Below are 124,774 nucleotides of genomic sequence, written 5' to 3' on the forward strand. Positions count from 1 at the left end.
AGGGGTTCCCCATAGTAAATTCTGTCCCCATGACATGACCCTAAGTGGAACTGTTTTTATGAGGATTAATCCAGAGATGCAGCACACCTGGCAGTGACTGAAGTTCTGGGGGACAGTTGATGGCTGGGAAACTGTCTCCCCACCCCAGGAGAATCTTCAGTCGGTCCACGATTGCATAGGTAGAGGAACAGAAGGGGTTCTCCATGCACTGCAGTTTTGGGGAGGACATAAAATAGTGAAAACCCTAATAATGGGATCTGGTTAGGCTTCTTTTTCTCCAAGTTATAGATAAAGCAAGTGGATGATTTTCGCTGGCCATGTTGAATCTTATTTTGAAGTCAAGGAAACAGGCTTGTACAAACAGGTATAAAACCAATTGGGCTAAGAAAGCTCTGAAGATTCTAGTTTGGGAAGGGATTTATTGCAAAGTGATCTTTTTAGTAAATGTTTAAAATATTTCATTGGAAATATGAAGTGGACAAAACTGCCAAGAAATTTTGAAGTATTGCTTGTGTGTTTCTTGGCCAGGTTGAATATGTGGGTCATCTGTGTGCACTGAGTCATATTATGTCAGTTCCTAGGTGGTGAGCTATGGTTGCCAAGTGTTTTGAAGTAAGATAGATCCAATAGATAAACAAAAATGTTCATTTCTCTTATTTGCTCATTTATTTCCCTTTGTAGAAAAGACATTCTGAAAAAAGTAAAATGAAGAGACATTAAAGTGACAGCATACAAAAAGTATGTAATTAAACTTCTGAACCTAAAATTTAGGGTTAAAAAAGGGAGTCAGTAACTTGATTTTAATGACACACATATGACACATTTAAAATGACATAACATCCCTTGCATAAAAATTTTTGTAAAATTCACAAAAATAAAATTATACTTTGTGACTTCCCTGGTGGTACAGTGCATAGGAATCAGCCTGCCAGTGCAGAAGATATGGCTTTGATCCCTGGTCCAGGATGATTCCACATTCCTTGGAGCAACTAAGCCCATACAACACAGCTGCTAAAGCCTAAGCACTCTAGAGCATGTTCTTCACAATAAGAGAAGCTACAGCAATGGAGAAAACCATGCACCACAACTGGAGAGTTGCCTCCACACTCTGCAACTAGAGAAACCCCACAGCCCACACAGAAAGAAAGACCTAGTGCAACAATGACAAAAAAACAAAGATCATACTTGGACATAGAAATATGCATAGTTATTTTACAGGCCAAATTTCTGTCACCATACTTCAGTGAAGTTAGAAATAGATGAAGAGTGACCAGATGTGTTTATGTATTTACTTTGGCCACAAAGCACAGCTTGTGGGATCTTAGTTCCCTGACTAGGGATTGAACCCCAGCCACAGCAGTGAAAGTGCCAAGTGCTAACCACTAGACTGCCAGAGAATTCCCCAGAATGTTTTTAAATACGTGGATGTTAAGGGATACTCTCCTAGAACCAAATTTTTAAAACATTTTTGTTTTATTGAGATATAATGGCCACAGTTTCCATCAACTCATATAGATACTAAAGTATATATATATATGTGTGGATTTTTTTCCTCTTGTGATGAAAACTGTTAGGATTTACTCTCAGCAACTTTCAAGTATACGATATAGCAGTGTTAGCTATCAGTTCAGTTCAGTCACTCAGTCATGACCGACTCTTTGTGACCCCATGAACCACAGCATGCCAGGCCTCCCTGTCCATCACCAACTCCCGAAGTTTACCCAAACTCATGTCCATTGAGTCAGTGATGCCATCCAGCCATCTTGTCCTCTGTCATCCCCTTCTCCTCCTGCCCCCAATCTCTCCCAGCATCAGAGTCTTTTCCAATGAATCAGCTCTTCACATCAGGTGGCCAAACTATTGGAGTTTCAGCTTCAACATGAGTCCTTTCAATGAACACCCAGGACTGATCTCCCTTAGGATGGACTGGTTGGATGTCCTGGCAGTCCAAGGGACTCTGAAGAGTCTTCTCCAACACCACAGTTCAAAAGCATTAATTCTTTGGCGCTCAGCTTTCTTTATAGTCCAACTCTCACATCCATACATGACCACTGGAAAAACCATAGCCTTGACTAGACGGACCTTTGTTGGCAAAGTGATGTCTCTGCTTTTTAATTTGCTGTCTAGGTTGGTCATAACTTTCCTTCCAAGGAGTAAGCGTCTTTTAATTTCATGGCTTCAGTCACCACCTGCAGCGATTTGGGAGCCCAAAAAAATAAAGTCAGCCACTGTTTCCACTGTTTCCCCATCTATTTGCCATGAAGTGATGGGACCAGATGCCATGATCTTAGTTTTCTGAATGATGAGCTTTAAGCTAGCTTTTTCACTCTCCTCTTTCACTTTCATCAAGAGGCTCTTTAGTTCTTCTTCACTTTCTGCCCTAAGGGTGGTGTCATCTGCATATCTGAGGTTATTGATATTTCTCCCGGCAGTCTTGATTCTAGCTTGTGCTTCATCCAGCCCAACGTTTCTCATGATGTACTCTGCATATAAGTTAAATAAGCAGGGTGACAATATACAGCCTTGATGTACTCCTTTTCCTATTTGGAACCAGTCTGTTGTTCCATGTCCAGTTCTCACTGTTGCTTCCTGACCTGCATACAGATGACCCAGGGCTTCGTATCCTTGCTTCCACTTCCGAGTCTGGGATCCCTGAGTAGTCTCTATTCCTTTTCTAGTGAAAAAGTCATCATGTAAAACAATGCTTCAGATGCTGGGCATTTAAAAAGGGGCACAAGGAATTACCTGGTGGTCCAATGGTTAGGACTCTGAGTTTCCCTTGCCAACGTCCTGGGTTCAGTCCCTGGTCAGGGAACTAAGAGCCCACAGGCTGCACACACACACACACACACACACACGTAATAAAAACCTGGGGCAGATTGTAAAAGCAGGTTAAATCAACAAGCTAACATTCAATAACATTGGTTGTTCTGAGTAGGTATTCAAAATCTTTTTAAAACTGCTTTTGTAAAACGACAAACTAGTTGGTGACATGGGCAGTTTTTACTGCTTAGGATAATTTAATCCAAATTTGGATTCATTTGGGGTCTAACTAAATCAATGACTTTTATTATGCTTTGCATTAAAAATAGTATTGTTTCATTTAAAAATACCACTTTTGGGGATTCCGTGACAGTCCAGTGGTTAGGACTCTAAGCTTCCATTGCAGGGGGCACAAGTTCGATCCCTGGGGAACTAAGATCCTGCATTTTCCATGCCCTGGGGTTCAACCAGAAAAAAAAAATCACTTTTGACATTTGCCAAGTGGATGTTTATGTTGTAACAATTGTCTGTGTTATGACAATTGGTATGATTTGTAACCCAGTGGGGATGGCTTTTCAGTAGAAATAGGATAAATAGGATTGCATCTTCTGTATTCTGTTGAAGTCGTGAGAATCTTCATGATCATCTCTCTTCTTTGGGAGCATTCCTGAAATGTAACTATTGGGTCAAGTTATTGAAACATAGCTATTCCTTTTAAATATTCCTCTTTCCTGCCCAGGCTCCACTAGTTTACCCTCCGACAGGGTTTATTTAGATCTGGACTGTTCATGCCTGTGGTTCATGCACCACAGATCCAGTCCCAGGTTGATAATTCTGAACAGAAGCTCTTGTTCTGTATTTGGTTTGTCCACATGTTTCTCTACCATTCCTCACTCTCTGAAAGGACTAGGACCACGCTACTGCTGACAAATACTTTGCAGAAGACTGGAACTATCTATAAGAGTAAGTTCTTGATTTTTCTGTAGCCTTGAAAAAACTTCATGAACATGCCATTAAATTAATTGATAATTTATCTTTAAGAAAGAATATGTAGCTGCAATCATAAGTGGAATGTGCTGAAATTTTAATAGTGGGGATTAGGTTATAAGAGACCCAAACTTATGGAAAAACCGAAGGAGATTTTTCTGATGAAATCTCAAAACTGTTTATCTTTAGTCTCTGGTATGACTATACATGGCTTCCCAGGTGGTGCTAGTAGTAAAGAATCTGCCTGCCAATGAAGGACACAAAAGAGACTCGGGTTCAGTCCCTGGATTGGGAAGATCTTCTGGAGAAGGGAATGGCACCCTACTCCAGTATCTTTGCCTGGGAAATCCCATGGACAGAGGTGCTGGGCGGGCTATAGTCTATGGGGTCACAGAGTCAGATGCAACTCAGCACCACACACAGCACATATGGCTAATTATACAGGGTTCCATCATTGATACTGGTATACTCTGTTTAGTATTTCTTTTTTTCTTAGTTTTATGTTTTACTTTTTAAAAAACTGTTAATTTTGCATTGTGGTATAGCTGAAAAAACAATGTGATAGTTTCAAGTAGACAGCAGAGACTCAGACAAATATATACAGTATCCTTTCTCCCCCAAGACTCCCTTTAGAGTTTGTATTTGTATTCCCTGCCCACCCCTTTAACAGTTTGTCTCCTAGATAATTAACCTACACTTTGCCCATCCCACTCACTCTCCCAAGTGATGAAATGGGCTATATTCATTTAACCATTTTTGTTTTCTTCCTAAGCTTTAGCAAAGAGCAAACAGCAGTACTCATGGAAGGTGAGTTATCAATATTCCCAATCACTTTTTTTTTTCTTATCTGCTCCTTTCAATGATAAACATGACCAAATATTCCTGGGACTGGGCTCCTTTATTAATGGTATCTTTGTGTATCCTTTCACAGCTGTGACCAGTTCACTAGAGGCAAGTAATGAAGACATCAGCCTCCAAGTGTCAGGTAGTGAGGGGCCCGAGCTGGAATTTTAGAGGCCTCTTTCATCGTGAGATAAAACCTGTATTTTCCAGATCATCATCCTAGTAAAGTCTCCTTTTCTGTATGGGCCTTCATATGAACCTATTTTTCATGTGTCATAAAATTAGATGATGACCAACACTTGCCTCCAGGGCAACTGGGACTGACTGATGCAATGCACCTTTTGTGAAGACTATTAGAAGTTGAGTTTGTGCCTTTTGTGGACTGAATATTTGTGTCCCTCCACCAAATTCATATGTTGACATCCTAACACCCAAAACCTTGACTTTAGGGTGTGAGGGGCTTTGGGAGGTGGTTAGGTCATGAGGGCACCTCACAAATGGGGTTAGTGCTCTTACTTTTTTAAGATTTTTAACAATTTAATTAATTAATTTTTGGCTGCACTGGGTCTTTGTTGCTGTGTGTGAGTTCCCTCTAGTTGTGAGTGAGGGCTACTCGTTTGCTGCAGAGCATGGACTCGAGCGCGCTCAAGTTAACTGGCTGTGGCACACAGACTCACTTGCCTCACAGCATATGGAATCTTCCTGAACCGGGGATTAAACCTGTGCTTATCCCCTGCATTGACAGATTCTTAACCACTGGACAATCATCGAAGTTCAGGATTAGTGCCCTTATAAAAGAGGTCAACGGAGACCGCTCTCAACTATTCTGTTTTGTGAGGACAAAACAAGGAGATAGGCATCTAACGAGCAGGAAGTAAGTCCTCAGACACTGAATCTGCTGGTACCTTGATCAATTCAGTTCTGTTCAGTTCAGTCACTCAGCCGTGTCTGACTGTGACCCCATGAATCGCAGCACGCCAGGCCTCCCTGTGCATCACCAACTCCCGGAGTTTACCCAAACTCATGTCCATCGAGTCGGTGATGCCATCCAGCCATCTCATCCTCTGTCATCTCCTTCTCCTCCTGCCCCCAATCCCTCCCAGTATCAGGGTCTTTTCCAATGAGTCAACTCTTCGCATGAGGTGGCCAAAGTATTGGAGTTTCAACTTCAACATCAGTCCTTCCAATGAACACCCAGGACTGATCTTTAGGATGGACTGGTTGGATCCCCTTGCAGTCCAAGGGACTCTCGAGTCTTCAACACCACAGTTCAAAAGCATCAATTCTTCGGCACTCAGCTTTCTTCACAGTCCAACTCTCACAACATGACGACTGGAAAAACCATAGCCTTGACTAGACGGACCTTTGTTGGCAATGTCTCTGCTTTTTAATATGCTGTCTAGGTTGGTTATAAGTTTCCTTCCAAGGAGTAAGCGTCTTTTAATTTCATGGCTGCAATCACCATCTGCACTTATTTTGGAGGCCAAAAAAAATAAAGTCAGCCACTGTTTTCACTGTTTCCCCATCTATTTGCCATGAAGTGATGGGACCAGATGCCATGATCTTTGTTTTCTGAATGATGAGCTTTAAGCCAACTTTTTCACTCTCCTTTTTCACTTTCATCAAGAGGCTTTTAGTTCCTCTTCACTTCCTGCCATACGGGTGGTGTCATCTGCATATCTGAGGTTATTGATATTTCTCACAGCAATCTTGATTACAGCTTGTGCTTCTTCCAGCCCAGCATTTCTCATGATGTACTCTGCATATAAGTTAAATAAGCAGGCTGACAATATACAGCCTTGACTTACTCCTTTTCCTATTTGGAACCAGTCTGTTGTTCCATGTCCAGTTCTAACTGTTGCTTCCTGACTTCCATATAGGTTTCTCAAGAGGCAGGTCAAGTGGTCTGGTATTCCCATCTCTGTCAGAATTTTCCACAGTTTATTGTGATCCACACAGTCAAAGGCTTTGGCATAGTCAATAAAGCAGAAATAGATGTTTCTCTGGAACTCTCTTGCTTTTTTGATGATCCAGCGAATGTTGACAATTTGATTTCTGGTTCTTCTGCCTTTTCTAAAACCAGCTTGAACATCTGGAAGTTCACGGTTCATATATTGCTGAAGCCTGGCTTGGAGAATTTTGAGCATTACTTTACTAGTGTGTGAGATGAGTGCAATTGTGTGGTAGTCTGAGCATTCTTTGGCATTGCCTTTCTTTGGAATAGGAATGAAAACTGACCTTTTCCAGTCCTGTGGCCACTGCTGAGTTTTCCCAATTTGCTGACATATTGAGTGCAGCACTTTCACAGCATCATCTTTCAGGATTTGAAATAGCTCAACTGGAATTCCATCACCTCCACTAGCTTTGTTCATAGTGATGCTTTCTAAGGCCCACTTGACTTCATAGTCCAGGATGTCTGGCTCTAGGTGAGTGATCACACCATCGTGATTATCTGGGTCATGAAGATCTTTTTTGTACAGTTCTTCTGTGTATTCTCACCACCTCTTCTTAATATCTTCTGCTTCTGTTAGGTCCATACCACTTCTTTCCTTTATCGAGCCCATCTTTGCATGAAATCTTCCCTTGATATCTCTAATTTTCTTGAAGAGATCTCTAGTCTTTCCTATTCTATTGTTTTCCTCTATTTCTTTGCATTGATTGCTGAGGAAGGCTTTGTTATCTCTCCTTGCTATTCTTTGGAACTCTGCATTCAAATGGGAATATCTTTCCTTTTCTCCTTTGCTTTTTGCTTCTCTTCTTTTCACAGCTATTTGTAAGATCTCCTCAGATAGCCATTTTGCTTTTTTGCATTTCTTTTCCATGGGGATGGTCTTGATCCCTGTCTCCTGTACAATGTCACGAATCTCCGTCTATAGTTCATCAGGCACTCTGTCTATCAGATCTAGTCCATTAAATCTATTTCTCACTCCACTGTATAATCATAAGGGACTTGATTTAGGTCATACCTGAATGGTCTAGTGGTTTTCCCTACTTTCTTCAATTTAGGTCTGAATTTGCCAATAAGGAGTTCATGATCTGAGCCACAGTCAGCTCCCAGTCTTGTTTTTGCTGACTGTATAGAGCTTCTCCATCTTTGGCTGCAAAGAATATAATCAATCTGATTTTGGTGTCGACCATCTGGTGATGTCCATGTGTAGAGTCTTCTCTTGTATTGTTTGAAGAGGGTGTTTGCTATGACCAGTGCGTTCTCTTAGCAAAACTCTATTAGCCTTTGTCCTGCTTCATTCTGTACTCCAAGGCCAAATTCACCTGTTACCCCAGGTATTTCCTGACTTCCTACTTTTGCATTCCAGTCCCCTATAATGAAAAGGACATCTTTTTGGAGTGTTAGTTCTGAAAGGTCTTGTAGGTCTTCATAGAACCATTCAACATCAGCTTCTTCAGTGTTACTGGTTGGGGCATAGGCTTGGATTACTGTGATATTGAATGGTTTGTCTTGGAAACGAACAGAGATCATTCTGTCATTTTTGAAATTGCATCCAAGTACTGCATTTTGGACTCTCTTGTTGACCATGATGGCTACTCCATTTCTTCTAAGGGAATCCTGCCCACAGTAGTAGATATAATGGTCATCTGAGTTAAATTTACCCATTCCAGTCTGTTTTAGTTTGCTGATTCCTAGAATGTCAACATTCACTCTTGCCATCTCCTGTTTGACCACTTCCAATTTGCCTTGATTCATGGATCTTACATTCCAGGTTCCTATGCAATATTGCTCTTTACAGCATCAGACCTTGCTTCTATCACCAGTCACATCCACAACTGGGTATTGTTTTAGCTTTGGCTCCATCCCTTCATTCTTTCTGGAGTTATTTCTCCACTGATCTCCAGTAGCATATTGGGCACCTCCAGACCTGGGAAGTTCCTCTTTCAGTATCCTATAATTTTGCCTTTCATACTGTTCATGGGGTTCTCAAGGCAAGAATCCTGAAGTGGTTTGCCATTCCCTTCTCCAGTGGACCACATTCTGTCAGACCTCTCCATCAGGACCCATCTGTCTTGGGTGGCCCCACAGGGCATGGCTTAGTTTCACTGAGTTAGACAAGGCTGTGGTCCTGTGATCAGATTGGCTGGTTTTCTGTGATTATGGTTTCGGTTTGTCTGCCCTCTGATGCCCTCTCGCAACACCTACCGTCTTACTTGGGTTTCTTCTTGGACGTGGGGTATCTCTTCACGGCTGCTCCAGCAAAGTGCAGCCGCTGCTCCTTACCTTGGACGAGGTCGCCCCTCCTGACCTTGAACGTGGAGTAGCTCCTCTCAGCCCTCCTGCACCCACGCAGCACTGCTCCTTGGACGTGGGGTGCCTTGATACAGCCAGTTTAAGGTGCTTTTGCTATAGCAGTCCTAACAGACTAAGAATGCTTTTCTTCGACTAACAGTTTCTCAATGCTCAAAGTGCTCCTTCTTGGCTGGTAGGAATCCCACCCAGGTTAGTGGTCTCTGTGGCATAGGTAACACCACCCAGATGTTTCTCACAGTGTTTTTTAATTTATTATCCATAAGATAGTACAAGCCCATTTCTATCTTTCTGTCTTAAGCTATTCATCAAGGAGCCCTAGTTTCACATTGCTACTGCATCACTGATGCAGGTAAAAACTGGGTAAAGCCTGAGATTTTATGCTTACAATTCTCATAAATCCCAATGTGAGGCTTATACTGCTGGCCTGGTGATCATGCTTGAGCGACCATTGGATGTGAGAAAGGAAAGAAGGTAAAATGAAAATTAGATTTAGAGATTGATTTAATAACAGATTCTTAAGAATCGGTTAGAATTGTAGTTATACAAATAGAAAAAATTGAGTGATAGGTATATATAAAATTTTATATGTAAATTACATATAGTATATATAAAATATGTATTTGTAAATCTTACACGTATAAACTATATTTTATAAATTACATATAAAATATTTATATGTATCTGTGTGCCCAGTTGCTTCAGTCATGTCCCAACTCTGCAGTCCCCTGGACTGTAGCCTACCATGCTCTTCTGTTCATGGAATTTTCCTAGCAAGAATCCTGGAATGGGTTGCCATGCCCTCCTCCAGGACATCTTCCTGACCTAGGGATCGAACCCAGGTCTCCTGCATTGCAGGCAGATTCTTTACCGTCTAAGCCACCAGGGAAGTCCCTTCTCTCTGTAATTTACACCAAAACATCAATAATGCCTTTGCATCCTGTGAAACATAGTGGATTTGTTTGAGAATATTGTCAGATTTTCTACAGTGTGAACATGTTAGTACTAAGTGGTAACTTTAAGAAAAGTCCTTGTTGTTTAGCCGCTAAGTCGTGTCTCACTCTTTGTGACCCCATGGACTGTAGCCCGCCAAGCTCCTCTGCCGTCTGCTATTTCCTTCTCCAGGGGATCTTCCCAACCCAGGGATCAAATCTGCCACTCCTGAGTTGACAGGTAGGTTCTTTACCACTGAACCAACCAGGGAAGCACAGTAGCCGTTCCCCAGGCTAGAGTCCCAGCGTGACAGTGAAGGGTTAGCCTGCCACGCAGAGGCCGTTCCCTAACGTTGATCTTTCCTGTGGACACAGCAGGTACTGTGGTAGGTGGTTATCATGCAGCCTCATTTCTCTTACTCAGTCCCTATCTTTTCATGCTGCCTTCATTCTTTCCAGAGAGTAGCATACCCAGAGGGAGCAAGCGGTCTCTGAGCTTCCTTCCCTCTGATAGAGACAGGCAGTGTAAGACAAGCAAGCCAGTGACAGACAGTCTGTTCCGGAAGGTTGACTCTATCCTCTAATGGATTTCTCACTTACCTCCAGTATTCTACAGATTCATGGCCATAAACAGGTTCGTGTTACCTGAAACTTAAAAGAGAAAAGATAAACCAATAAAGAGTATCAGACAGCAGGGACACGTTTTTCATGTCACATGGAATGCTGCAGTAAATACAACAGTCTGCTGGCCAGCCAGCAGTGACCTGGGTGAGGTTTTTGTCTCCAGACCTATCCATATTGCCTGATTCCTCCTGGATATGCTCACAGAACACATAGCCACAGATGGAGCCCTTCGGAGGTTCAGCTCACACGTACCCAGCCTCACAGTTAGCCTGGGAGGCAGTGTGATGAGAATGCCCACTAAGTGTGGGCTCTGAGACCAGGCTTGTGTGCCACAGTCCCAGCTGAACGCTTCCTCAGGCATGCTGGGGAAACTTAACTCGGCCACCTACCTTCTCTGTGCCTGGGTGTTCTCCTCTGTAAAATGAAGATCATGATAGTTCCTACCTCCATGTTCCTCTGAGGGTTAAAGAAGTTAGTGTGTGTACCTCTTTGGCACATGGAAGTGATGTAATGGCGTTCGACGTTGCTGTTGTTATCAACAACAGCATTATTAAAATAAAGAAGTAAATGTGTGTGTAAAATATTATTCAGAATTTCTTTTGGGGGACTTCCCTTGAGATCCAGTGATTAGGACTCTGCCGTTCCAACACAGGTGGCGCAGGTTTGATCCCTGGTCAGGGAGCTAGGATCCCACATGCAATATAGTGCAGCCAATGTGTGAGGGGAAAAAAAAAGCCCTACAGGTGTGCAGAGTGTGGGAAAGGCTTCAGTTATAGCTCAGGTCTGTGAAATCATCAGAGGGTGCATGTAAGCGAGAAGCCTTCCAAGTAGATGTGAGTCAAGGTCTCCAGTTAGAGCTTTGCCTTCATCTCAGAGCCAAAATAAGAGAAAAACATAGATGTGATGTGTATGGAGATCCTCAGAAAGGGCTTCTGTGATGGGATCTTATCTCACAGAGTTAATCTGCTCTCATAGAAAGGTTCTGTAAACTGAAGGAATATTTTGCCATTTTAAGTAAAATCTGCTTGGGCTTTTCATTGGCATTGTATGGAATTTATAGGTTAATCTAGAAAGAATCTGCATATTTGAAATGCTGATTTTTTTTCCATTTTGAAAATTCTATTTATCTCCACTTACTAAAGTATTTTAAATGATCTTTCAGTCATATTTTTTAGAGATTTTAAAAGATAGTTCTGAATATTCTTAAATATATGTCTAGAATTTTGTTTTACCTTTATCATGAATATATTTTTACCCATTTCATTTCATAGAGGGTTGGGTTATTTTTAACTTATAAGACAAATATTCATACACTTTTAAAATTCAGAAATAGTGTTTTTAACTTGCCAGCACAGAACAGCAGTGGTAAAACAGGTTCACCAAAGCCATGTCCATGGAGCTGTGGAAATATGCACTCTTATGCACTTATTGATGAGAATGAAAATAGGTAGCATTTTTTGAAAGAATTTGTCAGTGCCTCAAATTCAATTTGTGTAACCTTCAAAGTGGCAATAAGTGTGTAATAATTTATACTTGGGAGATAGTTACACATGTGGGAAAAGATGTATGCATATGGCCAAGCTCAGAATTTTTTTTTTAACCACAGGAAAACCCCACAAATGTTAATTCTCCAGTTGTAGTAAGTTAAGGCATATGTATATGAGGACAAACCACTAAAAACATTCAGGCACACCTGTAATGACATCTAAAGTTGCCTACAAACTATTTAAAGAACAGGAAAACTTGTAGAATGACAAGTATATTATGACCCCATTTTCTTAATATTGTGTGTGTGTGTGTGTGTTTATAAAGAGAAAGAAAAATATGTGTGAAAGGTCAGTATCATAAGTGCTTATTTCTAGCAGATGTAATACAGGGTCTGTAATACTTTCATGGACTTCTACAGGTTTATTAAAAAAAGTATACATAAATTTTATAACAACAGTAAAGCTATTGTTTAAAAAAAAATTAGTCTCCTGGAATAATCCCATGTAGTCAAGGATCCATGTTATAAACTCTATAATTTTTTTTCTTTTTCTACTGTTCACTTAGTACCTAGTACCAAATGTAAGGTATACAAGTGAACTGTGAAATTTGTGATTTAGATACTTTCAGAGGCTGCATCATTTTTGTCGGCTGGTAGAAGATGAGATGTCCTGGATCATTGGGAGGACCTGTTTAGTACTTCTGTCCTACATTTTGGCCCTCTGGGACCCGGGAGCCCATAAGCCTGGCTTCAACAGAGGACGGTGCACCATAACTCCAGTCTGATATCTCCACCTGGATGACTCAGGAGACCTGAGGCATGGGGTGGGCTGAGTCCCTTTCTGCTACCTGAGGCTGCAAGGAAAGGAATCTAAGTGACACACATATCTCAAAGATTTGCAGGTTTGATTCCAAACCACTGCTATAGGCAAATACTGCAGTAAAGCAGGTCACATGAATTTTTTTGGTTTCCCAGTGTACATACAACTTATGTCTGTTGTAGTCTATTAAGTATGCAATAGCATTATATCTAAAAAAATATACACACCTTAATTTAAAAATACTTTTTTTCCTGGGGAATTCCCTGGGGGTACAGTGGTTAGAATTGGGTGCTTTCACTGCTGTGGACCCAACCTCTGGTTGGGGAACTAAGATCCTGCAAGCCATGCAGCACAGCCAAAATAAGAAATAAAATACTCTTGTTAAAAAGTGCTAGCCATCATCTGAGTCTTCAGTGAGTTGTAATCTTTCTGCAACAGTTAACATCAGAAATCACTGATCACAATAAAAGGTTTTTAACAAAAGAAAAAAAATTTTAAAAGATCACTGATCATAGATCACCCTAACAAATACAGCAATAATGAAAAAGTTTGAAATACTGCAAGAATTGCCAAAGTGTGACACAGAGACACAAAGTGAGCAAATGCTGTTGAAAAAATGGTGTTGATACACTTGCTTGCCACAGGCTTGCCACAAACGTTCACTTTGTAAAAGCGCAGCATCTCTGGAGTTCAATAAAACAAGGTATGCTTGCCTGCATTTTAGAAGGTGATAAGTACCTGAAGGGAAAGGGAAAGTGGGGTGAGGCAGGTGATGAAGTGCCCAGGACTGTTGCACTTTTAAATAATAGACTACCTCGCTGAGAGTAATATTTGAGCAAAGAATAAAGAAGGTGAAGCAAACTGTGGCCACTGAGGTAAAGAACATACCAGCTGAGGAACAGTGATCAGGTTTGACAGATAACACAAAGCCCAATATGGTTGGATCAGAATGGGTAAGTGAGGAAGTAATGGAAGATGAGGTCAGAGAGGAGGGGCTAAAGAGGATAAATTAATTCAGAAATGGAGGATCTACCTATTTATCACAAATATTACTGAGGCATATTATAGAAACCATCCTTCTCTCCATCTGATAAAAAAAGACTTTTAGGCTCTGCCATAATTTAGGGTGACTCATCTCTCTGGTAGATTTTACTAGATTTTTTAAAAAGTCACAGTGAAACTGAAATGTCAAGACATCAAATGACAAGAGACAGGCCAAAGCATTTATTTCACCGTTCTCTTTGTGTGCCCCAAGTTTCGATGTTAACCTATCATTGGATGTTATCCTTTCAGCTCCTGCTAATCACCAACTGTCTAATCTAGAATTAGAGCTGACAGAGATGGTTCTCATCCATTTTCTGGGTGTTTTGTTTGTTTTTTACTCTTTATAGGTCAGAATTATAGGCTCTAATATAATCCTCATTTAATTTTAAGGCCCAATTCAATCCCAATTCAAATTTAAGGCATTGAAAAATGAAGATGTTTAATAGAAACCTTAAAATGAGAAAAAGCATTAAGTCCCTACAAGGGAAATTTCAAAAAGAATGTGAAAGTTTTCATAATTTGTTGAAATGTATCTCTTTAGAGAAAACCCCAAACTCCTACAATTCCCTGATAAAGGACACCACCTACTGACTAGTTCATATGTCTTTCTGCTTCTCCTAAGGGGAAAAGTACAGAGTATGTCAGATGCCCTGTGGAAGATTTCCCAGAGTCTCCTTAAATGGAAACAAACCCTGAAAAAAAAGAGAAGTAAATTTTAATTGAAAAGTTGTGTATTTATAGAAGTAAAGGATAGCCTCTTTCCCGGCTAGAACCATGGAGGGAGCAGAAGAGAAGAAAAAGAAGGTTCCTGCTGTGCCAAAAACCTTTAAGAAAAAGCGAAAGAATTTCGCAGAGCTTAAGATCAAGCGCCTGAGAAAGAAGTTTGCCCCAAAGATGCTTCCAAAGGCGAGGAGGAAGCTTATCTATGAAAAGGCTAAGCATTACCACAAGGAATACAGGCAGACGTACAGAAATTCGAATGGCTAGGATGGCACGAAAAGCCGGCAACTTATATGTATCCGCAGAACCAAAATTGGCATTTGTCATCAGGATCAGAGGTATCAACGGTGTGAGCCTGAAGGTTCGAAAGGCGCTACATTTCCTTTTCCTCTGGCAGATCTTTAATGGCACCTTTGTGAAGCTCAACAAGGCTTCAATTAACATGCTGAGAATTGTGGAGCCATACATTGCATGTTGGTACCCAAATCTGAAGTCCATAAATGAACTGATCTACAAGCTTGGTTATGGCAAAATCAACAAGAAGCGAATTGCCCTGACAGACAACGCTTTGATTGCTCGATCTCTTGGGAAATACGGAATCATCTGCATGGAGGATCTGATTCATGAGATCTATACCATTGGAAAACGTTTCAAAGAAGCAAACAACGTCCTGTGGCCCTTTAGACTGTCTTCTCCACGAGGTGGAATGAAGAAAAAGACCACCCATTTCGTAGAAGGTGGAGCTGCTGGCAACAGGGAAGACCAGATCAACAGGCTTATTAGAAGGATGAACTAAGGTATCTACCAGGATTATTTTTGTAATCTGGTCAGTTAATAAACAATTGAAACAAAAACAAAAAAAGTAAAGGATATGTCTACATATCCTTTAAAGTACCTTTAAAGATTTTCACTAAAATGTAACAAGTGTTCATTTTTAGGTGTTAAGACATTGACTCTTCACTCTTCTTTTTTATCTTGGGTAGAGAGAGATTTTCAAAAAATTATTAACATTTCGCTGTTATTTTATCACTACTGTGATTGTTGTTACTATTTAATAAGGATAGAGTCCAGGTGGTCCCTGCAGGACCGTGAACCAAGAGCGACCTGGCGCGGCCCCTAGTGTCACGCAGGGGCTTCTGGGGGTTGTAGTCCACAGGCTACCTCGCGCATGCGCCATGGTCCGGGACGGGTGCTGTAAGCAACATTGTGTGGGGCGCTGAGGTGAGTGTGGCTCGGACCGCGCCCCCTTCCGAGGTGTCACTGTGTATGGGGGATGGGGGTTGTGAAACTGTAACCCGACCTTGTGAACTGGAATGGGAGGCGTTGGAAGCGGGGACTAGTGACCGATAAAAGGACTTCCTTGGCGAGGTGGAGTGGTGAGGAGCTTCGGCCCGACCTCCCTGGAATGGGGTCGGGGGTGGGGAGCTTGGGCTGGTTTGCGAGGTGGTGCCTCTGCAGGTTTGTAGGATGTGCAACTCCGGGTCAGGGTTGGTGTCAGTCTTGGCACGTGCATCTCTGAACCCAGGCGGGGACAGGAGGCGTGGGCTCAGGTTTTGGAGATGCTGATTTGGGCCAAGCGCCCCTGATGGGAAGGGTTATTCCCTGGTAGCTGAGTCAGCAAAAAAAATGTGCCCGCAATGAGGGAGACCCGAGTTCGATTCCCGGGTCAGGAAGATCCTCTGGAGACGGGAATGGCAACCCACTCCAGTATTCTTGCCTGGAGAGGACAGAGGAGCCTGGCGGGCTGCAGCCCACGGGGTCGCAAAGAGTCGGACACGGACAGGGCTGAGCGACACACACCCCCACACACCTTCCCTCCCTGATGGGGAGAGGGATTGACCCAAGCAGTTGGGTCCGCTCCGATTGGAAGGACAGCTTGGTCTGTTCATTCCTCCTTTCGGCGGAGGGGCGATTCCGGCTCAGCACCGTGCATCCTTGGAAACTTAGTTTCTAAAGGCTTCTGCGTTTGGGGTGTGGCAGCTCGTCTCCAGCGGGGCATTCTTGACTTTAGGGCGAAAGTTCTGAGGGGGAGCAACTCAAACTGTACATCCCTTCTCTGTATGTTCGGTCCAGGAGTATGTCTCTGAATACAGTATGAAGACAGAGAGTGCTATCTTTGAGGATTATAAGAAAAATTGTTAATTGTTAAACTGCAGTCAACAAATTTGAACACTGACTCTTCATTTGATAAAATTAGAGAATTACTGAGGTGTAATATTAACATTTTAAAGATGATTTCGTACCTTTTAGCACTACTTACTGAAATATGTGTGGATAAAATAATATGTCAGGAAATTGCTTCAAAATAGTATGGGAATGTGTGGGGAATGGGTAGAGGTGTGGTTGAAACAAGAGTGACCACATGTTAATAATGGTTTAAGCCAAGTGGCTGGTACATGGGGGTTCACCGTGCTGTTCTGTCTGCCTCTGTATATGTTAGAAATTTCCATAATACAATATTTTGGAAACAATTTTCCACTTAACTAGCTAGGAAATGCCTGAAGCATAGGAAGGTTGGATTTTCCTCTTAGTTGCACATAGTCTGTGGGGCCAGACCTTGGAAATCCCCCCTCAGACTAGACCCCAATGCCCTGGGAGTCCCTGTGAGCTCCAAGGTGCAGAGTTTCAGATCTTTCAATAAAATTCTGTAGTTTTCTTCCTTTCTTAGTGAAGGTGATGCATTGGTCATTTATATCTTTTGTCCCTTGTAAATGGGACAATTTTTCATTTCTATCTCTGAATATTGAATATTTCTATCTCTGAATAGTGAATATTTCTATCTCTGAATAGTGAATATTGGTGTCTTTTTCAACATCTCAAACCTATTATTGCCAAAACTGAACTTCTGATCCTCCCTACAAAACCTGTCCCTCGTATGGACTTCCCCATCTCTGTCAAGGGACACTCTGTCTTTGCAGTAACTGAGGCTGAGGATTCTTCTCCTGTCTTCCTTTCTCTGCCCACATGCAAACCATCAACAGATCCTGTTGGCTGGATCATCGGTATAAATCTTAGTCCCTGCCATTTCTCACTACCTCCACCTCCACTTCCCTGATCCAAGGCAATGCCATCTCTGACCGGGATTTCCTGAAAACCACCTAACGAGTCTTCCTGCTCCCCTTCTAGCCATTGGTAGTCCATTCTTTGTATGTCTATTCTGTTTTTGTGGGGGTTTAAAGTTCATTTTTTTGGAGTATAGTTACTTTACAATGTTCTGTTAGCTTCTACTGTACAGCAAAATGAATCAGCTATGTACGTGTGTGTGTGTGTGTGTGTGTGTGTGTGTGTGTGACTCAGTTGTGTCTGGCTCTTTGTGACTCTATGGACTGTAGCCCACCAGGCTCCTTTGTCCATGGAATTCTCCAGGCAAGAGTACTGGAGTGGGTAGCCATTTACTCCTCCAGGGGGTCTTCCCAACTGAGGGATCGAACCCAGGTCTCCTGCATAGACGGCAGATTCTTTACTGTCTGAGCCACCAGGGGAGCCCTGAATCAGCTGTACATATGTCCCCTCTTTTTTGGATTTCCTTCCCATTTAGGTCAACACAGCATTGAGTGGAGTTCCCTGTGCTATACAGTAGGTTCTCACTAGTTGTCCATTTCATACATAGCATCAATAGTATATAAATGTCAATCCCAACTGGCAGTCCATTCATCACACCAGCTAGCATGGTCCTGCTAATACCTAAGTTAAATCATGTCACTCCTCTCTGTTCAGAATCCTCCCATTACTTCTAACTAATGAGACTAGCAGCCCAAACCTTCAAGTGTTCTTACAGCATCTACCACTTGGCTCCCTTTACCTGCATTCCATTCCCTCTTGCTCATTCCCACATTCACTTCACTTGAACCATGTGCATGCTGCCACCTCAAGGACTTTGCACTTGCTATTTACTGTCTAGAATGCTCTGTACACATACTTGCATTGCCCACTCTCTTACTTCATTAAGTATCACCTCAGTGAGACATTTCCTGACCACCCTGTTTCAGTCCCAGTCCCCCTTCCCTGCTTTTTTAATCTTTTGCTCCATAGCATTGATCACTATGGTATCTTCAGGGTCCACATCACTGCCTGGCACCCAGTAGGCACTTAATAGATATGTGTTACATGAGGGAATGCAGCCCCTGTCTCTCTCTGAGCTTAGAGACAGAGGCAGAAGGCCACTAAGCCACTGCAGTATAATGCTGTCATAGAAGTGGTACCTGCCGTAGTCTGAATGTTTGTGTCCCCCTCAAATTCATTATGTTGAAAAACTAATGGCAGGATTTCCCTGGTGGTCCAGTAGCTAAGGCTCCAAGCTCCCAGTACAATTCCTGGGGCCCAGGTTCAATTCCTTGTCAGGGAACTAGATTTCCACATGCCACAACTATGCTGCAATCAAGATGGGAGACCCTGTGTGCCACAACTAAGGCCCAGCACAACCAAAAAAAAAAAAAAAATATTAAAAAAAATGTGGCAGTTTGACCCAAGAGCTTGAGGAAAGAGATAGGAGTTATACAGGTGTCTGGGATGGGATTGGTGGGCGGGAGGTTTGAGGAGGTAGGAATTTGGTTTGGTGAGAGTGAGACAAGAGGAAAAGACATCTTGGAAAAATAAAAAGAATGTGTGAGAAAACTGTCCAGCCCAGAAGGAACCAATATTTATTCACAACTTCTTAAACCCCCTGTCTCATGGATTCTCTCTTCTTTGCAGTTCTGGTTTCTCTGGCTCCTGCTCTCTCTAAGAGGAAGACAGTATGATCAAGCTCCAGGTAAGCTGAAGTTTTCTTTCTTTCTCTTAAATGCCATGTCCATTCTGAGGAGCTGGATATCTCTATTTTCCAAAAGGAAGTCAGCAATTTTTGAGAGACTTCTGTGTGGTAGGCACTTTACCTTATTTATAACAGCTGGGAGAGGTAGTGTTATTATTCCCTTTGGAGAAATTAAGAAACAGGCTCAGAAATGTCACGCTGTCTGGTTCAGGGCTGCTCCCAAGTTCAGTTTGCTTACCAGTGCCAGTCGATGAGCTGCTTGTCCCTGGGCCATGAGAGATAAGTACAGAAATCAAGAGTAAGGGACTTCCCTGGTGATCCAGTGATTAAGAATCCACCTTGCAATGCAGGGGACGTGGGTTCAATCCCTGGTCTGGGAACTAAGATCCCACATGCTGTGGCGCAACCAGCATGCTGAAAGGCAGCCAAATACATAAATATTAAAAAAAAAAAAAAGCAAGGGTTTGGAGAATTCTTTGGTGGGGTTAGAATTCCATGCTTTCAAACTTGTGGCCCCAGGTTCAATTCCTGGTCAGGGAACTAAGAGGATTTGGAGCAAAAAGGTAAAAACTTAATGACTGGTACAGCAGCTTCCAGTGTAGCTCTTCTTCCAGAAGTCATTGGTGCAGATGATGAACGTGGCATGTGCTTGATGTTTTAGGAAACCTTGACCTTCAAGGACGTGGCCATGGTCTTCTCCAAGGAAGAGCTGGCACTCTTGGACTCTGCCCAGATAAACCTGTACCATGACGTGATGCTGGAGAACTTCAGGACCCTGGTCTCCGTGGGTGAGGACAACAAGCCCCTGTAACTAAGCATCAAACCACTGGTCCCATTTTCTCAAGTGATCAGCTTCAAACTGGATAGAATATTCCTGTTGGAGCACAAAGGGAAACCTCCTAAGAGATACACATGCAGATGACAACCTGCAGTTAATGAGTTTTAGCAGATAACTGTGAGCAGGTGGTCCCTTGTGAGTTGTGGTTGGGTGAGGGAGCTCTCCCCCGCCCTGTGCCCCCTGCCTGTGGCATCTGATGCAGTTGGCAAGCTTACGCTGATCTCATCACACGTTTAGGCTCTCATTCCCTCATATTTTCCAGAACAAGACTGAGGAAGTTCACATTATCAAGGCCTTGGTCCCTTGGTTGTGTCTAGAATAAAACCAATGTGGCTTTTTTTCTTTTTTAAACCAATGTTTTGGACAGACTGGTATTAAAGGAACCAAGTTAGGATCTGGTTGGTAGTCAGTACACTATGAGTGTCCGTTTATTTGCTCTCTTGCTGATCAATATCTATCCTAGCTTCAATTTCTCAGAGCCCTGTATACAGCTATCTATGACCTCAGTTTAGTTTACGAGATAGTTGCTCTTATTGTCTCCCTTCTACCGAGCAAACAACTGAGGCACAGAGTGGACGAGTAACTTGCCCAGGATCACCCAGCTTGTCAGAGGAACTAGGATTTGAACCTCCCAGTCTGACCCTCAGCCCTGTGCTTGTAGTAACCAGGTGACATAAAGTACTGCTGTGTCCATAAATTGCAAACAGGGCTCCTTGGCCTAAATGTGCAGGACTGACCCCCTTGGTGAGTCCTGAAATCAAGTGACCATGTCATAGCTAGCAGTTTTTAAAAAGCAAAACAAATCCATGGACTAGAACACAAAAGGATTTATCAGAGTACATTGCACCTGGTGAGGTAAGTCTCAACTGATCACAGTATTTTAGTTTCTGGTCTGTGTCTCTGTGTAGGTACTGGGTCACAGTGTAAATGCTTTTCTTGCTATGGGTACAGTCCAAACAGTTGGAAAACTACTGCTTTAAGCCTGTTCCTGTTTCCTCTGACACCACTTTATGAACCAAAGTCACTCAATAAAATGAATCAGAAAATTACCTTGAACTAGAAGCAATGTCCAGGTGAGATTTGTGACATTTTGTGAAGCCTGTTTTTGGGTGCCAAGGTGTTGTGACCATCAACCCTCTATTTCTTATGAACCTTTCATACAGTCTTGCTTCCCTGGGTGCCAGGCTGTGAACAGTTCCACACTGCCCATTCTCCTAGCCATGGCTGTTAGAGATTCTGCAATAACCTCAAAGGGGAGAAGTTGGGAATTGGACTACAGGGTCTTGATGGATTTTGTCTCTTCACAAAGCCAGAGAACCTCGGGAAAATAAAAAGCATGTCTTATATTTCACAATATTATCCCCATTTCAATCCCCACTGCAGCTGTAGGCCAGCTGTGTACAGTTGTGCAGATTGTACACAAATATACATGATAGTTCTATCACATTTAATAGTTGATGTAAAGGAAAGGACTGGTTAGGAGAGAGGACTTGTTGCTTGTTTCTCCAACCTTCTGCGGGATCCTGGAAGGTCTCTGTGGTCCTTTATATCTCTCACCATGTCCAGAACTCCATTATTATATACACTACATGAATCATATGGGAACCTTCCCCTTATGTTTGGGGTTTTTGTTTTGTTTTTTACATATTTTTGTTCTTCTAACTTCATTTCATGTAATAAATAAAGAGTCATATGGTGTAGTAGCTATGATGATTCTTTCTAATGTATAGTCACCCCTTCAGTCAGAAACAGCAATAACCAAGAAAATGTTGAAAATGAATTTACAATGAACAACAAATTTTAAGTATATAAAGGGTGCATTCCATTTCAGTGTGGTTCAATATGTACAGCATCTCCCTTGAAAGCCTCACAGATGTACCTAATTCTTACAGAAGTACCCACACAGAGATTTATTAAGTTTTAAAGTTGTCTCACAGGGAATATGTGCTTAAAAACTATAAAAGCTTGTGTATTTTGGAAGCAAAGTTATTCTAGATAAATTTATTTTTAAATATTGCTGTAAAAAACTACAGGCTTTAGAGGTCATGGATATCAAATCCTTTACTTAAAAACAAATTAGCAAAATGACTAAAGTCTTTTTATGGATGACTCTAATAGCAGAGAGGTGAATTTCTTCCTTTATAAATTGTTTCCAGTATTTCTTTTGATGCATCTGCAGTCAGTGGTTTTTGATTGGCAGCTCACAGATTAGAATGACTAGGTTTCTAATTGTTTCATATACAACTAGGATCCAGTGGCAACTTCTCATCCCACCCAGCTTCATATCCTCAGAGCCTTTGGATAGATGATTTACTTGTTTGCTTAGCCAAATTCTCTTTCTTCTCATAGAAGACAGGATTAAAAACCCTAACCTTATGAACCTTTGGGGAAAAGGCTTGAGTTACCTCTCACCAGAAGTGCTCTACTTTTGACAGATTTGGAACCAAAGGATCAGTGAATTGATCGTGAGTCATGATTATGTTATTATGAATCTGCAAGGAGATTGTCCCCAGTATTTAGGAGACATTTCCCTCTGTGAAGAGTGGACAGGAGTGTTCTAAGATTTCTGAAAATAAAAACCATGTAATAAATGCCATTTATTTAGAAAATCAAGACATTACAGCTTGGAAAAGCCTAACACAGGTCCTTACCCGAGAATCTTGGAAGAAAGGCAACCTAATGACTGAGCCCCATAATCCTCAGAGAAAGCAGATAGAAGAGAAACTGGATGGATGTGCTTGGTGTGATGACAGCTCCCTTCAGACCTTGAGTGATTATGATGATTCCCAAGAATGTAAAGGAGAGGAACTTTGTAGATACACCAACTGTGGGAAACATTTGGTTATAAAGTCAACAGTCAAACACAGTCACATGGTCCATGCAGTGTGGCATGCTTTCAGATGTAATAACTTTGGAATGGGCTTCACAGATGATGCTCGTGTTCATCACAGTGCTCACATGGGAGGAAAATCTTATAAACACCATCTGTATGGAAGGGACTTTAGCCAGAGCTCAGAGCGTACTGTTCACGATAAAACCCATTCAGGGGAGAAAACTTGTGAAGGTCAAGAGTGGGCTCAGGGCTGCAGACAACTCAGACCTTCCTAGGAATCCCAATGGCCCTCCAGGAGACAAGCCCTATAAATGCATGGAATGTGGCAAGGGCTTCAGTTGCAATTCCTCTCTTCACAACCATCGCCAAGTTCACACGGGGGAGATGCCCTACACCTGTGATGTGTGTGGGAAGGGGTTCAGATTCGGGTCACTCCTGTGTATCTGTCAGAGGGTCCACAGTGGGAAAAGGCCGTATAAGTGCACCGAGTGTGGGAAGGACTTTGATCAGAGCTCCAACCTTCTTGTCCATCAGAAGGTCCACACAGGGGAGAAACCCTACAAATGCAGCGAGTGTGGAAAATGCTTCGGTTCCAGCTCAGATCTCCAAGTTCACCAGAAGCTGCACATGGGGGAGAAGCCTTATAGGTGTGATGAGTGTGGGAAGAGGTTCAGCCAAAGCACATACCTGCACATTCAATAGAGGGTCCACATTGGGGAGAAACCCTACAAGTGTGATGTGTGCAGGAAGGCTTTCACCTACAGCTCAGTTCTGCATACTCATCAGAGAGTTCACACAGGAGAAAAGCCTTACACGTGCCAAGTGTGTAGCAAGGACATCAGTTACAGCTCCTATGTTCACTTGTATCAGAGAGATCACACCGAAGAGAAGCCATATCAATGCGACAAGTGTTGGAAGGGCTTCAGTTGGAACTCAGATCTTCACGTTCATCTCTGAGTCCACACAGGAGAGAGGCCCTATTAGTGTAAGAAGTGTGGGGAGGGCATCAGTTGTAATTCATATCTTCTTGCCCATTAGAGAGTTCATAGGGATGAGATGGACTATGCATGTCATGAGCACGACAAGGCTCAGGAAATATATAGCTTGGACTTTCCTACTCAGCTAAGACTGCGCAAGAGGACAGAAACATTATAAATGTAGCTGGTCTGGGTTCAGTGAGGAAAACAGAAGCCACTCTAGGTGTTCCAGATGATAGACACTTATTCAGCTATTGGGAGGGTTGGAGGAGCAAAGGACAGGAACACTGCCACCCATGATGTCAGCATGCAGCACTAAAGCACATGTTTCTTAAGGACATTCCAGGAAACTACTGTGGCTGTCAACACCTTCCTTGAAATGCCTATCAGCTGTCATAGGCCAAGAAAGTGATTCTTGACAAATGGGCTGTTTGTGGCAATGACAGTAGTTAGAGGTCAAATTTCCATTAATGGGTGTGCCCAGGAAGGAAATTCTAACTGGGATGGGGCCAGCAAGAACTTCAGTCCAGCCAAAACCTGTAGGTGTTTTTGCTTTTGTTTTTGTTTGTTTTTAGAATCTCCTCTAGAAATGTATTCTCTGCTAAGAACATTCAAAACAGTGCTCAGAAATGAAAGCTGTGTTATTAGTATGGTAAGAATTAGGCCATACTCAGGTGTTCAAATCCATTAGATTCTTCATACAGTCAAGAGTCTCTATGGAAGTGATATTCTAAGGGTGTGGCAGAGACACTGATATGTATTCATATTCCTACTGGTTCTATTTTCTGGCACACGGTAAGGACTCCATTTCCCAGCAGGCCTTGCAGTTAAGGATGGGTCCATGTGATTGCATTTTAACCAGTGGAGTGTGAGCAGAAGTGATTTAGGCTACTTCTTGGACTGGCCTTTGCAAAAGCATCTTGTGATGTCCTCTAGGCTTTTCCTTACTTGTGCTGATCTTGTAGGCTGTTTCTTCCAAACTGGAATAATGGGAAAACTGGGTATCTGTGTTGGAATTTTTTTTTAATGAGAAATAAACATTTATTGTCTTACACTGCTGAGATTTTTAAGGCAATGCCAAAGAATGCTCAAACTATCACACAATTGCACTCATCTCACTCCAGCAAAGTAATGCTCAAAATTCTCCAAGCCAGGCTTCCAACAGTGCATGAACTGTGAACTTTCAGATGTTCAAGCTGGATTTAGAATAGGCAGAGGAAATTGCCAACATCTGTTGGATCATCGGAAAAGCAAGAGAGTTGCAGATAAATATCTAGTGCTTTATTGACTATGCCAAAGCCTTTGACTGTGTGGATCACAACAAACTGGGGAAAATTCTTAAAGAGATAGGGATACCAGACCACCTGACCTGCCTCCTGAGATATATGTATTCAGGTCAGGAAGCAACAGTTAGAACTGGACATGGAACAACAGACTGGTTCCAAATTGGTAAAGGAGTACGTCAAGGCTGTATATTGTCACCCTGCTTATTTAACTTATATGCAGAGTACATCATGAGAAATGCTGGGCTGGATGAAGCACAAGTTGGAATCAAATTGCCAGGAGAAATATCAATAACCTCAGATATGCAGATGACACCACCCATATGGCAGAACGTGAAGAGGAACTAAAGAGCCTCTTGATGAAAGTGAAAGAGGAGAGTGAAAAAGTTGGCTTAGAGCTCAACATTCAGAAAACAAAAATCATGGCATCTGGTCCCATCACTTCATGGCAAATAGATGGGGAAGCAATGGAAACAGTGAACAACTTTATTTTGGGGGGCTCCAAAATCACTGCAGATGGTGACTGCAGCTATGAAATTAAATGACGCTTACTCCTTGGAAGAAAAGTTATGACCAACCTAGACAGCATATTAAAAAGCAGAGACATTACTTTGCTAGTCAAAGCTATGGTTTTTTCCAGTAGTAATGTATGGAAGTGAGTTAGACTATAAAGAAAGCTGAGTGCCGAAGAATTGATGCTTTTGAACTATGGTGTTGGAGAAGACTCTTGAGAGTCTTGGACTGCAAGGAGGTCCAACCAGTCCATCCTAAAGGAGATAAGTCCTGGGTGTTCATTGGAAGGACTGATGTTGAAGCTGAAATTCCAATACTTTGGCCACCTGATGCAAAGAATTGACTCACTGGAAAAGACCCCGATGCTGGGAAAGATTGAAGGCGGGAGGAGAAGGGGTCGACAGAGGATGAGATGGTTGGCATCACCGACTCAATGGACATGAGTTTGAGTAAACTCTGGGAGTTGGTGATGGACAGGGAGGCCTGGTGTGCTGCAGTCCATGGGGTTACAAAGAGTCCCACGCAACTGAGCAACTAAACTGAACTGACAGATTTTGGCAGTTTATTTGTTACAACATTTCTTAGGGTGTCCTGACTAGTACAGAGATATTTAATAGCAACAAACTTCACAGTCACTAGCATCCACACAAGAAAGCAACTATAGAATTCAGAGTTTAAAACTTTTGAATCTTTGCACCAATTTGTGGCAGTGCAGACATTTAAATGGTCTAGGTAGTAATTCTTCAGTGAGAATCGCCATTCATCATAGAAGTGTTCCAAGTGATGTACATGTGGTAAAACGTTGACCACAAGTGCAGTCTATACCATAAGAAATCCCATGCAGTAGAGAAACTTGATAATGTGTAGCAAAAAAGTTAGTCAGCTTGCACCTTAAATACAATTTTTTTAAAATTAAGTAAAACTAACATTTACAGAAGTGAGTAATAACTTACAGAGGGCCAAGCCAAAGTGTCCATTGTTAGAAGCAGACACCACTCTTTCTCAGCATCTTGTTTAATAATGGGTTTTTAGAAGGTGCTCATTTTGTCAAGTTCCTACCAAAACTGTGATTCAGTTTGGGATTATAGCTGGATTTTGGAGGAGGACATACCTTTACAGTATCTTTATCTTCAATAATGATGTATTTTTGTATCTGTTTGTTTATTTTGATCATATTTTATCTCTAGTTTTCTTTCCTTTTTAAAATAATATTTATTTGTCTGCATCAGGTCTTAGTTGTGGCCCAGGGGATCTTATTCCCTGACCAGGGATTGAAACCCCTGCAACTGCAAAGTGAATTCTTAACCTCTGGACCACCAGGGAAGTCCTTTTAGTTTTTTTTTTACGTTACATTTTCATACCAGTTATTGTTTGTATATGAAACAGCCATTCAAATGCAAATAAAACCATCCCTGAAGTATTACTTTCTTACCAATTCAGGTGGGCAATAATGAAATATTAGCTAAACTCAGTGTCAGTAAGGGAATAGAAAGAAGTTAGCATCCTTATCATATATTAGTGAAAAAAAAAAAAACAGGTGTAACACTTCTGAAGAGGATTTTACATATATGTATCAAAGTGTATAAGGAGCATTATCTTTCAACCACTAATGCAACTGCTCAGAATTTAAGACATGATTGCACGGGTTGGAAAAGATGGTTTTCTAAGAATATTTGCAATAATAAAAACTGCAGACAACCTAAAGTTTCATGAATAAGAGATTGAGCAAATTATGTCATCCTCATATAATAGAATAATGTGTGGGTGTGTCTGACTCTTTGCAACCCCATGGACTATAGCCCACCTGGCTCCTTTGTCCATGGAATCTTCCAGGCAAGAATACTGGAGTGGGTTGCCATTCCTTTCTCTGAGGAGATGTTCCTGACCCAGGGATTGACCCTGCATCTCTTGAGTCTCCTGCACTGGTAGGTGCATTCTTTACCACTGTACCACCTGGGAAGCCCACAGAAAGGAATAATATCAACCATTAAAATGATTTAGACCTATAAGTTTTCACATATTGTTTGGGGAAAACATCAACTTATAAAAGATTAAGTATGATCTATAATAGACAAGAGTAGGATGCAGAGCAGCACTGGGACCAATTCTCCACCATTGCTCTACATTTCACTTTTCAGTGTTGCTGCAAGGTTTGTTTGGGGGATTTAACACAAGTGGGGATACGTCTAACATAGGAAATGTTTTCTCCAAGTTATTTTCCTCATCTGAAAAATCTTTGCTTTTATATTATCCTGTTTAATATATGTGAAACTTCAAAGCTGAGATTACCAAATATTCTCTTTCCTTTCACAAAGATAGAATCTGTAATATAGAGGACCATGAGATGTGATTTGTGGTAATGGTTTCCTTGTTTTAAGGTAGGTGTTTTTAACATATTTGCTATTATTTCTTTTGGTTTTTCTCTTCAGAAACTTGCCCAGGCTTTGCATTGGCTTTGTTTGAACAGATTATGTTTCATGTTCAAATATTTCCATTCCCTTCTATGACATGTTTTTGCCAAAAGGAAAAAAAAAACACCTGTATCTAAGATAGTCTTTAAATAAAAATTCTACTTATAGGACATTTAGAAATTTTGAGGAGAAAGTACAAGAAGCCAATAGACAAATCCAGAATTCAGACACATAATTTGACATCTTTGTTTCTCCAACAGTTCAAGGACATTAGAGATGGTGGTGGCTGTAAATAGTGTAGGATATAGTTTTAGAATAAATGAGCCTCAGGTGAGATAGCAATCAAATACAATGAATTCATCTATTTGGATACTTGCTGGAGTAAACCAGCTGTAAAATATTATTATTTTTAAGCAATATGACATTTGAAAGGAAATGATAGTGTTAAAGACTGCTTTAAAATTCTTTATGAGTGTGCTCAGTCATGTCTGACTCTTCATAAACCCATGGACTGTAGCCCGCCAGGCTCCTCTGTCCATGGGATTTCCCAGGCAAGAATACTGGAATGGGTTGCCATTTCCTGCTCCAGGGGATCTTCCTGACCCTGGGCTCGAACCGCATATCTTGTGTTTCCTGCATTGGCAGGCAGATTCTTTACCACTGCACCACCTGGGAAGTCCTTAAAATTCTTTAGTAACAAAATTTTAAAGAGATACATGAAGCCAGTGTGGCATAACGTTGATAAGTGTTGAATTTAACCTATATGTATTTAGTACTTCATGTTACTATTCTCAATACTTATGTACTATTTTTAGAAGTTTCATTTTTTAAATTATTTCCTGCCCAGAGGAAAGTGCTAAGTACATACTTCCTGTAGTTTCATTTGTAGGTATATGGACTCCATCTCCCACATCAACTTACCTATCCCCCAGCCCTAAATAATAATGACCTCACATTGTCTAAAAAGGCTGGTAGAAAAGAAATATTCATAGCAAATATATGGTATCAAAAAGAACAATAGAGGAGTAGTCAAAGGAAAGCTTGAGTTTGAACTTAAAAAATTCCAAGGAAAGAGACTTTTCCCCTATTACAGTATTTTCTCCAGTTCTTTGCCCATGCAGCTCTTCTCATTTGTCAGAAACAAGGAGGCAGTTTGTTTCATGGCCTGTGCTTGGAATTCCTTGTGCTTGGCACCTTGGAGTAAATAGTATATGCTGGACAGTAAAGTCAGAAGTAGATGAATACAGGCATATATAGAGACAATGGAGTCAAACCAAGTCGGAGATTCTATGTTCCTTAAGGTCGACGTCCAGTGCAGCACAGAGCAAGCCTTCTTGTCATAGGCATAGCTTTCCTGCTAACGTGTTCATTTTCTTTACATGTGAGAAGCTTCTCTTCCCCCCCCCCCCCAAATATCTATATTTCCTTTAAATCCACACGTTCTAGTTTTTTATTGAAAAAAAAAAAATTACAAAAAAGAAAAAGGCCAAATGCTAACCGTGCTTAAACGACTCAGACTGAGTTTAACCCAAAGAAATAGTGGAGGGAAGGCGGAATCACTACCACGCAGAGGATTCTGGGAGGTGTAGTCGGAAGCAGTTCCACCCCAGACAGGCAGGGCTGTGGTCCCATACCTCCCATACCCCTTTGGGGTTTCTGGGAACTATAGTTCAGAAGTTTCGTGCAATCAACAACATTTCCTATTCAGGAGTGCGGGGTGTTGCCCTCTCGGAGAGTCTCCGGAACCTGCGAAGTGACTCGGAAGAACTTCCGTTTCACGGGAGGTTGCGGCCATCACTGCCTTTATGCAGTGGTGACTTGAATCCCAGTAACAGCTCCGCGCTTGCTCAGTCTAGGCAAGGGGCCGACAGTGGTCCCGGAAGAGAAGCGATGGTCGGTGGGTGACAAGGGTTAGAAGCATTTGCGTTTCCTTCTCGGCAGAAAATCCTAGCCTTTGCAGAGCAGTTGGTTGGGAGCGGGCTGGTATAACACATGGCTTTTTTGATGGGTGGGCTTCCCAGGGGAACCCGCCTGCAGTGCAGGAGACCCAGGAGAGACACGGGTTGGATCCCTGGGTAGGGAAGATCCCCTGGAGGAGGGCATGGCAACCCACTCCAGTATTCTTGCCTGGAAAATTCCATGGACTGAGGAGCCCGGCAGGCTACAGTTCATGCGGTTGCACAGAGTCGGACATCATTGAAGCGACTGAGCACGCACTATCCTTGTGACCACTAGCCAAATTTTGGACTTCCCTGTAGCTCAAAGGTAAAGAATCTGCCTGCAATGCAGGAGACCATGGTTCCATCCCCTCCAGAAAAGAATGGCAATCCACTGCAGTATTCTTGCCTAGAGAATCTTGCCATGGACAGAGAAGCCTAGTGGGCTACAGTTCGTGGGGTCGCAAAGAGTCAGACACTACTGAGTGATTAAAACTTTCATTTCATTTCACTTCACTCCTGGGTTCTGTATTCCCCGAGCCTCTCCTTGATTCGCAATTAGCACGGCCACTTCCTAGTGTTATAACTTTGGGCAAGTTAATCTCTGAATCAGTCGCTGGGGTATAATTATATAGTACTTACTCAGTGGGATTGTGGAAGTTAAATGAAGTTAATTTTAAAACATGTGGAATAGTAATTGCGCACAGAAAAAGCTGCTCATTATGGATGCACAAAGCTCCAGCCAACAATAATCAATTATGTATGAAACAATTTTAATTTCCCAATGTTAAGGCAGCATACATAAAAGACAGTCAACTGTGCTTAAAATATTGACCTGTTTGACATATATTAACCTATTTGACATATACTGGCATATGTGCTAGAAAATGGATTAAAATCCTTAACATGAATCTTAAGATAATAAAACCCCAATAGGAATATGGATATGACTACAAAGGATATGAATAGGCAAGTTTTTAAAAGAAGCAATTGCTATAGCAAGTAAATACATGAAAAATTAGATTGATTATTCAATAAGTGAACATGTTTAATCAAGTTGCTTGACTGTGCTCTGGAATCATATGAAGTGTAGTCCAGGCTCTAAGGGTAGTAGCTGACCTTCTGTCCTAGGAAGGCAATGACATGGGGGTTCTGGGATGTGTAGTCCAACAACTTTGTGTAGGTGGCCAACTGCCTCTGTAGAGGGGCATGGTGTGACCATTATCTCCTGGGGAATTCTGGGAGCATAATCAAGAATTGTGGGTACACAGAGAATTCAACCTAGTGCTCTGTGATGACCTAAAAGAGGTGGGATTCGTTTTCTGTAAAATAAGGGGCATGCCATTACCTACCTAGTAAAATTGTTTGGAGAGTTAAATGAGATAGTCACAAATAAAAGGTTGAAAGGTTTCTTTAGTTAATGTATTTCCTGAGGAATGTTCAGTTTAGTTCAGTCACTCAGTCATGTCCAACTCTTGGTGAACCCATGAACTGCAGCACTCCAGGCTCCCCTGTCCATCACCAACTTCTGGAGCTTGCTCAAACATGACCATAGAGTCAGTGATGCCATCCAATCATCTCATCCTCTGTCATCCCTTTCTCCTCCTTCCTTCAGTCTTTCCCAGAATCAGGGTCTTTCTCAATGAGTCAGATCTTCGTGTCAGGTGGCCAAAGTATTGAAACTTCAGCATCAGTCCTTCCAATGAATATTCAGGACTGATTTCCTTTAGGATGGACTGGTTGGATCTCCTTGCAGTCCAAGGGACTCTCCAACACCACAGTTCAAAAGCATCAGTTCTTCGGTGCTCAGCTTTCTTTATGGTACAACTCTCACATCCATACATGACTATTAGAAAAACCATAGCTTTGACTAGACAGACCTTTATCAGCAAAGTAATGTCTCTGCTTTTTAATATGCTGTTGAGGTTAATCATAGCTTTTCTTCCAAGGAACAAGCATCTTTTAATATTATTGTTGCAGTCACCATCTGCTGTGATTTTGGCACACAAGAAAACAGTCTCTCACTGTTTCCATTGTTTCCCCATCTATTTGCCATGAAGTGTTGAGACTGGATGCCATGATCTTAGTTTTTTGAATGTTGAGTTTTAAGCCAGCTTTTTCACTCTCTTTCACTTTCATCAAGAGGCTCTTAGTTCCTCTTTGCTTTCTGCCATAAGGGTGGTGTCATCTGCATATCTGAGGTCATTGACACTTCTCCAGGCGATCTTGCTTCCAGATGTTCAGTTACCTGAAAACTTGTATGAGTCCAGGAAGAGATCAGATTTCCACCTGCAGTACTACTAGCCCTCTGATCCCTGCAGGAATCTGGGCTATTCCTTGATTCCTTCTGGATTCATTTTCTGTCTCAGAAGTGGAGTTGGTATGTGTCTCCAGGATAGTGTGTGTGTACAAGGGATATAGAGTTCTAATTTCTTCCTGCTTCCTTTCCTTTCTTAGCCCTAACTTGAAGAGGGCTATAGGAAGGAGAATTGAATGATTCCAGGTCCTAGCAGCAGAACCTCAGCCTGAATAGGATTTAGCATCCTTCTTTTTGCCATATCATCTCTCTTCTCAGTGGAGAAGTTTCTTTTAATAATTATTACACATTCTGCTACATGTTTAAATATTTGTTGAATAGAATAGGAGTGGGTAGGAGGAATACTTGAGCATAAATAATACTGATAATAGCCATTTTAAGGGCTTGATACAAATCACATTTAATCTCACAAAAGCCCAGGGAGGTGGGTTATCTGCCCATTTAAAAAGGATATTGAAACTCAGCATAATTTTCCTAGCTGAGATCATCCAACTACTAAGAACCCGAGTTGGGAATTGAACCAAGCTATTTGCAGTCCCCAACCTCATTTTAATTTGTTTGTTGTCTAGTCTGGAAGGAATAGTTTGTAAAAGACCAAGAAAGCTATGTAAATGATTGTGTTTTCAGTAAGCTTTCTCAGGCATCTTAAGCTTTTTATTGTATTTTATTTCAAGTAATAGTAAGTTGATCCTTTACTGAAATAATGGTTGAATAACTGAATAATGAAACGCTGTAGATAGTTAAGAGAGTATATAAAGCATAAAGAAAATACTGAATTCTTAATAATCCCAGAGACAATTACGCTCTGAAAAGGCGATGTTAATGCATTGTCTGCTGGAAAAAATACAGAATTGCGCAGTAGAGCGCTCTCGGTTTGGAAACGTTTCGGCTCCAGGGAGGCGGGGTTACGAAATTCGTTCCGAGCGGGGATGCTGTGAAAATACAATCCACAGGCTCAGTATAGCAACCAGCCCTTTCGAAGGCTAGGACGTGCCTGGAAATTCTGGTTAGTGTAGTACGGGAATACCGTCGTTTAACTTCCGCTCCAGGCGGTGGTTGTGTCCGTGCTCCTGTCGGGAATTCTGGGAAGCGTAGTCCCGGAGGTCTCTGTAGGCAGAGTCACTTCCGTCTCAGGTACGCGAGGCCGCGGCCTTCGTTCCCCTCGGAAAGGTGAGCCCTCCGTTTGCCGGTCCCCTCTCTCCGCGTCCACAGTGACCTTTCTTCGCTTTGTTGTGGGCCAGCAGCGACCTGGCCCTCGGCCTGCTGGAAGGAACCGCCTGCGGCGCCCCGGGGATGGTGCTCCCTTTGAATAAGCCTCCTGGAGCGCGGGGGACTGCATCCCCCCGTTTAGGGGCCCCGGCCAGGGCCCTGTGTCGCTGGGTTTGGTTTGTCTCCTGGGTTCTGTACTTTCCCAACCCATTTCCTGAGCACCAGCCCGTGATGACGCTTCCTAACGGTATATTCCACGAGAATCTCAACGTCCCTGCCTGTTTCCTCTTCTTTAAAGTTGGCATTAGTGTCTACGTGTGCTCAGTCGTGTCCAACTCTTGGCGACCCTATGAACTACAGCCCGGCAGCCTCCCCTGTCCATGGAGTTCTCCAGGTGAGAATGCTGGAGTGGGTTGCCGTGCCGTCCTCCAGGGGATCTTCCCGACCCTGGGATCTAACCCGCGTCTCTTGCGTCTCCTGCCTTGGCAGGCGGATTCTTTACCACTGAGCCATATGGGAAGCCGCAGTGTCAATCTGATAGGGGTAGTTTGAGAGTTAAATGAGAATGCATAGGAAAAGACTTAGAACAGAGGCTACCCTGTGGTTAAAAATCACAGAGTATTTTTACTTGTTACTAGTATTTTTTTAATTTTCCGAGAAGTGCTTGATTCCCTAAAGGCTTCTGTGAGCCCGGGTTGGGGTCAGAGCTCTTGCTGTAGTGTTCCTGGCCCTTCTCAGATCCCTGAAGGAGTCAGGGCTGTACCCGGATTCCTAATGATTTTTAAATTTAAGTTTAAATTTTTGGAGAGGGTCACTTCTGACCATAGTCTGGGATGCGCACTGAGATTTATACGGGAATGTTGATAGAGTTCTGATTTCTCTCAGCTTCCTTTCTGCTTCACGCCTCGACTTCTTGAAAAAGGCTGCAGTGAGAAGGGAATGACCGTTTGGCCGCAGACATCAGAGCCTCACCTGAGTGGGACTTAGCGTCCTTCTTCCTCTTATGTCATCTCTTCACAAGGGATAAGACATTCATGTCACTCAGGGACAGATTCTTCTGCTACAAAGATGCCCTGATATTTGTTAAATAAATACTAAAAAGGGATGGGGGAGTGCTTGGGAATAGTTAATAATTACAGCCTGTACTTGCATGCTCAGTCATGTCTGACGGTTTGCGACCCCAAAGCCTGTAGCCCGCCAGTCTGCTCTGTCCATGGGATTTTTCAGGCAAGAATATTGGAGTGGGTTGCCATTTCCTCCTCCAGGGGATCTTCCCCACCCAAGGATAGCAACCCTGTCTCTTGTGTCTTCTGCATTGGTGGGGGGATTCTTTACCACTGAGCCACCTGGGAAGCTAATAATGACAGTATTTAAACATTATTCTCAGAACTTTATATGAATGAATGTACTTAATCCTTACAAGAGGGGATATTGTTATTCTTATGTTAAAGATGAGGAAACAGACACAGAGAGTATTAAGTACTTTAGTTAATTTGGCTGCGCCAGGTCTTAGTTGTGGCATGTGGGATCTAGGTCCCTGATCAGGGATTGAATCCTTGCCCCTGTGTTGGAAGCATGGAGTCTTAGCCCCGGACTACCAGGAAGTCCTGAGCATGAGCTGTTTATTCTAGACCACACAGGAAGAGGCTTAGTTGGGATTAGAATTTAGGTAGTTTCAAGACCCTGATGCTGGGAAAGATTGAGGGCTGGAGGAGAAGGGGGCAACAGAGCATGAGATGGTTGGATGGCATCATCGACTCAACGGACTTGAGTTTGAGCAAATCCCAGGAGATAATGAAGGACAGGGAAGTCTGGCATGCTGCAGCCCATGGGGTCACAAAGAGTCGGACATGACTGAGCAACTGAACAGCAGCAAGTTTCAGTATGCTGCTCTGGTTCTTAATATCTTTAGTGTCACACTGAGAAGGCATGTTTGGATTTTTGTAGGGGGCCATGAAAGTTTTGAGTTTTTCATGATACTTTTCCAGTCATCTGCAGTTTGTTTGTGTTTTATTTGAAATAATATTATAGCTCATATTTTTATTATAAAATAATGCTTGCATATTATAGAGAATTAAGGAAATACATGAAGTATAAGGATGTAGTACAGGATATAGAGATAACAATAGTAATATTTTAATATTTTCCTGTTCTGTAGATTTATTTTTTGGATTTTTACTTAAGTTTTACAAAATAGGTATGACAGATTTTATTTCCCTGTTAAATTTTTACAGTGGAAATTTACAAGCAGAGCATAATGTAATAAGAATAAAATAATGAACCCCTAGAGAACCATCACTCATATTCAACTCTTGTTATCATTTGTCAGTCTTGTATCAACACATTCTCCCTCCCAATTTTTTTTGTTGTTGTTATTCAGTATTTTAAAGCAAGTCTCCAACACTGAGTCAGTACAATAGTGATCGATTTATGATTATAACTGCCAAAAATTGATTATGACACATTGTTTATATGCAAGACTAAGAAAGGGAGATGTTAGCAGCTACTTTAAGGTTTTTATTTTTGCAGCTTGGAAAATGACATTCTTCTGAGAAAGCAAGGGGACATAAGAGCATTGCACTTTGGAGAGTGATGGTGATGACATTTGTTTTCTGCTGTACAGTTTGACTTACCTATGTCTTAGGGCTCTTTGTTTCTTCTTTTTTTTTAATATTTATTTATTTGGCTGCATTGGGTCTTAGTTGCGGCACTCAGGATCTTCATTGCAGCACACAGGATCTTTTGTTGTGGGGCTGGGGTTCTCTCTAGCTGTGGCACATGGGCCACAGAATGGACAGGCTCAGTAGTTGCCCCGTGTGGGACCTTAGTCCTCCCCCAGAGATCAAACCTGGGTCCCATGCATTGGAAACTCGGAGTCTTAACCATTGGACCACTCTTTGTACACTGAAAATTCTTCTTTTCCTGGGACCATGTGATATTTTTCTCTGTGTATCCAGCACACGGGACAAGATTGGCAAAGATTTGGAGTTAGAGTAGCCATTCAACAGACTGTCAGCACCAAGGATTTACAGTGCAAAATTCCTGAAATTGGAATTAGGTGACGAAACAGAAAAGAAATAATCCATGGGGATACTCCTTAATTACCTTTAATATTGGCATGTTAGAGTCCACCATTTATTTCAGATTATTGAAATGTTTCTGAACAATTCTTTTCATGATATAAAACAAGCAAAATGATGATAGCAAACATTTATAGATTGTGTTTTACGACTAGGTAGCGTTTCCAGTGACTTACAGATATTACCTTATGTCTCTACAGTTACCCTCATTTTACAGATGAGAGGCAGGTTTTTAAAAACAGTCATCATACAATTGACTATTTTTCCCTTTCAGGGGTACAATTCTGTTAATTTTGCCACAGGTATAGATTTGTATAATCACCCCCATCATCAACTACAGAACAGCGCCATCACCCCCCCAACAAAAAAAAATCTATTTTTCCTTTATAATCACCCCTCGCTGTGTCTATAAGCACTGTAAACCACTATAACCCTGTAGTTTCATCTTTTTGAGAATGCCACTTAAATGAACTTGTACCATGTGTAACCCTTCAAGGTTGGTATCTTTCACTCAGATAATGCCTTTTTTTTTAATGGAAAATTTTATTTGTGCCAGATTGAGGGTTATAATCCGGGAACAGCATCTCAGAGAGTTCTGAGAACCATTCCCAGCATAATGCCTTTTACATTCATCCAAGTTGTTGTGTGTATCAGTACTTTGTTTTTGTTGCTGGTTAATATTACATTTATGGTTATACTAGTTTATTCACCTGTTGAAGAAAATTTGGAATGTTTTTGTGCTGTGCTTAGTCGATCAGTCGTGTCCAACTCTTTGTGACCCTGTCGACTGTAGCCTGCCAGGCCTCTCTGTCCATGGGGATTCTCCAGGCAAGAATACTGCAGTGGGTTGCCATCCCCTTCTCCAGGGAATCTTCCCAACCCAGGGATCAAACCCAGGTCTGCCGCATTGCAGGCAGATTCTTTACCATCTGAGCCACCATGGAAGCCCAAGAATACTGGTCTGGGTAGCCTGTCCCTTCTCCAGGGGAACTTCTGACCCAGGAATCAAACCGAGGTCTCCTGCATTGTAAGTGGATTTTTTACCAGCTGAGCTACCTAGCTTTTGGCAGTTACGAATAAGCTGTTATAAACACTTGTGTACAAGGTTTCGTTTTGTTTTGTTTGCTTATTTCTCTAGAATTTATAACCAGGAATGGGATTGGTGGGTCATATAGAAAATGTATGTGTGACTTTGTAAGAAGCAGCCAAACTGTTCTCAGGATATCTGCTGTTTTGCGTTCCCATTAATGATGTACGGCAGTTCCAGGTTCTTCACATCCTTGTCGGCATTCTCTGTTGGTTTTTAAAAAACCTTTATTATGATAGACCTGTGTTGTTATTTTATTGTGACTAATTTACATTTCCCTAATGCCTAATAATGTAGAGCAGATACATCTTTTCTTCAACTTATTTATCTTCTTCACTTTATATGTTTTGCTAAGTTTTAAACTGAGTAACTGAGTTGTATTTTCCTTACTATTGATGTTTGAGAGTTATTCATGTATTCTAAATATAAGTTCTTTGTCAGATGTCATTTGCAAATAGTTTTTCTCAGACTGGCTTGTCTTTTCATCCTCTGAACAGCGTATTTTACAGAGCAAAATTTTAATTTTGATGAAGTCTGATTTAGCAGTGTTTTATGAGTTGTGCTTTTCAAATCTAAGAACTCTGCCTACTCGAAGTCAGGAAGAGTTTCTCTTACGTTTTCTTCTAGAAGTCATGATATCTACTCTTTCGTTCCTAATATTGGTAACCTTTTTTTAATCTCTGTTTTATTCTTTGCCATTCTTGCTAGAGTTTTTGTTATAGTAAGAGAAAAAAAATGAATATTTTTGGTTTCATTGACTTGGCTATTACACATCTGTTTTCAGTTTCATTGATTTCTGCATTTACCTTTATTTTTTCCTTTTGTTTGCTTGACTTGGGTTTATTTTGCTTCTCTTCTCTAGTATCTTAAGTGTAACCTACAAGTTTTCTTTTAAGAAGTTGAGCACATCCCAAACAGGATAAACTCAAAACTAAAGACAAAGAAAACTACAAAGCATTACCCAGAGAAAAATAATGCATTATGTTTATGTTCTAGTTGTCATATAAAAAACTCTTACAGACAAATCAGAACAAACTTTTTGGCCAACCCAATATATACTTTGAAAACCCTGTCAGTGTTATAATTTTTGCTTCCAATGTCAAAATATATTTTAAAGGACTCAAGAGATAAGTCATCTATCTTGTTTTCCCAGATATTTGCTATTCCGTGACTCCTTCCTGATGATACAATTTTTTTTCCCTTGTTGCCTTTGAAAGTTTTCCTTTACGAATCCTTTTAAGGCAAGTCGGCTCCCTATGAATTGAGTTACCTGAGAACATTTTCACGAAACTTCATCCCTAAATATTTTTCTAAACTGTTGTCTTTAGTATACAACTCTGCTTTGACAATTCTTTTCTTTCCCTCCTTTAAAAGTATTGTGCTATTTCCTTCTGGCCTCGTGACTTCTAATGAAAAATCTGGACCCGTTTGAATCACTGTACCCCTGTAGGCAATGCATTGTTTTTCTCTGGGGTCTTTGGTTGGAAAAGTGCTTGCTGAACAGCTTCATTCAATTTTTAACATTTATTGTTTAACCTACATACAGTAGAATTACTTTTAGTGTAAATCCTGTGAGTTTTGGCCATCACATCACACTAAAAGATTGTGCAGGGATGAAGATATTCCTTGTTTTAACCTTCGACAGCAGTGGAAATTGATAAAGTCACTTGGCACTACTTGTGACTCAAAGTTAGTTGTCACTGAAGTGAGTTTACTTTCATACACATTTCATATTGCAGTCAGTTTTGCTGGGATGCTGAAGCCACCAGCTTTTTAGGAATATTCAAAAGGTGATGTACACCTACTGATAATTACTATATAAAATAAATATACTTAGAAACAAACGGGCTAATGTGTGGCTTTTGTATATTTCATGGTGACGATGAGGATGACACTAATAATAGCTAATCTTTATTGGGTGCTTATTATGAACTTCACTGGATTTCTAACGCTATGATGCATTAACTCATGTATTCTTCATGATAAACCTATTTTTATTTCCATTTAAAAAATATATTTTGGGCCACGTTGTGCTGCCCGTGGCATCTTAGTTCCTCAGCAAGGGATTGAACCAGCACCCTGGACAGTGAAAGCAGGGATTCCTAACCACTGGACTGCTACAGAATCCTTCCTGTTTTTATTTACATTTTACAGATGAAGAAACAGAGGCATTGAGGGGTTAATTAACTTGCAAAACTTTACTTTGCTACATACATGCTCAGTCCTGTTTGACTCTTTGCAACCCTTATGAACTGTAGCCCACCAGGCTCCTCTGTCTACGGGATTCTCCAGGCAAGAATACCGGAGTGGGTTGCCATGCCCTCCTCCGGGGGATTTTCCCAACCCAGGGACTGACACCCCTCCCACCCTGCCTCATCACCTACTTGGACAAAGCACTGCTTTTATTAGACTGGCAAACTGGGTTTTAGGAATTAATAAGACTGCAGTCAGTTACTTGTTAAAAGGTATCCTGGAGCAGCTGAGTGTTAAAAGCTAAGAGAATTAGGACTTCCCTGGCAGTCCAGTGTTACGTCTTCCCCTTCAAATGCAGGGAGTGCAGGTTCAATCCCTGGTGGAGGAACTGAGATCCCACATGCCTCCTAGGCCAAGAAAACACAAAATGGAAGCAGTATTGTAACAAATTCAATAAAGACTTAAAAAAATAAAAACCCCAAGAGGGTGGAGGATGCAGGTGGGCAAACTACTGCCCGTGGCTTATTTTTATAAAGTTCCTCTCCTTCTCCAGCTGAGAATGGTTTTTACATTTAAAGGTTGTAAAAGGAACAAAAGGAACCTTATTCCACGGAGACACTATGTGGCCACAAAGCCTGTGATTAGCCCCCTCCCCATTCTTTTGAGTTCTTTTTCTTCCACAGATGACTTGGAAGTTGCTTGGGAATAGTAAAGAAGATAGATAACAGTAAATGACGGTTGAGAATGGTAAATAACCTTGAGGAAGAGCCCAAGAAGTCAAACTCGTGGTTTCCAGATCCTCCCATGGGTCAAGCATGGAGCCAGTGCTTCACATAGATACAGTATCATCACCGGCTTCTATAATCTTTATCATATCCACGTGGGAAGAGGGGTGTACCACTGGAATCTCCTCCAGCTTCAGGAGGAACATGCACCAGCCATTAAACTTCTCAGAAGGGTGGTCTCAAAGTCTAAATGAACGTTATTGGGTTGGTGAAAAAGTTCTTTTGGGTTCTTCCCTAATATGGTACAGAAAACCCGAATGAACCTTTTGGCCACCTGCAGTAGTATCAGGGCAACAAATTATTAAATGAAAAGCCATAATCTCTGCTGCCCAGATTTCTTAAAACCCCCATTTGTAAGGACTGTTTTATATTGCAAAATAGTACCTGCTTCTCTGAAGCTACCAGATATTAATATAAAATGCTGGTATAGTTACTACAGTTTTTCACTACTCACCCATGTATCCTCACAGCAATCTTACGGTATTTGTACTTTTACAATCCTAGTGTTGCAGCTTGCAGAAGTAAGCCTAGAGAGGTTAATTAATTTAACCATGGTTAAAAAACCTATAGCAAATCTTTAACAGTGCCAATATAGAGCAATTCCCAGGTGGTGCAGAGGTAAAGAATCTGCCTGCTAATGCAGGAGATGCAAGAGATGTGGGTTTGATCCCTGGGTTGGGAAGATCCCCTGGAGAAGGAAATGGTAACTCACTCCAGTATTCTTGTCTGGAAAATTCCACGGACAGAGGAGCCTGGTGGGCTACAGTCCACTGGGTCACCAGGAGTCAGACATGACTTAGCACATACACAAGGAATATAGAGCAAATGTGCAGCAAATCTATAGCAATTAGAGGTTTTAAAAGCTAACTGTCCCCAGAGGTACTTTTAACAAGCACCGCTCCTCTCCCACTTCACTCTGTCTCCTTTTCCATGTTCCCCAGGTTCACAGTGCATTCTGGGGAGGCTCGAGCTGTGTGAGGGCTGCAGGGTGTGGTGGTGCAGGCTGCCCCTCACTTGTGGGCCTCCTGCTGGGTTAGCCTGGGTATGGTTACACCCCAGCCCACACCCTGCCTGTGAGGGTGTATGTGGCTGCATCTGCCCAGGAGAAGGGACACCTTTTTCGGATTTGCACAGAGATGCGTTTCCCCCCTCTCATGGCTTCCTTCTTGTTTTGTGTCTCTTCAGGTCTCTGCCTTTCCCCAGGAAAAGGACAAGAAGATGATGAAGTTCCAGGTGAGTTGGATTTTTTATTTCTGTCACTTAACAGGTAATTTCATTTCTCAGTGGATACCTTATTTTTCTCCCTTGCCAGAGTAAAGAGTGACAGCAGACATTTAATACCATTTGTGTGTCATGCTCTCTTGGTTCACTTTTTAAAAAATTTCCTTTCTCGGTTTTATATATTACCATTTTGTTTCACAACTAACAGTGTAAAAGAGAATAGAAATTTTTAAAATGGGAAGGCCCACATGTTATTACCCTGCCTACATCACTTGTTTTTTTATGTTTATTTTTCATGTGCATTCATAACTAGACTTGCAATAATAGATACAATTTTGAATTGTCTTTTTTTCACTTAAGATTATAGCACTCAATTTTTATCATCTAATATTATTTCAATGAAATATTATACACTCTCCTCCTTTTTAGAAAAGTATTCCTCATCCACAACCTTTAACATCTTGATGATTCTCACAGTTTTACACAACAGAATCATTTTCCCTATATTTAATCTTTAATAAATAAAAATAAATGTATATAAAATTCATTTATTAATTTTAAAATTTTAGACATACTGTAAGTCATACAGACACTGTACAGCAGAAACTATCACTTGTAAAGCAACTATACTCCAAAAAAAGGACACAGGCACTTTCCATCTGTAACTCTGTTCACTGCTCTGAGAGGGACTGAATCATCTTCACTGTCAACATGAAAATAAGAGGTTCATGTAAGTTCAGGTCCTCTTCAGGTTTCTACAGCAGGCACGTGTCTGGTCAATTCCAAAGTCTTTATGGACCAAGAGTATCAAGCATTCTGTTGGGGTGGAAAGAGACATAGAACAAAAACAAAAAAACAAACCAAACCAGAGTTCTCATTCAGAGACCAAGACTTGAAGTTGTGATGTTTGGTGCTCCAGCCAGAACAAATGCAGTGTTGAGCAGACCTTCATATAGAAATTCTAAATTTCCCTATAGCAAAAAAATTAGAAGACAAGATAGGAAGAAAAGTCTTTATATTGTATATGGAAGAAAAGGCCTTACTGTCCCCAGGTGAATGAATGTTATTACAAAACAAGAAACAGAAATGACCAGCAAACATATGAAAAGAGAGTAATCTTCATTACTTATCAATTTTGTGAAAGTTTTTTGAGATAACTAGTTTTGGCTTCCCAAATTGACTTCTGAGATTATCAAAGTTTTTTGGTTTTTGCTTTTAAGTATTCATGTCCATTGTTGGCCAAGGTATGGAGGCTTAGGAATTTATACTTTCTTGGAAGCAGAATAAACTAAGAAAAATCTTTTTGGAGGAAACACCTGCCATTATGGTCTCAAAACTTTAAAGTTTGTTATTCTTCAACATTACCTTTTCTAGTTTTTGTAATTTATCTTCAGGAGATAACCAGCAGAGTTCTAGGGACTAAGGTCTATATGGAAACAATCTTGCAACATTGTTAATAATATATACTCTAAAACTAAGTAAGCATGCATTATTTGTATCAGTTCACTATATTCTCAACCATCAGTTCCTTGAATTACTGTGTAGCCCTGAAGTGGAATGTCAGCAATAATAATGGTAATAGTAATCACAATAATAGTTAGCATTTATTAGATACTTGGGCTCCCCAGGTGGCTCTCGTGGTAAAGAACCCATCTGCCTGCCTGCTAATGTAGGAGATGTAGAGAGACACGGTTTTGATCCCTGGGTTGGGAAAATCTGGAGGTCATGGCAACCCACTCTAGTATTCTCGCCTGGAGAATTCCACAGACAGAAAAGCCTAGTGGGCTACAGTCCACTAGGCTAGTGGACTCTAGTGTCACAAAGAGTCAGACACAACTGAAGCGACTTAGCATGCACACACTGGGTACATACTATGTACCAGGCACTGTTCCTAAATGTTTTACCTATAGTCACTCATTTTATTATCACCAGTACCCTAAGGTACAGTTACCAGCCTGCAAATGAAGAGAGGATGAGGACTGGGTCCAGGGCCCCACAGAAGAGTGAGGCCCTAGAGCTGTGTCCATAAGTGCTGCACATCCGGATGGGGGCCCAGAGGAGGGGCTCCATACTTGAATAGGAAGGGTGACTCATGCCCTATAAGTCTGGCACATCAAATAAGCAGTATATGTGTATAAAAAGAGGGAAAACAGACTCCCTCGCACACTGTTGGAACTAAAGCTTTTCCAGCAGCCCACACAATGCAGCAGAGCTCCAGGGGCTTACCTACAGGGGTACTAACAAAAGGCAGCCGTTTCAAGTGCAAGGATTCCTTTTCCTGCAGCCTTTCTGGTGGATGGAATCAGCAGTGTGAAAGGCAAACAGAAGGCAGCTGCTGAAATGTGACTCGGTCCTTGGGAATCCGGAACCACCTCCCGTCCTTGACACTTTCTCAGGGCTGCCCCTCTTCCGTAAACATTGTGTGTGTGTGTTTGGTGTTATAGGAGCCAGTGTCCTTCAAGGACGTGGCCGTGGTCTTCACCGAGGAGGAGCTGGGGCTGCTGGACTCGGCTCAGAGGAAGCTGTACCAGGAAGTGATGCTGGAGAACTTCCGGAACCTGCTCTTAGTGGGTGAGCACAGCGCCTTGGGGACTCAGTATCAGCCTCCTGCGAGACCTTTGTGGGCAGTCATTTGAAGCTCTGGAACTCCTAAAATCGTCCTCTCAGCTTAGGTAGCTACAAGTCCTAGTATTCCCAGAGACAGAGACAGTGTGTTCCTGTCCAGGAAAAAAATATGTCCCTTGAACTATTAATATGAATGGGGAGCTTGTGGTCCTGCCCCATGAAGTCGAGTTGCTGTAGCTTTTCTGAGTACAGTCCAGTAACTGTAGCTGTGGTTTTTCAGAGGTATTTTGGTTTTTCTGCTTTAGTGACATATCTGTCTTCAAACATACAGAAAGTTTGTAAAAGTATAGAACAAGAATACCCCTATCGCTTTTACCTATGGCTCAGTGGTAAAGTATCCGCCTGTAATGGAGGAGACACAGGTGATTAAGTTCGATCCCTGAGTTGGGAAGATCCCCTGGAGGAGGAAATGGCAACCCACTCTTGTATTCTTGCCTGAAAAATCCCATGGACAGAGGAGCCTGGCAGGCTACAGTCCATGGATCACAAAGAGTCAGACATGACTGAGCGCAGCACACACACCTAGAGTAATATTTCACCCCATTTACTTTATCATTTATGTGAATGCTGTTTTCTCATATGCATAATTTTTCTCTGAACCATTTGAGGGTAATTTGCACATGACACGGCCCTAATATCCCTAAATGCTTCTGTGTGCAGGCCAAGTTCAAGAATCCCCAGGACTACACTCTGACACCAGTGGCAAGCTGGGGGATGCCCAGAGCCTCAAATAATTTGCTAGAGGACTCTGAGGACTCACTAAAAGCTGTTATACTCAAGGCTACACTGTTATATGGAAAGGTTACAGAATAGGCCTTGGATGCTAGGAATTGTCCTTGCCACTGTGGTGTCTTTGTTTCCTGGTCTCAGAGCTTAGAGCTAGGATTAGGGGTGTGTCTGGATGTGTACACCTATATTCATATACATACACATACATGCATATATATAAATATCTATACATATGAATATTTATTCAGTTTCATTCAAAGTAATAGAGGTGCTAATTCAGATTACACTGAAACGCCATTTTTCATTCATGAGGTTCGCAAAAATTCAAAAACTTTTTTTTCGGCTGTCTCATGAAGGTTATGGGATCTTCATTCCCCAACCAGGGATTGAACCCAGGCCCCAAGCACCAAGTCTTAACCACTGGACCGCTAGGGAAGTCCCCCAGAATTCAGAAACTTAACACTATTTTGAGGGGGGGGCAAAGTTGTGGGGAATAAAGCACTTTCATGTTTTGACAGTGGGAATGCAACATGATACCTCCCCTATGGAGAAGAATTTGACAGTGCCTAACAGAACTATGGATTTACCTGTTCTCAACAACTCACTTGTAGGAATTTTCCCTGAAGACAATCAAGTACAAAAGAGCATTAATAGTATACCTGTTTGTGTAAAGGTAAAAAAGGGAAAATAAGTAAATATATGTGAGCAACACAAGGATTAATCAGGAAATCATGAATTTAGTTTTTTGTCAATGGTGAGTTGTGATAGTGTAGAAGGGATGTTTGAGAGAGTCACTCTTGTCTGAATAATACCTTTTTGTCTAGTTTGGACTTTGGAAAATATGTTAGGGGACTTCCCTGGTGGTCCAGTGGTTAAGACTCCACCTACCAATGCAAAAGGTGCAGGTTTAATCCCTGGTTGGGGAATTAAGATCCCACATGCCTTGCAGCCAAAAAAAACAAAACATAAAACAGAAGCAATACTGTAACAAATTCAATAAAGACTTTTAAAAAATGATCCACAGCAAAAAAGTCTTTTAAGAAAATATTTAGTTCAACACATTCTAAAAAATAAATAAGAATGTGAAGGGATGGTCATCGAAAAGAAAAATAAATTGTGTTTGAAAGGAATACCTTAACCACAGTGAACAGAGAAAGGATTCATGGAAGTAGCTAAGGAATACAGTCTATAACTCTATATACCTTTAGTTTTAGGTCTAGTGGGAGGAGGATGCGAGAATGAATTGCAATCCTCAACACTTCTTAGTGGATTTGTTTACTGCAGTGAACGGAATAAGCAACTCCGAGACTATTTTATGTGTACTGCAAGTGCCAAGGCAATTCACTGGAGAAAGTATTGTTTCAACAGATGGTGCTGAAACACTTAGGACTTCTGTATGCATGTATTTGCATGCCTCACACCTACAAAATGAAAGATTAACTCAAAGTGGATGAAGGGCCTAATGTAAAATGTAGAAGTGTGGAACTTGTAGATGGAAACACAGGAGAAAATTTTCATGACATTAGGTTAGGCAAAGATTTCTTAGATATGACACCAAAAACATGATTCAGAAGATAAAAAAAACCCCAAAACAAAAATATGATTCAGGAGGGGAAAAAACCAAAAAACCACAAGTTAGACTTAGTCAAAATTGAATACTTTCGCTCTTCTCTCCTTTTTTACAGGAAATCAGCCCTTCAAACCAGAGCTTATATTCCAGCTGGAGAGAGAAGAGCTTTTGATGATGGAGACCCAGAGAGGTGGGTGTTCAGGTGAGAACCATCCAGTAGTCGCCCAGCAGCCAGAGGACTCCCCCAGAACACGAGTCAGAAGGTGTCAGGCCCTGAGGTGTCGGTACCCTCACTGCTCTAGCTTCTCCTATTCTAGCTCATTCCTTCTGTCCCAGCTGCACTGGCCCAGTTGCCGCCCATCAGACCTGTCTCAGTGGTGCTTCTGCTTCAGGTTACTTGGCTTGCTTTGCTCTGTGCCTTAAATGAGTGAGTCGGTTAATACATGCCTGGTCTTCACTGTCTTCAGTGCTCCTCGAGGCAGCTAACAGGTGTAGAGTAAACCGTGTGATAGAGAGATGCTCCAGAGTATCGTTTGTCATCGGATGAACGCCTGTCCTGATTCTGTTTAGGTGTCCTTTAGTATTCATGGGTAGGTACTCATTATTCCTAAAAGGTTAAGAATAGCCAGGCAACTAAAAGAAATATCAGAAATGATCAGTGCTGAAGGATAATCTGCCCTCCCATGCAGCCATTTCAGATGAGACACTCTTGCATTAACTTCCTCGTTCAAATGCCCAGTTCTTTATCTTCTCATTCTGTTCTTACTTCTTACTCTCCCTTCCTCTAATATGTAGCAGTCTCTTGACCTAGCTACAGTTTCTTTTTTTTTTTTAATTTTATTCAATTTATTTAAATTAAAAAATCAGTTCACCTATTTCTCCCATCCCCAAACTGCAGCCTCTCGCAACCAACCATCTGTTTTCTGTTATCTGTGAGCTTGGTTGGTGTGTTTGTATGTTGGGGAGTGGTTTTAGATTCCACATATAATAGAGATCAAGCAGGATTTGTCTTTAAATACCTCCAAGGTCTACCTGTATTGTTGCAAATGGCAAGGTTTCATTTTTATTTATGGCTGAATTTTCTTTATCCATTTATCCATCAGTGGACACTAAGATTGTTCCTTTATCTTGACTGTTGTAAATAATTCTGCAGTGTACATGTACAGTGTACATTTGTTGTTTAGTCATGTCTGATTCTTTGCAACCCTATGGGCTATATTTTTTTAAGTTAGTGTTTTCTTTTTCTTCAGATAAATACCTAGAAGTAGAATTGCTGAACCATATGATAATTCTATTTTAATTTTCTGAGGAACCTCCATAACAACTTCCATAGTGGCTACATTGACTTATATTCCCACCGGCAGTGTACAAGGGTTCCCAAAACCCTTTTCTCTACATCCTTGCCAGCATTTGTCATCTCTTGTCTTAGAGCCACGGTCCATAGGGTCACAAAGAGTCAGACACGACTGAAGTGACTGAGCACACATGCACATCTTTTTGATAATAGCCATTCTAACAGATGGGAGTTGATAGCTCACTGTAATTTTGATTTGTATTTCCCTGGTGATTAATGTTGTTGAGCATCTTTTTATGAACCTGTTGGCCATCTGTGTGTCTTCTTTGGGAAAATGACTATTCGGGTCTTCTGCCTACTTTTTTTTAATTGAATAGTTTGTTTTTTGCTATTGAATTGTATGAGTTCTCTATGTAGTTTGGATATTAAGCCCTTATCAAATATATGATTTACAAATATTTTCTCCCATTCAGTAAGTTTGCCTTTGCATTTTACTGTTGGTTTCCTTTGCTGTGCAGAAGCTTCTTAGTTCGATGTAGTCCCAGTTGTTTATTTTTGCTTTTGTTGCTTTTGATCATATGATTTTTATCCTTCATTTTGTTAATATTGGGTGTCATGTGTAGTGACTTGAAGATGTTGAACCATCCTTGCATCCCTAGAATGAGACCCATGTGATTGTCTTGTACAATCTTTTAATGTGCTGTTGAATTCAGAATATTTTGTTGAGGATTTTTGCATCATGTTCACTGGGGGTACTGGCCTATAATTTTCTTTTTGAAGTAGAACTTCCAAGCTGGACATTTATGTGAGTCCAAACATTTTAGTAATGTTTCTTGAGTCCTCAGACTCTGATGTCAAAAGCCATGGTCACAGTTGTGCAGCTGGGAATGCTCCTGGGTGGGAATGAGAGTCAACTGAAAATTTCAAAGCAAATTACTTCACTTCTATGATTTTTCTGTTCTTGTCTCAGTTCAGGTTCAAGGTCATACAGGCAACATACTCTTTAGAGAAAGTGTCAGCAAACTTTTTCTCTGAAGGTCCAGATGGTAAATATTTTAGGTTTTGCTGACCATGTTTGACCTCTGTCGGAGAGACCAAATGTTTTTTCTTACACCAGTTTAAAAAATGTAAAATCTATTCTTGTTCCTAGGCTATACAAAAACAGAGATAGGGCCATAGTGTGCTAGTCCCCCTGCCTGATAGTATCAGTAGGAATGTAATGTCATATTTTGAAGTACCTTTTTATTTAGTATTTCCATATATTAACATGTTTATACCTTATATTCATGCAAAATTTTGAAAATATATATTCTTATTTTTAAAGTACTAATTTTTCACCTTCATGGTACCTTGGGGACATCCCTCCCAATCTGAGATTATAACTCTTTTTTTTTTCCAAAAAATCATTGCCCCCCCCAAAAATCATTGCTACATAATCCAATATGTGGCTATAGCATGCAGCATTTAGCTATATACATATGTATATATATACACTCTTTTTTTTGGACTGTACTGGGTTTTAGTTGTAGCATGTGGGATCTAGTTCCCTCACCAGGGATGGAACCCAGGCCCCCTGCATTGGGAGCATGGAGTCGTAGCCACTGGACCACCAGGGAACTCCATTTCATCTTTAGGTGACAAAATGTTAGTGTAATAACTGTAAGCCTTGCTTTTGAGAAACCAAAGACGTCGCTAAGCATTCTTGTTTTTAAGTACTGAGATGAGTACTCATGGATGTGCGGTAGGCCCTGCAGCCAACGCATTGCCCCAGAGCCTGCTGCCACACAGTCGTCAGGGTCGCCCTTTATTTTTTTCCTTTTTTTAAAAGTTGGAGATAGGGTGAGACTAAGAGTAAGATTTTGTGTGAGAAAAACTACACCATTTCAAAGGTTATTTTCAAAATTAAAAAGACACAGTCCACAAGACTCTCGTGACCTTTGCTTTTCTCTCTGGCAAGTGATAACTGAGTGTAACCCTGCCTCTCATACAGCCTTTCAGCTGTGCAATAAAATTGCCATCACCAGCTTCTTTCCCATAAAAAGTAACCTACACATGCATGCCCTTTCAGTTCTGTGACTGAATGACTCAAGCTGTGATCTATTCATCATATGCTCATTGAGCAACTGCGGTTCACTGGGAGTGTAATAGGCAGTGAGGGTGAGACAGTGCGCACAGCAAAGTGCCCTTGCCTGTGTGCAATACACTCCAGTGTTTAGAGACAGGAAAGCACAAGCAGCTAAGGAAGAATTATTGCATTTGAAGGTAATACTCACATTATGAGAAAAAATCCCCTTTACTTCTTTTTTCCCTCACTTTGGATACTGAAAGAGAATTAATGTTTTGCCAAGTATTAGGAGAGTGCGTGTTATTGCTTCAGCCCTGTTGGACCACTTGTTCTCTGGGAATAAGTATACTTCTCACTAGGATGTGAATGATATGCTGCCTGCTGATAACCTGAGCTTTAGTAACTAACAGACAAGCCACTTCCACCCAAACATGCCCATCTTCAGCTCTTCCAGTGCCTCAGATTCCTTAAACAATAAAGTGCTTTTCCAGCAAAATGACAAAGTCAGTGTTCATTGAGTTTTGCTTCTTAAGTTGCCTCAAAGGACCATGAAACTTGCCTGTGCAATTCTTTTTTGAATTAGATTGATTTACTTTTAATGGAAGGATACTTGCTTTACAGTATTGTGTTGGTTTCTGCCAAACATAAACATGAATCAGTCATAGGTATACCTATGTCCCTTCCCTCTTGACCCTCCCTTCCCATCCCACTCCTCTAGGTTGTTACAGAGTGAGCCCTGGTTTGAGTTTCTTGAGTCATAGAGCAAATTCCCATCTTGCCTGTACAATTCTGTCACAGTATTTCACCTTTCACCTGCCCCATGGCCCTTGCTAATCACAAAATATATTTTTAAAGGAGTTAAAACTGATTATGGCTTACAGTGACATAGGAGAACTTATTATTCTCATGAAAATGAACTCATTAGAGTTAGGCCATACAAGACCTCAAGAATCGATTAAAGGTCTCTGTTTACCTTCATCTGCATAGCATTTAACACATGATCTTCTTAAAAACAAACAAACAAAAACCATTACCATGCCCAAGTGGCAGAGAAAAACGATAAATTACTATCAGGGCAAAACACATTTGTCCACTTGAAACTAAATTCTTTCCAGTTTGAGACTACCCCCGTCTGTTTTTTCCTTGGAATCTCCAGGCAGCCCATGATAATGTGTGCATGGTTTAACTAGGCCTTTTGACCCTCCATCAGAAACCATCTTTGATGTCCAGGTTGCATTGCATAGCCCTGATTTTGAGGCATATGTGTAGCTCGAATTCTGTGGATCCTACTTCTATTCCTGGTGTAGCCAAAGGTAAAGGATATTCTAAGTATTGTCAGAGGTAGTAACAAACTTTCCTCCAGTTTATTGAAGTTTCATGTCATGATCTAAGTGCAGAATCTTGAAATCTCTGAATAAAAGTATTCATTATGCACATGTCTAAAATCTCCTTATTCTTATAGGAACCAAGAGTCCACATAATATGGAAAGTATTCAAGAAGTGGGATTAAGCTGCTTTTCCCCCAAAGAGTTTTCCACCTGGCAGTCCTGGCAACAAGGTGCAGGCAAGTTAACCGGGTGTCAAGATTCCATGAGAAACTTCCAAGAGAATATTTCTCCATTGCAAAAACAAGGTGATTCCCCCTGCCAGGTTTGGGCAGGAATACCAATTCAGATTTCTGAAGATGAGAACTATGTCTTGACTCACACAGGAGATGGTTCCAATGACATAAAAAGTCAAGAATTTCCCTCTTGGCGAGCCCACCATTCTTGGAGGAAAATGTACCTTACAGAGTCACGTAATTATCAGTGTCAATGTCAGCAAGTTTCCATGGAAAATGGTTTCTGTAAACCTGACAGCATCAGTTGGATCTCACATCACAGTGACATTCTGGGTGTACACAGAACAGAAAAAAACTCTAGCTGCCATGACTGTGGAGAAGATGTCATGAAGGTTTCATTGCTTAATCATATTCAAACAGGGCAAAAGCCCTATCCTGGTAATGAGTACAGAAAAGCCTTCAGCGATGAGTCCAGCTCTGAAGTTCATCAGCAATTAGACTTGGAAGGAAAGCCCCATACATACAGTCCGTGTGAAAAGGACTGTAGTTACAGGTCAGTTCTTCATATTCATCAGAGTGTTTGTGGAGGAGATCATTGTGTTTTTGAGAATTTACATCTACAGTCGCATCAGAAAGGACATGCAAAAGAGAAGCTGTTTAAATGTGAATACAGTGAGAGCATCAATCAGTGCTCCTTTCATAACACATATGAACTTATACCCAGAGGAGAGACATCTGATAGATGCAGCATGTATGAGAAAGGCTTCAGTCATAGCTTAAACCTTAGTAGTATTGTTAGGATCTACATCGAGGAGGAATCCCATGAATCTGAGAAGAATGGGAATGTCTTTAATGAGAATTCTTGTCTTCAAGCCCATCAGAAAATCCACACTGAAGAGAAACGATACACAGATGTTGAGTGTGAGAAGGGTTTCATTTGTAACTCAGATCTGAACATTCAACACAGAGTTCACATGGAAGAGATTCCCTATAATTCTGAGGCCAATGGCTTCAGTCTGGGCTCACATTTTCAAGACCTTCAGATAGTCCACACTAGAGAACAACCCTGTAAACATTACACATGTGGTAACAGCTTCAGCCAGAGTTCGTATCTTCAAGGCCACCAGAAAATTCACATTGGAGAAAAACCTTTCAAAGCATGTGGGAATGGCTTCAACTGGAATTCAAAACTTAAAGATCACCAGAGAGTCCATACTGGCGAGAAGCCGTACAAATGCAGTGCCTGTGGTAAAGGCTTCAGTCATAGATCCGTTCTAAATGTTCATCAGAGAATCCACACAGGAGAGAAGCCTTATAAGTGTGAGGAGTGTGATAAGGGTTTCAGTCGGAGTTCATACCTTCAAGCCCATCAGAGAGTCCACACGGGAGAAAAACCATACAAATGTGAGGCATGTGGGAAGGGCTTCAGTCGTAATTCATACCTTCAAGGGCATCAGAGAGTCCACACTGGCGAGAAACCATACAAGTGCGAGGCGTGTGGGAAGGGCTTCAGTCGGAGTTCACACCTTCAAGGCCACCAAAGGGTCCACACGGGAGAAAAACCATTCAAGTGTGAAGAGTGTGGGAAGGGCTTCAGTTGGAGCTTTAATCTTCAAATTCATCAGAGGGTTCACACAGGAGAGAAACCCTATAAATGTGGAGAATGTGAGAAGGGCTTCAGCAAGGCCTCAACTCTTCTGGCCCATCAGAGAGTCCACACAGGAGAGAAACCCTACCAGTGTGATGAGTGTGGTAAGAGCTTCAGTCAGAGGTCTTACCTTCAGAGCCATCAGAGTGTCCACACCGGAGAGAGACCATACATCTGTGAGGTTTGTGGGAAGGGCTTCAGTCAGAGAGCATATCTTCAAGGCCACCAGAGAGTCCACACCAGAGTGAAGCCGTATAAATGTGAGATGTGTGGGAAGGGCTTTAGTCAGAGCTCACGCCTTGAAGCACATCGGAGGGTCCACACCGGAGGGAAACCCTACAAATGTGCAGTGTGCACGAAGGGTTTCAGTGAGAGTTCCCGCCTCCAAGCCCATCAGAGGGTCCACACAGAAGGGAGGCCCTATAAATGTGAACAGTGTGGCAAGGGCTTCAGTGGGTTTTCAAGTCTTCAAGCCCATCACAGAGTCCACACTGGGGAAAAACCATACAAATGTGAAGTGTGTGGAAAGGGCTTCAGTCAGAGATCAAACCTCCAGGCTCATCAGAGAGTCCACACAGGAGAGAAACCCTACAAATGTGATGCATGCGGTAAGGGTTTCCGTTGGAGTTCAGGGCTCCTAATTCATCAAAGAGTCCACAGTGGTGATAAATTCTATACAAGTGAAGAATATAGTAAGGGTTACCCTTCATCAGAGAATCCATACAGAAGCGAAGTTCTGTAATGTGGTATTCCATTTTGTTCTGAAGTCCTCAAACAAGAGCTGAAATTTTCCACTCACTCGAGTTCTCATAGTAGAAAAAGAATTTCTTTCATGAAAATGTAATGTTTCTGCTCAACATCAACATTCACAGTACTCAGGAGACCACACAGCAGAGACTTATCTAATGAGCGGGGTTCCATATGGGATTTCATGGGAACTTGAATATCAGTCACTGCAAGTGACTTTAATCAGCTCTTGTACTATGGTTTAGAAAAGACATGAGTGTGGTCAGGATTTTAACAAAAGTATTGACACAACGATGAGCATGCCTAAATTCACGTCCACTGGAATGTAAGCTTATTAAGAGAAGGGGTTTCATACATTGCTAAGTCTCCAACTCAATGAAGGTGCTCAGTACTTTTTTGCTAAATGACTAAAAGTATGTAAAGGTGTCATGTTTGAAATTTTTATTGAGCTGATTTTCCCCAGAAGATAATTTAAAATTAATTTGGAGGAGGAATCCTGCAAGTCACCTTAATGTAAGCAAATAAGTAAACATAAACATTATTTGAAATGTAGAACATGGGCAGTGTCTCAATCTTAAATGACATGAATTTGGTTTAACCCCCCTGGGATTGGTCGTCCCCATTTGTCCCTCATCAGCAGGGATGGGCTGACTTTCTTAGCATTTGGCCTCTTTCTCTACAGTGTACTGTCTGGTTAAGTTTAGCTCCGTGTGTGTGTGTATGTGTGTATACCTATGTGCACTTTAAAAGGACAATACAAACTGATAAAACAGTGTTTCTGGTTAACTTGACAGAGATGGAATGCTGCATTTTACATAACTGAATTTTTACTCCTGCGCTGTGTGTTACGACAGTTTTACTATAATATTTGGAGAGTGTTGGAAATGGTTATTAACAGTAAATACTTTCTTAATAAATGTTGAAATTACAATATTTGGTTTTCTAGCTTCCATATTTCCATTAAAATCCTTTTGATCTGACTGGTTTCTATATAGTCTTTGTCCAATTAAGTCCGGTTTAGCAGGATCTGTGACAAGTTTGGAGGACTTTAATTTTGTCAAATTTTATATCAGCATACTTTTCCCACTCATACAGAGAAAGGAAAAAAGATTGAAGTATGGTTGATTTACAGTGTTGTGTTAATTACTACTGTGCAGCAAAGTAAATCAATTAAAAATTTCTTTTAAAAAATTATTTTCCATTGTGGTTTATCGTAGGATAGTGAATATAGTTCTCTGTGCTATCCAGTAGGACCCTGTTGCTTATCCATTTTATGTGTAAGAGCTTATATCTGCTAACCCAACCTCCTACTCCAGCCCTCCCCCAACCTCTTGGCAACCACCGGTCTGTTCTCTATGCCCATGATTCTGTTTCTGTTTCATAGATATGTTCATTTGTGTCATATTTTAGATTCCACATGTAAGTGATATCATACGGTATTCATCTTTCTCTTTTTGACTTATTTCATTTAGTGTGAAAATAATTTCTAGTTGCATCCATGTTGCTGCAAATAGCATTATTCCATTCTTTTCTATGGCTGAGTAATATTACACTGTATGTATGTGCCGCGTCTTCTTTATCCATTCATCTGTCAATGGACATTTAGGTTGTTTTCCATTTCTTGGTTGTTGTGAATAGCGCTGCTATGAACATAGGAGTGCATGTATCTCTTTGAATTATGGTTTTGTCCAGATGTATGGCCGGGAGTGGGATTGGTGGATCATATGGTAATTTTATTTTTAGTAAGGAAAGAAAAAATATTGAATTTTTCTAGACATTTTTTCAAATGTATTGATTATTGGGATAAGATTTCCTTTTACTTGCTAATCTGTATCTTCAAGAACAATGCATTTTATTGGAGGAAGTGAAAAATACAAATTTGTCAGAGTTTTACAATATGTATCAAAATGTAAAGTGTACATTTTTGTTGTTCAGTTGCTAAGTCATGTCCGACTCTCTGCGACCCCATAGACTGCAGCATGCCAGGCTCCTCTTTCCTCCACTGTCTCCCAGAGTTTGTTCAGATTCATGTGCATTGAGTTGGTGATGCTAACTATCTCATCCTCTGCTGTCCCCTTCTGCCTTTGCCTTCAGTTTCTCCCAGTGTTAGGATCTTTTCCGATGAGTTGACTCTTCACATTAGGTGGCACTTCTAATACTCTTCACAAAGTATTGGAGCATTAGCAGTGGTCCTTCCAATGAATATTCAGGGTTGATTTCCTTTAGGATTGACTGGTTTGATTTCTTTGCAGTCCAAAGTACTCTCAAGAGTCTTCTCCAGCACTGCAATTCGAAAGCATCAATTCTTCAGTGCAGAGCCTTGTTTGGCAACACACCCCAGTATTCTTGTCTGGGAAATTCCATGATCAGGGGAGCCTGGTGGGTACAGTGTGTGGGGCTGCAAAGAGTCTGACACGACTGAGCATGCCTGCACACACACAGCCTTCTTTATGTTCCAGCTCTCACATCTGTACATGACTGTTGGGAAAACCATAATTTTGACTAGATGGACCTTTGTCAGCAAAATGATGTCTCTGCTTTTTAATATGCTTTCTAGGTTTATCATAGCTTTCCTTCCAAGGAGCAAGTGTCTTAATTTCCTGGCTGCAGTCACCATCTGCAGTGATTTTGGAGCCCCCAAAATAGTCTCTCACTGTTTCCATTGCTTCCCCACCTATTTGCCATAAAGTGATGGGACCAGATGCCATGATCTTAGTTTTTTTTAATGTTGAATTTCAAATCAGCTCTTTTACTCTCCTCTTTCACCCCCATCAAGAGACTCTTTGGTTCCTCTTCACTTTCTGCCATTAGAGTGGTATCATCTACATATCTGAGGTTGTTGATACTTCTCCTGGCAATCTTTGTTCCAGCTTGTGATTCATCCAGCCTGGCATTTCACATTATGTACTCTACATATAAGTTAAATAAGCAGGGTGACAGTATATAGTCTATCGTCCTCCTTTCCCAATTCTGAACTGGTCAGTGTACATACCTGGAAATCATAGAGTAATAGTTTATGATAAAGTGATTTTAAACAGGCTATATACATAAGGGTAATTATTAAAACTGCAAATTAATAAAGATAAATTTCTCAGTGTTCCTATAATATGGTGCTATAGGAAGTATAGGACCAATATAAAATGACAGAGAAAGCCCATGCATATTGTTTAGTAAAAAGTGCAGATTGCACCTTCATAATATCCAGTTACCTTTGGTGTTTATACATATATGTTCAAATATATGCTTAATAGATAATCTGTGAAAGATAACTCACTATCATGTATACAGTGGTTTTCTCTGGCAAGCAGAATTTTAGCTTAGTCTTTTTTGTACTTTTTAAAATTCACAGTTAACATTTTACCAAAGCAATAAAGTACTGAGACATTGTCCCTTATAATTAAGAACTTGTAATGTGATTGCTCTATTTCTTTAGATGGCATTACAGCCAAAATTAAAGAGTAAAACTCCTGAAGGTAATGTTCAGAGATCCCTAGAGGATACAGATAGATTAGGTGTCAGCAGCTTTAACTACCTATAAAATTTCTTCAAAGCCCATGCAGCCTTAAACAACCTGGTACAATTCAGACATAGTATAAGTTGGTGCTCCATAGTTTCTCTGTCAGATATCAACCTGTTAGGTGAATGGGGTGACCAAGGCACAGGCTTAACCTGGCTTCCAAGGTGCGAGTTCAAGTTTCACAGTATCATCAGAAATTCAGGGCTTTTACTGTGTTTCTTTAGTACTCTCACTTCCAAGGGAAGATCCTGAGAGCTCATGGTGGTTTTTTCACTCAGGGTGCTTTTAATTGTAGGTTAACAAACTGTAACCTACAGAATTTCATTAACCTACAGAGTTGCTTAAACCAAAAATGTTTCTCATCTCAGTTCATTTAAGTGAAAAGATACTGATAAGGTAAGACTTGAGTCTGGGTCACTCAAAAGGGCTTTATGTTGCTCTCCTTTAATTTTCTTTCCTCTGGACCTCAGTTTCCTCACAAAGAGGCAATATCACCTGCTTTTTTTGTTCACAGCCTAGAAAAGAGAGTTTTTCTCATTATTAGTGTTATATAGTCCTAGCTCCCGAAAACGTATAGAGTTTCTGATCACTCCAGTCCCCACTCAAGAGTAAGACTAAACCAACTCAATAAAGAACATCCCTGGTCCCCATAAACAGGCTAGCTTTCTCTTAGTGACAAGCCAATAGCTGGCTATGTAAGGAAAAGGAGAAGACTGTGGATGGAGAATTCTGTGGCACAGGTGCACAGAGATAGCCAGAAGCTGAAGGTGGACAAGGACCATTGAGGAGTGGCACAGGTGCACAGAGATAGCCAGAAGCTGAAGGTGGACAAGGACCATTGAGGAAAATCCTCCAGCACCCACCCTAAAACAAGGTAATGTTAGAAAAATTTCAAGCAGTATATGGAAGATAACTATTGTAAAAACAGAATCCAATTTCAACTTAATTCTCAATGGGACTGGTTCAACATTCTACTCTTAACATCCCAGCAGTACAGGTGTGCCCAGTTCCAGCAAAAATACTATTTACTTAAGTCTCTACTGTTTGATACATGGTTCAGTTCAGTTCAGGTCAGTCACTCAGTTGTGTCCAACTCTTGGCAACCCCATGAATCGCAGCACACCAGACCTCCCTGTGCATCACCAACTCCCGCAGTTTACTCAAACTCGTGTCCATCAAGTCAGTGATGCCATCCAGCCATCTCATCTTCTGTCGTCCCCTTCTCTTGCCCCCAATCCCTCCCAGCATCAGGGTCTTTTCCAATGAGTCAACTCTTCTGGCATTCAATCAAGAATTACAAGATTTTAAAAAAAGAGCATACAACCCTCTGCTAAGAAACAGCAGACCAATCAGAACCTCACTTAGAGATGACCATATTTTAGAAATACCAGATAAAGAATTTTATATATTTCTGGTTGATGTGTTACATGTTTTCATGAAAGGGGCAGACAATGTACCTGAACAGATGGGGGATTTTCAGTGGAAATTAATAAATAATCAAATGGGAAATGCTAGTAAAGAATTGTTATAACAAAGGATGATTCTGAAGAACATGTAAGTAGCTAAAAACAGCTGAGAAAAATGTCAGGGAACTTGAACAAAGGCCAATCAAAATCATCCAAACTGAAACCAAAAAAATGTGAAGAACACAGAATAAAATATCAAAGAACTGTGGGAAAACTTTTTTGTGGTTTAATTTATGTGTAATTGGAAACCCAGGGGGAAAGGAGGGAGAGAATGAGAAGAAAAATATTTTAAGAGATAGTGGTTGAGAATTTTTTCTTAAATGATCAAAGACTTTACCCAATCCAAGAACTCTACAATACACAAGAAGAATTAAAAACAAACCCCTAAATGTAGGTGCATTATTGCCAGTGTTCATATTGAAAATGAACAGCGCAGAGGAAATATTGACAGAAAAAAGCCACAATGCATACAAAGAACAGAAATGAGGAAAAGAGGAGACTTCTCATCCAAAACCATGCAAGCCCAAAGACAGGGCAGTAACATCTTTAACATTCTGAAACAAAATGCTGTGAATCAAATATTCCAAGTCTGATTCAAAAAAATCTTCCAGAGAAGTATACCAAATACAGACATTTTCATATAGAATATACTGCTAGCAGACCTACACTACAAGAAGTAAAAAAGGAATTTTCTATAGGCTGGAAGAATACCATACTAGAATTAGACTTGGTTCTACCAGAAGAAATAATGAAGTTTGAAGAAGACTTGAAAAGGAAGTAAATACAATTTTTCCTATTTCTAAATATGAGAAAATATGATTCACTAAGACAAAAATAGCAAGATTTTGTGAGTTTATAGTATAAAAGTAAAGTGAACTGTAACAATACCACAAAACAGAACAGAAAGAAGTTGGAAGTAGCTGTTGTACACTATGAATTTGCATATTGTTATTAGAAGATAGACTGGGTCATCCCAGTGCACCAGCCCTGAGCATTTGTCTCATGCATCCAACCTGGACTGGTGATCTGTTTCACACTTGATAATATACATGTTTCAGTGCTATTCTCTCAGATCATCCCACCCTCACCTTCTCCCACAGAGTCCAAAAGTCTGTTCTATACATCTGTGTCTCTTTTTCTGTCTTGCATATAGGGTTATCGTTACCATCTTTCTAAATTCCATATATATGCCTTAGTATACTGTATTGGTGTTTATCTTTCTGGTTTACTTCACTCTGTATAATGGGCTCCTGTTTCATCCATCTCATTAGAACTGATTCAAATGTATTCTTTTTAATGGCTGAGTAATATTCCATGGTGTATATGTACTATAGCTTCCTTATTCATTCATCTGCTGATGGGCATCTAGGTTGCTTCCATGTCCTGGTTATTATAAACAGTGCTGTGATGAACATTGGGGTGCATGTGTCTTTCAGTTCTGGTTTCCTTGGTGTGTATGCCCAGGAGTGGGATTGCTGGGGCATATGGCAGTTCTATTTCCAGTATTTTAAGGAATCTCCACGCTGTTTTCCATAGTGGCTGTACTAGTTTGCATTCCCACCAACAGTGTAAGAGGGTTCCCTTTTCTCCACACCCTCTCCAGCATTTATTGCTTGTAGACTTTTGGATAGCAGCCATCCTGACTGGTGTGTAATGGTACCTCGTTGTGGTTTTGATTTGCATTTCTCTGATAATGAGTGATGTTGAGCATCTTTTCATGTGTTTGTTAGCCATCTGTATGTCTTCTTTGGAGAAATGTCTGTTTAGATCTTTGGCCCATTTTTTGATTGGGTCATTTATTTTTCTGGAATTGAGCTGCAGCAGTTGCTTGTATATTTTTGAGATTAATCCTTTGTTGCTTTGTTTGCTATTATTTTCTCCCATTCTGAAGGCTATCTTTTCACCTTGCTTATAGTTTCCTTTGTTGTGCAGAAGCTTTTAAGTTTCATTAGGTCCCATTTGTTTATTTTTGCTTTTATTTCCAATATTCTGGGAGGTGGGTCATAGAGGATCTTGCTGTGATTTATGTCGGAGAGTGTTTTGCCTATGTTCTCCCCTAGGAGTTTTATAGTTTCTGGTCTTACATTTAGATCTTTAATCCATTTTGAGTTTATTTTTGTGTATGGTGTTAGAAAGTGTTCTAGTTTCATTCTTTTACAAGTGATTGACCAGTTTTCCCAGCACCACTTGCTAAAGAGGTTGTCTTTTTTCCATTGTATATTCTTGCCTCCTTTGTCAAAGATAAGGTGTCCATAGGTACGTGGATTCATCTCTGGGCTTTCTGTTTTGTTCCATTGATCTATATTTCTGTCTTTGTGCCAGTACCATACTGTCTTGATGACTGTGGCTCTGTAGTAAAGCCTGAAGTCAGGCAGGTTGATTCCTCCAGTTCCTTTCTTCTTTCTCAAGATTTCTTTGGCTATTTGAGGTTTTTTGTATTTCCATACAAATTGTGAAATTATTTGTTCTAGTTCTGTGAAAAATACCTTTGGTAGTGTAATAAGGATTGCATTGAATCTATAGATTGCTTTGGATAGTATACTCATTTGCACTATATTGATTCTTCCGATCCATGAACACAGAGCACCGCAATATGTAAGGCAAATGCTAACAAGTATGAAAGGGGAAATTAACAATAACACAATAATAGTGGAAGACTTTAGTACCCCACTCACACCAATTGATAGATCAACTAAACAGAAAATTAACAAGGAAACACAAACTTTAAATGACACAATGGACCAGCTAGACCTAATTGATATCTATAGGACATTTCACCCCAAAACAATCAATTTCACCTTTTTCTCGAGTGCACACAGAACCTTCTCCAGAATAGATCACATCCTGGGCCATAAATCTAGCCTTGGTAAATTAAAAAAAATTGAAATCATTCCAGTCATCTTTTCTGACCACAATGCAGTAAGATTAGATCTCAATTACAGGAAAAAAAAAAAAAACTATTAAAAATTCAAACATATGGCGGCTAAATAACATGCTTCTGAATAACCAACAAATCACAGAGGAAATCGAAAAGAAATCAAAATATGCATAGAAATGAATGAAAATGAAAACACAATAACCCAAAACCTATGGGACACTGTAAAAGCAGTGCTAAGGGGAAGGTTCATAGCAATACAGGCTTACCTCAAGAAACAAGAAAAAAGTCAAATAAATAGAGTTCTACACCTAAAGCAACTAGAGAAGGAAGAAATGAAGAACCCCAGGGTTAGTAGAAGGAAAGAAATCTTAAAAATTAGGGCAGAAATAAATGCAAAAGAAACTAAAGAGACCATAGCAAAAATCAACAAAGTTAAAAGCTGGTTTTTTGAAAAGATAAATAAAATTGACAAACCGTTAGCCAGACTCATCAAGAAACAAAGGGAGAAAAACCAAATCAGCAAAATTAGAAATGAAAATTGAGAGATCACAACAGACAACACTGAAATACAAAGGATCATAAGAGACTACTACCAGCAGCTATATGCCAATAAAATGGACAACTTGGAAGAAATGGACAAATTCTTAGAAAAGTATAACTTTCCAAAACTGAACCAGGAAGAAATAGAAGATCTTAACAGACCCATCAGAAGCATGGAAATCAAAACTGTAATCAGAAATCTTCCAGCAAACAAAAGCCCAGGACCAGATGGCTTCACAGCTGAATTCTACCAAAAATTTAGAGAAGAGCTAACACCTATCTTACTCAAACTCTTCCAGAAAATTGCAGAGGAAGGTAAACTTCCAAACTCGTTCTATGAGGCCACCATCACCCTAATTCCAAAACCAGACAAAGATGCCACAAAAAAGAAAACTACAGGCCAATATCACTGATGAACATAGATGCAAAAATCCTTAACAAAATTCTAGCAAACAGAATCCAACAACATATTAAAAAGATCATACATCATGACCAAGTGGGCAGGAATGCAAGGATTCTTTAATATCTGCAAATCAATCAATGTAATGCACCACATTAACAAATTGAAAGATAAAAACCATATGATTATCTCAATAGATGCAGAAAAAGCCTTTGACAAAATTCAATACCATTTATGATAAAAACTCTCCAGAAAGCAGGAATAGAAGGAACATAACTCAACATAATAAAAGCTATATATGGCAAACCCACAGCAAACATTATCCTCAATGGTGAAAAGTTGAAAGCATTTCCCCTAAAATCAGGAACAAGACAAGGGTGCCCACTCTCACCACTACTATTCAACATAGTTTTGGAAGTTTGGACCACAGCAATCAGAGCAGAAAAAGAAACAAAAGGAATCCAGATAGGAAAAGAAGAAGTAAAACTCTCTCTGTTTGCAGATGACATGATCCTCTACATAGAAAACCCTAAAGACTCTACCAGAAAATTATTAGAGCTAATCAATGAATATAGTAAAGTTGCAGGATATAAAATTAACACACAGAAATCCCTTGTATTCCTATACACTAACAATGAGAAAACAGAAAGAGAAATTAAGGAAACAATACCATTCACCACTGCAACAAGAAGAATAAAATACTTAGGAGTATATCTACCTAAAGAAGCAAAAGACCTATATATAGAAAACTATAAACACTGATGAAAGAAATCAAAGAGGACACAAATAGATGGAGAAATATACCGTGTTCATGGATTGGAAGAATCAATATTGTGAAAAATGAGTATAAAGCAACCATTTAAAAAAACTTTAAGTGGCATATAACTAATAAGCCAGTAGTGGAGATAAAATGCAAAGCAGATAGGTAAGTAGAACAAATAATACATGGTACAAATAGGAAACAATTGGCATGATAGTAGGCAGTAATTACATTAAATGTAAATGCTCTAAACACACCATTTAAAACAGATTGTCAGATAAAAGAAAAAAAACAAGACCCAACTGTATGCTCTATGTTTAAAAAACTTTTTAAATGTAAAGCAATAAGTAGGTTAAAAGACCAAGATGGAAAAGGTTATGCCATGCTGCTACTGCTAAGTCGCTTCAGTCGTGTCCCACTCTGTGCGACCCCATAGATGGCAGCCTACCAAGGCTCCTCTGTCTCTGGCATTCTCTAGTCAAGACCACTGGAGTGGGTTGCCATTTCCTTCTCCAATGCATAAAAGTGAAAAGTGAAAGTGAAGGCAAGACCACTGGAGTGGGTTGCCGTTTCCTTCTCCAATGCATGAAAGTGAAAAGTGAAAGTGAAGGCAAGACCACTGGAGTGGGTTGCCATTTCCTTCTCCAATGCATGAAAGTGAAAAGTGAAAGTGAAGTCACTCAGTCGTGTCTGACTCTTTGCGACCCCATGGACTGCAGCCTACCAGGCTCCTCTATCCGTGGGATTTTACAGGCAAGAGTACTAGAGTGGGTTGCCATTGCCTTCTCCGTATGCTGTGCTAAAACTAACCAAAAGAAAGCTGGACTAGCTATGTTAATATCAACAAAGAATTTGTACAAAGGATATTACCAGGGATACTAAAAGAAAACGTGCAATGCTAAATGTGTATGCCTCTAACAACAGAGTTTCAAGATTCATGACGCAAAACCTGATAAGAAATCACAAGTATAGTTGGAGACCTCAGTAGTTATCTTAGTAATGGATAGAAACAAAATGAGAGAACATCACTAAAAGATACAGAGGACTTGAACAGCACTACTTACTACCCAACTTGACTTAATTACCAGTTAGAGGACACTTCATCCAACAGTGATCAAATACACATTCCTTTCAAGTGCATTTGGAACATTCACCAAGAAAAATTGTATGCTGGGCCATAAAACAAGACATGCCACATTTTTAAAAAGTAAAACTATACATTCTCTAGCCCAAATGGAATTAAACTATGTTAAGCTAGTGATACCTGTTGCACCAGGAGCATCAGTCCCAGAGTGTCCACCCACTGCATGGTTTGTGAGTGTTGAGGTCTCCATGAATATTAGGAATCCATTTATGAAAACAGGAACACTTTTGTTCCCCAAAATTTGACAGTTTAAGCAAAATGTACAAGATCCTTGAAAGACACAAGTTACTTATGGACACACAAGAAGTGGACAAACAGAAATAGTACTTTATTGCTTAAAGAAGTTGAATTAACAGATTAAAACCCTTCTAACAAAGACAACCTAGGGGCAGATGGCTTTACTGGCAAATTTTAGCCAACATATAAGGGGAAAAAATGACACTAATTATACCCAAAAATCTTCAAAAAAATTAGAAGTGAAACATTTCTAAGTGATTTTATGGTGAAACTAGGGTTACACTGATAAGTAAATCCAACAGTCACATTATAAGAATGGAAAATGGTTGACTCGTATCCTTCATGAATGTAGACACAATCCTCAACAAGATATTATCATGTTCAGCAATTAATAAAAAGGGATAATACATCGTGACAAAGTGGTATAGCTTCTGGAAATGCAGATTGTTTCAGTATATGGAAATTAGTCTGTCTAGTTCATTATATATATCCACAGAAAAGAAGAGATGTAGGAAAAGCATTTAAACATCCATTCATGGCTCAAAAGAAAAAGAAAAAACTAAGAATATAAGGGAAACTTCATTGAATTGATAAAGGATGTTGGCAAAATACTGATAACATCAATTTTTGGTCTTTTTTCATAGTACAGTTGATTTACAACGTTTGACAACATCATTTTTAAAATATTTATATATTTGGCTGGGCTGGGTCTTAGCTATGGCACACACGATCTTTGTTGCTAAGTGTGTACTCTTAGTTCTGGCATGCATGTGGGATCTAGTTCCCTGACCAGGGATTGAACCTGAGCTTCCTGCATTGGGCATGAGAAGTCTTAGCCACTGAACAATCAGAGAAGCCCCTGGATTGCATTATTTTTCATGGTGAATGATTGAAGCTTTCAGTGAAAAAAGTAGCTTTAAGAAGTGAAGAAACTGGCTTAAAACTCAACATTCAAAAAACTAAGATCATGGCATCTGGTCTCATCATTTCATGGCAAATATATGGGGAAACAGTGGAAACAGTGACAGACTTTATTTTCTTGGGCTCCAAAATCACTGCAGATGGTGACTGCAGCCATGAGATTAAAAGACACTTCCTCGGAAGAAAAGCTATGGCCAACCTAGACAGCATATTAAAAAGCAGAGACATTACTTTGCCAACAAAGGTCCATCTAGTCGAAGCTATGATTTTCCCAGTAGTCATGTATGGATGTGAAACCTGGACCATAAAGAAAGCTTTATATGGTCATAAAGAGCACCAAAGAATTGATGCTTCTGAATTGTGGTGTTGGAGAAGACTCTTGAGAGTCCCTTGAACTGCAAGGAGATCAAATCAGTCAGACTACAGGAAATCAGTCCTGAATATTCATTGGAAGGACTGATGCTGAAGCTCCAATACTTTGGCCACTTGATGTGAAGAATTGACTCCTTAGAAAAGACCCTGATGCTGGGTGGCTGGATGGCATCACAGACTCGATGGACATGAGTTTGAGCAAGCTCTGGGAGTTGGTGATGGACAGGGAAGCCTAGTGTGCTACAGTCCATGGGGTCACAAAGAGTTGGACATGACTGAGTGACTGAGCTGAACTGATTGACGCTTTTACCCAAAGTTTGGACAGAAGTGAAAGATTTCTACTCTAACCACCCATGTCAACATCATATAGGAGCTAAAGGCCAGTCCACTAAAGTGAGAAAAAGAAAAGATACACAGATAGAAAATGGAGAAACAAAACTCTCTAATTGCAGAAAGCAAGATTCTCTATGCAGAAAAGTCCAAAGAATCAACAGGAAAAGTAGTAGAAGCAGTGAGTTTAGCAAAGTCACAGGCCAGTATACAAATATACAAAAATATACAAAATCAGGACTTCCCTGGTGGTCCAGTAGTTAAGACTCCTTGCTTCCACTACATGTGGCTTGGGTTCAAAACTTGAGTGGAGAACTAAGATCCCACATCCTGCCTGCCTTGGGCCGTGGACAAAAAGAAAACAAAACATAAAATCACTATGCTTGAACTATTGGAAACTGAAATTAAGAGAGAAAAAAGCAGGGACTTCCCTGATCATCCACTGGTTAAGAATCTGCCTTCTAAGGTAGAAAACAGAGTCTATCCCTGGTGGGGGTTCTAAGATCTCACATGCTGCATGGCAACTAAGCCTGCCTGCCACAACTACTGAACCCATGGGCTCTGAAGTCGACAGGCCACAACTAGAGAGAAGCCAATGTGCTACAATGAAAGATCCCTCATACTACAACCAAGACACTGGCACAGCCGAAAAAGCATTACCAGTTACGGGCTTCCTAGGTGGCACTAGTGGTAAAGAATCTGCCTGCGAATGCAGGGGATGCCAAGAGACACGGTTTGATCCCTGAGTGAGGAAGACCCCATAGAATAGGAAATGGCAACCTGCTCCAGTATTCTTGCCTGGGAAATCCCATGGACAGAGGAACCTGGTGGACTATGGTCCATGGACCACAGAGAGTCAGGTATCACTGAGCGATTAATCACACAGCATAGTACCAATTACAGTAGTGCCAAATATATAATTTGGTGGTTGTGATGGGGGTGTGTGTGATCTCTATGCTGCACAGTAAAGTTACTGATGAAAGAATTAAAAGACTATTCAAACAAATGAAGAGCTTGTTCCGTAGAATGGAAGAGTCAATATTGGTAAGCCATTTATCCTAAATTGATCTGTAAGTGCAACATGAACATGAACGTGAATGCTCAGTTGTGTCTGACTCTTTGCAACCCCTTGGGCTACACAGTCCATGGAATTCTCCAGGCCAGAATACTGGAGTGGGTAGCCTTTCCCTTCTCCAGGGGATCTTCCCAACCCAGGAATCAATCCCAGGTACTCCCACTTTGCAGGCAGATCTTTACCAGCTGAGCCACAAAGGAAGCCCATGGTCCTGCTCAATATCGCAGCAGGAGTTGTTGCAGAAATTGACAAGCTATTTAAAATATCTTTGCAAAAAGCAAAGAAACAAGAATAGCCTTAAAAATATAAAAACATGAATAACAAAGATCCCCTGGAGTAAGAAATGGCAACCCAATCCTATATTTTTGCCTGGGAAATCCCATGGACATAGGGGACTGGTGGGCTATAGTCCATGGTGTCTGACAAAAGAGTCAGACACTGTTGAGTGACTGAGCATGCACACACACAAATTTGTTCATTGCAATGGAACCCTAAGGGTAGGTGAGGGGCAGAGCATCAGGGGTTGCATTATCACCATCCTGCAACCAAACTAGGATGCAGGATGTTGATGGTTGTGTCCAAAAAGAGAAAACAATATAAGACCAAAGGAATGCAAACCAAGGAACTTTGATGTGGACAACTGGGTTATGGAAAGATAGTTTTACAGTCTATGGAACTCCCAGAATGTTTCTTTTCTTTATGTATTTTTAAACTTTTTACTTAATATTGGAGTATAGTCAATTTGCAATGTTGTGATAGTTTCAAGTACAGAGAAGAGCAGCTGAACTGTACACGTATTCATTCTGTCCCAAACTGGTTTCCCGTCCAGGCTGCCATATAACACTGGGCAGAGTTCCACGTGCTATACAGTAGGTCCTTGTTGGTTATCCATTGTAAGTATAACAGTGTGTATATGTGGATGAAAGAGATGTATTTTTGTAGACAAAATAATTTAAGATTTTTTTCTCTTTCTTTTTAAAAGAAAAAAAAATTTTTTTAAATGAACAATGTTTGAAGACTCATAATATCTGATCTCAAGACTTACCATAAAGTTACAGTAACTATAAAGTTACTGTAAATTGAGACAGTGTGTAAAACAATAAACATATAGAGCAGTAGGATGTTAAATAGAGTCCAAAAATAGACCCACATATGTGGTCAATTGATATTTTTAAAAGTATGCCCAGGCAATTCAATGAGAGAAATAGTATTTCACTGAAATGTGCAGGAATAATTAAACATCAATGTGCAAAAGAGTGAATCTCAACCTATACACCACACCGTATAAAAAGTTTACTCAAAATGGATCTTCATTCAACTTTTAATCCTAAATAATAAAAAGTTTTTGAAAAAACTGGACAGTTTTTTTCATCACCTGTCAGCCTGAATAGGGAAGGAGCTTTTATTATGATCCATACAAGAAAATTTGATAAGTTGGGCTTCATCGAAATTTTAAACCTCAGTTTTTCAAAAGACATTTGTAAAAATACAAAGAGAAGCTACAGACTGGGAGAAAATATTTGTGAGACATAACATTAAAAAAGAACTTGTGTTCAACACCAAGAAAATAACCCATTAAAAAAAGTATATAAGCAAAAGTTTTGAACAGACACTTAGCCAAAGAACATATATGACTAAATTAAGGACATGATATTAGAATCAACATCACTATCATCAAGGAAATTCAAATTAAAACCCCAATGAGGTGGAACTATACACTTACTAGAATGAAATATTTTTCTAGTGAAAAAAAAAGTGGACAATACAAAGAGGCAGGAAGGTCACGAGACTTATGGAAAAATCATGCCTTGAATGGACATGTTTTGATATTGACTGAAAAAACAAGTGTAAGAAACTTGAAAGAATTTGGAACTTCAAATAAGGATAGAGTAAATTAATATTAAAGAGACTATTAATTTTGTTCAGTGTGATACTGGTATTACATGAGTATGTGCATGAGTGCATGTTCACTTGTGTCCCACTCTTTGCAACCCCATGTACTGTAGCCCTCCAGGCTCCTCTGTCCATGGTATTTCCCAGGCAAGAATACTAGAGCAGGTTGCCATTTCCTGTTCCAGGGGCTGTTCCTGACCCAGGGATTGAGCCTTTGTCTCCAGCTTCTCCTGAAGGCAGATTACTCACCACTGTGCCACCTAGATTGTGGTTATGCAAATAAATGTCCGTATGTTTTTGAGAAATATATGAAAATATTTTAGGGAGAAGTGACAAGATATCATGGATTTGTACTTATTTCAGTTATAAAAAAAGGAAGGAAAAAAGTTAGATGAAGTATGTGGGGAAGCATGTTGATAATGTTTTATTTGTCAGATGCATTTATGCACATTTAACTTTTTTCTCCAGTGCATTTTTTTAAGTTTTCACTATAGATTATTTCATTCTTATGCCATTGAAAAGGAGACAGGACAGCCTTTTTGGACTTTGTGGGATTTTTCAGTTTTGGTGGTAATCAGTTTTGTTGTTGTATAGTTTTTCTAGACTTGAGCATCATGGCCTCTCTGATTTCAGCTGGCTTGTGGAATAATAAGTCATATCATTAATTTATTGGATTTACTGTGCCAAGAGCAGGTTAGTAGTAGGTGATGTGATATACCAAGATAAAGAAGAAGTATTCTCAAAATTTTATATAGGATTTACCCTTTTAAATACTGCAGTGTTTACTCCAGTTCCCTGCCAGTGTAGCTTTCATTCACTTTTAAAGTGAGAAATTAAGACTAAGGAAATGCTGGAAGTTTTAAATACTTCTGCATTATGACCTGATGAACATTTGCCTTTTTGTGATTTCTTAGTACTTCTGATGGTTGGATGGCATCACCAACTCGATGGACACGTTTTGAGCAAGCTTAGGGAGTTGGTGATGAACAGGGAAGCTTGGCATGCTGCAGTCCATGGGGTCATAAAGAGTCAGCATGACAGTGACTGAACTGAACTGAATACTTCTGAATCAACAGTCTACACCAGCTGACACTGGTAGGAGTTTCAGATGCATCCAGGTACACATGGAACAAAGAAGGCAATCCAGTCAAGGTAAGACTGAGATCTTGTGTTCCTTCAATTTTCCAGTGCAGTTCAGGCCAATCCTCTTTCAAGATCTCCATTTTTAACTCACACATTGCTCCCATTCCTTAACGATTTTTATTTTCTTTCCATAGTTCAAGCTTCACTTTTCTCTCCTATACAAGGTATTTTCTTGACAATAGCTTATTAGTATAGTTACATGAAAAAAGAAGGGGGAGTGATAAAAGGGGAAACTGGGCTCAGTCAGCGGCACAGAATTCATCCAAATTGAACCCACTTATTCATAACACCCAAGGGCTTCATGACAGTAAGCATTACCTTGCAGTCACTCTAGAATCTGGAAAAAGAAACTTCTGGCCAGACAAGCTGTCAGTGGTGCTCAGTCCTCTAGAGATCTTTCTTTCTTTTCTTTTCTTTCTTTCTTTCTTTCTTTTTTTTTTTTTTTTTGAGCCATTTGGGCTCCAGAACCATGTCTCTCGAATATTTTCCCCTCTAGGGCTCTGGAAAACTTAATCCAGATACTTAAGGTAGTGTTCCACGTTTCTGTCCTAGAAGACTGGGCTGTAGTCTTCGTTGCCCTAGGCCACTGTAGAAAGTGTTGTCCTGGCTTCCCCCCTTAGCCACAAGTACATGGCAGGACCATGGACAGCGGTCTCCAGCGGCATTCTGGGAAGTGTAGTCCTGGAACTCCGTGGTGTCCCCGGCACTTCCGTTCCCAAAGGGCCATGATGGGGTATTCTGGGAAACATTGATCTAGGGCACCAGGTAGTTGCAGGCACTTCCGGCCCAGGCGGACGAGGTTGTGACTAACTCTTCCTTTGTAGTGATTGTCAGTTTCGCTTCCGGCAACTTTTCCGAACTTAGAGTTGCTCTGCAAGCAGCAGCAACCGGGTTGTGGGTTTAAGGAGGAAAGAGGATGTTTGAGGTGTAAGGACGACATTTTTAGTTCAATTAGACGGAGTCGGCTAGAGTTTGGGGAGATATCCTCACCCGGAGTTGGGCGCGGGGCCCGGGTTGCAGTCCCTTCCATGCTCACTTCCCCCAGCTCACCTCTCCCATATGTCAGCCGTTTTCTAGCAGTGTAATATTGGGCAAATTTTATAATCTCTCTATGCCTCTGTTTGCACATCTGTAAAATGGATTAATAGCAATTCTTTCCTAATAGCGTTGGAAGCCCCTCTGTGGTTCATTTGGACCATGGTGATACTTCACAAACTCCTTTCCTTCCCCAGCCCTGACTTCATAAGGACTTGCGCCGACGTGAAGGGAGTGGCCACTTCGGTGCAATACTTTGGCCTCTTGAATCGAAGAACTGACTCATTTGAAAAGACCCTGATTCTGGGGAAGATTGAAGGCAGGAGGAGAAGGGGACGACAGAGGATGAGATGGTTGGATGGCAGCACCAACTCGATGGACATGAGTTTGAGCAAGCTCTGCGAGTTGGTGATGGACAGGGAAGCCTGGCCTGCTGCAGTCCATGGAGTTGTAAAGAGTGGAACTCGACGACTGAACTGAACTGAACCGGAGGGAGTGACTGACCCCTCGGCTCCTGGCCCAGGGCCCCATGTGAGTAGGACTTGGCATTCTTCTCCTGTAAAGATATTCGCACTATTTATTTGGTTGTGAGGGATGCCAGTAGTTACACCTTAGTTGTTAAGTTCCAGTCTAAGGGCTTTATACAAATTACATTTAGGGTGACCCGATGAAAAGTGTTATTTATTGTTTAGGAATAGTAATACTTTTTAAAAATTACTTTAAAACTTTTATTAACCTATTTTTAAAATAAACTAATAACAGAACTAGCTTTTATGAGAAAACTGAATTTCCAAAAACAGATTTAACAAGAAGAGTAGCAATGTTTTACATTTTTGCAATTCTCTTTATTTTTTATGAGAAAAATAGCTGGATTTTCATATCTTCTGTTACCTGTGGTGATATATTATTTTGGTTGAATTAATGACAAAAACCCAGCCCCACAGTTATAATTAAGAAAGAAAAGATTAATAGACTTTACAGGTAATGTTCACTTTTGATACTGCACCCAAGTTCCGTATGTGATGGTTTCTTAAGGTTATTGCAGTGTACAACCTGAAACCATCTCAGAGTACCTTCTTACTCTATTCCATTAAAATTCTTCGGTTTGTCCTGTACTTTTTTGAGTCTTTTATCTATTCATGGTTTTGTGAAATTATGCATCCCTCGTTTGGAAAATACTAAATGACTGAGTTTTGTAGATCTTTCAAATACATTGATTTCACAATACCTTTAAAAATCACATTTGTCAATACCATCATCCATCTCATCAGAAAAATTCTATCTTTAAAGACCTAAAGTCTTTAAGCACTGGGAACCTGTCAAGCTCTTAGTGATACAAATTTTCCAAAATTCTGATACTTTTATTTTCTTTTTCTTTTGGACACAATGCATGGCGTGTGGATTACCAGGGATTGAACCATGCACCCTACAGTGGAAGTGTGGTGTTTTACCCACTGGACCATCAGGGAAGTCCGTTATAGTTTCTTGAAAGTGTAAGTTTTGTCATTGGCAACAGATGCTGACAGTAACTTTCTTTGAAATGACAGTGCTCACTTCCAAAAGTTCTGCCAAATACCCAGATGTAACCAACTATAGTTTCTCAGTTGTTCTTTTAAGAAAAGGGTGTTGTTCATAAACAAGTTCCTAATTTACCTGAATTACCAGGTAAAATTAATAACTTTTACTGTTTCATCAAGTACATTCTTAAGCAAAACTATCACTGTTTTTTTCTGTGAGTGAATGGCAATTAAGAATACAATAACTGGGAATTCCCTGGTGGTCCACTAGGTGGGACTCTGTGCTTTCACTGCTGAGCTTGGGTTCAATCCCTGGTTGGGGAACTAACATCCTGCAAGCCATGCAGCAGTTTTTTAAAAAAAGAATACAGTAACTGCTTACATACTTGGTACCACTGTTTTATGACCAAGGGGCCAGCAACTTTAACCAACATTCTTATCTATCCATTCTAAATGTAATAATTTGTATCTACCAGCCCCACATTCCCAGTCCATCCCCCTCCCACTGCCCACCCTCAGCCTAGCAACCACAAATCTGTCCTATGAGTCTGTTTGTGTTTTGTAGATAGGTTCATATGTGCCATAGTTTAGATTCCACACGTAAGTGATATCATATGGTATTTGTCTTTCTCTTTCTGACTTAGTATGATAATCTCTAATTGCATCCATGTTGTTGCATAAGGCATTATTTTTTATGGCTGAGTAGTATTCCATTGTGTATATAGATGTACTACATCATCTTTATCCATTCATCTGTTGTTAGGCATTTGTTTCTATGTTTTGGCTGTTGTGAATAGTGCTGCTATGAACATAGGGGTGTATGTATCTTTTTTAATTATAGTTTTGTCTGGGTATACGTCCAGGAGTGGAGTTGCTGGATCATATGGTAAGTTGACTTTTTTTCCGAGGAACCTCCATACTGTTTTTCATAGTGGCTGCACCAACTTACATTCCTACCAAAAGTGTAGGAGGGTTCCCTTTTCTCCACACCCTCTCCAGCATTTGTTATTTGTAGACTTTTTAATGATGGCCATTCTGACCAGCACAAGGTGGTAACTCGTCATAGTTTTGATTTGCATTTCTCTAATAATTAGTGATGTTGAGCATATTTTTCATGTACCTATTGCCATCTGTATTTCTTTTCTGGAGAAATATCTCTTTAGGTCTGCCCATTTTTCAATTGGTTGTTTTCTGTTATCAAGTTGTAGACATATAATTATTGATAATACTTTCATGATCTAAGACATGTTTCTTTAGAAACAAACCAGCACTAAATGTATGGTTCCTATATGTATCACATGGTGACTTTAATCATAATGATGATAATTATTAGTAGCCATGAAGCACTTATTTTAGGCAGAGACTCTAATGCTTTGCACATATCAGCTTGTGTAATCCTCATATGACCCATCCGTTACAGGTGAGGGAATAGAGACACAGAGGTTCCTTGAACAGTGGCTCGTAATGAGGGTCACACAGCCAGGAAATGGCAGAGCCAGGAGTAAGTCTCAGCAGCCTGGTTACATTGCTGGGCTCTTGGCCAGCACATTCGGCTTTCATTAGGATGTGAAGAAGACACACGTGCTGACAAAGTAAGAGACTTTATTGGGAAGGGATGCCCAGATGGAGAGCAGGCAGCTAAGGGAACCCAGGAGGACTGCTCTGCCATGTGGCCCTGTCACGGGTTTTATAGTAATTGGGTTAGTTTCCAGGTTGTCTCTGGCCAATCATTCCAACTCAGGCTCCTTCCTACTGGTGCTCACATCGCTCAGCCAAGATGGATTCCAACCAGAAGGATTCTGGGAGATTGGTAGGACACATGGACTGGAATCTTCTCTCTCCTTTTGACCTTTCTCGAAGTCTTGTGATTGGTGGCAGCTTGTGAGTTCTGCACTCCTGCAAATGGTTACTCTGATGCCTGGCCAGGGTGGGTGGTTTCAGTCAGTGGTTCCCCTAACAATACCAACCCCCAGCTGGTTGGTGACCCCTACCTTCCCTCCTACAATTTACTGTTTACATTAACATAACTAGTAAGTTTTATTGGCATGCCTTTATTATTCCAAAAGATTCCTGCCCAAGTAAATGGCTTGAGTTTTAGAGAAACTTCCGCAAGCACCCATCAACTCTCCCATCTCATTTATAGAGAGCATCAACAATTTCAGCTGTAGTTTCCTCACCTTACAAAACTCGTTGCTGCGCCCACAAGTCCTGGACTACAGCGTCATGACCGTCAAGCAATCCCATTCCTCTTCTACACTGAAAAACCCGCCTTAAATCGAACTTCCAATTATCAGTAAATTCCAACCTTGTCTTCTGGGCTCTGTGCACACTGTCAAGGTGCTGAAGCTCTGTGGAGGTGTTCTCCCTTACCGCGGTAAGCAATAAACTACGTTTTTGTCTCATTAACAAATTTTGTTGCTGATATTTGGGGAGCCAGAATTCGAAGCAAATGAGAAATCCAGTGTTCCATAAGTTCTGTGTTAGGTAGCCCAGCCTTACTTTTATAGTTCCCATTTCTTAGTCTACCTTTTGTCTTCCCTAAAAAAAAAAAATTGTTTTTTTTAATTTTCGTAGCGCAAGCCTCGCTTTTCTCTTATAAGGCCGAATTTTTTAAAAAATTTGCATTTACAGTTACTCAAAAATCTACCTGCTTGCATTATTTTCTTATGAGTTTTAAGAACTGAATAAAACAGAAAGGAATTTGACAGGTCCAGCACCTGCGACTTTAAATCCGGACCCTCTCTACAGTCAAAACCCGACAGCTGGTGGGAAGCAAAGGCGAACTTCATTCTAGGAAATGTAGTTCAGGAGTTGCGTGAAATCTGAGGCGCTTCGTGGTGATTCTGGGAAGTGTAGTCCGGGAACTGTGTGTAGCCCAAGGCACTTCCGCTTTGGGAAGGCCAGGTTGGGGCCGAGATTGCTGCCTGGGAGGTGAGTTAACCCAGCGTCCCTGCAATCCTTGCCAGCCTCTGCGTAGAGCCAGCAGAGACCCGGCCCTCGCTCCTGGGTCAGGGAATCCTCGGCGATCGGCGGGGAGCAGGAGGGGGCCGCGGCGCTCCCCTGGAGTCGCGAATTGGGGGCGGGCTCGCGTCCTGCGTCGAGTTTGAGGGTCTCCCGCGCTCTCTGCTATCCAAGCCCTCCTTGAGGAACCAGAGGCCAGCTCTGTCGCTTTCTTGGGCAAATTATTGAGCGGCTTGTTTAATCTCTCTGCCTGTTTGCTCTGGTTAGTTCCTTCGCAGTGGTGGTCTTTTGAGGATTGAGATTATATTTGAAAAGATGAGAAACAGTGCTGAGTACGGTAAGATGTTGGATGTTACCATAAAGTCCACTAAACACTCAGGCGTCCTGTTTGCGAAGTTCCTGCCAGCCGGGATGGGGTCGGAGCTCCAGCTGCAGCCCCGCTGTCCTTTCCCTGGTCACTGACCGTGGGTTTGGTCCTGGATTCCTGAACTCTTTCTGAACACTTATTTAGGAAGGAAGGTTGTTTTCAGCTGGATTCAGGGAAAAGTCCTGTGTGGTTTATCCCAGACAGAGAAATTATAACAACAGCGGAGTCTGGCTGATCATTTCTCAAAAGCCGGTGAAGAGATCAGGTTGGTGGAAAGGAAAGTTTGCTTTATTCTGGATGCTGACAAGGAGGGGAACACCTGTCCAAAGACTGAGCACCCCCACCGCCAGTCAGTGGGCAAGAGCTTTTATAGACAGAGGGAGGAGGGGACGACCTGCAGTAACAGCACAGTCAGCTGTGACAGTCGTCTTGAAATTGGTCATCAGTGGTCTGACTAGCATCATCTTAGTTGTTTTAGGTACAGCTAATCTTCAGTTCCAGGGTTGGTTGGTTCCCATTTCTTTGAGGCCAGTCCTTGGAATGGCAGCTTATGTCATGGCTACAGTCTGGTCATCCTGTAGTTAACTTCTTCCACCTGGTGGAAGTTTCAGTAGCTAGAAGACAGCACACAGGATAGGGCTCAGAATATTATCTATAGCTGCTGAGAAGGAACTAAAGGTCCCTGACTGTGCTTAATGACCAAACTATTATCATTTGGTCTCCTTGGACTGTTTTCCGTTTTTTTCTGCATGTTCTCACTTCTCTGATTAAACTTATTCTTTGGCTAAAGTTTTTCCACAGACAAAAGGCGGGCTGAGACTATGTGGGGGATGGACCACAGGGTCTTGCTTCATTTCAAAATGATCCTGCTCACAGCTTTGCACAGTGCCTGCAGCCTAGCCAGGCCTTAATTTTTTTTTTTTTTTCAGGCCTTAATTTTTAAAAATGCCTAGTATTGTGTAACAACCCTGTGTCATTAATTTAAATGCACCATGATTTCTTAGTCTTAGGTTTATATTAGTCATTGTTTACCTTCACGCATATTCTAGAAGAAACTTAGTTGACTCCAGCTTAACAACACATGCAAGTAGTTAAGCTTATTAAGAAGGAAAATTCCTTGACCATTTAACCTTCATTAACAACAGCACAAATCACCTGTGAGATCACTTGTCCGAATTAGATCTTTTTCTGAAAGTGAGTGAAACTCAAGAGCCATCATCTCTGAAGTCTGTGTTCCCTAAGAACCGTCTTCTGTGAAGCGGATTCACAAAGGAAGTTTTATGAGTCTTAAGGGGACCTCCTTGTCGGAAGCTGCAGGAAACAGGGAGTTAGGGCACTGTTATGCCCATTTATTTACAAGTAGACTGGATTGAGGTACAGAGAGATTAACAACCTGCTCAAGGTTTATGCGACTAGTAAGTAGAAAACAAGTAGAAATGCTGGAATTGGACCGCAGGCATTTTGGCCCCATTCAGTTGTTGGTACTGCCTGTCTGCATCTCATTTCCTCTGAGAGCCAGCCTCAGGAATACCCTGGGAGCTTATAAGAAACACTTAGGGTAGGGCTGTTTCCGGGTTGATGGTGAACTCAGGCAGCTGGCCAAGGGGGCCGGGGGAACTGGAATCCAGCTCTCTTCTCACGGGGTTATGTCGTCACTGCGATTGCCGAGAGAAAGGGGATTCTCTTCCTGATCACATTTAGCCCCACGTGCACCAGCCATCCCGGCAGCTGTGATCTCACCGTGGCTTTCTTTCCCTTCCCCAGTTTTGCCTTCCCAGAACTTGGCCTTTCCCCAGAAGGAAGAGGGAGAAAAAAATGACCAAATTCCAGGTAAGTCAGACTTGCTTTTCTGTTTCTTAAAATGACATCTCGTTTCACAAAGACTGGACATGTTTCTCTCTTGCTCAGGAAAGGTAAGAGGGAACCAGAGTCACCTGAGGAACTGTGTGATGGGCCCTTGCTTTTTATTTCCAAATAATGGTGTGAAAAAAATTTTTTTTAATATTTACTTGGCTGCATCAGGGCTTAGTTGCGTCATGTGGGATATTTTGTAGCAGGACACAGACTCTAGCTGTGGCTCCCAGGCTTCAGTACTCGTGACCCGTGGGCTTAGCTGCACCATGACATGTGGGATCTTAGTTCCCCCACCAGGGATCAAACTGGAGTCCCTTACATTGCAAGGTAGATTCTTAACCACTGGACCACTAGGGACGTCTCCCAAATTAATATTTTTAAAAAATACAAAACACCTCCCACATTATAAACATGTTTACAAATCAGTTTTCATCTTCCCACATTCCTTTTCGTTTGTATTTACATGTGTAGATTTGTGATGATAGCTTCAGTACCATTTTGGATTTTTAAAATTTAATTGTATAGCACCTACAACTTAAATGGTCACATCACTTTCCATAGTTTACCTAATATTTTTCCCCTACTGTCCATATTAATGTGGTTTATGAATTTTACTGGGCTTCCCTGGTGGCTCAGTGATAAAGAACCCACATGTAAAGCAGGAGACTTGGGTTCAGTTCTTGGACTGGGAAGATCCCCTAGAGAAGGGAATGGCAACCCACCGCAGTATTCTTGCCTGGAGAATCCCATGGACAGAGGAGCCTGGCGGGCAACAGTCCATGGGGTTGCAAAGAGCTGGGCATGACTTTAGCAACTAAACAACAATGAATTTTACCATTTCAAAATGTTTGCAGTGACAGTTTTCCTACATATAACCTTTCTTCCCTAACAGGAGTTCTGAGTGCTCTGCCATTTTCTTTCTAAAATTTTCAGAGCTCATTTTTCTCATGAGGAGCCTCAACTTTTGTGGCTAAAATGTCTAAAATATGGTTTGGTGTAACAGAATCCAACTGATACTGAACTCAGAGAAAACAGTTCTATTTTCAAACAAAAAGAAGTAGAGGTTTTTTTGTTTTTTTTTTTTTCTTTGAGTAATTTATTTATCTGGCTGTGCTGGGTCTTAGTTGGAACATGTGTGATCTAATTCCCTGACCAGGGATCAAACCGTGCCCCCCTGCATTGGGAGCATGGAGGCAGCCACTGAACCACCAGGGAAGTTCCAAGAAGGACTAGATTCTGTAATTCTAAGTTACACGTGTATGTATTATAGTTAAGTGTCTGCTTTATTCATTGCCGTGTGAGCATGTTTTAGAGCTACACACTTGAGGTTGGGAAGTCTAGTGCAGCAGGGACTTAACCAGGCATTTACTCTATGGAGCAACTGTAAGGATATGTGTATGTGCTCAGTCGTGTCCGACTCTTTGCGACCCCATGGACAGTAGCCCCCCAGGCTCCTCTGTCCATGGAATTTTCCAGGCAAGAATATCGGAGTGGGTTGCCATTTCCTTCTTCAGGGGATCTTCCTGACCCAGGGATTGGACCCTGAGTCTCCTGCATTGGCAGGTAGGTTCTTTACCATAGATGCCCTGTATAAAGATACAGCTGCATTTTAACAAACAGATTTGTGAGCTTTCAGTTTCCTGTTAAAATCCACTCAGTCCCCAGCTGACACTAGAGTTTCCATTGCCTGGGCTAGGTCTTTTTCGGGAGTTGGATGAGGGTAAATGGAGACAGCCAGGAGAAGAGACTGCTGCATTCTGGTCCCTGAGGCCAAGTCGTGCAGACGCCTAGCAGGGCCTGTGGCTGGAGGACTCCAAAAATAACACTCCCCTCATGTCATGCGTTTTCTTAGCACCTGTCTCTTCTTTGCCAGATGTGTCAGCTAGTTGTTTAATACATCAGTGCTCAGGACTCCAGTCAGAACCAATGCAGAGATGAGCAAAGCCTTTAGATTAATGGTCTTATTTATTTATTTATGGCTCTGCTGGGTCTTTTTTGTTGCTGCCTTTGGGTGGTGAACGGGCTTCTCACTGCTGTGGCTTCTCTTGTGCAGCATGGCCTCTGGAGCTCGGGCTAAGTAGTCAGGGTGCAAGGGAATCTTCCTGGACCAGGAATCGAAACTGGGTCCCCTGTATTGGCAGACATTCTTTTTTTTTTTTTTTTTAATCTAAAGTATTTTATTTTGTGCCGTGCTCAATTGCTCAGTCATGTCCGACTCTATGCAGCCCTGTGGTATTTGACTTTATTTATTGGCCTTCGCTGTGCTGGGTCTTTGGTGTGTTCGGGCTTTCTCTAGTTGTGGAGAGCGAGCCCACCCTCTGGTTTTGGTGCGTGGGCTTCTCACTGCGGTGACACCTCTTGTTGCAGCGTAGGGGCTCTAGGCACGTGGGCTTAGGAGCTGTGGTGCACGGGCCTAGTTGCCCAGAAGCATGTGGGATCCTCCTGGACCAGGAATGGAACTCCTGTCCCCCACCTTGGCAGGTGGATTCTTTTTTTTCTTTTCTTTTTACCTGAAGGATAATTGCTTTAGAGTATTGCACTTGGCAGGTGATTCTTAACCACTGGACCACCAGGGAAGTCCCCAGAGGTGCATATTTTTTGATAGTGCGGTTGCCACTTCTTGGAACTTAACCTAAGGAAATATAACCAGACTGAGATCTATATGTTTGTTTGTTTGTTTTTGCAGCATCATTAATAGGTTTAAATTCTTAAACTTTTGTATCATTTGGAATGAGTAAATATGTATTTTTCACTTGTGTGAATACCAGGCAGACACAAATAATAACAGGAATAGTGGTGGCTGACATTTGTTGAGTTTTTAATGACACGTGTCAGATACTATCCTAAATCTTTTGTACATTCTCTCTTAATCCCTTCAAGTACCCTATGGTGAGTTCCCTTTTTTTTTTTTTTTAAATTAATTATTTATCTATTTGGCAGCATTGGGTCTTAGATGCAGCATGTGGGATTGAACCTGGGCCTCCTCTATTGGGAGTTCTGACTTAGCCACTGGACCACCGGGGAAGTCCCTGATGATATGCTTTTGTGCAGATGAGGAGATTGAGGGATTGAGACGTTAGGTGACTTGTCCAAGATCGTAAAGCTAGAAGTAGAGCCACAGAGTGTGAACTGAAGTGCTCAGTCTCCAAAACCTGTGTTTTCCACCTTGGCATCGAATGCTGCCCGGACAGATACGGCATATCCCTGAGACAGAGTGAACTACATACCTGCCTCCACTTGGGTACTGAAGGCTGGTTAGATGGGCAGGAATTGACAAAATTGTGGTACTGCCCACTGAGAGAAGGAGATGGACTGTTACATACTGTTGGGAGCCAATGAACTCAACATTTCTTACAAAATGTGGCACTTTCAAATTGTAAAATGCATATATACCATGACTGAAGGACAACAATTCTAGAGACATGACTATACAAAGGGCGCTGTGTTGCGTGTACGGAAGGTTTTAGAATTTTTCCTTTTTGTTCCTTCCTCCACCATCCCCCTAACACCCCCGCGTCTCTGGGGTGACTGTGGAAGGGGAAGAGGAGACCATCTCCTAAAAGGAGGTTCAGGTCACTTAGAATCTGGAAGAGCTTCCCACGTGTCTCCTCCACCGTCTCCGTGCTGCCCTTCCCTCAAAGGCAGTTGGTCAGAGGACTGAGGCTACATGTGTTTGGTGTTGTAGGAGGCATTGACCTTCAAGGATGTGGCTGTGACTTTCACCGAGGAGGAGCTGGGGCTGCTGGACTTGGCCCAGAGGAAGCTGTACCGAGACGTGATGCTGGAGAACTTCCGGAACCTGCTGTCCGTGGGTGAGGATGGCGCCCTGTGACTTGGCATCACCCCCGTAGGGTTCCCTGCGTCAGCACGACTGACTTTTGGGGCCAGGTGATCTGTCGTGGAGACTCTCCTGAGCATTTTAGGATGTTTAGTAGCATCCCTGGCCCTCTGGCTGCTACTTCAAGACTTTGGGACTCCTCAGAGACCAGTTTTCCAGTCCCTTTGGAAAACACAGAGACAAAATGTTCCTAGTCTTTGTTCCAAGGTAAACATTAGTCTTTTGTAAATGAATTGTGTGAACAGTCGAGCTTGACTGCACCTGGCTCCTTATTTCATATTATAGCTTGCTTTTTTTAAATCCCAAATTTAACCCTCTCTTTGAGACTTCCCCAGGTGGTCCAGTGGTTAAGAATTCGCCTTCCAATGCAGGGAGTGCAGGTTCGATCCCTGGTTGGGGAGCTAAGATCCTACATGCCTTGTGGCCAAAAAAAAAAAACCCCACACAAAACCCTTTCATATTATCTTTTGTAAACTTGTGGGTCCTGAGCCATTGGGGCATCATGAAATTAGTAAATTGCATTGGCATTCTTACAATAATGTAGAATAAAGTAGCAACATCAGAGCCCCTCAGCAAGAATGGTGCAGGTTGTAGCAGTAACTGCAGTGCCTGCAGTAAGGAGTGTGGGAGTCTGAAAAGGATGTGATGACCACGGTGAGACACAGGTCATTCTAGCTTTTATTTCAGTAGTTTATGTGGGGTAGTCACTGATGAGACTATGTGTATTTCTCACAGTGGGTCTGATGAAAATGTTCATCATGGGATTGGAACCAGAATTGTTCAGAACTTTTTTCCTCCTTTTTTCCCTCAGGGCACCAGTCCTCCAAGCCAGACATGATATCCCAGTTGGAGAGAGAGGAGAAGCTCTGGACAACAGGGATCCAGCCCCAGAGAGGAGGGCGTTCAGGTGAGAACTGTGTGGCCGGGCCCCGTTACCCGGCGTCTGTCTGGAGCATCTGTGTCTTCACGCAGCAGCCAGAGGGGCCCTTTGAAAAGCCCAGTCACCTCACAGTCCGGCACTTCAGGCCTCCAGCCCCGCCCCCAGCCCCCCACTCCACTTGGAATAAAGTCCGATGTGTTTAAGGGCCCATTCACCCAGCCTACCACCCTGCGTTTCCCTCCTGTCACATCCCCCTCCCATGTCCTCTGTTCTCGCATCCGAGGTTTATGTTTCTACACGAGGACCGTTTCCTCTCTTTCCTCTGGCCGGAAGGCTGCTAGCCTGCAAACCTCCGACCCCTCATCCTCTGCTCAGGAGCTGTCTCACCCACAGCCTTCTCTGGCCCCCCCTTTTACTTTTATGTTTTTTGTTTTTGGCTGTGCTGTGCAGCCTGTGGGGGTCTTGGTTTCCTGACCAGGGATGGAACCCGAGCTCCCTGCAGTGGAAACAGAGTCTTAACCACTGGACCACCAGGGCAATCCCAAGATTCTGTATGAGTTTTAGGATGAGTTTTCCTATTTCTGTGTTGGGATGTTTGACAAGGATTGTGTTGAATCTGTAGATCCCTCTGGGTGGCACTGGCAAAGCAATATTAAATCCCCATCTGTGGACCAGTGTTCTGGAGCTTTCAGCGTACAAGCCTTTCACCTCCTTGGTTCGTTCCTAAGTATTTTACTCTTTTTGATACTATTATAAATGGAATTTTTTCTTTGTTTTCAAATTGTTCATTGAGTGTAGAAATGCAGTTAATTTGGGTTTTTTTAATTGCAGTACAGTTAAGTTACAATGTTGTATTTTGTGTTGTAAACAAAGTGATTCAGATATACATACATACACATTCTTTTTTACATAATTCTTTTCCATTATGGTTTATCAGTATATTAAATACAGTTCCCTATGCTATATAGTAGGACTTTGTTTATCCATTCTGTATATCAAAGCTTTATCTACTAACCCCAGACTCCCAGTTCATCCCTCCATCCCCCCATGTCCCTTCACAGCCACCAGTCTGTGTCCATGTTTCTGTTTCATAGATAAGTACATCTGTGTCAGATTTCAGTTTTCACATAGAAATGACATCATATGGTATTTGTCTTTCTCTTACTTCACTTAATAATCTCTAGTTGCATACATGTTGCTGCAAGTGGCATTCATTCTTTTCATGGCTGAGTAGTATTCTATTATATATACATACGTACACACCACATCTTTATCTGCTCATCTGTCGATGGCTATTCAGGTTGTTTCCATGTCTTAACTATTGTGACTAGTGCTGCTGTGAATATAGGGGTGCGTGTATCTTTTTGAATTATCATTTTGGCTGAATATATGCCCAGAAGTGGGATTGCTGGAGCATATAGTAATTCCGTTTTTAGTTTTCTGAGAAACCTCCATACTGTTTTCTACAATGGCTAGAAATGCAACCTAATCTTTGTATGTTAACATTATACCCTGCTACTTTGCTGAATTCATTTATTGGTTTTAGCTGTTTTTTCTGTGTGGAATCCATATTCCCAGCCAGGCAGGCAGTCATCTGACCCTCTCTGCCCCTCTCTCCAGCACTTAAACAATCACATGGCCTCAGTGACGTTTTCTACATTTCAAATGTGACATTTATAGAAGTCACAGATTTTGCAGCTGGGTCAACACGGAGGCTCTGTGTAGGAACAGAGAAGAAATTACAGAAATGAACCTTCTGCCATTCTGAGTAAGTTTAATTTGTGTAATTTGGTAATACTCTTAATTTTATCATTAGTATTATAAGAATCACCTTGTGAATTCCCTGGTGGTCCAGTAGTTAGGAGTGCGTGCTTTCACTGCCAAGGGCCTGGGTTCATCCCCTGTTCCGGGAACTGAGATCCCACAAACCTCACAGTGCTACAAGGAAAAAAAAGCACCTTATGCATTCAATCCTTGGGAATAGTCCTGACCACCTGGGTGGTTATCTCTTTTTTATGGGGTGAAACTTATGCCTTAGAAAATGTCACATAGCTTGTCAGTGGGTGAGTCAGGGCTTTTTAAAGCCTGTTTGCTCTTAGTAGAGGCACTGATGTAAAACCTGTTAGCATTTCCGTGGACCCCTAAGCTGCCCGTTTGCCGTCTTCTGGCAAGTGCACCAGCTACTGCAGAAGTGGGAGAATCTCAACGTATAATACAGAAAATTAGTTTATTCTAAAATTGTGAATGTGATTGATAATCATATACAAAAGCACCAACCTGAGGGTATACGTGATAAAAATGAGTTCAGTTTTAACACCTATCATCTTTTTTTTAACCCCACCAGAGAATTTCTATTATCATGTCTTTGATTTTTCATCAGTGTCTTACAGTTTTCAGAGTACAGATCTTTTTCCTCGTTTTTTATTCCTAGATACTTTATTCTTTTTGATGCAGTGGTAAATGGGATTTTTCCCTTAATTTCTCTCCTGATCTTTTGTTGTTAGTGTGGTAGGAATGCAGGAGATTTCTGTTGTGTTAATTTTGTCTCCTGCAACTTGACCAAATTCATTGACGAATTCTAATAGTTTTCTAGTAGCGTCCTTAGGATTTTCTGTGTATAGCATGAAGTCATCTTAAGTCAGGTGGCCTCCTTAGTGATCTTCTGTACCTGCGTTTCAGCTTCTCCAGAAGTGTTAACCCAGGTGCAGGAGGTGGTGCTGGCCACAGCACAGACACCACCTCACTCAGCTGGAAGATAATCAAGGGCCATCCTGTTAGGCAGGCTTCCCAGGTGGCTCAGTGGTAAAGAATCTCCCTGCTAAGCAGGAGATGTGGGCTCAATTCTTGGGTCGTGAAGATCCCCTGGAAGAGAAAATGGCAACCCACTCTAATATTCTTGCCTGGGAAACCCCATGGACAGAGGAGCCTGGCGGGCTACAGTCCATGGGGTCACAAAGAGTCAGACAAGATTAAGCTGCTAAACAACAACAATCCTATTAGCAACAGCCTTGACCAGAAGAAGGTCCATATATTTCTCTGGGCAGTTAGTGTCGTAGCAACGGAATCTGCAGTCTCTGCGAGAGTTAAGGTTTCTGATCACAGCCTCACTTATAATCTACTCTTAATCGGGGAAGTAGGGCCCTGCCAAAGGAAGCGGATCCTGAATCAGGAAAAGCCTCCCGGTAGGCCCTTTCTTTACTTCCCTGGCGGCTCAGGGTAAAGCATCTGCCTACAACGCAGGAGACCTAGGTTCAATCCCTGGGTCGGGAAGATCTGGAGAAGGGAATGGCAACCCACTCCAGTATTCTTGGCCCCCCCCCATAAAAAAGGGGCTCAAAGAAATATATGACTCCTGGTGGCTTAGACGGTAAAGCGTCTGTCTACAATGCAGGAGACCTGGGTTCGATCCCTGGGTCGGGAAGATTCCCTGGAGAAGGAAATGGCAACCCACTCCAGTACTCTTGCCTAGAAAATCCCATGGACGGAGGAGCCTGGTGCAGGCTACTGTCCATGGGGCCGCAAAGAGTCGGACACGACTGAGCAACTTCAAGTCCAGAATGGCAGTCCAGGCCCTTTCTAGAGCAGGTAGGGGGCATGGTTATGTAACTGACTGGCATCACCCAGCTGTGCGCCACCATTGAGGCAGCCACAGGCCTAAGGAGAAGCATAATCACCCCAGAGAAAGAGAAGTCTTGTCAGGGCACAAACTACTTCTGTGAAGATGGCACTGTTAGTGGATTCATTTGTAAGAACTGTTATCTGTTTGTTATCATTCAAACCAGGGGTCTGTTAACTTTTAAGGCTAGGAGAAAAGCTATTCTGAATTTCAGACATTACTTCCTTAGCTGTGGCCTGAGCGATGCAAGTGGGGTATAATCTCCCCAGGTCAACGCCAGAGTAAAGAACCAGATTCAGACTTAGTTAAAGCCTGGGTCTGGTGTCTTGGGCTAAGGCAGTTGTCTACCCTGGTGTCAGCTGCCTTGCTCCCAGGTCACTGTGGTCAGGAGGTCCCCAGCGTACCTTCTAGTTTCCCTGAAGCGTCAGTGGACAAGCGCACTTGGTGAGGTCCTTTCTGAAGGGGCTTGAGGGCTGCTTTCCTTCTTCCTGACTCCAAATCAGGAGGTGGGAGAATACTGGAAGCATTAATTTGAATCAGAGCTAGATATTTGAGGAAACTACGAAAATTCAGGATCCAGGCCAGTTTACAGACATGTTAAAAAAGCTCCAAGACAATTAGCAGGAGTAGAATCTAATAGCTACAGAGGTAAACCATTTTTTTTCCTCTATAATTACTCCCCTGCCCTTTTTTCTTTAACCAGAGATGATTGCAGTAAAGCTCATTTGTTTGTGTTAAACTTGGCCCAACTGTTTATGTAAGCACAGCAGGAAAGGTGGCTGATCACATTAAATCTCTTCTAAGATTGCTTTCCTGGAAGCCTGAAAGCCAGGTACGGGCTCAGTTGCTCCAAGCAGTTCCCTGAAGCTGTGTGGGCACATCCGAGCCTACACCTGTCTCTCAAATACGACATTCCAGTCAAGCCTGGGTAAACAGTGGTGTTTCAGTTTGTGTCCTGTCACAAGAACAGATTCTTACTGAATTTATGTGAACAGATATACTGTCAGGAAAATAAGAATAGTCACTGATACTTCCTGAATTCTGGAAGGATCAGTTAAGGTTAAAAAATAGAGGTCTTGGGGCTAGATGTCCAGTGGCTAAGCCTCTGTGCTCTCTATGCAGGGGGCTGGAATTTCATCCCTGATCAGCGAACTAGATCCCACATGCTGCAAGTAAAAGCTCACATGCCACAAAGAAGACCTGGTACAACCAAAGAAATAAGTAAACTTTTTTTAAAGTAGATGTCTCATCTGTGCTAACAAAAGTATATTGTACCATATTGTTGTAAGTCATAGGTAACCTGAGAGAAGAAAAGGTCTCTCTAAATCTGGCAAAACAAAAAACATCAGAGCATCCTCCTCAGTCTCTGTTGCCCTGTAATTAACACAATTCTCCTTGAATCTTTTTCCCATTCTTTCAACCTTGCCTGATGATTGTGGTCAACAGGGCAGTGATCCTTCCAAGAAGTTCGTAGTGTTTTCATGTGATGTGCCCGGTTGATGTGGGTGCCTCGATCATTAGAGACTGGAAGGTGCACCCCAAGCAGGAAGCACATTCTTTAACAGTTTCTTTGCCACCATGAGGGCGCTTGTGGCCGGGAAAGCCTTTACCACCTGGAAGACATCCCACCTGGTGACCCACAGTGAGTGGCCCTTGAGTGAATCCCTGCTGCCGAGGGTTCAGATGATCCACAAAGAGCAGGTCCACAAAGAGCAGGTCTGAGGCCTCTAGGGACAAAGATGGTTTTACTTTTAAATTTTTAAATTGAGGTAATTAACATTAATTTCAGGTGTGCAACGTAATGAACCAACATTTGTATACATGATAAAATGATCACCATGAGTCTAGTTAACATCCATCACCACATATACTTAGAATTTTTTCTTCTTGTGATGAAAACTTTCAAGGTCTCCTGTCTTAAGGTCTCCTCTCAGTGACTTTCAAATATGCCGTACAATATTATAACCATAGTCACCAGGCTGTACAGAGTCTTGACCTAAAGATTTTTCCTAAACACGCTGTGGTGGGTGAAGGAATACAAACACCAACAATGGGATTTTCCAGGGAGCTGGGGAGAGCCGAGCAGCCAGCTTGGGTTTCCTGGAGCCCTGACTATCCCTTAAATTGTTTGCGCATATCAGTCTGACTCAGGAGCCAGCTGTTGCCAGGTGACAAGGACATCTGGCGTTGAGGGGTCACTCTCTACAAAAGCAGAGTGGACCTTGTCCACACACACCACAGTGTACATTTTGCTGCTGCTTTCACGTGAAAGTCAGTGAGGGCACTTCCCTGAGACGGGTTCAGTCCTTTCAGTCTGAGCCTCAGTTTTGATGACAGACAACATTTATAACATTTCATGCCAGGACACGTAACACAAATTCAGGAACACTTTGAACACATACCAGCAGTCCGCAGAAATGGCGAGAAAGTGTGAACTCAGAATGGTTCTCCTGACGCCATGCCTATGTTTCTTATTGTCCCAGAACACCCTCGGAAGTTCTGCTTGGGGATCTTGTTGCTGCTACTGATCTGATACGAGACAGAATTCAATGCAGTAAATGTGAAGATCTAAGTGGACTTATTCATCAATTCATGAAGCATCCTGGGCTTGTTATGAATAATAAGACACCCATTTCATCCTTAGGGCTCTGAAGCCATTTCAGGAACAGGGGCCAAAATATTAGAACAAAGTAAAAAACCAAATATTAGAACAAAAGACACTCCCATTGCTCTTTCCCCTTTGGAGCCATGAGCCAGGAACCATGGAAGATGATACATTATAAATCACAATTCACCTTTATAGCATGTAATGTATAGCAAGTGTATGTCTTCTTTTTCAGAAGTGTTTTTTTCGATGCTATATGATAGTTAATTCCATTTTCCGGTTATTTGCTTCTATTGTACTACATCTGAATAGATTTTTTGTACAATCCTGTAGCCAGCAACTTTCCCATATTCACCTATTCTGAATGCATTTTTGTACATTCCTAAAGATTTTTATGCCAATTCATAACTTTTGCAAATATATTCTTTTCCTTTCCTTCCCAATCTGTATGCCTCTTGTTTCCTTCTGACTGAATGCAGGTAGAGATTTTAGGGGAGTCTGCTTCCACATAATATAGTTAATGAAACAGGTATATTAACAGTCACTTTTGTTGGGGGTGGGGTGCTCATCTATTTTGTTCATCTTTGTCCTCTTCTCATTCTTTTGGGTAAATCACATGTGTTGGTGTCACACTTTTGTGTCTGTCTTGGCTTCTAGCAGCTGTTTTTCAGTCCAGACGCTCCATCTCACCCATGTCTGCATCCACTAAGGATATGGGCACACCTCATTCTCAACTGATCCCAAATAGCCCATTTTTTTAATTTAATTTTTTTCTACTCCCCTGCCATACCTTTTTAAATTTGGCTTTTTCTTCATTGGATGTTCTCTTGGTTTCTGTAGACCTTTGTTTTTCAGAGCTCTGATGAAGGCATTTCCCCCAGTCTCTAGTTGCTTACTGAATGTTCCAAAGGTGGGATCAAGGGCTTGGAGCTGCCTGGCCCACCATGTTGGTGATGTCACGCTCTCCTTCCTTAATTCCTTATTCTTTCCCTTTCAGGAGGCAGGAATCATGAGATGGGAACTGTTCAGGACACAGGAGTGAGGTGCCTTTCACTGGGAGAGCTTTCCTGCTGGCAGATCAGACACGTTGTGAGCAAATCAACCAAAAGCCAAAACTCTGTGATAAATATTCAAGAGAAGAGTTCTCAGTCCCCCAAACAACATAATTCCCCTGCAGGAGTATCTGCCCAGGCTTCCATGGAAGGCAGCTGTTTCGTAACTCTTATAGAAGGTCATTCTGATATTATTGAAAATCAAGAACTTCCAGCTGGGAGAGCTCCAAATTCCTGGAGTAAACTCTGTCTGAGTGGGACACAGAATTACCAGAGGGGCTGTCAGCTGATTCCCATGAAGAACAAGATCTGTATGTTTGCTCCATGTGTTGACTTTTTCGCGTGTATCTCCCCCCACCACGAGGACCACACAGTGCCCCAAAGAGAGAAGGCTCAGGGCACCAGAGAGTGTGGTAAAGACCTAAAGGCATCACTGCTAGCCCAGCGAAGCATCCTTGAGGCTGGACCAAAAGCCTACCCCTGTAAGGAGGGTGAGAGAGGACTCGGTGACCGCGCCAGCCTGGAGCTTCATCAGCGGCTACACGTGGGCGGGAAGTCTCCGACCCACGGGACGCCCAAGAAGGACCCGGGTCACGGCTCAGCGTGCCCCACTCCACCGGGCGCCCTCCCGGGGACGAAGCGCTACTGGTGCCGCGAGTGCGGGAAGGGCTTCAGCCAGAGCTCCAACCTGCAGACCCACCAGCGAGTCCACACCGGGGAGAAGCCCTACTCGTGCCACGAGTGCGGGAAGAGCTTCAACCAGACCTCGCACCTGTATGCCCACCTGCCCATTCACACTGGGGAGAAGCCCTACCGCTGCGAGAGCTGCGGCAAAGGCTTCAGCCGCAGCACCGACCTCAACATCCACTGCAGGGTCCACACCGGCGAGAAGCCCTACAAGTGCGAGGCGTGCGGCAAGGGCTTCACGCAGAGGTCCCACCTGCAGGCCCACGAGAGGATCCACACGGGCGAGAAGCCCTACAGGTGCGCGGACTGCGGGAAGCGCTTCAGCTGCAGCTCCAACCTTCACACGCACCAGCGGGTGCACACAGAGGAGAAGCCCTACAAGTGCGAGGAGTGCGGCAAGCGCTTCAGCCTGAGCTTCAACCTGCACAGCCACCGGCGCGTGCACACGGGCGAGAAACCCTACAAGTGCCAGGAGTGCGGCAAGGGCTTCAGCTCCGCCTCCAGCTTCCAGAGCCACCAGCGCGTGCACACGGGCGAGAAGCCCTTCCGCTGCGGCGAGTGCGGGAAGGGCTTCAGCCAGAGCTCCTACTTCCAGGCCCACCAGCGCGTGCACACCGGGGAGAAGCCCTACAAGTGCGAGGTGTGCGGCAAGCGCTTCAACTGGAGCTTGAACCTCCACAACCACCAGCGCGTGCACACGGGCGAGAAGCCCTACAAGTGTGAGGAGTGCGGCAAGGGCTTCAGCCAGGCCTCCAACCTCCAGGCGCACCAGAGCGTCCACACTGGCGAGAAGCCGTTCAAGTGCGCCGCGTGTCAGAAGCGGTTCAGCCAGGCCTCGCACCTGCAGGCGCACCAGAGAGTCCACACCGGGGAGAAACCCTTCAAGTGCGGTACCTGCGGCAAGGCCTTCAGCCAGAGGTCGAACCTTCAGGTCCATCAGATCATCCACACGGGCGAGAAGCCCTTCAAGTGCGAGGAGTGCGGGAAGGAGTTCAGCTGGAGCGCGGGGCTCAGCGCCCACCAGCGGGTGCACACAGGAGAGAAACCCTACAGGTGCCAGCAGTGCGGGAAGGGCTTCAGCCAGGCCTCGCACTTCCACACGCACCAGAGGGTCCACACGGGGGAGAGGCCCTACAGATGTGACGTATGTTGCAAGGGCTTCAGCCAGAGGTCGCATCTTGTCTACCACCAGAGGGTCCACGCGGGAGGGAGTCTGTAGGGGCTGGGGGTGTGGAGCTGGCCTCAGCGAGAACCCACCTCTTCACCTCTGTTGGAAAAGTCCTGTCCTGGGGATCGTGGGAGGTTCCTGTGGGCCTTGGAAGCTCCGAGGCATCTTCATGGGAAAGAAGTTGTAGAAAAGGCAGTGTTTGCAAGTTTCAGCTGGGAGGTGACCTCTTTGTAGAGGTCACCATAAATATGGTCAGTGGTTACTCCAGAGCCCTGAATACCCTCTCAAGGTGTGACACGAGAAGAACCATTGCCCTTTTCCCAGGAGAGAAGGCTTATACATGAAGGTTATGGGCAGGGCTTGAACTAACAAAAGTATAGTGCAGACAGTCATTGTCAGCTGAAGGTGCCCTCCACCCAGAGCGGGCTGTTTGTCACCACTGTGTCTCTACCGTGTAGAACTGTGTTTGGCTTCTAATAGGTCCCCAGCGATTACTGAACCAAGTGTGGAAAAACCCTCTAATTAGGACAAATATTTGAAAATTCTGGTCCAAAATAATTCCCTCCCCTAAATTTGTAACAACATACTCAAGAGGAATCCTGCAAGTCGCCTTAATCAGATTGATTTCAGGAAACATTCATTGACACACTCACGTTAATACTGCCACCCATGACAATACCGATTTGGACGAGGCTTGTGAATGGCCACCAGCCTCCGTCCAGCTTCAGTCCTATGTATAGAATTACCCATTGTATGCAGTGTAATATTTAGTATCATTAGTTTGTATTTTATACACCAAAAGAGACTTTTTATTAGTCTAATAACATATTACAATTTATATGATTGGAAATTTTGTACCCTAACTTGTTACGGTAGGATTTTACTGTAACTGAAAGTGTTAAAAGCAGTTACTAGTGACAAAAAGTTTCTTAGTAAACTTGAATTGTTAATAATTGATTTCTTTGCATTGTTTCCATTCAGGTCCTGGTCACGGTGTCTTTTCTATGCATGATCCTTTATCCACACTTCTTTAGGCAGTGGGTTTGGCAGAAACCAAGGATATTGTTTGTCACATTCCACCCAGTTGTCCCCTCCCTAAAAATGGGGTGGGGTAGACAAGAACGCTTTTGAATTTTGAACACAGCATTCTGTGTTCAAGGATTGGACGTCTTAGTAAAAGTAAACATTCACTGGTTAATATATATCAAAATACTCTGACCTGGCAAATCCTAGCAGTAGGGGTTTTACTTACACAAAGGAAGATTGTCTCACTCGTTCAAGGGGCTTCTCTGGTGGCTCAGTGGTCAAGAATCCACCTGCCAACACAGGAGATGCAGGTTCAATCCCCGAGTCAGGAAGATCTGGAAAAGAAAATGGCAACCCACTCCAGTATTCTTGCCTGGGAAATCCCATGGACAGAGGAGATGGGGTCACAGATTTGGATGTGACTGAGCACACAAGGAAAATTGTACATAAAGATGCTTATACTGATTTTAAAAGGGTGGGGGGGGACAAAATACTTACATAAATATATTCTAATAATAAACAGCCATGGAAAATATGTTACAGGTTGTGATGACAGGAAAAGAAATGTTCATGAGAAAAGTAGGTGAGTGTCTTCCTGGTGTAGTCCAGGTCGTTACAGGATGCATATACCTAATGATGTGGTCATGTGCATGGAGGTGTGCCTAGTCATGTGATCATGTGCACGGAGGTGTACCTAACCATGTGGTCATGTGCACGGGGATGACAGGTGGAGAGATACTGATTAATATGCTACCTGGTTTACTCCAGCAGAGGTTGGGATGGATTTTCTTTACCTTTTTTTTTTTGTATCTTCTTTTATAACAAGGTTTTTTTGTTTGTTTGGTTTTTCGTTTTTTTCCATTTATTTTTATTAGTTGGAGGCTAATTAGTTTACAACATTGCAGTGGTTTTTGTCATACATTGAAATGAATTAGCCATGGATTTACATGTATTCCCCATCCCGGTCCCCCCTCCCACCTCCCTCTCCACCCGATCCCTCTGGGTCTTCCCAGTGCACCAGGCCGGAGCACTTGTCTCATGCATCCAACCTGGGCTGGTGATCTGTTTCACCCTAGATAATATACATGTTTCGATGCTGTTCTCTTGAAACATCCCACCCTCACCTTCTCCCAGAGTCCACAAATCTGTTCTATACATCTGAGTCTCTTTTTCTGTTTTGCATATAGGGTTATCGTTACCATCTTTCTAAATTCCATATATATGTGTTAGTATACTGTAATGGTCTTTATCTTTCTGGCTTGCTTCGCTCTGTATAATGGGCTCCAGTTTCATCCATCTCATTAGAACTGATTCAAATGAATTCTTTTTAATGGCTGAGTAATATTCCATGGTGTATATGTACCACAGCTTCCTCATCCATTCGTCTGCTGATGGGCATCTAGGTTGCTTCCATGTCCTGGCTATTATAAACAGTGTTGCGATAAACATTGGGGTGCACGTATCTCTTTCAGATCTGGTTTCCTCAGTGTGTATGCCCAGAAGTGGGATTGCTGGGTCATATGGCAGTTCTATTTCCAGCTTTTTAAGAAATCTCCACACTGTTTTCCATAGTGGCTGTACTAATTTGCATTCCCACCAACAGTGTTAAGAGGGTTCCCTTTTCTCCACACCCTCTCCAGCATTTATTGCTTGTAGACTTTTGGATAGCAGCCATCCTGACTGGCGTGTAATGGTACCTCATTGTGGTTTTGATTTGCATTTCTCTGATAATGAGTGATGTTGAGCATCTTTTCATGTGTTTTTTTGCCATCTGTATGTCTTCCTTGGAGAAATGTCTGTTTAGTTCTTTGGCCCATTTTTTGATTGGGTCATTTATTTTTCTGGAGTTGAGCTGGAGGAGTTGCTTATATATTTTTGAGATTAATCCTTTGTCTGTTGCTTCGTTTGCTATTATTTTCTCCCAATCTGAGGGCTGTCTTTTCACCTTGCTTATAGTTTCCTTTGTTGTGCAAAAGCTTTTAAGTTTCATTAGGTCCCATTTGTTTATTTTTGCTTTTATTTCTAAAATTCTGGGATGTGGGTCATAGAGGATCCTGCTGTGATTTATGTCGGAGAGTGTTTTGCCTATGTTCTCCTCTAGGAGTTTGATAGTTTCTGGTCTTACATTTAGATCTTTAATCCATTTTGAGTTTATTTTTGTGTATGGTGTTAGAAAGTGTTCTAGTTTCATTCTTTTATAGGTGGTTGACCAGTTTTCCCAGCACCACTTGTTAAAGAGGTTGTCTTTTTTCCATTGTATATCCTTGCCTCCTTTGTCAAAGATAAGGTGACCATAGGTTCGTGGATTTATCTCTGGGCTTTCTATTCTGTTCCATTGATCTATAGTTCTGTCTTTGTGCCAGTACCATACTGTCTTGATGACTGTGGCCTTGTAGTATAGTCTGAAGTCAGGCAGGTTGATTCCTCCAGTTCCATTCTTCTTTCTCAGGATTACTTTGGCTATTCGAGGTTTTTTGTGTTTCCATACAAATTGTGAAATTATTTGTTCTAGTTCTGTGAAAAATACCGTTGGTAGTTTGATAGGGATTGCATTGAATCTATAGATTGCTTTGGGTAGTATAGCCATTTTGACAATATTGATTCTTCCAATCCATGAACACGGTGTATTTCTCCATCTGTTTGTGTCCTCTTTGGTTTCTTTCATCAGTGTTTTATAGTTTTATATGTATAGGTCTTTTGTTTCTTTAGGTAGATATACTCCTAAGTATTTTATTCTTTTTGTTGCAATGGTGAATGGTATTGTTTCCTTAATTTCTCTTTCTGTTTTCTCATTGTTAGTGTATAGGAATGCAAGAGATTTCTGTGTGTTAATTTTATATCCTGCAACTTTACTGTATTTGTTGATTAGCTCTAGTAATTTTCTGGTAGAGTCTTTAGGGTTTTCTATGTAGAGGATCATGTCATCTGCAAACAGAGTTTCACTTCTTCTTTTCCTATCTGGATTCCTTTTACCTCTTTTTTTGCCCTGATTGCTGTGGCCAACACTTCCAAAACTATGTTGAATAGTAGTGGTGAGAGTGGGCACCCTTGTCTTGTTCCTGATTTCAGGGGAAATGCTTTCAATTTTTCACCATTGAGGGTGATGCTTGCTGTGGGTTTGTCATATATAGCTTTTATTATGTTGAGGTATGTTCCTTCTATTCCTGCTTTCTGGAGAGTTTTAATCATAAATGGATGTTGAATTTTGTCAAAGGCTTTTTCTGCATCTATTGAGATAATCATATGGTTTTTATCTTTCAGTTTGTTAATGTGGTGTATTACATTGATTGATTTGTGGATATTAAAGAATCCTTGCATTCCTGGGATAAAGCCTACTTGGTCCTGGTGTATGATTTTTTTAATATGTTGTTGGATTCTGTTTGCTAGAATTTTGTTAAGGATTTTTGCAGTGATATTGGCCTGTAGTTTTCTTTTTTTGTGGCATCTTTGTCTGGTTTTGGAATTAGGGTGATGGTGGCCTCATAGAATGAGTTTGGAAGTTTACCTTCTTCTGCAATTTTCTGGAAGAGTTTGAGTAAGATAGGTGTTAGCTCTTCTCTAAATTTTTGGTAGAATTCAGCTGTGAAGCCTTCTGGTCCTGGGCTTTTGTTTGCTGGAAGATTTCTGATTACAGTTTCGATTTCCTTGCTTGTGATGGGTTTGTTAAGATCTTCTATTTCTTCCTGGTTCAGTTTTGGAAAGTTATACTTCTCTAAGAACTTGTCCATTTCTTCCAAGTTGTCCATTTTATTGGCATAGAGCTGCTTGTAGTAGTCTCTTATGATCCTTTGTATTTCAGTGTTGTCTGTTGTGATCTCTCCATTTTCGTTTCTAATTTTGTTAATTTGGTTCTTCTCCCTTTGTTTCTTAATGAGTCTTCCTAATGGTTTGTCAATTTTGTTTATTTTTTTCAAAAAACCAGCTTTTAGCTTTGTTGATTTTTTGCTATGGTCTCTTTAGTTTCTTTTGCATTTATTTCTGCCCTAATTTTTAAGATTTCTTTCCTTCTACTAACCCTGGGGTTCTTCATTTCTTCCTTCTCTAGTTGCTTTAGGTGTAGAGTTAGGTTATTTATTTGACTTTTTTCTTGTTTCTTGAGGTAGGCCTGTAATGCTATGAATCTTCCCCTTAGCACTGCTTTTTGAAAAATTATTTTATAGTAACCATTACCCATTTTACCAAAGCAGTAAAACTGGGACAGCAAAATTACTGAATGAAAATCCCTTACAGCTGAATCTTAACTGCTTTATCTCATGGCATGTAAACCTGTGTCACAGATGTACATAGAAGGGTGTTCACCGTTCACATCATTGGTAACAGCATGTGCTGCATTCATCAGCTGGATCTGACAAAACAATCTGTGGCTTATCCATTCGATGGAATGTGATACAACACCCAATGGGAAAAGGTAGATTCACAGTTACTGACATTAGTAGGTATGCCGAATATCCTGGGGAAAGTGGGCACAGAGACATAGAATTTTGTATGGAATAAGTTTCACATAATACCCTCCCTTTAAAGGTAACTAGATCATATACATATCATACATATATGTCATAGATATATCAGATACCTAAGGGCATTACTGTACATTTTTAATTTTTTGAAATGTTTTTAGAGTAGTTCATTCTAAACACTCAGAAGAAAAATAGAAATCTCAAATATACTTTTTTTGAGTAATGTGACTGCAAGCAAACCTATTTACCTAATAGCTGAACTGAGAACCCAGGCAGCCTTGGCCTGTCTTTACAAATCTGTGTGGCCTCCAGCATGACCACATCACGGTAACTGGACAGTACAAGGAGCTGAGAGTCTGCTGAGAAAAATCGGCGGAAGCACTATGGCCTTTGCTGATCTGACCACGGAAGTAATAATGTCAGTCAGTCTGTTGAGACAGTCACAAAAGCCAGCCAGGAGCAAGGGGAGGGGATATGGACCCCACCTGAGGTGAGGAATGTCAAAGAATTTGCACACATAATAAGACTATCATACATTGCTACAACATTTTCTAATCTACAGTTTATTCAAATTCCAGTTATCCCTATATATACACACACACACACATACATACATACATATGTGTGTGTGTGTGTGTGTGTGTATAACATTTTCCCCCTATTTCCAGATCTAAAGATGTGTCATAACCTGCATTTGATTGTCATGTTCTTTAGTCTTTAAATCTGGATCAGTTCCACAGCCTTTCTCTGTCTTCCATCAAACTGGTCTTTTTGAAGAGCACAGGCTAGTTATTTTATAGGATGTTCCTAACTGGGGCTTTGAGTCCTCATCGTTTCACGTTAAACATTTGTCACGTGAGTGTTATGAGTGATGCATGGTTCCCAGTGCATTAGAACAGAAAACAATGCATCTGTTTCATTAGTGATGGTGACTTCAGTCACTTGGATACACTGATAACTACTAGATTTCTTCAGCATGAAATTGCTGTTTGCCTTTGAAATTAATAACTAATCTGTGGGGAAATCTTTGGGACTGTGTAACAACAACTCTCATCATAACCTTCACCTTCTAGTCTTTGCATTCTTCTCGGAACCAGTTATCACTGTGATGATGGCAAAAGGATGACTTTCTTACTCTATCATCCTGTTTACATTTAGCAGTTGGCTCTCTGCCGTTAGAAGAGCCTTCCCCTCTCCCCCATGTCTCTCCCTCAGTATGAACCCTTGTTTTCTGGCACGCTAGGATCCTAGGTTTGTCTTACTGTGTGCTGGAGCCACAGACTCTACAGAGCCCTGAGTCCTCGGAGTGGGGGAACCACTCGTTGTTCTGTTACTAGGGTAGCAGTCCTTCGTGTGTATGTGTGTAAATGCTGACACCTTCCATTTCAAGTAAGTCTTTCCAGCCTTTCCCTATTCCATATTGACTTCTTTCTCCAATAGTCAGAAATTGGCGCCCAGTCATCAGTCTGTTGACTCGTTTGTTCTGTCCTCCAAAACGCAGCTCCGCTGGAGAAGGGATCGGCTACCCACTCCAGTATCCTTGGGTTTCCCTTGTGGCTCAGCTGGTAAAGAATCCTCCTGCAATGGGGGAGACCTGTGTTCAATCCCTGGGTTGGGAAGAGCCTCTGGAGAAGGGAAAGGCTACCCACTCCAGTATTCTGTCCTGGAGAATTCCATGGACTATATAGTCCATAGGGTCGCAAAGAGTCAGACACGACTGAGTGACTTTCACTTTCCAAAACACAGTAAGTCCCTTTAGAATTGCTAAACAATGTCACTGTAAAAATCACACCTGATTGTGTGGCAAGGCAGATGCTTAACCACTGGACCACCAGGGAAGTCCCTCTTCAGATACTTAAAGTGGGCTATTTACCGCCTTGGAATTACACAGTAAGTGCTTTACAATGTTCCATATTCTTCATGAAATTAATCTTTAATGACTGTGTTATATTCCTTCGGGTAGGTAGACCATAGGAATGGAGAGACTCTAATACCTGGTGGAAACTGGGTGGATTTACAAAAGCTGGCAAAGACCCTGATGCTGGGAAAGACTGAAGCAAAAGGAAAAGAGGGTGGCAGAGGATGAGATGGTTAGACAGCATCACTGACTCAATACTCCTGCATCTGAGCAAGAGCATCTGGAGATAGCGAAGGACAGGGGAGCCTAGAATGCTGCAGTCCATGGGTTCGCAAAGAGCTAGACACCATTTAGTGACTGAACAGCAACAAAAGCTGGGTAGCTTATAAAACGATATTTGTTTCATTCTTACATTTTTCTTTATATCAAAAATATGCCAGGAATTATATAATATAGAAAGAGTTAGTATAGACATTTGGGGTCAGAAAGTTTATAGCAGAGCTCTGTAGTTGATGTGGTTGCTTTAAGACTTGGACAATTTACTAGTTATGATATATGTATTTATAAATACTTACATCATTTTAATGTATACTAATAATATGTATATTAATGTATGTGCTGTGCTTAGTCGCTCAGTTGTGTCCGACTCTTTGTGACCCCGTGGACTGTAGCTCGCCAAGTTCCTCTCTGTCCATGGGATTCTCCAGGCAAGAACACTGGACTGGGTTGCCATGTCCTCCTCCAGGGGATCTTCCTGACCCAGGGATCAAGCCCAGGTCTCCCACATTGCAGGCGGATTCTTTACCATCAGAGCTGCCAGGGAAGCCCAAGAATACTGGAGTGGGTAGCCTATCCTTCTCCAGGGGAACTTCCTGACCCAGGAATCAAACTGGGGTCTCCTGCATTGCAGGTGGATTCTTTACCAGCTGAGTTACCCAGGAAGCCCATATTAATGTATACTAATAATTAACATGTAATCTTATTTATACTATATATTTCTGCCTATAAATGAGGCATTCTTAATAAATATTCTGAAATTTCAGTGAAGGTATTTCCCCCGCCCCTAAGGACTCTCCTCTTTATCTCTTTCAAGTGGTCTCCTGTGTTCTCTCTCACAGTCCTTGTCCCACTAGGCTTGGACATGGGGTGGGTGTCTTATTCATTTCTCCTTCCAAACTATCTTCTGAAATTCCAGTTCCCACCCCTCCAGCATTCATTTTCATGTCAAACTACCCACCATGCCTTCTCCATACAGCCACCTACCAATCTGTTCACCCTTCCTCATTCCTTGAAGGTTTTATCTCCAGAACTGGTTTCACTCCTGCAGCCACGCTACTTGAAGATTCACACACCCACTTCCAAAGCCCTCAGTCCCTCCACCCTTCTGCTTCCGGGGCTCCTGTCTTCCACAGTGCCGCCGCCCCTGCCTCCACGGCGACACCTCACTGCCGGTCGAAACCCCTCTAGCATCTCAAGTTCAAATGCTTCCTCCACTCGGTAATCACCAGCTCTGCTTTCCCCAGCTTATTCCCACTTTGTTCTCACTTTAATAACAGTGCACAAGGACCTGAAGCCCACTGCTCTCAGCTTCTTCACTCTCCTTGAGCACCTCCTGTCTTCTTTGCCATTCAAGGTGTTTGCTCCTGCGTCTAGAAAAGGGTGGGCTTCCGTTTCTGTCCTGCTGTCCAGAGCTGTCTCTCATGTCAGCCTCTAGCACTGGGGAACAGACTTTATTTTCTCCACTTGTTACAGAAGACGCAAGCAAGAGCTAGGAATTTAGGTTAGGAATATGTGGGGGATGACGCTGTCTATAGTGTGTGGTTCAGATAGGCTGTGACCAAAATGAATTTTAAGCATACCAACTCCAACTCCAATTTTTGTCTTCCACTTAAAGAACATGGCTCTTCTGGTGAGAATAGGGCTATTATGGTAATAACACCAACGCTCTTGGGATCTTTAAAAAATAATATCTGAGTTTGGAGACTGAGCAATTGTCAGAACAAGTTATCTGTGAAGCATCTCACAAGCCGTCATGATGTAGCTGGAAAACACTTGAGGGATACACTGCTTACTGGGATAGACATACATGTAAACGAGTAACCATATATGAAGGACGTGATGAGACGAGAGAAGATTTTAAATATGCTGAAGTTCAAAGGAAGTTCTTATTGTACCAAAACTCCAATGGATAGCAAGTATTAATTCTATACTAAATATTTTAAATTAAAAAAAATTTTGAACTATATAAAAGCAATGGCGAGTGAACAAAAGTAGGTACATCCTACTTATCCTATCCTGGGACTAGGTCAATACTGAGAAAAAGGAAATGACAGGATCAGTTTTTTGCTTTTTATGACTTTTACCCTGAGAGCAAGTCCCAGTCAAATCTAGGGCAGCTAAAATTTTAGACTGTATCCTGGACATTAACACCTGGAAAACTATAAAAGAGTTCAAGGTCTGTACAACTGCTGCTGGAAAATGATACGCGTAGGATAGCCTGGAAAAGAGCAAGCCAGAGAGGGAAAGCCCCAAACTCAACTCTAAAAGGCAGAGGAGACTTAAAGTTACCCAGTCAATATAGAGAGAACTGAAGTTTGAGCTGTTACTCACAGGAAAGAATTTTCAGTTTGAATCCAGCTTTAAATTAAGTGCCTAATAAAAACACATTTTTTTTTTAAAAGAAAATCAATACTCTTTGGAGGAACACAATGAAATCCAGTTTCTTCAATATATTAATGACAATATCTAGGAAATAATCCAAAATTACTAGACAGATGAAAGAAATGGGAAAACATGACTCATTCTCAAGAGAAAAGAGATCAGTAGAGATCAGCCATGAGATGATCCAGATATCGCAATTAGATAATGAATTTTAAAAGCAATTATAACTATACTTAACATGTAAAGGGATATATACTCACTGTGAAGGAAGAAATAAGAAATCTCAGCTGAGAAACTGCAACTATACTAAAAGAACAAAATAAAAATTCAAGAACTAACAAAATATATATATATCCTAAGCTAAATTTACTAGATTACTGTAACAGAAATGAAAATGACAGAGAAAAGTATCTCACTGAACTTGAAAATAACTTAGATGAAATGAACTTACTCTTTGAAAGACACACTAAAGAATAAAATAGGTAATCTGACTAGGCCTGTGTCTGTTAAAGAAATTGAACCAGTGGTAATAAACTCACAAAAAGTGAGGCCCAGAGGGTTTCATCAGTGAAGATACCAAACATTTAAAGAAGAAATTATAGAAAATTGATATTATTTGTTCCATAAAATATAAGCAGAGGGATATCAATGAGGGCAGTATTACCCTAATATCAAAGCCAGGTAAAGATATTAGAAGAAAGAAACTATAGGCAAATCTCTCTCATGGACAAAGATGCAAAAATTCTCAACAAAATACTAGCAAAACAAATCCAACAATGTATGAAAAGAATTTATACCATAATAAAGTGGGATTTATTTCAGGTATACAAAGGTGGTTTAATTTCTGAATATTAAAATAATCCATCACACCAACAGGTTAAAGAAAAGTCACACAACCATATCAATAAATGCAGAAAACACATTTGATAAATTCTAACACCATTTGTAAACTGGGAATAGAACTTTCCGAACTTGACAAAGAACATCTACAAAAACCTTCAGCAACATAATAATGGTGGAAAACTAGATGTTTTCCCCCAAATACCAAGACAAGGCAAGAATGTCCACCTACACCAATCCTCTTCAACACTGCACTGGAAGTCCTAGCTAAATGTAATAAAATAAGGAAAGCTTGGGAAGAAAGAAGTGGAACTGTCTTTGTTCACAGATGATGTAATGGTCTACGTATAAAATCCCAAAGAACTGACAACAAAATAATAACTCCTGGAAGTAAAAATTATTATAGCTAGGCAGAGTCTACAATATACAAAATTCAACTGCTTCCCTATATGACAACAATGAGCAATTGGAGTTTCAATTAAAAAACAAAACACTATTTTAATTAGTTAAATATAAATCTAACAAAATATGCACATAATCCATAGGAAAACTAAAATCTTGACGAAAGGAACAAAATATCTAAATAAATGGAGAGAGAGTCCATGTTCATGGATCATGTTCAAGATTTCAGTTCTCTTAGCTGCGCTACAGACAATGCAGTCCCAACTGAAATCCCAGTCTGGTTGTTTTGTTCGTTCGTTTGTTTTTGGTGAATATTGACAAATGGATTCTAAATTTTATATGAAGAGGCAAAGGATCCAGAAGCCAACAAAAGAAGAATGTCAGAGGACCTGACTGTATATAAAGGTATAGACTTAAGGTGTGATACTGGCAAAAGAATATACAAATAGATCAGTGGGACAGAATAGGGAGCCCAGAAACAGACCCCCGACAAGTACTAGTCAACTGCTCTTTGACAAAGAGGCAAAGAAAGTCTTTTCAACAAATGACACTGGAACAATTGGACATCCACATGTGAGAAAAACAAAAATAAAGAATATAGTCACAGACCTTACACCCTTCACAAGAAAATTAATCAAAGTGGGTCACAAACTTAAATATAAAACTATAAGATTTCTAGAAGATAACCTATTCTAGATGACCTTGGGTTTGTAGACACAGCACCAAAAGAATATACAACACTTAACACATGTCCTTGAAAGAAAAAAATTGTCGTTATATTTCTGTAAAATTGAAAACTTATGTTGTGCACAAAACACTATGAAGAGGAAAAAAACAAGAGACTCAGGAAATTCTTGCAAAACACATCTCTAATAAAGGATGTGTATCCAAAATGTTCAAAGAGCTCTTAAACGTCAACAAGAACGAATCAAAAATGTGCAAAAGATCTGAATAGACACCTCATCAAAGAAGATAGACAGATGGAAAATAAGCATATGAAAATGTGTTCTATGTCGGGTCATCAGGGAGCTGCAATTAAAATGAGATACAATTTCATACTGACTATCCGCATGGCTATCAAAAAACAGCACCAAATGGCTGTTAAGAACGTGGAGGCAGTAGGAAAGATTTTCCATCTTGGGTGGGAAAGCAAAATGGTGCAGTCATTTTGAAAAACAGTTCGGCAGTTTCTTACGAAGCTGAACAGTCTTTCTGTATGTCCAGCAGTCATGCTTCCAGGCACCTACCCAACTGGGTTGAAAACTTATGCATACTCAACACCTGCACAAATGTTTTTAGCAACTTTAATCATAATTGCCAAAAACTGGAAGCAACTAAGATAGATGTTCCTTGAATAAGTGAACAGATACACAACCTATGGTACATCCATACAATGGAATGGTATGCTTTTTTAAAAAAGAAATGATCATGCCACCAAAAGACATGAAGTAACCTTATATGCATGTTGCTAAGTAAGCGAAGCCAGGCTGAACAATCATATATACTGTATAATTCCAACTGTATGACTTTCTGGAAAAGGCAAAGCTATGGAGACCATAAAAAGGTCAGAGGTTTGCAGCAAGCAAGGAAGAGGAACACAGAGACGTTTTAGGGCCATGAAACTATCCCGTGTGATCCTGTAATGCGAGATACATGACATGAGGCATTTGTCAAAACCCACAGACCTATACAACAGGAAGAGCTAATGTTCCTGTAAACTGTAGACTTTCTAGTTAATCACAACACTCAGGACTTCCCTGGTGGGCCAGTGGTTAAGACTCTGTGCTCCACTGCAGGGGATGTGGGTTCAATCCCTGATCGGGGAACTAAGATCTGACATGCCGTGCAGTATGGCCAATAATAATGTTTAATATTAGTTCATCAATTGTACAAGTATACCACACTAATGCCAGATGTTAGCAATGAGGGAAATAGGTGAGGAGAAGGGAGAAGGACAGGGAGACAGGGTTCATGGGGACTCTACTATCTGCCTCTTTTTCTTTGGTAAACATAAAACTTCTCTTTTAAAAAAGCCACGAAATCTATTAATTCAAAATATAATAACTGAAGTGAGTTTGCCAGATTACTGAAAGAGCAGAATGTAAAAAGTTGATCAGTGGTCTCAAAGACAGATGAATAGAAATTATCAAATCTGTAGGAAAAAGATTCATAGACTCACTCAAAGGACATAATTCTGTTTGAGTTTAATTAATAAATCTTAAGTCTGGTGCGCTGCAGTTCATGGGGTCACAAAGAGTCGGACACGACTTAGCTGACTGAACAATAATACAGAAAGAGAAAACAAGACCAAGGCTTTTTAATGACACTTAAAAAAAAAGGCAGTTACTCAGATCAACCAGGAGAGGGGGCTAGTTGATCATTTTTGTTTGGGTGCTATTTTTATACTGTTGAGGCAGTGTTTTGCACAGTGGGCTTGGTTTTGCCTTGATGTATGTATCATGGTAACAAAGTGGCCTTGTCTGAGGTTGATTTTCTGTGCCACTGTTTATGTTGAAGAGACTCCGCCCTTCAGGCCCTTCCTCCTCAGGCCAGATGCTCTATAGTCTAAGAATGTCTCCAAGTGATGGCAGCCGGACACAAAGTGTGCCCACCACCTCAGAAGCCCACCAGGGCAAACAGAGTGAGTTAGAGCAAGAATTTTCTTGTTATTTAAGTCAGGGGTCCCCAGCCTCCGGAATCTGATGGTCTGAGGTAAAGCTGATGCATGATACATGTAAAGTGCTTGAATAATACTGAAACCATTCACCCTCCTCTATTCCTGTCTATGAAAAATCTGTCTTCCATGAATCTAGTCACTGGTGCCAAAACAGGTTGGGGACCACTGATTTAAATGCACACATATCTTCAATTTCCCTCTTGGCCCACAAAGTCTAAAATGTTTACTCTCTTATCTTTGGGTGGCTCAGTGGTAAAGAATCTGCCTGCCAGTGCAGGAGCCACAAGAGATGTGGGTTCTATTCCCGGGTCAGGAAGATCCCCTGAAGGAGAAAATGCAACCCACTCCAGTATTCTTGCTTGGAGAATCCCAGGAACAGAGAAGCCTGGTGGGCTACAGTCCGTGGGGTTGCAAAGAGTCAGGCATGACTGAGCATGCACACACACACACCTTTTTAGAAAATGTTTACCAATACTGGTCTCAGGAAGAAAAGACATTTCATTGTATCATTTCAATTGATACTGAAAAGGCATCTGACAAAATAAAACATCCAGTAATGATAAAAATCTCTGAGCAAACTAGGGAAAGAAGAGAACTTCAAGTTGATGAAAGGCATGTAGAAAGCCCAGCAGGTGACATCATACTTAGTAAAGACTGAAGGCTTTTCCCATGTGACGGCACAAAGCAAGAATGTTCATGCTCACCACTTCTATTCAAAATTGTACTGGAAGTCTTAGCCAGTACACCAAAGCAAGGGAGAGAAAGGTATACAGATTGGCAAGGAAGAAATAATTATCTACCCAAGAAAATTCTAAGGAATCTACAAACATCTAGAATTTAGAAGCAGTATATCAAGGTTATTTGATATAAGGCCAATAAGTACAAAAACACAAATCAATTATATTTCAATATCCTACCAAACTCCAAGAGATAGTGAAGGAGAGGGAAGCCTGGCATGCTGCAGTCCATGGGATCGCAAAGAGTCAGACATGACTGAATGACTGAACACAACTTTTTGCCTGGAGAATCCCAGGGACAGAGGAGCCTGGTGGGCTATAGTCTGTGGGGTCTGAAAGAGTCCAATTTTCACTTCCCTAGTAATGTATAATATTTCTATGCCCTAGGAATACACAAAATTTTAAAATAATGCCATTTACAATCTCTCCAAAGAATGAAATATTAGGTTAAATCTAACAACATGTAGAGAATTTGCGTGCTAAACATTACGAAGTACTGATAGAAACCAAAAACACCTAAATGAAGATATATACGGTGTTCATGAATTAGAATACTCAACACAGTAAACATATCAATTATGCCCAAACTGATTTATAGATTTAATGCAACATTAATCAAATTTCTAGCAGCATTTTTTTTTTTTTTTTGCATTAACACAAGGCATGCAGGACCTTAGTTCCCCAACCAGGGATTGAACCCACACGCCCTGCAGTGGAAGCTCAGAGTCTTAACCACTGGACCTCCAGGAAAGTCCCCCAGCAGCATTTTAAAAATACAGATTGTGTGCGTGTATGTGTAGTTGCTCAGTGGGGCCTGACTCTTTGTGACCCCATGGACTGTAGTCCACCAGTCTCCTCTCTGTCATGGGATTCTCCAGGCAAGAATATTGGAGTGGGTTGCCATCCCCTTCTCCAAGGGATCTTCCTGACCCAGGACTGAACCCAGATCTCCTGTGTCTCCTGCATTGCAGGTGGATTCCGTTGAGTTGTCACAGAAGCCCGCAGATGTGGATTAGCTCTAAAGATTTTGCACAGCAAAGAAAGCCATAGACAAGACGAAAAGACAATCCTCAGAAATGGGGAGAAAATATTTTCAAGTGAAGCAACTGACAAAGGATTAATCTTCAAAATATACAAGCAGTTCATGCAGCTCAATATCAAAAGGACAAACAAACAACCAATCAAAAAATGGGCAGAAACTATCTAAACAGACTTTTCTCCAAAGAAAACATACAGGTGGCCAATAAATACATGAAAAGATGCTCAACATCACTCAGTATTAGAGAAGCTCAACATCACTATTAGAGAAAGGTAAACCAAAACCATAACAAGGTATCAGCTCACACTGGTCAGAATGGCTGTCATCAAAAAATCTACAAACAAATGTTGGAGAGGATATGGAGAAAAGGGAACCCTCTTGCACTGTTGGTGGGAATGTAAACTGATAAAGCCACTATGGAGAACGGTATGGAGGTTCATTTAAAAATCAAGCTACCATATGACCCAGCAAAACCAATGTTGGGCATATACCCTGAGAAAACCATAACTGAAAGACACATGGACCCCAGGGTTCATTGCAACACTACTGACGACAGCCAGGACATGGGAGCAATCTAAATGTCCATCGAAAGAAGAATGGATAAAGAAGTGCTGGAACATATATACAATGCAATGTTACTCAGCCATAAAAGGAATGAAATTGGGTCATCTGTAGTGATACAGATGAACCTGGGGTCTGTCATCCAGAGTGAAGTCAGAAAAATAAATATCATATATTAACATATATGGAATCTAGAAAAATGGTTCTGATGAACAACAAATATTCATAGTTGCAGAGCAGGAATAGAGACAGACGTAGAGGACAGACATGTGGACACAGTCAGGGAAGGAGAGGCTGTGACGAAATGAGAGAGCGGCACTGACGTGTATCCACTGCTATGTGTGAAACTGGCAGTGAGAGCTTATCTGCACCCAGGGGGCTCAGCTCAGCGCCCTGTGATGACCTAGGGGGGTGGGAGGGAGGCTCAAAGGGGAGGGGATAGATGTGTGCTTATAACTGATTCACATTCTGTACAGCAGAAACTGACACAGTACTGCCAAGCAATTATATTCCAATTAAAAATAAATGAAATTTATATGGAAAAGCAAAGAAACAGACAAGTTTTTATTTTAAAACAGTAAACTAGAAGAAACATACTACCTGATGTTGAGAGACACTCTAAAGCTACAGGAATCAAGAATGTTGTGATAGTGATGGGGGAGACACACAGATTAGTGGAAAACAGAAAGTTCAGAAATGTACGTGTATAAATCTGGCAAATTGACAAAAAGGCAAAAGCAATTCAGTGGAGAAAGGACAGTCTTTCAACAAATGGTGTTTGAACAATTGACCTCCAGTGCAGAAAAAGGATGAGCCTTAACTTAAACATACACCTGATGCAAAAATTAGCCATGACTTACAGATATGACTACAAAACTATAAAATTTATAATAAGAGGATATATGTATAACTGATTCACTTTGCTGTACATCTGGAACTAAAACACTGTCAATCAACTATATTCCAATAAAATATTTTTTTTAAGTGGGGAAAATTTTAAAAAGAAAACATAAGAGAAAATCTCTGGGATCTGAGATTAAGCAAAGAATTCTTAGACTTGACACCACAAGTACACTCCATATAAAAACACATTCATAGATTAAATCTTATCAAATTTTAAAACTTATGTAAAAGACATTAAGAGAATGAAACAAACAAGCAATGAACAGGAAGAAAATATTTGCAAAACACATATTCAAAAACTATTCTCTCCATAATATATAAAGAACTTTCAAAACTCAACAATAAGAACTTTAAAACTCAATGGTAACCAACAACCCAATTGAAAATGGGCCAAAAAAAAAGCAATGTACACTTCACCAAAGCAGATATAGTGATGACAAATAAGTACATGAAAATATATACAACATCATTAGCAGTTAAGGAAATTATAAGTTAAACCACAACTAGATTCCACCACACACCTTCCCGTGTGGCTCAGCTGGTAAAGAATCTGCCTGCAATGTGGGAGACCTGGGTTTGATCCCTGGGTTGGGAAGATCCCCTGGAGAAGGGAAAGGCTACCCACTCCAGTATTCTGGCCTGGAGAATTCCATGGACTGTATAGTCCGGGGGTCACAAAGAGTTGGACACAACTGAGTGACTTTCACTTTCACACACCTGTTAGAAAGCCTTAAATAAAAAATAGGAGCAATATACAAGCAGGTCATGAAGCTCATTACCAGAAAAACAAAACAACCCCATCAAAAAGTAGGCAGAAGACCAAAACAGGTGTTTCTCCAAAGAAGATATAGAGATGGCTAATAAACACACAAAAAAAGATGCTCAGTGTCACTCAGTATTAGAGAAACGCAAAACAAAATTACCACAAGGTTATCACCTAGCACCCGTTGGAATGGCCATCATCAGAAGCTCTACAAACAATAAATGCTGGAGAGGGTGTGGAGAAAAGGGAACCTTCTTGTTGCACTGTTGGTGGGACTGCAAATTGATACAGCCACTATGGAGAACAGTATGGAGATTCCTTAAAAGATTAGGAATAAAACTATCATATGACCCAGCAATCCCATCACTGGGCATATACCCTGAGGAAACCGTAACTGAAAAAGACACATGGACCCCAATGTTCATTGCAGCATTATTTACAATAGCTAGGACATGGAAGCAACCTAAATGTCCATTGGCAGATGAATGGATAAGGAAGTTGTGGTATATATACACAATGGAATATTACTAAGTCAAAAAGGAATGCATCTGAGTCAGTTCTAATGAGGTGAATGAACCTAGAGCCTACTACACAGAGTGAAGTAAGTCAGAAAGAGAAAGAAAAATATTATATGTTAAGGCATACATATGGAATACAGAAAGATGGTACTGATGAACCCATTTTCAGGCCAGCAGTGGAGATGCAGACATAGAGAACAGACTTGTAGACACAGTGGGGGAATGATAGGGTAGGATGAATTAAGAGAGCAGCATGGAAGTGTACAAACCACCACATGTGAAATAGGTAGCCAGAGCAGATTTGTTGTATGGCTCTGTGACAACCTAGAGGGGTGGGACGGGGTAGGAGGTGGGAGGGAGGTTCCAGAAGGAGGGGACATATGTACATCTATGGCTGATGAATGTTGATGGAATTCCAGTTGAGCTATTTCAAATTCTGAAAGATGATGCTGTGAAAGCGCTGCACTCAATATGCCAGCGAATTTGGAAAACTCAGCAGTGGCCACAAGACTGGAAAAGGTCAGTTTTCATTTCAATCCCAAAGAAAGGCAATCCCAAAGAATGCTCAAACTACCACACAATTGCACTCATCTCACACACTAGTAAAGTAATGCTCAAAATTCTCCAAGCCAGGCTTCAGCAATATGTGAACCATGAACTTCCAGATGTTCAAGCTGGTTTTAGAAAAGGCAGAGGAACCAGAGATCAAATTGCCAACATCCGCTGGATCATCGAAAAAGCAAGAGAGTTCCAGGAAAACATCTATTTCTGCTTTATTGACTACACCAAAGCCTTTGACTGTGTGGACCACAATAAACTGTGGAAAATTCTGAAAGAGATGGGAATACCAGACCACCTGACCTGCCTCTTGAGAAACCTATATGGGGGTCATGATGCAACAGTTAGAACTGGACATGGAACAACAGACTGGTTCCAAATAGGAAAAGGAGTACATCAAGGCTGTATATTGTCACCCTGCTTATTTAACTTATACGCAGAGTACATCATGATAAATGCTGGGCTGGAAGAAGCACAAGCTGGAATCAAGATTGCCAGGAGAAATATCAATAACCTCAGATATGCAGATGACACCACCCTTATGGCAGAAAGTGAAGAAGAACTAAAAGCCTCTTGATGAAAGTGAAAGAGGAGAATGAAAAAGTTGGCTCACAATTCAGAAAACTAAGATTATGGCATCTGGTCTCATCATTTCATGGGAAACAGATGGGGAAACAGTGGAAGCAGTGTCAGACTTCATTTTTGGGGCTCCAAAATCACTGCAGATGGTGATTGCAGCCATGAAATTAAAAGACGCTTACTCTTTGGAAGGAAACTTATGACCAACCTAGATAGCCTGTTAAAAAACAGAGACATTACTTTGCCAACGAAGGTTCGTCTGGTCAAGGCTATGGTTTTTCCAGTGGTCATGTATGGATGTGAGAGTTGGACTGTGAAGAAAGCTGAGCGCTGAAAATTTGATGCTTTTGAACTGTGGTGTTGGAGAAGACTCTTGAGAGTCCCTTGGACTTTAGTCCATCCTAAAGGAGATCAGTCCTGGGTGTTCATTGGAAGGACTGATGCTGAAGCTGAAACTCCAATACTTTGGCCACCTCATGCGAAGAGCTGACTCATTGGAAAAGACCCTGATGCTGGGAGGGATTGGGGGCAGGAGGAGAAGGGGATGACAGAGGATGAGATGGTTGGATGGCATCACCGACTCAATGGACATGAGTTTGAGTAAACTCCGGGAGTTGGTGATGGACAGGGAGGCCTGGCGTGCTGCGATTCATGGGGTCACAAAGAGTTGGACACGACTGAGCAACTGAATTGAACTGAATGTTGATGTATGGCAGAAACCAACAACACCATAAAGCAATTATCCTCCAATTAAAAATAATTTTAAAAACAAAACAAAAATAGGAAAAATGCCAAATTATCATGAGGTCCCAGAGCAACCGGAATTCTCATGTATGACTGGGGAGGGGAGGAATGGAAAATGGTACAGACAAGAGGAGAAGGAGGCAACAAGAGGATGAGTTGGTTGGACAGTATCACTGACTCAATGGACATGAGTTTGAGTAAACTCAGGGAGACAGTGAAGGACAGGGAAGCCTGGCATGCTGTAGCTCATGGGGTCGCAGAGTCGGACTAGACTTCACAACTGAACAACACTGGTGGAAACCAATTAGAAAAGTGCAACAAATTTAAAAAATACTCTAGAGTACTCTTCTCAGCAATCTTTCCTAGAGAAATGAAAACTTAAGCTTATAGTAAAGGGCTTCCTTGGTGGCTCAGAGGGTAAAGAATCTGCCTGCAATGCAGTAGACCTGGGCTTGAGCCCTGGATTTGGAAGATCCCCTGGAGAATGGAATGGCTACCAACTTCAGTATTCTTGCCTGGAGAATTCTATGGACAGAGGAGCCTGGTGGGCTACAGTCCATGGGGTTGCAGAGTCCAACACGACTGAAAACCTGTACATGAATATTTATACCTGCCTTATTCATAATTGTCAGTAACTGGAAATAACCCAAATGCCCTTCAAAGGGTGGATGGATAAATAAACTGCAGTATATCCACACAATGACATACCACTCAGCCATAAAAAGGAACCAACCATTGATATACACAACAACTTTGATGAATCTTATTAAGATTACTTTGGCTACCTGATGCAAAGAACTGACTCATTGGAAAAGACCCTGATGCTGGGAAAGATGGAAGGCAGAAAGAGAAGGGGACGACAGAGGACAAGATGGTTGGATGGCATCACTGACTCAACAGACATGAGTTTGAGCAAGCTCCAGGAGTTGGTGATGGACAGGGAAGCTTGGCGTGCTGCAGTCCATGGGGTCGCAAAGAGTCAGACACGACTGAGCGACTGAATGAAACTTAAATTTATTTATTCATTTGACTGCACCAGGTCTTAGTTGCAGTATGCAGGACCCTCAGTTGCAACATGTAAGATCTTTAGTTGCAACATGTGAGGTCTAGTTCTCTGACCAGGGATGGAAACCAGGGCCTCTGCATTATCTTAACCACTGGACCACTAGGGAAGTTCCTTAAAGGCATTATATCATTATCTTAACCACTGGACCACTAGGGAAGTTCCTTAAAGGAATTATCTTAATTGAAAGAATCCAGTTACAGAATGTTAAGCACTATATGATTTCATTTAAATGGCATTCTCTAAAGACAATACCGTAGTGTTAGAGAGCATATCACTGGTTTTGAGGGGTTATCAGTGTGATGAGGAGCAGCCATAAAGAGATAGCATAAGGAAGTTTTTTTTGGTGTGAAGATACCATTTTGTATTCTGAGTATGATGCTTACACGCATTTATATATGTGTTAAAATTCACAGAATTTGGGAACTCTCTGGTCGTCCAATAGTTAAGACTCTGCGCTTCCAGTACAGGGTATTCAGGTTCGATCCCTGGTTAGGGAACTAAGATTCCCACAAGCCATACAGAATGGCCAATATATAAATAAAGCAGTGGAATCCTCAAAATAAAAAACTTTAATTCACAGAATTAAACATCAAAATATTCTTTATTATTATAAAGTCATTTTTATTCTAAAGTAAAATAGTGATATTTTAAATAAATTTTGAAGAAACAGACTATTTGAAGCACAAATATTTCTGAAATTTATTACATGTGTGGGGTGAAATGTATAATGATAGCATAAAGGACAGAAGGGAGAAACTAGAAGCACATGGTTGTAATGATCTGACATCATTCTTTAAGCAACATAGCATTATTTTAAGGTAGATTATGACATTGTGTGGGCTTCCAAGGTGGCGCTAGTAGTAAAGAATCTGTCTGCCAATGCACCAGATACAAGAGACATGGGTTTGATCCCTGGATTGGGAAGATCCCCTGGAGTAGGAAATGGCAACCTGCTCCAGTATTCTTGTCTAGAAAATTCCACAGACAGAGGAGTCTGGTGGGCTACAGTCCATGAGATCACAAAAGAACTAGACATGACTTAGTGATGAAACAACAGCAACACACCTATTAGAATGGATCAAATTAATAAGGAAGGAAGTTCTACTCAGGATGCACAACTGGAACTCACATAAAATTTAACAGCACTTTGGAAAATAGTTTGATAGGTTATTATCAGAATGACTAGAATGTACCCTAAGACCCAGCAATCTTACTCCTAGGCAGTGACCCAAAAGAAATGAAAACATGCTTTCAAAAATCTGTATGCAATGTTCATAGCAGCTTTATTCATAAGTGCCAACTGCTGAAAATAAACTGAAAGCTCCATCAGCAGGTCAATAGGTAAACAACTGTGATAGATTCATATCATAAATTTATATCCATGCCATAACATGAAATAGAATCTTAAGGAGAATGAACTGATTAATGAATTCTAATTAATTGATAAACATAAAATTAACAATATTGATGAACCTCAACTTCATGTTAAATCAGTAAGTCCTACATGAAAATGTAATTTAGTTATATGACATTTCAATTGTATGATTCAGTTCATGTGACATTATGAATCATAAAGTTGAAGTTTGTATCGAAAACAGTACAACTTACTGGGAGGGGGGAAATCTGGCTGTTTTTTTTAAAAACCTTAATATACTGTCTTTCCTGTGCCCCAGTGAGTACCCTCCTGGGTGTTGATGTAGGACAAATTAATCCATGGAAATACTTATATAGAAATGTTTGGCCAAAACGGTAGAGTTAACAACTTTGGAAAGCCACTCTACATTAAAAAAAAAAAAAAAAGAAAACAAAAAAAACAAAACACTGGCAGATATGGAATTGACTTTTTTCCAGAACTCTGGAAGTTAACCAAAGGCCTGCAGCAACCCAGGAGGATTTAGTCAAGAAAAATAGCTGAATCTCAGTCAGGAGAGGAAGGTCTGTGGTTTTGCCTTAGCTCAGGCCCACCTCCCACTCTCCAGCTCAGCAGTAGCCTTGGAAACTGAAAGCCTATTCTTCCAGTCCTGGAGGAAGCAGAGCAGACCTGGAGCTCTTCCCAAACCTCCTTCCCAAGGAGTTATTATTGGGCCAGTTGGTAGATTCCCTGGAAGGCCCACCCCATACAATGTTCGTGCACCATGGTGGCCCAAGGCAGTTCAGTTGGGGCCCATAATGAACTAATCACAAAGCTTAAAAGGGAAAGCTGAGGAGTGAGATGTCCCGCATGGGTTCCTGGTTAACCAAAATATAATGTGGGAGGCTGCAAATAAGAGGTTATCCGGGGTCTTAAGAATTGCAAATTGGGATTGGGGGGCTTCTCTGGCTAATCGTCACCGGCGCTGCTGAACCAACGTCAACTTTTCTCGCTCTTGAACGTGGATTCGATTAGGGGGTTGGGAAGGGCAGTGGACCGCGTTGGGGGAGGACTGATGAGATTTTGCATGGTTCCCCGTAGTTGTCATCAGCATATGCAGCCCTGATTGAGAACGAGTGGCTGTGACAGATAATTGAGGTGAAATGGTCAGCAATCCCCGCTCAGAAGGAATTTATATGATATGTAAAGAAGTCTTCCTTTGAATTCATGGTGTTTCATCTCAAATACAACTGAGATACTGGGGGCAGAGAGAATGAAAACCACAATCACAGACAACTAACCAGTCTGATCATGTGGACCACAGCCTTATCTAACTCAATGAAACTATGAGCCATGCCGTGTAGGGCCACCCAAGATGGACGGGTCATGGTGGAGAGTTCTGACAAAACGTGGTCCACTGGAGAAGGGAATGGCGAACCACTTCAGTATTCTTGCCTTGAGAACCCCGTGAACAGTATGAAAAGAACCTTTTGGATTGTTGTTGTTGGACTGAAAAAATGACATCTATTATCAAATTAACCACCCTTTCTGGGGTCCAAGAAGAATCTGCTCTTTGCTATCTTCTCCAAGTCGACGAGTTTAGATTTTTATTGGACTGTGGCTGGGATGAGCACTTTTCTATGGATATTATAGATTCCCTGAGGAAGCATGTTCACCAGATTGATGCGGTCTTGTTGTCTCATCCCGACCCCCTCCATCTTGGCGCCCTCCCCTATGCTGTTGGAAAGTTGAGTCTGAACTGCGCCATCTATGCAACCATTCCCGTTTATAAAATGGGACAGATGTTCATGTATGACCTTTATCAGTCCCGACACAATACAGAAGATTTTACACTCTTTACCCTAGATGATGTGGATGCAGCCTTTGATAAGATACAACAGTTAAAATTCTCTCAGATTGTGAATTTGAAAGGTAAAGGACATGGCTTGTCTATCACACCTCTGCCAGCTGGTCATATGATAGGTGGAACAATATGGAAAATAGTCAAAGATGGAGAAGAAGAAATTGTTTATGCAGTTGACTTCAACCACAAGAGGGAGATCCACTTAAATGGATGTTCCCTGGAAATGCTAAGCAGACCCTCCTTACTTATCACAGACTCATTTAATGCTACCTATGTGCAGCCCAGGAGAAAACAAAGAGATGAGCAGCTTCTGACAAATGTCCTGGAAACACTTCGAGGTGATGGAAACGTATTAATAGCAGTGGACACTGCAGGCAGAGTTCTGGAACTTGCTCAACTCCTTGATCAGATTTGGAGAACTAAAGATGCTGGATTGGGCGTTTACTCATTGGCACTCCTCAATAATGTCAGTTATAATGTGGTGGAGTTTTCTAAGTCCCAGGTAGAATGGATGAGTGATAAGTTGATGAGGTGTTTTGAAGACAAAAGAAATAATCCATTTCAGTTTCATCATCTCTCTCTATGTCATGGTCTTTCTGACTTGGCTCGAGTACCTAGCCCTAAAGTTGTACTTGCCAGACAACCTGACCTGGAATGTGGATTTTCAAGGGATCTCTTTATTCAGTGGCGCCAGGATCCTAAAAACTCGATCATTCTAACTTACAGAACTACTCCTGGGACTTTAGCACGTTTCCTAATTGATAATCCTTCTGAAAAAGTTACAGAAATAGAGTTGAGGAAACGTGTGAAACTTGAAGGGAAAGAACTTGAAGAATACTTGGAAAAAGAGAAACAAAAGAAAGAAGCTGCTAAAAAGCTCGAGCAGTCAAAAGAGGCAGACATAGATTCCAGTGATGAAAGTGATGCTGAGGAAGATATTGACCAGCCCTCAGCGCATAAGACCAAGCATGACCTGATGATGAAAGGTGAAGGCAGTCGCAAAGGAAGTTTCTTCAAGCAGGCTAAAAAGTCTTATCCTATGTTTCCTGCCCCAGAAGAAAGAATTAAATGGATGAATATGGAGAAATTATCAAACCAGAGGATTTCTTAGTGCCAGAACTTCAAGCTACTGAAGAAGAAAAAAGCAAATTAGAGTCTGGCCTGACAAATGGAGATGAACCCATGGATCAGGATTTATCTGATGTTCCTACTAAGTGTATTTCTACAACAGAATCTATTGAAATAAAAGCCAGGGTTACTTACATAGACTATGAAGGACGCTCTGATGGGGATTCCATTAAAAAGATCATCAATCAGATGAAACCACGCCAGTTAATCATTGTCCATGGACCGCCAGAAGCCAGTCAGGATCTTGCATAGTGCTGTCGTGCATTCGGTGGGAAAGATATTAAAGTATACATGCCAAAGCTGCACGAAACAGTCGATGCCACTAGTGAAACTCACATCTACCAGGTGAGATTAAAAGATTTACTTGTCAGCTCCCTTCAGTTTTGTAAGGCAAAAGATGCTGAACTAGCTTGGATAGATGGTGTCTTAGACATGAGAGTTTCCAAAGTGGACACAGGAGTTATTTTAGAAGAAGGAGAACTAAAGGATGATGGCGAAGACTCCGAAATGCAGGTGAATGCGCCTTCAGATTCTAGTGTCATAGCACAGCAGAAGGCCATGAAAAGTCTGTTCGGAGACGATGAGAAAGAAACAGGTGAAGAAAGTGAGATCATTCCTACTCTGTAACCCTTACCACCTCATGAGGTTCCTGGACATCAGTCTGTTTTTATGAATGAACCAAGACTGTCGGACTTCAAACAAGTTCTTTTACGGGAGGGGATCCAAGCTGAATTCGTAGGAGGCGTGCTTGTTTGCAACAATCAAGTGGCAGTCCGTAGAACGGAAACTGGACGCACTGGATTAGAAGGCTGCCTTTGTCAAGATTTTTATAGGATAAGAGACCTTTTATATGAACAGTATGCCATTGCGTAAAGGACATGATGTCAAAAAGTATCTGTTTGACCTTTCTAAGAAAAAAGGATTCTTATTCTAAGCTTTTGCTTTTTCGTTTTGTAACATATAAAAAGAATCTGCCAGAAAAACTTAACATGCATTTGATTTTTAAAAATGTAAATAGAAACCATATTGCTAATGCTCAAATGAGCATGCTGCCTTTTGGCTTTCAGAGTGTCAGCGATCCTTACAAGTGCATAGGCCTTGGAGTTGAAGGTAACTGGCTTCCTTTACAGACCCCTTATTTTAGAAGGGCTTTTACTTGAATTAAACAATGCAACTTAGCAACCCATTCATGGCCTTAGAGAAGCATGTTTGCATGAATTCTTGCAAACAGTTTCTTATATTTTCTGGAATGAAAAGTAGGAATTTCTTTTAAAAAGATGTGCTGTAAAAAAAACCACAAACTGATAAAACAGTTTTTTGAGGCCTATGTATTTAAAAAACAGAAAAACCAAGAGTATGTGCTGTAACTCTTGAATTCCTATATGCAGTTTTCTTCATGTGGAGCCTCTCTTCTCCGTGGCATGTTTCCCAGTGATTCATTTCCGTGAAATAGGGTACATTTGGTTTAGAAGTCAGTTTTTATTTCCCCCATTTCTTATTTTATAAAGATTTTGTTCCTGTTATTGTTGTTCAATTTGAATTATAACACTGTCATTTGGATATATGTAATTGAAAAAAAAACTAGTCTTAAAGGTCTTACATATGTTTAAACACATCTTAACTCACAGCTTGGTTACTGTATTGGAGACTGTTCAGTGCTTTGCTTTCAGGGGAACAAATGTTGAACCTCACATTTTTATAAGGTAACAGTATAATTAAGAGATGTAAATGTGTTCATCTCTTAGGCTCACTTTCTCCTAAGGTTGCCCAAACAGTGGTTGAATTTTATACACGTTGCTACAAAAATAATACTGAAGTTGGACAAGGAAAAAAAAAAAAGAATTGCAAATTGGGAGATGCAGATTCAGGTAACCACACAAGTGTGTTCCAAAGAATGGAAGAGTCATGGACTTACAAAGACAAAAAGCTACAAAGTTTGTCAAAAGTTGCTGGGTGATTTGCAGCAACATGGACACAACTAGAGATAATCATCCTAAGTGAATTCCAGAAAGAGAAGGACATACTGTATGGTATCACTCATACATCACTCACATGGAATCTAAAATATGACAAATTGAACCTATGAAACAGAACAGGAGAAAATATTTGCAAATCATGTATCTGCTAGTATTTAGAACATACGCTGTACTATTACAACCCAATAGTACAAAGTCAAATAACCCAGTTTTAAAATGAGCAGATTAGTTGTTAAGAAAAGGCAGAGCAAAACCACTTCACACCCACTAGGATCACCAGAATGAAAAAATTAAAAAATCCACAAGCAACAAGTGTCAGCAAAGATGTGGAGAAATTAGAACCATCAAACGTTGCTATCAGGATCGTCAAGTGGTGCAATCACTTTGGAAAACAGTCTGGCAGTTTCCCAAACATTTAAACATAGGGTTATTATATGACCCAGTAATTCTACTTCTACCCAAGAGAAATATCCCAGACAAACGAAAACATAGTCACACGAAAATGTGTATAGAGATTTACAGTAGCATTATACACAGCAGCCAGAAGGTGGAAACAATCCAAATGGATGAGAAGATCAACAAAATGTGCTATATCCATAAAGAATATTATTCAGTCACAAAAAAGGATGGAGTAGTGATACATGTCACTTGGATAAACCTTGAAAACATTCAGTTCAGTCACTCAGTTGTGTCCAACTCTTTGCGACCCCATGAACTGCAGCACGCCAGGCCTCCCTGTCCATCACCAACTCCTGGAGTTTACTCAAACTCATGTCCATTGAGTCGGCGATGCCATCCAGCCATCTCATCCTCTGTCATCCCCTTCTCCTCCTGCCCCCGATCTCTCCCAGCATCAGGGTCTTTTCCAATGAGTCAACTCTTCGCATGAGGTGGCCAAAGTATTGGAGTTTCAGCCTCAGCATTAGTCCTTCCAATGAACACCCAGGACTGATCTCCTTTAGGATGGACTGGTTGGATCTCCTTGCAGTCCAAGGGGCTCTCAAGAGTCTTCTCCAACACCACACTTCAAAAGCATCCATTTTTCAGCACTCAGCTTTCTTCACAGTCCAACTCTCACATCTATACATGACCACTGGAAAAATCATAGCCTTAACTAGGTGGACCTTTGTTGGCAAAGTAATGGCTCTGTTTTTTAATAGGCTATCTAGGTTGGTCATAAGTTTCCTTCCAAGGAGTAAGCGTCTTTTAATTTCATGGCTGCAATCACCATCTGCAGTGATTTTGGAGCCCAGAAAAATAAAGTCTGGCACTGTTTCCACCGTTTCCCCATCTATTTCCCATGAAGTGATGCACCATATCAAATTGAAAGCACTACACCATATCCAGCAAGCCAGTCACAAAAAGACTATATATATTATAGGATCCCATTTTTATGAGGGGTTTGGGGGTGTAGTAACTAAAGGGTACAGTGTTGCTTTTGAGCTGATGAAAATGTTCTAAGATTAACTGTGGTGATACGTGCACATATCCGTGAATATATTAAAAACTACTGAATGTTACACTTTAAGTGGGTGTATTACACAGTATGTGAATTATATCTCAATTAAACAGTTATAAAAAGTAGATAAAAAAAAGCACTCTTCAAAGTCACTTTTTCTATTATTGCAAATATTATTATGAATGCCTATGTTTTCTTTCTTTGTCAAATTATCAACGTATGATAACACATTTACTTGGAAAATACAAGTAACTTGGAAAACACAGAACAAGGTTACATATAGTTCCACTATACATAGCAACCAAACAACAACCAACAATATATTACAATTATTGATTAAGTGAATAAATTAAGATATTTGGTTGGAGTTTCAATAGCAGACACTCAAAAATTAATGGAATGAATATACAGAGGACATATGAGACCTGAAAAGCATGATGAACTAATTCGACAGAATTAAGATTTATACAATTTTCACACAACAGTGGGATACAAATTCTAGTCAAGTTCCCATAAACTAGGAGACACTAGAACATATCCAGGAACATAACACATGCAAAAAATCATGGCTGAAAGGACGAACGCCAATTTTTTTTTTTTTTTTTTTTAAAGAGCACTGAAAACAACTGGCTTAGAGGAGGGATAAATTGGGAGTAAGGGATTAAGAGAAGTACACTACCACATATAAAATAGATAAACAGCAGTATTTCCTGTATAGTACAGGGAAACATATTCAGTATCTTGTAGTAAACTATAACAGAGAAGAATTTTGAAAAAAGAATATAGATATATAAATATGTATGTGTAACTGAGTCACTTTGCTATGCATCTAAGACAATATTGTAAGATCAACTATACTTTGATAACAAGTAAAATTCAAGTCAGAAAACTGCTTTGTAATGAAGTAGTAATGCAGAAATTTTCAAATTTGCTTTTAAACTACTATTTGGGCAACGAAAATGAGTGCAAAAACTATAAATGAAATTGCATCATAAAAGGCAAATACCTGGCACAAGTACTAAATATTCAGTATCATCTTTCACATTTCCAGAAATCAGAAAAGATGCAGCCACTCATTGCAAAACAAGATATGAGAAAGCAACTCACCTGGAATTTGGTTGTTTTGTCCTTCCTCTGGGGAAGGGCAGAGTCACAAGAAGACAGAGCTAGAAAAAGACATGATGAGAGAACCCCCTAGCCTGTTTGGCATCTTTGTGAAAATTACAAGAAGGTGTCCCTTCCATGGAGCAGACACGGCCCCATGCGCCTTGGTGAGCCAAGTGTGGGCTGGGGTCCAGCTGCCAGTAGTTCAACTCAGCTGGGCACCATCATGGTCAGCAGCTGGTCCTCAGAGCACCCAGGCTGGCTGTACTGTCCTGGGAAACGTGGGCAGGGAGGCACGAGAATTTATTTTGGTGCTGGGGCCAAAATGCCTGAGTTCAAGTCATGGCCAGGCTACTCACTGGTCAAGTAACTTGTGCTTATGTTAATTCGCCATCTGCAAGTTGAGGACTCCAACAGAGCCTACCTCTCAGGATAGTCGTGAGGGTTCAACACGTGGGCAGGTGAAAAGCTGTTCTAACTTTCCCTCAGGGACCCTTCCTTTTCTGGTCACTGCATAGAAGCTGATGCTATGCTGCACGGTAAAGCCATCTTTGTCAAAGAGCTTGCAGACACCTGAACATCAGACTGTAGCCTTTGGAAAGTGTAAAATTCTGAGTGCTACTTATTTGTTGCCTAGTTATTTTAAGTTCATAATTAAAGAAAGGAACCAGGCTTCCCTGGTGGCTCAGTGGTAAAGAACCAACCTGCAATGCAGAAGTGGGTTCAATCCCTGAGTAAGAAAGATGCCCTAGAAGAACGAAATGGCAACCCACTCCAGTATTCTTCCCCGGGAAATCCCATGGACAGAGGAGCCTGGTGGGTTACAGGCCACGGAGTCGCAGAAGAATCAGACACATCTGAGCAACTAAACAACAAAAAATCCCTGAATCATTGCTGGTCAATTTTCTCCATGAAGCCAGTCTCTGTTTCACTGTTTCTTTTAATTGCTTTTTGGGTCCCATTCCACAGTATGTGGTGGAATCTTAATTGCCTGACGAGGGAGTAAACCTGCAACCCCTTCATTGGAAGGCAGTGTCTTAACTACTGGACCACCAGGGAAGTCACTGTGAGTCTCTGTTTTAATAATACTTGAGCAGCGATGAAAAAAAACCCAACCCATGGAGGTTCTGTGAGCCTCAGGACCTAGTTCATTAAATTCTCAACAACTAATGAGGTCTGGGATGACCACTGCTCCAATTTAACAGGAATGCTTAAGTTCAAAGACACCAAGATACCCGGGTGTTACAACTGGCAATCGGCAGTGGCTGGGACTGAATCCAGGTTTTTTGTTTTTAGGATCTGTAAAAAACCTCTTATGGAAATTTAAAAACATATATGGGCTTCCCTAGTGGCTGAATGGTAAAGAACCCACCTGCCAATGCAAGGGACACCGGTACAATCCCTGGGTCAGGAAGACTACCTGGAGAAGGAAATGTCAACTCACTGCAGTATCCTTGCCTGGAAACTTCCATGGACAGAGGAGCCTGGTGGACTACAGTCCATGGGGTCGCAAAGAGTGGGACACGACTGAGCAACTAAACAACAACAAAAGGGGTAGTTACTGAATCCACTTCTGACCCAAGAACCTGTGCTCTTCACCTCCTCACCGGGCTGCTCTAAAGACAAGTACAGACGTGAAGGAGGGATTCTCATGGAATCCGGAAAGGACAGTCCAGGAGTGGATCCGTTTCCTAGGGCTGCTGTGGAAAATTAGCACAAACTCAACTGCAAACAACACAAATGCATTATCTTACAGTTCTGGAGGTTGGAAGTCGGAAGCGAGTAAGTCTAATATCAAGGTGCATGCGGGGCTGATTCTTCCTGGCGGCTCTGCGGAAAGCTCCGTCTCTCAGCTCTTCCAGCTTCAGGCGATGCTCGCGGTCCCTTCCGCCATTTTTAAAGCCAGGTGCCTGCTATTTTCAGCCAGCCAGCCCTCCTCTCCTAAGACGCTTGTGATTACATTGGATCCACCTGGACCATCCGAGCTCCTCTCCCCATCTCCAGACATTAATTACACCTGCGAAGTCCCTCTTGCCACATAAGGGAATACATGTCTAGGTTCTTGGGGGTCAGGACATCTTTAGGGGGCACTAAGTC

General features: G+C 41.3%; 3 protein-coding genes and 2 pseudogenes across 14 annotated transcripts; all 5 read left to right on the top strand.

Annotated features, from left to right (window-relative positions):
* Positions 1-13,916: 13,916 nt before the first annotated feature.
* LOC110137018 (large ribosomal subunit protein uL30 pseudogene) lies at positions 13,917-15,333 on the top strand (annotated as a pseudogene).
* Positions 15,334-15,647: 314 nt separating this feature from the next.
* ZNF285 (zinc finger protein 285) lies at positions 15,648-24,053 on the top strand. Its single transcript, XM_070451579.1, is given in 6 exon segments — positions 15,648-15,698; positions 19,170-19,227; positions 19,889-20,015; positions 22,415-22,619; positions 22,621-23,157; positions 23,159-24,053. Coding segments are annotated over 5 exon segments (1,779 nt in total). The 5' UTR covers positions 15,648-15,698; positions 19,170-19,212.
* Positions 24,054-33,410: 9,357 nt separating this feature from the next.
* Positions 33,411-55,081, top strand: ZNF112 (zinc finger protein 112). 4 transcript variants are annotated; one of them, XM_070450718.1, is made up of 6 exons: positions 33,416-33,506; positions 33,844-33,939; positions 41,876-41,923; positions 44,356-44,482; positions 46,951-47,037; positions 51,657-55,081. In XM_070450718.1, exons 2-6 carry the CDS (start codon positions 33,895-33,897, stop codon positions 54,143-54,145), a joined length of 2,796 nt encoding a protein of 931 aa, XP_070306819.1. In that variant the 5' UTR covers positions 33,416-33,506; positions 33,844-33,894; the 3' UTR covers positions 54,146-55,081. The 4 variants fall into 4 exon arrangements, with proteins under 4 accessions (XP_020748831.2, XP_070306819.1, XP_020748830.2 ...); XM_020893172.2 differs by lacking the exon at positions 33,844-33,939 and having other exon boundaries at positions 33,411-33,506; XM_020893171.2 differs by lacking the exon at positions 33,416-33,506 and having other exon boundaries at positions 33,806-33,939; positions 46,951-47,025.
* Positions 55,082-71,572: 16,491 nt separating this feature from the next.
* Positions 71,573-93,363, top strand: ZNF235 (zinc finger protein 235). Of its 9 annotated transcripts, none has more exons than XM_070450721.1 (9): positions 71,633-71,753; positions 72,059-72,392; positions 74,220-75,259; positions 75,522-75,752; positions 78,471-78,536; positions 82,246-82,372; positions 83,210-83,305; positions 83,901-83,993; positions 90,497-93,363. In XM_070450721.1, the coding sequence occupies exons 5-9, from the start codon at positions 78,522-78,524 to the stop codon at positions 92,455-92,457; spliced, it is 2,292 nt and encodes a 763-aa protein (XP_070306822.1). In that variant the 5' UTR covers positions 71,633-71,753; positions 72,059-72,392; positions 74,220-75,259; positions 75,522-75,752; positions 78,471-78,521; the 3' UTR covers positions 92,458-93,363. The 9 variants fall into 9 exon arrangements, with proteins under 9 accessions (XP_070306821.1, XP_070306822.1, XP_070306824.1 ...); XM_070450723.1 differs by having other exon boundaries at positions 74,220-75,188; XM_070450722.1 differs by having other exon boundaries at positions 74,220-74,264; positions 75,084-75,752.
* Positions 93,364-116,538: 23,175 nt separating this feature from the next.
* Positions 116,539-119,121, top strand: LOC139029844 (cleavage and polyadenylation specificity factor subunit 2 pseudogene; annotated as a pseudogene).
* Positions 119,122-124,774: the final 5,653 nt, after the last annotated feature.

This window comes from Odocoileus virginianus, chromosome 20 (genome assembly GCF_023699985.2).
Source record: "Odocoileus virginianus isolate 20LAN1187 ecotype Illinois chromosome 20, Ovbor_1.2, whole genome shotgun sequence".
NCBI classification, from domain to species: domain Eukaryota; kingdom Metazoa; phylum Chordata; class Mammalia; order Artiodactyla; family Cervidae; genus Odocoileus; species Odocoileus virginianus.

Coding starts and splice junctions, on each gene's coding strand:
- ZNF112 (XM_070450718.1), top strand. CDS start 33,895: ATGAACTACAGCCCGGCAGCCTCCCCTGTCCATGGAGTTCTCCAG. Junction 33,940..41,875: donor CTGTCCATGGAGTTCTCCAG/GTGAGAATGCTG, acceptor GTGTCTCTTCAG/GTCTCTGCCTTTCCCCAGGA. Junction 41,924..44,355: donor AGAAGATGATGAAGTTCCAG/GTGAGTTGGATT, acceptor TTGGTGTTATAG/GAGCCAGTGTCCTTCAAGGA.
- ZNF235 (XM_070450720.1), top strand. Junction 82,373..83,209: donor CCGGAACCTGCTGTCCGTGG/GTGAGGATGGCG, acceptor TTTTTCCCTCAG/GGCACCAGTCCTCCAAGCCA. Junction 83,994..90,496: donor ACAAGCCTTTCACCTCCTTG/GTTCGTTCCTAA, acceptor TTTCCCTTTCAG/GAGGCAGGAATCATGAGATG.